Raw genomic sequence first — 144179 nt, 5'->3', positions numbered from 1 at the left:
CTGCAATTTTCATATAATTTTGTTGCGATTTTTATCACACTGTATCACGATTTTTGTATTAAAAAGTTTCTTCCGATGGACGACACAAACATTGTAACATTGGAATGCGTGCGCAAAGTTAAACTCTGTTTCTTTTGGGTTTATTGTGTTTGAGTTTTTTGGAGGTTGGGGTTGGTTGGTTGGTTGGTTTGTTTGGTTTTCGATCACATCTCAAAATATTGCTTATTAGTAATAAATCACTTCGAAAGAATTTAACAAAAATATTTTGATATTTATTCTAGAACATAGCTGGATATTGCATTAGAAACTCGACGGCAGTGTCATTTCAACAAACCTCTATCCGTATGCTATACCAACAGAGTAAACGGACATTTACAATCATTTAAAACAAATTTAGTATCTCAACAATGTTATTTGATAAAAAAAATAGATACTTATACAGCATGATAAAAATATCTTACAATTTAATAAGGATTACTTGGTCTACACGAATCTTGTAATCTGTTTTAAAAGTGAACAGCTCTTCTACTCTTGCATTAACTTTTCTTTAATAATTGATGATAAATATTTCCTTTATAAATTGTCTAAAGCTATGCTTCGAATGAATGATTAAATAGACATAGCATGCAAAAATAATGTCACGTTTTCAGTTACGGATTAAAACAATAGACAAATACTTGACAAATCTTGTTCATTTCTTCAAACAATTATGTCTCCATATGTAATAGTAATTCAAGTCTGTATAAAGAGTCTCGATATTTACATGCAATTAGTAGGCAGTCTGCAGCACCTACTTTTATACCGACGATATTTTTATTTGATTACTGAATCCCTCTTTGTCTGTCTAGACCTTCAAATAAAGGTAATTGTTTGTTAAGGTAGCTTACTGTGTGTCCGGAGGCTTTAATATTCAATAGAGACATGATTAGAATACGAAGCCATATATGGTCTCTCATTGGATTGTGGAAATAAGTTGAGCCGTATAAAATATCAGACGCTCAGTCGACTTTTGAAAGTCTTGCAAGTAAATGGCAACATACTCGACTAATTAAATAATATGATAAATGCACACTAATGACATTAACACAATATGAGGGACTTGGGCAACATTGCCTCACAAAGCTTTTGTCAGAGATGTGGGCATTATAGATATGCATATAGGAGATATGCTCTAGCCAATATCCGGACAATATATGGATATTCTTTCATTTCTAGTTGCCTTGACCTTACAAATATTGACCTAAATTACATATGTCACACTTGTAGTTATGATAGTTATTACTTGTGTTACAATCCATCAAAAAATGATGACTAAATGGTCCCCGTACACAAACTTACCTCTCTATGTGACTGACTTTGGTAGCAGGGACCTGGATTATGTGCGAGATACTTAGCTTCACAATAATAGTCATGATAAAAACCATTTGAGTTTCAATCCCTCAATAAATGATGACTAAATGGTCCGAATACACATTTTTATATTTTTATCTGAACTTTGACCCCTATGTGTGACCTTGACCTTGGCTGCAGGGACCTAACTTTAGCATGCGACACTCCGCCTTACAATGGTGAACATTTGTTTCAAGTTATATTGAAATCCCTCTATGCATGTAGAAGTTTTGCTCCGGACAAGCGTTTTTCAAAATGGCGCGACACAGCTTCTCATAGTGGTAAACACTTAATGCGTGTAGGAGATATGCTCCGGACAAAAATTGGACGCCGCCCATACAGTCGCCCACCCGCCCACCAGAAGGGACACTAAAATTCGACCCGAAACGGGCGTATAAAAACCGTTGTCTTTAACCGTGGTCAAGATTGTGGACATGTTCTAATAATTCATTACAAATGTTATTTCAAGAACAGACCAATTAGTTTGCAATTGTCTACGAATTCTACAGTTGTTATTTTTTAGCATAAGAAACTGTCCCTTTGGTAGTTAAAATGACGTTTGCAGACGCAACGATTATCTTAAAATAACTGCTCCGTGATAAATTTACCCTTAAAGTCATCTTGTGTTACTTTCTTTATTGATTTTGATGGAATCTTGCAAATAAATAAAGCAACGCAATATTGGAATCTGTCATCTTAATGTACGTTAACGTTACAATATCAACTTTTCTAACCTTTTATAAAATTTGTGGGACCTTTCACTGCAAAACAGCAGGACGTTGCAGTGATTGTTTCGGCTACATAGCTTATAAGCGAATTTCTCCATGACAGAGGCAAATTGTAAAGATAAGAGTTGTATTTTGTCCTTAACCAAATTGCTTGCGATATTTTAGTACAGTCTTAATTTCATTTCCTTGAAAAGTTGTATAATTAAAATGCCAAAATTCATGACAAACATTCAATATTCACTATTTGCGGCTCGTCACACATTTCTATAGCCAGTTTTGAAAATCTGTGGGGTTATGTAGCCTTTCTGCTTCAATCTATATTACTTGGGTTATCTTAAGTACCATTTATATATTAAGTTCAATCTAATGCAAATTATGCAATACAGTGTAACACTTGTTCTTTCGTTAATTCTTTTAAGTATACAAAGCAGAGACGCCAAGCCCATGCTAATAATAATTTAGATGTTTTCAGAGATTCATCAAACGCTCTATAAGGTATTGTCATCTATGTACATACTTATTAATTTTCCCATTGGTTTTTTTATCGTATAAAATTGTCATTTGTGGTCATAAATATACAACACCTTCAATTTATTAGGACATTTTATAGACTGTAATTTGTCAACTGATTTACATAATGGAAATAATATGCCAGACATTGTTCTGCGACCCATAAAATACGTCTATAAGGAAACATATATAATAATAGTGAGGCGTTTCTCGGCAAACTAATTGACTTTGTGATAATGTATACACGTATTACGGAAATATGTTCGTGATTTGGACCATGCACGCTTAAAACAACTGTCAACTAATCTGTTTATTATTCCATAAATGTAAATGGGTACAATAAACCTTTTCAAACATGTTACCGAGGACATGATGTGTTTATGTTACCAAGAATGGATCAGATTGACTTTAAATTTTACTTCATTTGATTTGATATGAAGCTTGAAGGCAAAACTATTGCTGGGAATTGATTGGACCGCAGCCTTCTATTCATTTTCCCAAAATGGAAGCGTACCGCATAAAATAAAATTAGAAAATACAATCGTGTAATTAAGACTTAAGTCGATTGATAAATAGAGAATGTCATTTATGGATAAATAAAAAATCATAAATTGACTATTGTTCATAATTACAAAACATTAACTGAGTAAGTCATATTTTTCTGTTTGACATGTATGTCGCGCCTTTTCGATATTTTCATCAGAGGTGTTTCTTTCTACATTATAAATATGTAACAACTGAGGTATACTGAATAAAGACTATCAAATAAACGAAAAATTCCAAAAACAGCACTCTTAATGAGACACAAACTTAAGTTTCTAGTCTGCCTCCAAAAGAAACTGATATTGGATAATACATTGGTATGTGAAAACATGGTCATAACCTTATCGTAGCACTCGAATTCGCGATCCTTTTGTTGAAAGGCTGATCTTTCAACCAATTAACCATCCCTCTTGACTTAGTGGTTTATGAGATGTATAACTGTAAAGAAATAGGCCTTAACAATGAAACTTAACATACCATTATGTCGACATTGAGTTTCATAAGGTGACAATTATCATTAAATCTGTAAGTGTTGTTGTTGTTGTTGGAATGACATTTTTTTCTTTACACAGTGTGATAAAGTTTTCAATGAATCTTCAAAATAAACTGACCACAAATTCTTAACTGACAATAAAAAAAATGGAGTTAAAACAATTAACTTTATGTTAAGCATACTTATAGATCCATCCATCAGTAAATTTAATTGTTTGATTCATAATGCATTAAAAGAAACAAAATAACAAAAAGAGACAATTAAATAAACACTAATTTATTAACAGAACTTTTACAGTTGTAAATATATAAATCTGCAGTAACAACATAGACAACTAAACAATAAAAATGTATTACATTGACAACATAACACTAACATAGAATAAATATCTACTCATAAAAGTAATTATATAAATCAAATTTCTAACAAATTAAAGTAATTATATAAATCAAATTTCTAACAATCTTTGACTGAAAACAACTATTTAAATGTAACACAACAAAAACTATGATATACATTATACATATTACATCATTAAAAATGCTTTTATAATATAATGTTTTAGAATACTGTTTCCTTTGTATAGAAATCTAATTCTATCTACATTTAAAGGGACTCCACTTAGGTTAAAAAGCCTAACGACATAACATTTGAATTTCTTACATAAATGAGCTGGGGCACTTTAAACAGAAATATATGCAAAGATAGTTAAGAAATATACTTTGAAATAAATTGAAAATCATACTTTTATGCTTTTCTGAGCCCGAGTTGAGTGAAAAGTGTTTAAACGCTTTACATTTTGGGTCATATTTTTACAACTTGAATAATTATTCTGGAAAAACGAAGTGCGCGAATGATCTGAAATTTTGCACAAAGATTAGAGTTCTAAATCTACATCAAATGGTACATGTATCCGGAAAAAAATATTTTCAGTCCCATCATATCAAAAAACCTCAATGGAGTCCCTTTTAGATGCAAAAATCATGTAAACTTTGTCTTTAATCACCCGAGGAATTTCACTTAACTCCAAATTATTAAAAATAATGACATTTACAACTAGTGTCTAGCAAATACATAGTGTACTATGAACTACAAATTTTGATGAACTACAAATGTTAACATCAATGTCTACCATGGAAGATTGCCCAAAGATATGCTTCAATTAGGAAATAAATATGTTTTAATGAAAGTTATCTTACAGAGTTTAAAATGAATTACCTAAGGGGGATAAAGTGAAGTGCATTGTTCATATTGAATATTTTTGGCTAATGTTAGAGAAGAACATATATGTCCCACCTTACAGTTGGTAGGGGAATGAAATATTCTCCATTGAAAGAATAATGAATAGTAAAACTTATGTCATTTTAACCTAACCTTGTACACACATTTTGTATACACGAGTTATTTTACTTGGAACAAAAAACTTGTAATTCAAACAATTAATTTTTTATTGACACAAACTTAACACATAATACACCTTTTTAGAAGGAGTTATTTCTTATAAATCGGTGAAGTTGTTTTCAAAAGATTAAGTACTACAACATAAAGGTAGCTTTCCAGCATAAAATACCTTTTGCATAAAAAACACTTAAATCATTTTTTAAAAATGAAGGCCTAAAGTTTGTGGCTAACTTATCAGTAGACATGAAAAATCCTATAAGATAACGTTGATTCAAAGAATATACCAATTACAATATATCCAACTACAATATTTATGATTACATCAAATACTCTATCAGATATGTAAACCACTTATCATACACAGATACATAAATACAACGTGCACATCTTTTTGTATGCGCTTTTGGATCATTAAATTAGTTACTTCCGCATCTTTTGTTATATCTATTGTGAATATCAAATCACATTTTATCTATTATAAATATCAATTCATGTTTTAAGTGCAAATTGTAAATATCAAATCATGTTTTAAGTACAAATTGCTTTAAGTCATGCAAAAATTACTGTTTTCTGGGTTTCAAAACTTGAAATCATGTTTTTTAAGCCTATAAGTGTGAGAAAAGAAAGAGAATATTAATCATAGAACATGCATTCACAACATATAATTTTGTGCTTTATTTTAACACAACCCGCATTCTATCACTATTGAACATAGAAGGACCAAAAGTGTGTGTTTTTATGCAACAAAATCACTGTTGGCGTTCTATATTTAGACATGTGAAGTAACCACAAGAAATATGAGTAAAAAAGTACGGAAACAAATTGTGCTCAATTTAGCTTAATATCAGGTTCTGAGTGATACATTTTCCAGGAAATTAACCACTTTTATCTTGTCTATTAACTACATGTTACTTTCCCTCCCATAACATTGCCTACAATCTAATAGTATAAAACACATTATTATAGTTTCACTTTGTATGTCACTTATTGAATAAAAAGATATAATTTCTTCTGGTTATTTAAGACTTTCTTAATGCATTTACAGAAGATATACATACATGTATATAATAAACAGAAAATATCATGGATGTGCTGTCTCACCCTTGTTGATTGTATACAATCATCATTTATAGCATATGTATGCAAATTTCCTTAAATTTTCTCTACAATGATAGAACAAATATGACATTTATTACAATCTTTAGCATTTGTGTTTATATAAAATACTAGAAAGATAAAAAAAATATGGCATAAGGGAAACAACTCTTGCATCATTTTCTTTCCTACTTCACACACAAGTACTACAGCTTGACTACTTAGCATTTAAAAATGAGAATAGAAGATTAAAATGCTGAGCTAGTTTTCCTTGATTTCATACAATGATGAATGCAGCAAACAAAAGTGTAATTTGATTTCAAAGTTGACTAGTCTACAATGGGCATATTTTACATAAATATTTCAAATGTTGATAAGAACACCAGAATTGTATCATTTGGAAAAAGTTGAATAAAAAGATGCTGATTAAGTTGTAAGGGATTACGAATGGACCTTTACATGATGATTAATATTTTGTTCTAGGACATTTTATTATCTGCTACAAATATATATGTAATATAAGATCATGTATCTCACACAAACCAACAACATTCATATATAATTATTCTTTTATGGTTTGTTGTTATGTTCGATACCAATTACTATCAACATAATTATTTATAGTATTATAGCGTTTATATTATATACCAATTCCATTTCAACAATCTAATCAAGTAACAATACAAAACTGACTTTTTAAAGACAACAAATAGTGCATTTAATTTCAATGAAGAAATTGACAAATATTTTCGTTAATGATAAAGCTGAAAATGCAGACTGGTAATTGTAATAACAATTACAGTTTTTTTTGTAATAACAATTACAGTTGACTAAAACTATCACTTGTTGGGACTCGTACCCAATGTCCTTTGAAGAGATTTGGATAGATGGGAAGGAGGAATAAATTGTATGGCATTAAATGCATGAAAAAGAAATTGCCTCTGACAGAAAGAGAAAGTGTACAGGTAAAAGTACTGGTAAAATAAAATCATGATGACACAAAAATTTAAAGAATAGCACTGCATGTAGTATTAACACTTGTCTGTTAAGAATTTTAAGTTAAAAATTGATATTTCTCTAGAAAGATTGCTTTCAGAATCATGTCCCTTGTCTAACAACTTCACCTTGACATGATAAGCAAGTATTCCAAGGTTCATCTTGAAATTTTTTAAAAATGGCTACATTAAAGTTTTCACGCAACAACAAGATGACAAGAATGATGACAAGGCTGCAGCAATCATTTTAGTGTGACTATTCCTTCAAAACAGAAAAGCTTAAATAGGGCATAACTTTGTCAAACTGCGATAATGAGTTATCGAATCTGATTTAAAGAGCACTCTGGTGGCTATATTTAAAAAAAAAGTTTACACCTAAAAAATAAATATACATCCTGAGATTTATAAATAATACATGTAATCTAAAGCCCGCAAAATCTATATTATAAATAATTATTTCATGTACTAAAGAACCCAAAACACTAAAGACCTGTTAGATAATAATGTATATAAAAAACAACTCAAAGCTAACCATGGTTGTTTAAAAGAAGTATTCAGAATTTATATCATGTGTATAAAGTTCATTAGCTAATACCCATAATAATTTGAATAAAGGTGTTTCTATGCATATTTCATAGTTTTATAAGAAACAGAACTAATTTATCAATCTGCTCAAGGGAGGTAACTATAAAATTGATGTATACATAAGATAAGAAGGATAGCCCAACTATTTTTTATAAAGTCAAGCTAAAATGTGTAGTTTATTTTGTATCATATCCCCTTTAAGGTCAAGTCTTGATGTGTCTCTATATTCTAGGTATCACATCTGATCCATGGAAGAGTTTTGGTTGTATACTGAGAAATCAATGGGTGGTAAATGGTACATGTTGGCATTTGCTGGATAGTTAGAATGGTGGGTTATCATAGGAGTATTGAGTGTATAAACAAATGATTCTGACACATTCTGCGAGGCAGGTAATGGAACAGTTTTGTCCTGGAAGTGGCACTGATCCTCCACCATACTTTTATCAGATGAAGAAGAAGATGATGATGACGTGGGATACCCTGATTCTTGAGCTACACTTGAAGTAGAATGGTCTATATTCTTAGATTTCTTGTCACTGATTGCATCATCTTTTACACCAAGAATCTGGCCGCTCTTGAGATTTTTATATCGAGCTTTCATTTCAACACTATGTCTAGTAACAACCTCAAGTTTATGAACACTTCTCTGGTGCTTTATAAGATTACCTCTAAAGAATGTACTGTACTCACACAGATGACACTTCTCATGTTTCTCTCCCTACAATACAACAAAACTATACAATATGAGAAACCCATCAGAAAATATAGCTCCTTATCAAACAAATACATTTATTTTTTGCTCCAGGATATAACTTTATCATGACTTAGTATTTAAAAGGAATAAATATATGAACAAAGGTGTTAGGTCAAATTTCTTAAAATAAATATACATGTATATTTTTTTAATCTAGATAAACTACTATATATATACATCTGACTGATTAAACATGGTATTTACTATAATTATTATTAAGTACACATTTAACTTTCATAAAATATCAAATTAATCAATAGCAGTTGATCTATTATCAGGGAAAATCTGACAAAGTTTTTGTATACATATACAACAGATTCACTGCATACATTTTTTATAAAAACTTTTTCTTTTTCTTCATGTCAAACCAACCAAGTATAGATCATATGTCCATTTTCCAGCTTTACTGGTGGAGGAAGACCTCAGGTGTCATTCCATGCATTACTTCATGCACAAACGAGCACTGATGTAGAACCATCAACATTCTGTCAGCCAGCTGGATAGCTTCATCACATAAAAGAATCCAGAGTTTTTTGGGATTTGAACCTACAGCAGTAAGGGGCAAGTGGTTTAAAGTCAACAACATTAACCACTTGGGTAGGGATGCCCCTCATAAAAAAAGTTTTCTCCACAACTACTCATTGAGTACAAAATACTGAAAACAACAAAATATATACTGTAAATGATACCTTTTGGGTATGTTGATTTTCTACATGATTTTTCAGGTGACAGTTCTTCAGTGCTTTATATGTGCAATCATCAAATGGACATGGAATACGATCAGCTGTAAAGTTGTTAAATTAAACTAATTGTATTGTTTACATCATTAAATCACAATACTTGATGAAAATAACACATAAATGATATTCTTCTTATAATTAAGCATTCAATTATATATTCTATTGCTGTTTTATACTTAATTTCAAAGCATTTTCTATCAAAAAAGAAACTTCTATATTTTGTACACTTCCATTTGGTTTCCTGCATATTTGCTATGGAATATTAGATTCATTTCACAAGCTGATAGTTAGACAAAGACCTACTTTTTAGTAACATGATACAGCATTGTTTACAGTTTATCTGTTTATATATAAACATACAACAAATATGGTGCTACATGCTGTTACTACGCTTGAATTAGTCTACTACAAATAAATTCTCACCTTTACCTAAACTTGAAAGACAAAGTAGCTATTTGGCTAAACATAATTATTCTTTCATATTGCAGCAAGAGAACATTTGTTCCAATAATATTTGTAGAGTAGTAATCAATATATTTTATATATAAGAGACAATAAAGACAAAAATACAGTCATCACATACATGTATGAACAATCATATGAGTACTGAGACTATTTTTGGTCTTGAAAGCTTTAGAACATCTGTCACAGTGCCATTCCCTTTTATCTGGAAATATACAAATTCACAATAATTATCATTTATGTCTCATATTAAAGCAGCATGCCTCTAGATTCATGCAAATATTGAAAATTTATTCAAAAGCAAAATATTGTAAGGTGAAAAAGAATATTAATTTACACATAGCAAATAGCATTCGCACTCCAAGTTAACAACCAAAAAGAGGTCAAAATGCGAAAATAGGCTTGCTGCGTTACTAAGGCATATCATTTACTAACACATATGATGATAAATACTGCAAAACCAGTCATTAATCACACACAATATGTTAATTATTACTTGAATTTGAAAATATTTTACTTTTCTTAAAATCTTAGTACATTTTTCTCAACTTTCACTTGAAAAATGTTGACCTATCTGGAGGCATGCAGCTCTAAAGTATTTATAAGGTTCATAAATGGCCACATTAGCGACATGAACAATATGAGAGATGATAATTTAATATGCTAATTTAGAAAGATATGTTAAGGTTCTATTTTTTGAACAAGTTAGGAAATCAAGTCGAAATATAGGCCTATATATTTAAAGTGAAGAAGACTTATCTTACCTTCATGAAGGAACATGTGCTTGTCAAAGAATCTTTTGTTGTTGTGACAATAATCACATCTTGGACAGCGGTACCTGAAAGAACAGGAACAACAAACATGTGAATACAACAAGTAAGTGTAAGATTATCAAATAACCAACTAGTTTTGTTTGTTTGTTTGTTTGGGTTTTACGCCACACCGACACAGTATAGGTCATTCGGCGACGTTCCAGCTTTACTGGTGGAGGAAGACCTCAGGTGCCCTTCTGTGCATTATTTCAGGCACGAGCGGGCACCTGAGTAGAACCACCGACTTCCGTAAGCTAGCTGGATAGCTTCCTCACATGAAAGAATCCAAAGTCTCTGTCGGGATTCGAACCAACAGCGGTGAGGGGCAAACCAACTAGTGGATGCCACCTAAGTTTATCAGCAGTGTTTTACCTGCAACAGTTAAAATAATTTATGTCGAGAGAACCAATCTCAACACACACAATCCTTTGACAAGATAATAATAGTTTATAAATTAATACATAATGAATACATACACGGTGAAGCCTTCAGGTAATGGCTGATCATGTACTTTATATAGATGAAAGGTGAGATCACTAGATGTTCTGTATGTCTGTGAACATATATGACACATCATCAAGTTATGTAGATTCTCTCCCCTGTGTCGTAACCTGATATGATGCTGAAATATGTAACACATTGTGTGATAAATATGAATCAATAACAAGTTATCTCAAAAACATCGTCATTGAAAGAATGCATTTAACACTTAATCAACTGCCTACCTCTGGCCTGGTACTAACTCTTCTGCTTAAATGGACAAGTACCTTGTAAACACAGACAAATATCTGGTAAAAATGATCCCTCAGAAGCATTAAAAACAGCAAAATTAAATGAAAAATGCAGACACGGTTTGATTCAGTACATGAGGGATAATGATAAAGTGCAACATCCCTCACCCTCCCTAGCTCCCGCTTGAGTGGTACTCAATTTTCAACACTTCAAAGTGCCAGATTAAATGATCCTGAAGGACCAGAAAACCAGAACACTGAAGTGAAGTACTAGGCAACTTTTTACAGCTGCCACACAGCACTTGACACCTGCTGTTTTAATGTATAAATATCTGGTAATATCCGAGTGATCCCTCGAAAGCATTAAAAACAGAAAAATTACATGAAAATTGCAGTCTAAAAGCCTCATTTGACATGTCTTGAATAAAATATATTTCTATTAAGATGTTTGGATAAAAACTATTTCCAAATCTTACTATTTTTCCATTCAAAAACCTGCTGCTAAATAAAATCAAGTATAGGTATCTAAATCATTTTAATCTAATCATATAACTGACACATTTCTGTAATCTTAGAACAATACTTTCAATTTTTAGAAATAAACAAACACTTTATGTAAAGTGTATACACCCTTAAAGTACAATTAGTTGTTATTTCTATTGATCAAACTTACTAAGTATCAAAAATAAATCATTTTCTCACTACAAAAGAAATAATGTATATATAAAATATTGATAATAAAGTCTTACTTTGAGACCTTTTTGACCTTTGAGCGTTTTTCCACATTCTTCACAAGTCAACATGGGCTGAACATCTGTATGCATTAGTTCCTTTATTAAATAAACAAACTTACATTTACAGTCCACAATCTAATTTCTTAAAGTGTCATGCCTTTGCATTTTTAATAATATACATGAAAATTGGGGAGTGTTCTGAACAGTAAAACAATTACCAAATGTTTTAAGCCAATATAATTAACTTAAAGAGACTCCACTGAGATTTTTTGACATGACAGAACAGGAAATATTTTTTTGAGATTGATGTTCCATTTGATGAACATCTATATAAGTTATATGTGTGCAAAATTTTAGATCATTCCCTCACTTTCTTTTCCAAAGATAATTATTCAAAATGTAAAAAATTACTTAAAAATGCTTTTCACTCAAATCAGACCAAGAATGGCTCAAAATACAATTTCAATATTTTTAGAATATAATTCTTAATCATCTTTTGCATATGTTTCTGCTGTAAAGTGTCCCTGTTGATCTATGTAAAAAAATTCAAATTCTATCATTTTTTACTGTTGTACCTCAGTGGAGTTCCTTTGATATCATCATATTATTATTACTGACAGTGTGTAAAATAATGAATGCATAAGAAAAAGGGCCACAAAGATTGTGAATCTTTACATACATGTATCTCTCTTATCTCATGAATTATCTAAATTAATAAACCATCCTTACTCTAGCATACAGTTTTCATTTCTTTCATTCCAATACTATTTTTATAATACAAGAGGGCCATGATGGCCCTGAGGTCGCTCACCTGTATATAGGCCCCCCCCACCCCCGGGCCAATTTTTACCCAAGGGCTTTTTTTTGTTTATTTGAACAGACTTGGTAGACACCTATAAGAAGATGTTTCATGCTAAACATCTAAGTTCTAGCTCATTGGGTTTTTTAAAAGAAGATTTTTAAAGTTTTTACTATACACATATAGTTAAAAACAATGACACCCCTGGGGCAGGGCCAGTTTTAACCCCCGGGCTTTTATTTGAACAAACTTTGTAGATATTTACTTAAAGATGTTTCATGCTTAATATCTAAACTCTAGCTATTTGGGTTTTTTCAAAGAAGATTTTTAAGTTTTTGCCATACACATATAAGGAAAATCAATGACCCCCAGGGCGGGGCCAGTTTTGACCCCAGGGCTTTTATTTGAACAAACTTGGTAGACACTCATTAGAAGATGTTTCATGCTAAATATCTTAGCTCTAGCTCTTTGGGTTCTTTAAAAGAAGATTTTTTAAGTTTTTACTATATGCATATAGGGAAAATCTATGACCTCCTGGGGCGGGGTCAATTTTGACCCCAGGGCTTTTATTTGAACAAACTTGGTAGACATTCACTAGAAGATGTTTCATGCCAAATATCTAAGCTCTAGCTCTTATGGTTCTTTCAAAGAAGATTTTTTAAGTTTACTATATGCATATAGGGAAAATCAATGACCCCCTGGGGCGGGGCCAATTTTGACCCCAGGGCTTTTATTTGAACAAACTTGGTAGACATTCACTAGAAGATGTTTCATGCTTAATATCTAAGCTCTAGCTCTTACGGTTCTTTAAAAGAAGATTTTTTAAGTTTTTACTATATGCATATAGGGAAAATCAATGACCCCCCGGGGCGGGGCCAATTTTGACACCAGGGCTTTTATTTGAACAAACTTGGTAGACACTAACTAGAAGATGTTTCATGCCAAATATCTTAGCTCTAGCTCTTTGGGTTCTTTAAAAGAAGATTTTTTAAGTTTTTACTATATGCATATAGGGAAAATCAATGACCCCCCGGGGCGGGGCCAATTTTGACCCCAGGGCTTTTATTTGAACAAACTTGGTAGACACTCACTATAAGATGTTTCATGCCAAATATCTAAGCTCTAGCTGTTAGGGTTGTTTAAAAGAAGATATTTAAAGATTTTTCTTGTGGTTGCCATGGCAACCAGAGTTCTGCATGGAATTAAATTCTTTGAACAATTTTTAAAGGTGACCACCAAAGGAACATTCCTGTGAAGTTTGGATGAAATTGGCTCAGTGGTTTATGAGGAGATGTCATTTAAAGCAAAAGTTTACGGACGGACGACGGACGGACGACGGACGGACGCCGGACGGACGCCGGACGAAAAGCGATCACAAAAGCTCACCCTGTCACTTTGTGACAGGTGAGCTAATAATAAGGTATGAAATAAAAAATGTATGCCAGAGTAAATAAGGTTTATTAAAATAGGATATATAAAGATTCATATCAAATGATTCTATCTCAAAATCAACACAAGTCAAATACTGATCATGGGCAATGTTAACAAGTTTACAAACTTGCACTGATATTTTCTCAATTTATTAATAGGACAAAGATTGTACACTAAATTACACTGTGACCTTCACATATGACCTCAAATCAATAAGGGTCATATACAAGCCATGGGGATTGTTCCTACAAATTTTCACAAACTCAGGCTAATTACTTCTCAAGTTATTGATCAGCAAGCGTTATACAGTGACACTATGACCTTGACCTTTCACCAAATAACCTTAAAATGAATAGGGGTTACCAGCTTATATACCAAGTTCCACAAGCTTATGCTTAATACTTCTGATTGGGCAAGGATTTTATACAGTGTCTATGTGTCCTTTGTACTAATGAGTTCAAAATCAAAATAGGTCTTCTACTGGCCATATCGGGTACATAAATCATGACTTATACCTTCTCAAGAAATGAGTCAAACAACTATAACAGTCTTACAAAGGTACAGATTGATGCATCATTCTATCATAGTATGCTCCCTGCTTTTTTAAAAGCAGGAATGAAAACTATAGAACTGCTTTTGAGTTAACATGAACATAAAGTTTTAAGCAATAAAAGAATCCATTGCGGATTTATCAGCTAGGATACATGTACATGCATTGACAATGTCTACTGTTTTTCATACCTTGTGTTTTAAAATTTTTTTCCTAAATTCTTGTGGGGGTTTTCCAACAATCACAAAATTGGTTCTTCCCTTTGTTACACAAAACAAAAATTTGGGGTGATGTAATTTTCCATGGTTTCAGTTAAAACAAAAATTACAAAAAACTAAAATTTATTCAGCATTTTTCAAAAATAAATTTAAAATTTTATATAGCTTCAAGCTGACTTTATAAAACATCTGGAGTGATTAAAAAAAATCAAAAGGGTAAACATTTAAGAAAAAAACCCTTTTGTAATACAAAAAAATTTTTTTTCCGTTTAAAACCATCTTAAAAAATTTTATTCCAAAAAACAGTCATAAAACTTAACATGATAAAAAAAATAATTTCTGTAGTAAAATTAAAGCAGCATGCCTCCAATTTCATGCTTATTTTCATGAACATTTTTTAAAATGTATTTAAACTAGAATTGTGTCCAAAGGACACGGATGCCCCCACTGACAACATATATATGGTATATAGTGAAAAAATCAACAAAGGGCCATAATTCTGTTAAATTTTGTCACAGCGAAAATTCCTTCCTTTACTACCATCTACACATTCAGGTTGTTCATCCCAGGAAGTTTAAGCAAAATCTGCCAACAAGTTTAAGAGGAGTTGCGTTCACAAAATTTCTATATGGTATATAGTGAAAAAATCAACAAAGGGCCATAATTCTGTTAAATTTGGTCGCAGCAAAAATTCCTTCCTTTACTGCCATCTATACATTAAGGTTGTTCATCCTTGGAAGTTTAAGCAAAATCTGCCATCCGGTTAAAGAGGAGATGCGTTCACAAAATTTCTACATAGTATATAGTGAAAAAATCAACAAAGGGCCATAATTCTGTTAAATTTGGTCGCAGCGAAAATTCCTTCCATTACTACCATCTACACATTAAGCCGATTAAGGTTGTTCATCCCTTGAAGTTTAAGCAAAATCTGCCAACCGGTTTAAGAGGAGTTGCATTCACAAAATTTCTACATAGTATATAGTGAAAAAATCAACAAAGGGCCATAATTCTGTTAAATTTGGTCGCAGCAAAAAATTCCTTCCTTTACTACCATCTACACATTAAGGTTGTTCATCCCTGGATGTTTAAGCAAAATCTGCCATCCGGTTTAAGAGGAGTTGCGTTCACAAGATTTCGGGACGTACGGACAGACGTACGGACGGACAAGCGCAACGCTATATGCTCCCACATTGTGGGGGCATAAAAAATGATATTGTGTAGTAACCAAAAGGAAGCAATTAACAAATTATCAATGGCACTTGCAACCTACGTAAATTACCAAAAAGAGGTCAAAATATGCAAAAATAGCCATTAAAACTGTTGCAGTGTAAATATTGTTAAAATTACTGAAAATCAGTCATTACTCCCTCATTACATGTAAATTATTACTTGATCTTGAACCTTTTTACTTTTCTTAAAATTTTAGTAAATTTTTCATAAGTTTGATGTTATTGAAATATTTTTGCTCAACTAGAGACATGCTTTACAGTGACAATATGACCATCACAGTCAAAATAGTGAATGTGCAGGTAAATTAGCAGGTAAATTGTACAGGTAAATGCCAGGTACCTTATCATTTTGTCATGCTTGTCTTCAATTTTAAGTTCAATTCATAAAAAGACTGGGACAGTCTTGTTAGGCAGGTTTTATATTTTATCCTTTATTATATTAATCAACTAGACAGTGAAAAAAATAAGATTATTGTCACTTTTTATTCTCAAGTAATCATTGATATGTGTATGACTTAAAAAGAAAGCCAATAGAAAACTTTGTTTTATAAGAACAATAGAAAATAATATTACCTCACAATACAGATCTGGCCATTTTTCTTTGTCATATTGTATTTCATGAGCTAAAAATTCATGTTCAATTTGATCTGCTAATCGTCGGAACTTCCTCGAACAGGCACAACAACAATATTTTCTTCTCATCTCAAACCTCTTCTGCTTCCTTTTAGCCAACTTTTCTTGCCGCAGCTTTATACATCTGACATCACTGTTCCGATGCTCCATGTAATCCTCAGTTGACTCAAAGTTAACATGACAGGTAACACACTTTCGCCTCTGCCGATTATTTTTACCAGTACATTTATTTCTATGCCCTGTCAGTTCATACTGAAAAAAGAAACTCTTCCCACATTTTTCACACTCTCCTCCATTTCCTGATCCTATCTCAAGTTCTAGTTTTTCTTTACTTTCTTCTGACATTGAATTTCTATCCTCTGATTGGACTTTATTTCCAACATCACCTGATTCAATAACCTCTGAATAATTTTCATCTACCTTATTTTCACTCTCAGCTAGTACTTCTGTACTGTATTTCAGAGTTTTTTCTTCATTATTCTCATTACTGATCTTTTCCCTGTTTTTCAGACTTCTTCAATCTTCTATTTTCTTTATTTTTTATGCCTTTTTTTTGTCATTTGCATTTCTTATTTCTATTTTTGTTAGTTTTCTCAACAAAATAAGAGTCAGTGTCATCCCCTGAGTCCACATGGTCTGCATTCCATTCACTATCAATCATTAACATCAGTGTCAATGTCTGAACAATAGATTTCTTCAGGTTTTCCATTTTCTTCTAATGAATTACTTTTCGTCACTATTTCAATAACACTTTCTTCCTTGTCCACTTCACAACCTTTTCCAGGTTTTTCTACATTCATAATGATATAGTTCTTTTTTCCTGTGTCACTTTCACTTAAATCTAAACATTGTTTTGGTAATTTTATTTTCACTTTAACATTTTTTGGAGATTTAAGCTTTCTTTTTCTCGACTTTTTATTCAAAGAATGTTCTTCATCTTTTATTTCAATGTTTCCTGAGTCAGAAATACTAGCATCTTTATTATCTTTCAATTTTTTCTTTGCATCATATTGTAAGGGTTCTGGTAATACAACTGAATCAACAGTGTGAAGTTTCTTGCAAAGTTCATTCAAACCAAGAGCGTTGCAATGTTTGCTCAAAGATTTCACCTCACTTTCTGCAACCTCAAGAGACCCTGTATATAAGAATGTAACAATTTTTTGTAGTGCTAACTTTGGAACATCTTTAAAATCCAGTTCTGTCAAATCACTAACATGAGAGTTCTTTTTGGCCCTTTGCTTTAATTGTTTGTGGAGTAAAGGACTGGCAGCAATTAAAATAAGGGAATGTGCTAAGATATTCCCATCACTTCCACAAAATTTAACATCACAATATTTTCCATCTTTCTGCAATCTATGAAGATTATCCAATATGTTTACAAAATAAGAATCAATTTTTATTAATTTGGATGTCTCACTTGGAACTTTTTTTTGTTTTACTTTTCTAGATTGTTTTGATTGACCATTTATTTTTTTTGAAGCTGTACTTCCAAACAAGGGTTTTACATCCCATAATGCATTTTCATTATAGTTTATTGTACAGCTTCTTTTTCGTTTAGGTCTTTTAATTGCAGTAAACTCTTGATCTTTGTTTTTATGTTTGACTGATACATTGTTAACATTGTTATGTAACGATACATCGGGGAGTGCTTCATTGTCACAAGGAATTTTCATCTCAGTTACAGAAGCAGTAATGTTACTGCCTTCCTCTAACAACAAATTTTGGTCTTCAATATTTCTGGGAAGTTTATCTGGTGTAATCTTATTTGACATGTTTTCATCTTCAGTTTCAAGAGACAGATTAATATCATCTGAATTAATGTATTTACTTGTTCTCATTTCAATGCCTTGAGTTGCCAGAATAGAGGGGTATGTATCATGCTTTCTTAATTGTATATCATCTTCTAAAATATTATCAGAGTTTTCTATCATGTTTGGTTCTAGTAATGTATCATTTAAGCATACATGTACTTCTTTCTGGTTTCCTGCCATATCATTAAGAATGTTTTCAGCTACAACAAAATTTTTCTGTAAATCCAAAGAAAAAGTATTTTTATCACCACTTGTTTATACATCCATTATTTCAGTTTCTTGCACAAATATATGATTCTCTGCTTCTTCTATTTTCTCCATGATGATGCTTCTGTAAAGAAGAGAAATATCATTAAAGTCTGAATTTCTATCCCTTAAAGCTTTCAAAAGGTTCTGTTTATCTTTTTTGTACTTAACAGTGACATAGCACTAAAACATTTTTTTTTCAATAAAATAATATCTAGAAATGACTTTAGACAATTATCAATGAATCTTTGAACAATATTTCAATTAAAACAAGTGGGTAATGATGGCCGTATTTCGCTTACATAAAAGTTAAAAACCTTCTTCTAAAAATGTAGTTATATATGAAAATGATGCATATTATACCACTGCTGTAAACTGCTTATCTAAGATATATGCTCTAACCTTACCAGGATTCAAACATGTATTATTAGAACTCTGTCTTCTATTAAAGACAACATTCTATTTAAAATCTGCTTGCACATCATAAAGAACATGTTAAGATAATTTGACACAAACAATGCATATAGTGATTTTTTTTCAATTTTTAAAACAACCTGTGGCTTTCTGATGGGGAAAATTTAGCACTCTATATCAGAAAAGGGGGACAACCTGAAATTAAATTCAAACAACCGAGTATGGAATTTACCCACACATTTTGTAAAATTTTCAATTTCAATTCAATTTAAGACAGCAGAGCAGTATGCAGACTCAATTTTAAACCTTCTGTCATTAAAAATTGTTGGTGCATTTCAAAATCTGGGGATTCAAAGAAGTTTTTACATGCTTTTATTTGTAACAACATTTTGTCAATAAAAAAAGCTCATGATATTAAACAGTTGTTTCAGTAAGTATTACTACTCACTAACACAAGCACAAACTCATCACTTATGGTAGCATTAGAGCAGACATTACAATGGGCACACATTACAATCACTGATTTTTTGTTCAGTCCTTATGTTATTACCCATAACCAAAATTTTGTGTATATCTGAAATTATGTACATTCATTTCAAAAGGTCCATTGTTCATATTTTTCTCATTTCATATGACATTTGTAAAGCTAACACTTTAAGTTAACTGTTAAAAAAATCAAGTGATTAATTAAGAACTCGAAATACTTTCTGGCAGTTGAAACTTTTTCTTAAGAAACTTCTGTGAATTACGCAATGTAGTGTGTGAATGGGCATGCTGGCAGAAGCTATCTATATTGACAGCTTTCAGTCAAATAAATTCATCAACTAGCTGATGTAAGCCAGCTACTGTTAAGTCATTTTAAGGGAAATTATAGCATTTTTTGGAAATAATTTACCTATTTTGGGATAAAGATGGCAGCCTTTGTTAGGCTGTAAAACATAAAAAGCAAATCTCTGGTATAGTTCAGCTAAATCCTTTTGGTAGAATCATTAGCCAAACAATTATGCCCATAGGTAAAAATTATGCGCTAATTGTCAAATGATAATAAGAAATCTGTATGTGGGTAACAGCAGAGATCTGTGGAGGATGCAATTTTTCACCATTGGCGCTAAAAATGAAAATGGCAATCGACAGCAAAGGGCCATGTGTGCTTCTAAAATCTGCGCCAAACATGTGTTTGCACGAAAACAAAACCTGTATGTTAGGTTATCTAGTCATCAAGTTAAAACCTGTACAAACAGCAACAGCTCTTATTTTGTTTGTTTGTTTTGGGTTTAACATCACATTGACACAGTATAGGTCACATCGCGACGTTCCAGATTAACTGGTGGAGGAAAGACCTCAGGTGCCCTTCCATGCATTATTTCAGACACTAACGGGCAACTGAGTAGAACCACTGATGTTCCGTAAGCTAAGTTGATAACTTCTTAACATGAAAGAATCCAAAGTCCCATTCGGGATTCGAACCCACAGCGGTGAGGGGCAAGTGGTTTGAAGTCAACGACCTTAACCACTCGGCCACGGACGCCCCAACAGGTTTTATACAAGTGTCGCAAATCCCCTTTATGACAAAATGGCATTGAATCGTCGATACGAAAAACGATAACAAATTATTTTCATTAACTCAATAAGTGGCAATGAAATTACACTTAATTGACAAAAACAAAATTTCAACACCTAGAGAAAAAAACAACATTCATTACAATTCGTAAAAATGGTCAAATATTTTTGGTGTCGCAGTTTATACTTGGCACCATATTTTACAGAAATGAAAATGGTCCTGCATGTAATGATGTATGTTCTACATGTATAGTAAAAAAAAACTGGTTTATGCCGGCGGCACGAAATACCAAAATATACCCAAATACACCAAAATATTGCCCATGTTTAACCAAATATAGCAATATTCATTTTTGTTTGTAGAAAATACAGATTATAATTAGAAAATAAATTAATATTCATAACATAGTATGACTTAGGCGGCTAAAACTTTCATTTATTCCGTTGGAATGGGCAGTTCAGATGATTTAAGAAAATAAACTTGTGACATTTGCTTATCTACAGTAGGTTCATTAATGAATATACTTGCGATATGATAATATTTGTCTACAATTTTTTTTTTTGTTCAAATTTCATACAAGCATAGATTTATATATTACAGGGATCAGACACTCCCAGTTAACCCTATATAAATGCTTAAATATCTTGTCGTGTACCCGATAAAGGTACATCGATCGATAATTTAACGGTGCTAAGCGTAAATGCCCGTTCGCAATAGATACCTACTTTACAAAATACCATATAGCTTTTCCATTTATTATCCGATATTGGAAATTTAAAGTTAATTTAGAAGAAAAATACTTTTTTAATTCAAATATCTAATCTATTTTTTAAAGATACAGACTATCTGTCCGCAACGATGATTAAAAAATTAACTTGACAAAATCTGAGGTAAATTTACATTTTTTAAATAAAAAGCAGGTATTTGAAATTTATTATTATGGTAACATAATAAATTCAATTTCAAAATAAAAAAGAAGCTGCTGTAAGTAATTCACAGATGATCAAAGATGCAATATTTAAGATTTATTGGGTTATGTAGTCAAATTAATTCTTGCACAATCATTTTACGGATAATGTATTGCTGGCTTGTTTACAATTTGCTCAACATGTTTTTTTAGTACAAAATATTGCTGATATTGTCAATATTGCCTTTTTCACAGAGTTTTTAAATTTCATTCATCATTTATATCATTATTTTTTTTTTTTGTAAATCTGTTTTCAAATGTTTGTGCAGTGAAGTAGACAATCATCGTAACAGTAAAGTACTCTCGTGTGGCTGTCTCGATTCCGGCCTTTTTAATGTCACTCGTATATTTTAATTATTCTTTTTATTTGAATGCCTGTAGAAAGATATTTCTGATATTTTTTAATGTAATGCTAGAAAACAATAAAAATCTTTACAGTTTGAGTCAGTATTATGCAAAATAAAAGAAAGTAACTGTTGATTATTTTTTACACATCACTTAAATTCCTTTAAGTTTAATTACTTTTGAAGGGGGTTTATTACCAGGTAACAAGTGATAATTGAAAAACTTTATTTTCAAACTTTCATTACCAGGTTACATGTGATAATTGCAACACTCAGTCTTCAAAAACAAATTGAATTTGAATGTATATTTTGTGTGTCTACAGTCCATGGTATGTCACTATGTGTAATAAGAAAATGATTCTTAAGAGGATATACATGTATATAAATTCAATGTAAATCTATTTTCTTTATTAACATTTATAAATGAAAATGAAAATATACAACTAAATTTGTATAGTCCTTTCGTTGAAAAATAATGAAAATAAACATATGACAAATAAATCATTTGACAGTGAATTGTGAAGGATAACTATGAAAAAAATCTATTTCAAAATAAAAAATAATATTATAAAACAGCTGTTCTGTATGCCAATAAAAGTTTCTTCTTTGCCAATCTAATGAATTCATCTATAGATGAAGGCATTTCTTGAATGATCTGAAAATATATTTGATACATCAATTAGTAGAATATTTACTATATTTATACTAATATTCAGGTAATCAAATAAAAATGTTCAAATCATTTGGAAATAATTCACAGAAAAAAAGAAAAATTTCAAACATGAATTTCTTTAAAAGTTTTTAAGCAATCAAGAAACATTTTTTTGCAATGTAACCATTTGACCATGTAAAAAATAATTATTTTAATCTGAATAGCGGTAAAAATTTGTGCTTGAAGTAAAAGGGCATCAAAGTGTAGAGAGTATGCCTAAACAATAGGCGAATATTTTTTAAATTAGGTACTTTTTAAACTCAGCGTTGCAGCGTTCTATCTGCATATTTTCATATATTAATACTTTAGCTGCACAAAATAATACTCATATGTGTATAATTTTTTACAAAGCTGCAATAATACCATACTCTTGTGAAAATCTGTCATATTTCGCACTGCGTGCGTTCCGCCATCTCTCATTCTGTCCACCTTTATCTGATGTGCTATTCCGCGCATGTGCGCAAACAAGATTTTAAGGTCAACGATATTGTCCCAGTGTTTTTTTCCACTACTTGGGAATGGTGCCGGTACCGGACAGATTGGGAAAAAAATCCATTGGTTTGACTCAAACTGGGAATTTTACATAAAATGTTCTTTGGGAATTTCTTTTATCCATGGAGACATGAAAAATATGCATAATAAACACTTTATTTAATAAAACCATGTATTATTAACTTTGTGCTTCTTGAGGTTGAAAAAAAATGATAATCATAACAATTGTACATAAATCATGTTAAGGTGTGAAACACTAAAAGTACAAAATTAACTGAGTATGAATAGAACTCATGTGGTTATACTTGGTTTTTATCGCAAATCATTTATCAATGGCATTTCTGTTTTTGTTTACCTTTAAATTTGCTGATTTTTGAGAAAATTTTCAGTGTTATTTTGGGAATTTATCAGTCATGAATTGTGAAATTTGTTGTCTATTTTCTATTGGGTGACTTTTTCCGGTATCAGTTAAATAAGGGAAAAAAACACTGTGTCCAATCCTTGTAATATAAATCCGTGATCAAAGTCTCCGTCGTATTTTTTTTTAAAATTTATATAGCTTTAATGGAGTAGGCCCTATACTATATTTGGGTATATTTTGGTTCTAGTCCAACTAATTGTACAGCGCAACAACATATTGTGCTATTTTCCTGTCTGGGCAATATCTTGCCTCTACAAAAAAAAGCGACATTATAACTAACACGCACAATATAAAAAAGTACTTTTGCAAGATGACAAGGGTAAGTGTGTCCAAGGGGTATTTTGAGTTGAAAGTGCCTTTCATGGGGGTACGGATATTTTCTGGAATAGCCTAAAGCCCCTATATAAGTTACTGAGCATAGCAAAAATAATATGAAAAAGGCAAAGCCTCAAAGCGAGCTCGATTTTCTTTTACCGTAAGATAGTTTAAAATAGTCGTACATTTTTATTTTTGATTTTCCTATTTAAAATTGTCAATCAGTATTTTATACGCTGCTTCTATTTATTCTGGTTCCCCCTTTCTATTATGGTTCCTATATAAGTGCATAGGACACCAGTCTACGCTTTTTCAATCAGAGTACATCGACTTTTATCGTTATCTTGTAATTCAGAAAGTTGCGATGTGTCCAATTCGGTACTTCGGACAATAGTTTTCAAAACCATCACTTAGCAGGTCAGGGTTCTCACTATTACTTTAAAATATGGAGTTCATGGACTCCCAACCCTGAAAAAGTTGGAATCCAAAAGCGCGTCGTAATTAATATGTTTACAGATTAGTCATTCAATGGTAACAATAGCATTGCAGATATTTTGAATCTTCAAGTGACTTCCAAAGTTTATAGTTATTCAAAAGAAACTCTGAACTACATAGTATAATTATTGTTTTTTTTATAATATTTATTATGAAATTATTTCATTATAATGCATCAACACATAGAAATCGTTTTTTTTTTCACTTTTATACCAAATCAAATTTTATTCTGGTTAAAAAAGTCCACTCTAAAGACAAAAAGTTTGTATTTGTAAAATTTGTTTGTTTGTTTCATTTTACGCCTTTCCCAACAGTATTTCAGTCATATAGGCGGGTAGTTTCCTAACCATCGTTCCTGGAGAGTAACACCAGTACTAGACTACCTTCCTCCGCGCTAAACTACCAAAGCATCTCCCGGGGATCGAACCCACGCCAGAGAGGTAACTGGATTAGAAGTCATCGACTCTAACCCCTCGACCACGAAAAAAACGTAAATGTATATAGGCAGCGTTTAGCGGAATGAATAGGAAAATCGTGTACAGCTTCACACAGTGTGTAAGAGATTCATCCGATCGACAATTGTTTTAGCAAATATCTTCAAAAGGGGGCAAATTTAAGATCCATATTTAAAGATTTAATGTTGATTAAATAATAAAGGAACAATTCATTCGCATGTTTGGCTTGGAAACAAAAAAATTTTTGCGAAATTTTAGGGTTTCTGGCGAACATGAAATCGCTGATGTTCATGATCAATTTTCGGATAGAATCTAAATATCAAAGAAAAGCGTATGTGTACCTGGCATTTCGGCACAATATCTTAAATTCTTAAAACTCTTAAAGTTTTTGCAAAAATGAAACTAAAGCAAAATTGTGCCTAGAAAATGCCGAAAATATTCGACAATCATTATAATGCCGAAAATATTCGACAATCATTCAAAATTACACTCATTTGTCATTTGAAAAAACAGTCTTTAAACTTGCGGCGTAAATAGTCGATAATTTTATCCTTTTGTCGGTAAAATTTGCTAATTTCCAATCAACTGTTGATCAAAGATATAAAATTATCACCTCGTGTTATATCTGGTAATTACATATACTGTACAGCGTGTATATACATTAGTCTGATCACTATTGCGTGATAATGATCGGAAGCATTATCACTGATTGGCTAATCGCTTCACGGGTCAATGTGCATAGGACCGCCTACCTATAGACTGACACGCGCTGATGCATTTGTGTATTTGTGGTAATGTTTATGCGTCCCCAGGCAAAATTAAGCGTACATGGAATCCTTGCTCTGAAATATTAGCGTCCAGCTGTAATAAACATGCGTACCGGGACGCCGAAATAAGCGTCCCCGAGAACCCTGGCGGTACTCATGTTACCATAAAGCTCGCTTTGGGCCAGCTCGTCGAGTTCGCTATTAACAAACTTTTACAGCTGATTCACACTCCTCAGATTTACCTGGGACTTACTTACTTTACTTACTTTACTTTACTTTATCCAGCGTAGGGTCGCGAGATCAGAAATCTCTTATAACCCCCTCGATTTAGACTTACGAATATCAAGAGTTTATGAAATCGTGGTGAACCTGTGCGTGTTAGTAATAGACAAATATCTTAATCATTATGTAAGAAAAATATTGCCGAAATGTTTGTCATAACGTGTTTTACCATAATTTAGCAAGAAATCTCAAAAATCTTTATCTTCATCCATAGACGATTGAAAAAGCCAAATAAGCGCCTACAAGACGCAGAGTAAACGTTTAAGTAAAGACAATATCTCAGAGAATGCGGTACAATATTAACCTTAATTATAATAATAACAATATTGTACGAGATGTACATAGCTTAATAGACGTAAAATAGCTATTTAAAACTATATTATGATTAGCATACACAATTATCATACGCAAATTACTATTTTTCTGGAGGTGGCAGGGGAGGGGACAGGGAGGAGGGGAAGGGAACGGGAAGAATGGTGTATATTTCTTGCTGATCAAAACTATAATCCGTATAAAAGTGATACATGGCATTTAATTATTGCTGGGTAAGAGAAAAGTTATGTACACATGTACATTACTGACAGCATATAGCTTTATAATTCTCACTAAATACCATCTAAAACATATGTCCCAGAACCTGGGACTAGAAATTTAGATTTTATATCGTTTTGCAGTTTTTAATATTCTCAAATATTTTAGTAATTAGCAAATATAAAAACAACACTTATAAAATATGCTTATAATGCTTTAATTTTTCAAGTAAAAAATATTCACTATGGTATAATATTTGACCCTATGCCAAAATTTTATGAAAGTAACATTCATATTCGGTATTCTCTTCATATTCGCGAATACGACTTCATATTCGATATTTAGTCATATCCTGTTAATAACAAGAAATTAAAAGTTTATACACAATGTATTGTGATGTCATCTTTATGATTTTATACGTATACTGTCCACCTTAATTGTTCTTAAAAATACATGTAGGCCTATTAAGTGGATGAACATTAAGTGATCTGATAAAAAAACGAAACTTTTCTTCATGATTTATCTTTCAATTTATGCCCATATCCTCTTTTATTTTCACTATCATTAATTTCAAAAACGCTTTATAACCAATGTCTTCCTTCTTTGTAAACTTCAACCATGTCACATCTAAATATACGGTATGCTAGAGTTGGTAATTTTATGATTTCAAGAAGTTGTTTATATGTTTTATCCTTTGTTTTACTAATTTTGTATAACGTCTTTAAATAAACTAAGTTGAAATTCTTGCTGTGGTTACTAATAATTTGTTAACCAGCTTTTTTTTTTGCATGTAGATCTAATAATGTTTACATTTCTTGCATATCAGACAGGATTATCTACCGTTTACACCGGTGCTAGAAACCCCTGTCTTACACCCCCATGTAAGACAAATCGCGTGCTTTAAATGACATAAATGACGTCATTGCTTCGCACCTTTTATTAATGAATTGCGTTCTTATAATGACGTAACTTAACCGTTATGAATGAAGTTGTAAGTTCATACAAAAAGTGCATAATGAAAATATCAGTTTTCGTTAGTTCTGTTCTGTAAATAATTGATATGCAAGAAAAAGAATCAAACACCGGCTGTCGGTGCAGACGGGAATATCTAGCTCTCGGGTAACTGTTTAGCGGTAACTCGGTAGAGCCTCGTTACCGCCGTAAACCGTCACCCTCGAGTCTGTACCGGCAGCCGGTGTAAGATTCATATATTCTTGCATATCATACAGGATCATGTACCGTTCCGGTGGTGCTAGAAAACCATGTCTTACACCCTTTAGACAATTCGCGTACTTTAAATGACGTCATTACCGCGCGCCTTTTAGGATGACGTCACTGAACCGTTATGAATGAAGTTGTAAGTTCATACGCTACTATAAGAAAAAAGTGCATAATGAGAATATCAGTTTTCGTAGTTTCTGTTCTGAAAATAATTGATATGTAATATGCAAGAAAAAGAATCAGACACCGGCTGTCGGTGCAGACGGGAATATTTAGCTCTCGGGTAACTGTTTAGCGGAAACTCGGCAGAGCCTCGTTACCGCCGTAAGCAGTCACCGGCAGCCGGTGATTACTATCTTGATGGAACATATTATTAATGTGCCTGTGCTTATTTCTTCTTGTTTCTAGAGTCCAAAGTTTTCAGTTCGTTCAAAAATTTGTTTATGCAAAGCAGTTTGGCAGCAAGTGTGACTATTCTTGCCGTCGGATTTCATTTTGTTTTAATTAGACAGTTAAATTGCTCCACACTACACTACATATTCAAGAAGAAGGCAGACGAAAGAAAAATGCAGACATTCTAAACTTATTTGTACTAATAGAAATTTAAAACAATTGTTTTCAATACCTTATCATGTTAAAAGGAATGGGCATCATAAGATATAGAAACACCAAGATGTTTATAGGTTGTTACTTGAGCTAAAGGTGTAAGGTTGTGGTTGCTTGTTGAATGTGAAGGTTTAGACATTTTCCTAGAAAAATGATGGAAAACGTTTTAGATGGATTAAAACAACAAACAAGTTCTTTGCTCAAGTATATTTTCGTTTAAGATTGGAGCTGTAGAATATGGGTTATCTATAACTATATGTAAACAGTTTATCCTAAAAAGGAAAGAACATTGATAGTAGAAGTGATTTTACACCTAACGAAAAAGACTAGCTGAGAAGACCATGATGCCAAACGTGGTCAGATGCTTTTGAGATGTCGCAAAATACAATGTACAGCCCTGACCTCTTTGCCATTGCCAAGTGCTTGTCAGTATTGTTGTATAAACAAATGTACCATGGATTCACATATTGTAAATCCAGGTGGAGGGTAGATAAACTATTAACTGTATGATATTTTCTTGCATTTCAGATTGGTGCTTTTGTTAGTTTTGCACACGCTTGAAATCTCTGGATTGGAATAGCTGACCCTCGTGCATCTGCCAGTGAGTGGTAAGCCTCCTTAACACCCAATGGGCAGATATCCGAGGGACAGATCTTTCTTCTGTGGTTGAAGCACCGATGTAAACGCAATACAATCCAGTCTAATATGCGAAAGATTAGGTCATTGACGAGTGTTACTGTGTATACGTTTCAAATATGAAAAACAAGATCAACAAGGAAAGGCGGCGTTCAATGAACGCAAGTCGACTTTAACGTTTAATACATGTAGATTTTTTTAACACAGTGGTGATGATGCAACAATTTACAATTACAAAGTATTTTATCAAAAAGTTAAAGGATACTTAGGCAAATTAATGACAAAAATATTAAAATGACGCTATGTACTCAAATCGGGCTAAAATTACATTTTTCAAAGTCCCAGCGTGAATTATTGTATAAATTCTATATATATTGGGTTTGAAGCGTAATTATATCTTTATATTTTGAACGAAATTTAGACGCCAAAGGAATCACCGAGTAGTTTTAAAACAAGTCATGTGACTTGAACAAACCCTGGAAGTTACAATAACATATACTAGTATTGTGGATGTTGTTTAATTGAACAAGTCCTAAGTCATTCATTTGGAATGTTCTTTGTTCACTGTAACAACTATTGTGAAATCGTAAAGCTCTAACCTGACCCACGCGGGTCAAGTTAGGAAACCATTTGTATTCTTTATAAGGAGAAAAGTTTTGTTCGTATGACTGCCTAGTGTATTCATTTTGAGGACATTTACAGAATAATGAATGAAAAATTTAAAACGAAGAAATGAAAATTTTGCCCTTCATTAATTAATTCATTCATTCATTCATTCAGTTTTATCAATCATTTATAAAAGCGTGATTTTAGTTTTGATTAACTTGAAAAAAGGCTGTTTAATTTCCTAAATTTATTTCATTTTTTAATTTCAGGATTGTGTATCTGTATGAATCCTAATAACAGTAAACTCTAGTGATGTGCGACGATTTTTCGTGATGGATTCTGTTTATCTATTTTAAACTGCATGCCTCCAGATTCATATCAATTTTCATGAACAGTTTAAAAATTAATAATTAAGTGTATAATATTGTTAAGTAAACAAAAAGAAGAAATTTACACATTATCAGTGTCACCCGCAACCCTCGTAAATTACCAAAAAAGTTCAAATTTTATGCAAAAATAGCCCTTACTGCGTTAGTAACGCAGTAGGAATAAAGTTATAAATACTGAAAAATCAGTCATCAATCACACAAACATGCATATTATTACTAGAATCTTGAATTTTTTACTTTTCCTAAACTCTTTGTACATTTTTTCTTAAGTTTGATTTTATCGAAATATTTTTGGATCATTCGGAGGTATGTAGCTTTAAATGACAAAAGAACAATAAAAAGCTTACTAGTTACCGGTTTATAACCCACCTTTTTCACAAGTCATTATTTGAGGAGATAGTTCATTAATTTAAAGTTGTCTCCCTTCTAGGTATATTTCAAGAAAGGTTAAATTTCAGTCAAATTTCTCTTTGTTGATCAATATAATACTATTCAATTATAAAATGTTACCTAATTTGTTCAACAATATCTTTTCATATTGATGTCACATTATCAAATTATCAATATCTAAAACATCGCGCTTTCCGTATAGGTGATATATGTACTCGTCACTTACCAATATCAAAGCTACGAGGGGTGTCGGGAAAGTTTCAGACTGATTTTGGATATTTTGAGATGTCGTTATTAGTTAATTCAAACTGTTTAATAGGTGCCATTCTCATGTTGAAATAGAGAAAAACGGAATCTCTAAATGACGCTCAGAACGACAAAATGGAAAATAATGCAGGATAGATTTGACTGAGCCTGTTCATTGACGTCATCTTTTTGACATCCATGATATCATGATGTATTAATTTTCCAGTTTCAAGCTAAGCGTGGCTCTCCCGGCCGAATTTCGCTAAACAGTTCCACGAGACCTAGGTATTCCCGTCTATTACAACAACCAGTGTTTGATTCTTTTTCTTGCATATAATATATTAGTAATCTTTCTGACCTAATAGTTTCATTTCGAGCTTTTTTGATAGTGGTAGACTTAACAATTTCGTTCATTATGGCGAAATAACGTCACCCTAAGCACGCTATTCGTTCATTAAAGCACACGGGTGTATGATATGTTTTTTTCCTATCACTTGTGTAATGAAATCTATCACTTGTGTAATGAAATGAAAATCCTGTCTAATATGCATTCAATTAATATCACACATAGGAGACATGACATTTGACGTCAGATTGCATTTGAAGTATTTTTACCGCCTTTTTAGAAAATAATATCAATTTTATTCTCTAAAATAGTCTGTTCTGATGGAAACTCAAACTGTCATCCTAAAGTAAGGTACATCAAATGAAATAGTTCGGCAAAATATACAAAATTGACCAATATATAATGTAAGAAACTTAAAATGCATTGTTATGAAAATGATCTGTAAAGTCGACGAACTTTCTGAACATCCCTAAAAGAACGCAAAGGCATCGGTTCTACATACTGCGGTTATATTACTACTTTGCTAGCGGCAAACGGGTAAGAATATTTTCTTTTTATTATTTTCTAAAATTTTCAACCTTTTTCCTTTTAAAAAGCATATGTTTGAAAGAATATGGCAAAACCATTACCAAAAATTATATTCAGTCATTTGTTAATAGTTATGTTAGAAGACATGTATATCGTTATATTTTCTGTAAAAAAGATCTTAATATAAATTTGATACGTAAAATGTTGTACATAAATAAGTATTGATTTTTTTAGCATTTTCAGCATTTTTATAGATTATTTTAGCATTTTCTTTTTTTCACCAAGTGAAACATGTACAATCTCACGTAACGCTAAATAATGCGTATTGACGCAAAAATATTAGTCTTCTATCTGTAAATATTCAGAGTGATGGATGAAAAACTTATATTATTTTCATTTAGATAATGATTGACACAACTAAGATTGTTTTCTGATATAAAAGACTCTAATTCAACCAATGTTTGCCGGCAAAATTAAGTATTGAGTTTAAATATATGTAATACAGTGTGAAAAGTAAAAATTTCCGAGTCTGCGAATAATATACGAATAAGGCACCGGATATGTAGCGATATTTGTTGGTATAGGGGTATAGGTCAATATTCAATATTTTATAGGAATTAAACTTTAAGTGTCTTACTATGGGCTGTTGGCTATTTTTATTTACAAAAACTAAAATATGAAAGTTTATTTATAAAAATGCATTCACCCTACAAAAGTGCATTTATTTGAATGCGATAAGCCGATGACCCAAGTCATCAAGTTAAATGTTTATATATGTAAAAAAGTAATGAAGTGATGTTACAATAAGGCAGTTCATTTTATGATTTTATGAACCGTCAATGTACTGTGGTTATTTATCTGTTCATTCAATGCTTCTTCCATACTCTAGTAAAGATTTTTAAGAATTACTCTTACTCCAAAGTTATGTTGTTTTTTTTTTGCTTGAATACTTTCATGATTTTCAGTAAAGATTTGCTTAACTTTTTCTTGTATGCACATGATAATTTCTGTCAATTTGCACTGTTGTCGATTAAATAATGCTAATGAAATTAACGTTTTCACTTTCTCCAAGATATGAACATTTTTGAAGAAAAAAAACGAAACCCTTGTACGTTTTAAGTATTTTCAATGTTTGATATGTTTTCTTTGATATACATGTATTGTGCTATTATTACCAATTTTTCTGCAGCTGTGTTTACCATTGTTAATTTATCAATTAATTACTACTCTTGGCGGCTTGAAATAAAACTTTTCTTACTTTAATGAAATCAACACTTTAGTCAAGAGTGATTTTACTTGCAGACGCATTGGAAAAAATGCGACAAACTGTTTCAGCTTGCATTTATGGTTTCAATATGTATTAAGTAATAATAACTTTTTAAATGATAACACCAAGCTATTTTTAGCACTGGTTTGATGTGTTGTTTTTTCAGTCGTCACACATTTACTGGCGTGAAAGAAGTAAATAGCTAGTCAGCTTTCTTTTTCTTCCTAAAAGAAAAAAAATTGCGGATTATGTCTAAGGCATAAGGTAACCACAGTTTTGACGATCCTTGTTTCTTTTTCAATCTATAACATACGACCAGTTTATTAACTTAGAATCTGGTGCCAGCCATTGATTTCAGAATAAACAAAATACTCGTTTATCACCTGTAGTCATTTCCCTCCTTTTTACATCATTATTTCTTAAAACTGTGCTCTTAAAGCTATTATGAGTTGTGACAGACGTATGATTATATTGTTTTGTTGTCACGGCAAACAGAAATGTAATCTTTACGGTTACTTTATCATTAAAACAACGTTGTATTGTACAGGTTTCATTTACTGAGGAATCACACTTGTATTTTTCTTTTATTTATTGTCGATTTAATGCAGACTTTTATCAACGGAACAATTGAAAATATTGAACATGAATAATTATAATGTTCCGAAAAACACATCTTTTACATAACTTACACATATGTGATACTTTTTTTCTCATCGGTTTTCTGATCCTCGTCCATGATAAAAGATTGTTTACATTCCTATAGAAACCGGCGCTTTCTCGTTCAGAAGCAAGGCGAACGCATTACTGACCGTATAGAAGCCATTTTTGTTTGTTAATCATTGTGATACATTGCGTGCACAGCCGTATGTCTTATTTTGATGTACATCTAAAAACATAATCTTTAACAAAATATTTATGATTTTGTTTTGTCTTTTTTGTACATCTTTCTTAAGTAGCTTTTAGCATTAAGATGGCGAATGACAAAAGTAGATGAATCTGACAACAACTACAACGTTGTTTTCAACAGCAGAGAAAGAGCGATGTTTAAACGTTTTCGATCGGTCAAGGGTTTCTTGCAAAAAGTAGCCATTGGTATACTGACATTGAATATTAAATACGGGTGCTGTGACGTCCTTCTTACAAAACGCAGCATCACACGTAAAAATGAGCACTCAGCGTCGGTGTGCAATATGTTCTTACCGAAGCGGTATATAGAATACCGACTATAATATACAAAAAAATGTATACCGCCGCAACTAAGTTTGAAAAAAATAAAAGATGACAAAAATAACAGATGACACTGAGAAATCTACATGTTGAATACGTATTTAGGGAATTACTAATGAAGTATAAAACACGAATAAATCGAATATTAAAGTGAGTTGGTCCATAATGAAATGTCTGTATGAACATAAATAACTACGTTGATTGTATTTAGAATCATACGTGACAACAAACCTTAAAAATAATTTGAGCCGCTTCACGAAAAGACCAACATAATGAGTTAGCGATCAGCATGGATCCAGAACAGCCTGCGCATCCGCGCAGTCTGATCAGGATCCATGCTGTTCGCTATCAGTTTCTCTACTTGTAAATAGAGTTTGTAAGCGAACAGCATGAATCCTGATCAGACTGCGCGGATGTTGGTTTTGTCGTGACGCGGCTCATTTTATATGTATAGAACGTGTAAGATACGTGATCCTTTATTGCATATCTTTTTTTAGCAGATGGAATGAAATATTATTATTATTCATAAAATGTTTATACTAAAATGCTAGAACTCTATCAGTAATTCTTTATCAAGAAATAGTTTATAAGAATATGTAAATGATACTTTTTGTTTGGTGTTTTATTTTCACATTTTAAATACTTATGCAAAAAAAGACCATTGTCGACCAGTTCACTTAATGTGTAACGTCTATTCGTTTAGTTTCCTTACAAACAACTCTCCTTTTATCTTTCAGTTGTTTTCTTTCCTCAAGTTTTCAAAAGAATTTCCATTACAAGCATTGTTGTCAAATAGCGACAATTTTAATGAAGTTTTGCTGAGTGTATTCCCTTAATTTCTACATTTTTGCTGGGCGATCATTTAAGACCAGACCAAGTATACATAGTGGTACACAGGTAATTGTGTTATTTATTATGAAAAAAATCTAATTCTGGTTTATCTCTGACTGCCAGTACCACCCAATGGTTTATATTAAGAACTGTTTATTTCATCATAAATATCGACTTTATGATTGACATTTTAGTTCGCCATATCGCCCTTCTCTGATATTGACGAAATAATTTCAGCAAACAGTTTACTAATTGTCTGAAATTTTCGCCATTACTTGCTGATATTATTTCGTAATAAAACCATTACGCGTAAGCATTATTTACATCAAATGTGTTGGTTATTATCATGAATATTTGCTTATATAAACTACCGTATGTGTTCCAAAATAGGAATCAGATATTATAAGACTGCCATATTTCCTGGTGTACATAGAACATCTTGTATAGTGTATTGTTTTATCAGATGATTTTTGTTCATCTGTCACCTTGTTATGTACAGAGACACCTATTAGGGTCGTTTGCTGGCCGTCGTCGTTTGTAAATCGCCGTTCGCGATTCTGCCCAATAAGATTTCTTCTAAAACCACAAGGTCATATTCAATTGAACTATTAAGAGTTTTTGTTTATGCATTAAGCACTACCATTGCTATTCAGATAGTTCCGGTGATGCATATCTAGGTAACAAGAGCTATAGTATTCTTTAATATGCAATTTTCAAAAATCCTATGCAAAAACGCAAGCTCTAAAATTTAGATAGTTTGTGTGTAGTATTTTGTAAACAAGTTCCGCAAATCTTGTTTAAATTATTACTTTGGGGTCAACATTTAATTTTACAGAGTCTCGTGTAGGTAAAAATATTGAAAATCTTCTTCTTTGGAGAATTGACCATAAGATTATCGAAACAACATAAGTTTACTATTGTTATATTTATAAAAGAAATCATAATATATAGTTTTATACCATTTAAAGATTGCCCGAAACGGCAAAATCGAAAATGGTGTATGTTCAGTTCTCTTAAGCCTGTAAATGGACGGCAGTAATATGTGATAGTTACAGTCTAACCCCGACCAGTTCCGACTGTAGTAAAACTTAATATGATTATGGTGATCAATTTAGAACTTTGACACATCTGCAAATTTACAAATATGAATGACTAGCATATCAGTTTCGTTGGCATTTTCTCTAAAATTGTGTCAACTCGTTTAGCAGTCGTGACAAAGTATATTCACAAGAACGTTATAAAAACAACTACATATGAAAGCGTTTTAAGCCAACTCCCCTCATATCAACCAAGTGAGTTTAATATTCATGTGTACACAGTTTCAGAACCATTAATGTAGTTTCTTTATCTCAAGCATACATGTTTTAAATTGAGCTTTAATTGTCCTTGTCCCTAAAGGATATGCATGCATGTGAAAATTTGTTAAAATTCTGTAAAACTTAGTAATTGATTTTATTATTAAGATTTCATTATATTAGAAGAGGTAACATGATGGACAACATTATCATAGTGACTGACCTGATAGTGATAAAACTGATCTTTTTTTCTTTGACAAAACACCCTTTCAAACTGAGTGATTCAAAACGAAAAATCTTCACCAATAAAGCCCTCTATCGACATATTTGCATTTGATAATATTTGATAATAAGAAAAGTTACATTAAGCACCTGCTTAATATGGCTTCCATTTAAGAATAAAAGCTGTTTGGGGATATTTATCAATTGAATGATATTTCTAGTCATCATTAGTATCAGTACCATCGATATACAGAAATGTATTTTTTTTTTCAGGATTGCTGGTTAACTACGTGAGAAACAACTAAGATATTTTGACAAAGATTTTGACGACAGGAATTCAATATGGTTATTTTAAGAGTACCCATCATCAGAGATTTTATCATTCTTCCTCTACAGTTCGCGACAATAGTTTTTATATTACTTTCTTTAATTGCACTTGTAAGAACGAAGAAATTACCCAAAACAACAAAGTGTCTGAATGTTGGACTTCTCATTTTTGACTTCCTCGTGACATGTTGCTACATTATAATTATATTCTTAAATGAGAACTCATTTGTTTTTAAAGCAGTTTTGAAAAGTTCAGTAGTTTCAACCATTCTTTCCTACTTGACGGTTACAATGATGGCGGTAGATAGGCTCATTGCTATTAACTGGCCAAACAAATATCTTCAAATATTTTATAAAAGACAACCGTGGAAATTAATAGTTATTATATGGGTGGCTGTTTTTTGTCTGATCCATCTTGATATATCTATTTTGTGTTCCAGTATGTCTATTATGATTATAGAAATAGGTTCGGATACTTGCACTGTATCTTTCATTCTACTTGTCAGTATATTGTTCATTTTAAACGTTGTAGTGCCTTTTATTTGCTATTTTATTATATTTGGAATCATCAGGAATCAATCAATGCGTATGAGAGTTCGGACAAGCTCTTTCTTTCATCATTACAAGTCTACATCAATTGTTCTTTTATATATGATTAATATTGCTGTAACAACAATACTTTATTTTACCATAGTCTTCACTGTGGTGTCTCCACGCCAGAGACTATTTTATGGTAGTATTATTTATTTGATATATGGGCTGGCAGACACGTGCTCGTATGTTTTGTGGTTTAAGGAATGCCGATTAGAATTACTAAGAATTGTGGTGATTTGCTTTCCAAGTGTAAGACGACATATAGAACCTATGAGGATACAAGTATATAACATTTGTACATTGAGGAATATATGATAGTCTACAAGAGACTTCACTTCATTTGTAATTGTTAGAGACTTACTAATGGATGCACTCTTAGTGACTCTTTAAAAGAATATTTAAAATATACTTATATGTATAAGACAGCAAACTAAATGTTTATAAACAGTACATTTGGTGTAGTGGTATGTTGTGCGGTGGTTTTTATAGTGTTCTTCAACAATGTATTAATTTGGTAAAACCGAGAATATAAAACTAATTTAGACCTCAATGGATATGTTCAAATTATTTAACTTTCGTCAAAAACTGCTAATACGGATAAAAACCTTTTTGAAATAGGTATAAAAATCTGGAAAAGAGAACATCTCTCGGGAGCAAGGGAAGTGAAAATATATAGTTGATAAATGCATCCTCTCGGTTTTAAGTGAGTCTCTTCACGAGAGATTATGACAAGGACAAAATCTCTAAAGTTCCCCTAGCAACGGCTTAAACGATATTTAATCCTCAACAAAAACGTTGTGGACATGATCAGACTGATTAAACCGAGCATGCAACATTTTCAATATTTTACAGCTTGCAGACAGCACTCAACACGTTGTTATGTATGCAGCGTATTACATGTATATAATTTATATCTGACCAGTTGGTATTTCCAATATTATCATTGTTCTATTTTTAGAACATAAACTACATGTATGTACTAGAACTTTCTTAGCTGTTGTTCCTAGAAATGAACGATATTGTATATATTGTAATCTTCGTGATATTGAAGATGAATACCATTTTATATTAGTATGTACCTGTTTTCTTGAAATTCGTAAAAAATATATTAAGAGATACTACTATGTTAGACCAAGTATGTTCAAATTTATTGAATTGTTAAATTGTAATAATAAGAAAATATTGTGTAACTTGGCTTACTATATCAGAGATGCTATGGCTAATAGAACATCCATGTCTTATAATATGTAATAATGAATGGTTAATCCTCTATCTAGGAAGTAAATAGAATATTTCATGTTGTATTCTTTATCTATATTTTCATTGTTAACAGTATGTATGTTAAGATCTATAGCTATATTTATATACATTAAATGTCATGTGACTATTGTATAGTATATTTAAATTGTGCAAATTGTAAGGTGATGTACCATGTACAAATCTTGAATAAAATTTCTGTTCTGTTCTGTTCTGTAGTAAACTCATGCATTATTTTTAGATAGATATTTCTGGAATGATCTTTATTGTTGAAGTTGCTAGATTATGATTACTGTAGTAAATGGAAGACTATTCTAGAAACTTCTTAGTTAATATATATAAGGAGACATTTTTCATTACTCTTATCTTTAAGTCATCAGTTACCTTTTAAGTCATCAATATATTTGGAGTATTTTACAACTTGTATATTAAGTGATTTATTGGAGCTTGGATTATTTTAAAATAGTTAAAATTATTCTTGTGGATTTTATTGTGGGAATTTATTCTAAAGTGTTCTTGGATTTTACTTGGATTTAAAAGTGCTATTCAAAAAAGGATCATTCCAGGATCAGACTAGACATTTGATATTTCATTTTTATTTGGACTTCAGGTATTTGTTAACATAATTTGTTATTTTATTTTTCTTTAATAATTTTTCTGTAATAAATTTGTTATTGTTACAAGTTTGTTGCTGGCTTTTCTTTCTCGTTACGCCTGGCTCGTAACAACATGCTGTGGTAATAAAGGGTAGATTCTTCGAGGACAATGAAAAACAAATAGTTGGCAACTGCAGGCTCGGTTTTTTAGTGTTATCATGCGAGGTAATAACAGGCGCAACATCATGCCCTAGCAACGGCCTAAGCGCTACCCAATCCTCAACACACGTCGATAACAGAATGATGGGAGTAGCTCTGGCACATTTACTTACGAGTTTAGAAAAGTATGGAAAAGTCTTAGCAAAATTGAAGCAAAACTCGCTTTAAGATATAGAATGTTGAAAAGTACAGGTAAAAGACTAACCATTAGGGCGTGATATTAAATACAAAAATGAAGAAAATGTCAACCACGTAATTTAAGGGAACAGAATATGGTCTCAGCATGTAATATTTCAATAAACCAGACCTTTCATGAGAAGAAGACAAGTATTTCCACCTCCCATTCCCCCTCTCCCCTAAAAAAAAAAACATAACCGTGAACTTACAAAAAAAGGCAACGGTTGCTAACGACTCAAAAATTATTAAATCAACCAATTCAATATCCACCAAAGTATTTCATTATAGTTTAAACTGGGAGTTGTAAATATGCCAAACATATTTACAAACGATGTTTTACACAAAGCGTAAACTGTCTGCGATGGAATGGTGTAACACCAGAACTAGGCTCAGCATACCTTGATAAGGGCTGAATAAATTTAAAATTCTACCTTGACGAATGTCTCTTTGTGAAAAGATGCGGTTAAATGTTACTACACGGAAATTTCATAACGTCTGACTAGTGCTCGTTTTACACTGTGACATGACGGGTACGCCCAAGTTAATGACGTAAGGAAAGCTTACCAGAAACTGTGCTATTTACTGGTATATGAAGACAGTGCTGACACGTTTGAATTATTTTTATTATAATACCTTTGATATTATTTAAGCATATCCTGATAAAACCATGTTAAACTTTTCTATATTGTTTGAAAAATATTGATAAATTTAGTAAATTTTAGTTCCATATTGATATATAGAATAACAAAAACAAAAATGTTTCAATCAGTTTAAGAACACTTTTACTTATTTCAGCTTTCTCTAACTTTAAAAGTGGTAAGAAACAATCATACTTTTGAAATACAAACAAACAAAGCAAATGAAAAGCATATCATATCTGAAAAAATATAGTTAATTGAAACAGGTATACATCAGATTTGATAAATTTAGAAAGCTCGTTATACATGTCAGCTACCAATGCCTAAACTATTAACTAGTACAGCCAGGTGGGCAACAAGTCACAAAGTAATAGAAAGAGCATCGAAACATTTGTACGAGGGGGCGTAGCCCCGAGTATTAAACAGATTGCCGAGTGTTTTGATGTTCTTTCTCTTTTGTATCATAGTCAAACATAAAAAACATTGTTGTCACAATATGAAACCCCAGAAATAAGAAACCAATGAACGAGCATCTGAATATGATTTTTCTATCGTTTTCCCATTCTCTGCCGTAGCAATAAGTAAACTCCATCACAAATAAACTAATCATTGGACATGCTCTTGATTGAGGGTAACTAATACATGCACTCCAGTTAACGCACTGTGCAATTATATGTATACGATTTAATTCTCAATACACTTTCAACAGAATGGCCCCAAACTATGATACAAACAATAATTATTGTAATACATAACCTTAATTCCTCAAAAACGACGCAAAGACAAGTACCGTCTAAATTCAAGTGCAAGACCTTATTGTTGTTATTAAATAACATAACACCTCGAATTGGTATGCCAACGCGAGGTAACAAAGTTATAGTTCCTCTCTCTTATAATAAATTTTCTGTTTGGCCTAGTCCTTCTTCATTAATGGCCTTTTGTAACGTGGAAGAACAGACACTATGATTGCTTCAGTTAATCCTCTTATCAATATGATAAAATATAACAATAACTGATATCCTTCACTTTTGTGTGCTGAAATAAGAAGGTTCCATATAAATTAATCTAATATACTCTAAAAAGTATTTTATTGACACTTTGAAAACGGTACATATAAACAGATACCAATATACAATGTTAACAGAAGCTATGTTATCCATAAATTCAAAATTCAAAGTATTGGCTTTGGTCCGGTTAAAGGCAAAGAACTAATAGCCTGAGATGAAATAAAATGTTTTGATGGCTAAAGTTTAATGCTTTATGTTATCAATTAACTCATTGAACAAAATGGAAATTGTGACCGAAAATATCGATTGAAATGATGTGAGCCGTATGTATGAGAAAAGTTCGTAATAATTGTGAGATAGTTGTGTGTCTGTGTGTGTGTGCGATGGTGCGTGCGTGCGTGTGTGTGTGTGATGTTACTTGCTCATCTGCGATAAAATGGCAAACATGCCTGATCTTGTACCTTGCATAAATCTAATTCATTGACTACTATTACTGAGACATTGATACGTTTCATTGTTTTCGAGTTTGTGGCAATAGCATCACGTTTAATGTTGTCTTTAAAATCTTTTTGAACACATCTAAACAAATAAACAGTTTCAACGAAAATAGATTGCTTATCTATTTATTTATTTGGTTTTAAAAGCCAGTCTTGTTTATGCATCTTACGTTTTTGGGTAATATATGTATAAATTATGTACAAAAAATTAAAGCTGAAACGATTTTCAAAAATCTTTTTACGTCTTTTCTTTGTTAGTTTTATCAAGATATTTCTTGAAAATACCAGTTAAAAACCAACATCGCGTGTTGCAGTTATAACAAGAATATTAAGGGCAAAATAAGTCTGAAAACAACTAGCAAAATTATGTCTATAAATATGATAATCGGCGGGGCATCTACGTAGAGCATATATCCGATTACCAACTCTTTGTCACACAAGATTCTGCTTTACAATTACTTGTGAATTAAGCTTTGCTTTATGTGCAAAACCTATGATAACTTAACAAATTACTGAAATCATATGATAATATAACTCTGAATATTTCTTCTGTGCATGGTCTGTCATTTATTGATCAGTCCGCAAGACCATTCCTTATAAACAGTGTGTGTATATATGTTGAAAAGATACATCATCAAACAATTATACATTTTGGTTATTATCGAAATGTCAGGTCATGCGTTTGTGTATTTGGCTGTTTATATTACACAGACATATTTAAAGGTATAAAATTTTACGTTACATTACTTATTTACACCTTTGATTAATTAAAAAATTACTGTAAATTATGATACCATTTCACTTGACTTTATAAGAGCCTAATTTTAGAGCTGCTTAGCTTTTAAATTATTACATTGTTTTAAACAACTAAGTTTTCCAGCTCAGTTTGTGTACTGGATTTTCCGTGCATTGACATTGGATACATTTTATTGCGAAATTATGGAATATAAAAAAATTGTAGGAATTATGTATATAGTTTAACGAGGATATTGTTTTTGTGGATGGTATAACAGTCTGATTAATACAATAAAGTTTTTTTATTGCATTCAATTTTTATGAATTATATATGTTAATCAGTTTAAACAAAATCAGAAATAATTAAGACTGTAAAATTATTGTATTGATTTTTCTTTTCATAACAATTCGAGTAATAAAACGTTCAATTAAAGTTGTTTCTCTTCTATGTATCTATATTAATCTTTCAACAGGCTCTTTCTTAAAAGACCAAACTTAGTATAGAAAGTAAAATGTATACAGTTCAAACACTGGCATTTGGGCGTGAAAATGATAATGTGATTAATTACTATGGTTTGAAATTTCTGTCTCTTTGCAATGAAAATAATCTTTGTATTTTTAAAAGTTGCAAAGATGATGGAAGTTGTACTTATAATTTGATACTATAAAAATAAACCAGTGTCTAGTCATGTTGTGTATACATGTAATATGGTATTTTTACTTTCTTTAATTTGTCCTTTTTCAGCTTGAGTGGACTTAAATACTGTATAATCACACTTAGGGTATGGTGCCTGTTATTTAAATTTGTCTTTTGACGTCTTGTCTGTGATGTGCAGGCTTCTTAATCTGAGATCCCTTTTTAATATTTCATTTTATTTAGTTTCGTCCATTGTTTGTCCGTTTAGGGCACACACATGTCTTTACATGGGGCCATAAGCCGCTTTTCATGGAATGGCATTAACGTGTTACATTGAACGTTCCATGATAACCTCCGTATGAACACATCTATGGATGTTTCTTAATTAAAAATTTCACCATTATCATGATTAAATGTTGTATTCTGCATGAGCCGGTGCTAGGGTGTGTGGACGGTAATTTGCACTTTCCATTATCCAATATGAACCGAGTCTTCAACATTTTCAATTTTGTCGTTTTGGGGGTTCTTTAGAAATTCGGCATTTCTCTATTTTGTTGATTATGTACTTACAATACTGATAAACGAAATCCCTAAAGAAAGCCTTAATACGACAAAATTAAAAATGGTGAAATTTAGAATTTAGAAACATACAAATGTGCTCAATCAAACCGAGCCTGCAATATTTTCAATTTTGCCATGTTGGGTTTTCTTTATGTATTCTGTTGTTTTTTATTGTATAAAGAAAAAATAAAACATCTCCTTGCAAAATTTGGAAATATATCAAAAAATTTAGAAGTAACAATGGTTTAGTCTTCAAGAGTTTAAAAATTATTTTCAAAATATATCTAATGATAATCAAGAAAATCAAGGTCAGTTCATCAATGAATTTCACCTAGAACGAGATGAAAATTTTAATGCAGAATATCTAATTTGAGTAATAACTTTTAAATCTTTTTATATAGATGTAAAAGTTGTGTCTATGAAAACAATTACTCTGACTTCTTCATTGATTTGAATAATTTTATATGTCCTTATGTCCGTACAATTGTAATTCATGAAAAATGTTTATATCCAGGCATGGTCTAACGGAGCTATTGTACCAATATATAAGAAAAGTGATAAAAAAAATATACCTTTGAATTTTAAAGGTATCGCTTTTGTCAATATAAAAGGAAGACATTTTAATTTATTTTCCTAAGAAACCGTGTCAATAGCTGGTTTGGATTAAAACATCTTACCTTATGATTCTCAATATGGTTAACAGTATTGACGCCCTTCGTCAGATGCTATTTCTTTATTACATTCAATTATGTAGAAAATTCTGTCAAAAAGGTCAAATTATGGTGTGAGTTTATAGATTATCAGAGAGACTTTCATATTTTGAAAAGAGATGCATTATTGAGGAAACTGTTACAACCAAGAATAAGCTGTATTTTGATAATAATGATTAAATGTATCTATTGTTATTTTCAAGCCTGTGTAAATTGTCAAGTGATATTAACATTTCTGACTTTTCAATGTAGCAACCAGGGAGAACCATTGTCACTTTAACTTTTTATTCTTTTTATAAATGATATTATTGAAAACATAAATTTTGATGCGTTAACTGAGAAAGATTTTGAGCTTTCAGCTATGTATATGGTTTCTTTTGTTGATGATTTTGTATTGTTTACAACTGATCCAAAATGTCTACAGTCACAAATAAAAGCTGTGTTTTTGAGAAACGAAAGTGATGTGAATATAATGATTTTTAAAATCACGCTCGTAGATAATGAAACAAAAATTGTTGACAATTTTGTTTACCTTGCAGACAAGTTTACCGACAACGGTACCACGTTAAACGCTATAAAATAATTGCAAGAACAAGCCCTCATGGATAACCAAGTTATTTCTTTTAATTTCAATGATTGTACCTATATTAACATAAGGCTGTGAAGTTTTGTGTTTCTATAATTACATAGTGGTAAACAAATTACATATTCGGTTATATAAGGCTTAATCAGTGTAAAAATTTAAACACCTTGTTGTGTAAGGTGAACTTGATCGAGTGCCTTTGACAGTCATTTGCAAAGAAAGATCTATTACATCTCAGTTAAAGATTAATTATTATAAAAGATAACAAGAAAAGCATTGATTCAAAGCATCAAAGGGCGTCAAAGCAAGAAATGCAGCAAGTGAAGATGAACCAGTAGACTTATGATGACAAAATATTCTTATAAACTACCAGAAATGGATATCACTTATGAATGAGCGGACGAAAGACATTGTTCATTATGAACTTTGATTGGCATGCTAGAGATTAGAATATTACTTGTTATTTCTTTATGATAGTGGTTATTAATAGCAACGGATATACATGTATACAATAATTTACAATCCATATGTGTAACGCATGATCAACACGTACCACACCTTTGTAATTGTCCCTTATTATGTTATCGCTGTTAGCAAAGACCCCCTTTTAAGGTATCTATTCAAACTCAGTAAAAATATGACACTGGTTATATTACTATGTTGATCATGTTGAGCATAATTGTTTATTATACAATAATTGTAATATCTATTAATTTTAATAAAAAAAAAATACAAATCTTATGACTATTGTTTTCTTTTCTTTTTTGTGTTTTATGTGCTATTTTAATACTGAGTTTTTATGTTTACGAGCGTACTACTCTTTTTTTAAATTTTAAAACTATTTTTAAGAATTCAATTGTCATATTGACCGCCGATTATAAGTCAAAACTTAACTGGAAAAAGTCAGTAAATTATGGTTTATCTTTCAATATATTATAGTGTTTATTCTCAAACCATGTACAGGTACATTTGTATTTTTCTTTATCATTTTTTAAATTATTAATCAATTGAATAATTCACAAAATCTAATTAGTAACTTTCAATAATCCCTCGGCATCTTTACTAAACACGGATAACAAATTAAATAAAATGTTTCAAAGTTGATGGTGTCATATAAATACCATAAAAATGTACCCTTTTCTCAATTATTGTACATATTTATTGTTTTTATCTCATATAGATAAAATGAAACATGCTATTGTTGTTGTTGTTGGGTTTTTTTTTAATTATAACGATATCAAACATCTACTCCAAAACCGGGAGAGACCGGACAATAAACGTGTGGTACTTTTCGCCGGTCACTAGTAAATCCCGGTCAAAATAGACCGGGAGAGACCGGGAATAACCGATAGGAGTGATAAATAGATATACATGTATCTATAAAAAGATTTTCGGAATATTTAGGTCATCAACTGATCATTCTAGGATACATGTACAACAATATAACATACCATGATAACCCACTGTGTACTACAAAATGATAAATAAAAAACCCCGAAGAGCGCGATTTATTGACGGAAAAGGTTATTTCATTTGAAAGTGTTTGTATTGCGAAATTCTTTAGTTCGCTATTCATTGTAACATATCGCGACAATTCATTCTTAATTAATAATCAAGCACCCTCATACTGATCGGAATGATCGGCTTTTATTATGACCGACTAAAAGGCTCGAGAAGTTGCTGTCGCCCTTTCACAAAATCTTATTTCATTCCATAGGGCGTCCGCGCCGAAATAAGGGCGCCGCGCTTCGGCGCGGACGCCAATAATCTACCTATTTACAACATTTATATTAATCTATGTAACAATCTTTTTTTAATTCTGTTTTAGACCATTAGGGATATTATCCGAACATAAGATTGTTTGTTTGCTGTGGTTTTTTTCCTGGATACTACACCAGTTTATCAAAATTAAGAATGATATCTAAATTTCTTCAGAATGGAATTTTGTTATGAAAACTATTGAGATGTTACATATATCAAATGAAAGATTAAAGCATCATATAACCAGTTCACGATTACGCTTAAATAGTTTAGAAATAGAATTATGAAGTTACAGTAATGTATATAGAAATAATAGATTTGCAAGTTGTGTAGCCAAAAAAAACAATAGAATCCGAGTACCATTTTAACTTTTAGCTGTATAAGATCCAAATGTTTTGGTCATTGTTCCTTGGCTACTTTATAAAAGTTGAACGCAATCATGTCATTTTAAAGAAAACAATTTATGTATAATATTGCAAAATATATTGAAGAAGCTATATATTTACGACAAACTGTTCTTGCTTCTGACCTGCATGTGATTCTTCTGTTTTGTGCTTTATATATTTTTATGTACTTGTATGTAACTGTCTTGCCATAAAGAACTGTATTTTTTGTAAATGCCCAAAGACAAATATTTTGATGATTGCCTAAGACAACTTTTAAACTGAACTAAAACTAAATTGATAAAATGATATGCAAATAAACATGTTTATATTGTATTAAGCAACAGCATTTATCGCTGTTGTCAATTATCAAATTCACGTCTAAATCACCACCTTTTCGAATGTGTGATACAGCTTCTCGTCACTTACCAATATCAAATCTAGCATATAAAAGCGGACAGTTCAATTTAGACAATATCAACTATAAAATACAGAATGAATAAAACCTATTTGGATGATTACGAATATAGAGTATACAAAATCAGTTTTATTTAATAAGTGTAACAACGTTTCTGTCTGTGAACGGTAAGGTTTTTTTTCTTAATTTTCTTAAATGTTTTTTTTTTGTTCATAAGCATACGGGTAGCTTCAGCAGAATAATGCATCGGATATAATATACATATGTATATGATAAGATTTGATAAGATTATAAATTAAATTTAATATTTGTTAATCAAACAATTGAATTTGTTCAAATTGATGTGGTAAAACATAAATGGGTTATATTGTTTAGAAAGACATTACCATTACATGTATTTTACCGTCATATGTATATGTAACCTTGCTTGGTTTAAATATGGCATGTAAGTTTAAGTTTTATATGAATAATTTTGACAAAAGACAATATTATTTGTGATAAAATTGACATTTAGTATAAAGAATAAATTGTAGCACTGAAATTATTTTATATAGCGAAAATGTAAGAAAAGTAAATATATAAACCTATTGGCTAAATAAGTCAATTTTAGTGCAAAGTAAGATAAGTGGTCGCACATTTATTATCTATGATGTTGTTATGTGGACGTGTTTTTTTCCTAGGTTTGACCACTTCTTTTAAAGACTGAATTTTAATACATGTATAACATCTCTGTTAAATTATTGTATGATTGATAACATAATACGGCGTTGATTTGCCCAACGTATGAAATAACACAGGCATTAACAGAAAAAGAAAATACTTTCAAATGGTGACAATGTCATGGAACATTTTCTGGTTGTATCTACTCTAATACTTCAATTTAAAAGGGCAATCATTTAGATCAGAGCAAGAAAATGCATATTGGTTAACAAGTAGATGTTCTTCTTGGTCGTTTTGTAGAGACGCGACCTATGAACTGATTTATTTCTGACAAAACTTTACAATATTTTACTATAATTTCGTATCATAAATAGAGACTATTTGTCCGGTATTTCAATCCATCTTATTGTTCTTTATTAGATATACAACAATTAGCTAAATTGATCTTAATTTTCGCTATCATTTGGCAGTAAATGATTACATGTTATCGTGTTTTTACATCGAAAATAACGCTCATTATCACGCAATCTACACATTTATTCCAATAGATAAAGAAAACAACATTTAATATTTACGTTTTAGATTCGTGATTATATAGCATTTTTATATTAAAATCGTGGTGCCGAAGGTCGCTGACTTTAAATAATTTACACATCCATCACCGATGTGTTTCGCTTTGGTTTTGTTTGAAAGTCACCATGTTACCTTTACAGTCTCTATTTGACTTAAAATCCAAGAAACAAACGTTTGAACATATTACTCAGAAAGACAAGTCGGGATCATCAACTGACTTTTAACAGAAAACATGTTGGAGAATGCGGATAGTTTGGTAATTATGGTTAGTTATCCTGGAAAGCCTGTCAAATGGATCGACAGCAGAAATATGACCATAAAATGTGTTAAAAATCAGAAAAACATACACACAAATCCTCTTTTACTAGAATACATCACGCTGGTAAATATGCAATAAAACTGTATTTTTATATAATTTCAGAATTGTCAGTGAGCTACAACAAAGTAAAGTGAGGACTGTGTTATATGATTACGACAGGAATTTAATATGGTTATTTTAAGAGTACCCATCATCAGAGATTTTATCATTCTTCCTCTACAGTTAGCCACACTAATTTTTATATTACTTTCTCTAATTGCACTTGTAAGAACGAAGAAATTACCCAAAACAACAAAGTGTCTGAACGTAGGACTTCTCATTTTTGATTTCCTCGTGACATGTTGCTACGTCACAATTGCATTCTTAAATGAAAACACATTTGTTTTTTCAATAACATTGAAATGTGCTTTTGTTTCAATCACTCTTTCTCATCTGACGGTAAGCATGATGGCGGTTGATAGACTTTTTGCTATCAACTGGCCTAACAAATATCTACAACTGGTCTTTAAAAGACAGCCATGGAAAATAATAGTTATTATTTGGGCAGCTGTCTTTCTTCTGATTCATCTCCATATATCTGGTTTTTGTTCCAATATGTCTGTTATGGTTATGGACATAAGTTCTAATACGTGTTCTGTATCTTTTATCCTGATTATCAGTGTATTGTTCATCTTCAACGTTATAGTACCTTTTCTATGCTATGTTGTAATATTTAGAATCATCAGAAATCAATCAATGCGAATGAGTGTTCGGACAAGCTCTTTCTTCCATCTTTACAAATCAACATCAGTTGTTATTTTGTATATTATAAATATTGTCGTTACAACAATGTTTTATTTCACAATAGTCATCACTGTGACGTCACCACGTTTACTGATATTTTACAGCAGTATAATTTATCTAATATTTGGACTTGCAAACACGTGCTCGTATGTTTTGTGGTTTAAGGAATGCCGATTAGAATTGCTAAGAATTGTGGTGATTTGCTTTCCAAGTTTAAGACGACATATAGAACCGATGAGGATACAAGTATATAACATTTGTACATTGAGGAATATTGATTCTGGGTAAATGTAGATACTAGCAACAGACATGTGTTGGTTAACTTTATCTTTATTTGAAGACATATCATAATATGTACACAGCTGATCAGATACAACTGTATGATAGTAATTACATGATTGTTGGAGTGTTATGTTGTTTTTTTACCGAATTTAAGCAAACAGTCAAAACGGAAATACATAAGACATATAGAGTATTTTCAGCTATATAAGCTGTGTTTTAAAACATTCCAATTTCACATTTCCACCGGATGTTTGATGTTTTCTTCTTTTTCTTTTCTTTTCTTTTGTTACTATAATTCACTTGTAAAATGTAATTTGCTAATACCTGGAATATCAACTGTGTATTCAATTTTGCTTATTGTTTAAAACTGATCCTTTCCTTTATGTGTAAATATTTTTGATATTTATATATTTATAATATAAACTCAGCAAATGTTATTTGCCAAATACGTAAAGACTATAACCCTCTCAATGCATTACCTCCGCTTTGAAGATTGTTTAATTAGGCGACTGCATTGAAACTGAGGATCGTGTTTTCAAACACAAGAATGGAATTTTTTTTTATTTTATTTTTTGACATTATTGATGTATCTCTCAGAACCGTTTGGAATGCAAAACAATGTTTAATTATAATTATATAATCATATGACGTATGTATTTGCTAAATAATTCTAAATTTAAAAACAAATATGGTACCTAATATTTTAAAAGTCTAATATAATAGGTAAAGGTAAAAGTATTTAAAATTTGATTAACCAATATGCTTTTGAAAATATTTAAGCAAACTTTGAAAACAGCCCCACGTTTTGGTTATTTTAGGTATATTTTGGTTTAGGCTCTCTCAGTAGGAAAATGAACAAACAAGTGTTTAAAATGGGTGGCGTAGGGTATCTTTTTATACATATTTTAAACATTTGGAGTAGTAACAATCATTTTGCTTGTGTTATTTGTCAAAACATTTTTCATAAAGTAGATATTATAAATTGTTCAGACTTTCCTCATTTCTGAAAAAGAGTCCTTCAAATAACAAAGTTTTAGTTATAACTGGTAAATTCAATTTAAACAACTTATTTACACTTTCATTATCAGGTAGGATATTTTATACTTAGGAAGAATAAAGGATAACCATAGCAACCAATGTTTGGTGCTTTGAAGCAAGCTTTTATTTCACATATACTGAATTTATCAATCAGAATTAGTCGAAGTTATCTTAAACCCAAATTAGGCATGACTTTGGCATGGCATCTTAGTGGTAACATTTTTGAAACCATAACAACTGTTATAAGTTCGGATTCAATTTATTTGTATTGTCTCTTATTACAGTAACATGATATCCATTAGTTCAATTCAAATAGAAAGAAAAACTATTATCTTGCATATATTTTGCAATCAAAATGGTCCTTTTAAGCGTCACAACTCAGTAGTAAGACATGTTTGTAATTGGCCGTTTTAAGATACATGAATTAATATATACTAGTGGTACAAGTCTACGTTTCCAGTGAGTATATATTGCACTATACTTTGCGAAAGGTGTTGGCTGGACATTTTACAGATTTCTGTTTTATGTAATGCATATGCCATATTGGAAATAAGCAGACAGGTTCTTCTGGAGAAAAGTTTAAAGAAGCTTAACCCATGCACATGTCTTTACAGATACAATATTTGTATGTTTAGCGTCATGAAATATATGTTCGACATTGCTGTCTTAAAACTCACTTACCCATTTACCCCAAAAACAAACAACGTCATGGCTTTAAATGTGTATATGTAAGCAGTATACATCTTTTTTTACTTTTCTTCATGCCTGTTGTTGATCAAGGAAATATATATCATCGATGTATCAACTATTTTACATATTCTGAACATGCTTTGTTTGTAATATATTACTATTTCAATAGAAATATGAATATTTTTCTAAAAAATAAAAGCAATTATTTTATCGTGTAAGATGCTTATGATTCACTCGATCATATAATAGTGCTAAGTGATAGTGTAGCTAAAGTGTTTAGTAATTACTAATACTGTATTTCGAAACATGAAAAAGTAAAACGCTCTTCATAAAACTAATTATACAGTTTAAAGTATTAAATGTAACATAAATGTCATTTTCCAATTTTTTCGTTTTACTGATTTGTTCACTTTTGATTTTCCGTTCAAGTTAAGTCGTACTTTAAAGTGGAACATGGACATAACATTTTTTGCAGACTGGTTCTAATGGTTTTAGGCTTTAAATGAGATTCATTAACTTCAATTTGAAACGCAAAAATGGATGCCACCAGCAATCCTTTTAAATGATATGAAAATCAAAAAGTGTCTTATGCTTTCAATTTGATGATGCATGAGTTTTTTTTATACAATCAGGCAACAATATTTTATACAATCAGAAAACAAGACAAGAGTTATATGCTTAAGTTGATATTTGTAAGTGACACCCTGAATTTTTCATCCAAAGGATACTTCATTGTATCAGAATATGAGTATTCACTCAATGGGTTCATATGCACCGACCTTGTACTGCGTTCAGCGGCAAATACGAGTGAATTTATGACATTAGCGCCTGTGACGTTTGCAAAATGTATAATCTGCGTCGTATTCGCATAGGCATGAAGGTTCTGATTACAATGTGCTTAATTCTTACAATTCTTGCTTTCTTGTAAAGCATGAATTTAGTTTTTGTTAAATGAACTTCAAATAAATATAATTAGAATTATCAGATTCTTGCTGTATGATTCTATTTAAATCAATTACCCATAAGGCGTTACTAAGCAGGACTCCAATGCCGTGATATCAATTAAGTATGGTGGCTGATTTATGCCATTTATGTTTCCGCCAAGCGAAAATTCGAAATTTTATTAAAATTGCGGAGCGAAATTTTATTTATTAAACTTGGCCCTCGCCCCGTTAATAAGCGTGCTTTCGCTCCGCGCCACCGCCAATTTAATTCGTTAATTCTCGACTTTCGCTTGGCGGGGCGAAAACACGAATGGCACAAATCAGCCAACATAATTAAGAGTTTGTAACGTTACTTTAATTGTTATCAAAATAAGATTTGTATTTCCGTAAACGAATGACCTATTTTATAAGAAAGGCCAGTGTCTCATCTTCGAATTATCTTAAGCTATTACATTCAGATATCGCCCGAAAGACTCTATTAACTTGAGAGAAAAAAATGCGTTTAATTCAAAAAGAAGCATTTTACAGTGTTAAGTATTATAACATTATTTCTAGGAATGTATAGTACAAAATGTAATACCTGGCAGAAGTTAGAGGACCGTCACTTTCAGGCATGCACGGAACATTTTGAAATGATGATTTATGAAATGAAATATGACTACGATGAAAAAATTGATAAGTTGTTTCATATACTAGCTATGCAAGAAGCACGATACAATGATCTACAACATCAGTTCTTGATATTAGCCAAACATGTTGGACCATCTCGTGAGTAATTTTATAATCTTACTAGTATATACGATTAATGTGCCTTTTTTTTCGTACACTTATGTCTACAGAAGAATAATGGCGTATTTAAAGCACGAGCCATTTTACCATGGGATCTAATCATTTCCATGGGTTCTTGCACGATAAAAGGTTTAATAATTCTATTCGTGAACAGACATATAGGTCTGATTTGGATATTTTGGTGTTCCTTCCTTTGCTTTCCTTTAAGATACCGGCTTTGTAAGGCGTTTAACCCGAGAGTGTGAAGTCATTTGACAGTTTAAATAAGAAAATCTGAAGGGAAAAATACATGGATGTGAAAGTGATAAATTTGCCTTTAAATTGAGCAAGAGGTGGTGGTGAGAAAGTAAAACTTTACCAGTTTCTTCTATTAAGAAATTCACTGTATTCATTAAAATATTAATTTATATAGCTAAAAATAATAAATGAATGACTTTTCAAATTACGAAAAATATTTTAATGTGTTTGCACGGTACTCCTGCTGTTTTTGAACATAAATGCATCTTTTTGTGCATTTTTGCGTGCGCACTTAAGGTCAAACTCATACACTAACGTATTAAACAAAACAAAGCACCAATAGTAATGATGAGGTAAAGATAGATTACAGCGCTATTAAGAAAATTTGTATAACACTTATCTAAAATTTGAAGAAAAGAGTTATGTTTTTTTATATTTGATAACGTTCCATTTGAAATTATCGTTTGGACGTCTGTTCAATGTCAATTACAGGGGAGAGGCGGCTCCTTGAGTCTCAGATACCAATTACAAAAGTCGCTTTCTACGCAGAGCTAACCCAAGACAAGACTGCCCTGGGAAACTATTAGACAATTGAGTTTGATTTAGTCACAGCAAACATCGGGAATGCTTACAATAAAGTAGATGGGGTCTTTACAGCACCGATTGCTGGGACATACGTATTTTCATGGACCGCTGCCAATCATGACGAACCCACATGTTTACTCAATTAATTGTACATGGGATTATGCATGGAACAACGTTATCAGATTCAGCAGATCACAACGACATAGCAGTAGCCTCCAATACTGTTGTTGAAAGTCTTCAAGCTGGAGATCTCGTATCTATACGGTCAATGAAGAACCACACACACACACATTGATGGGATCTAGGTTGTCAACATTTTCCGGTTGGCTTTTATAAAACAAAACACCAAAACACATCTGTTCTTTTTTGAAAGATTGATTCCTATGACATTTATTCCGAAAAAAATAAATTTCTTTTGAAATGATGGAATAAAGTGTTGTAAGGATAATACGCAATTCTTTGTCTATCACGAGCATGTCCAATCGAAATTATATGCAAGTATCCTTGCTTCTTTTCTTTTAATTTGGTTAGATACATCCTTATTGCATAGAGGGTTTATTTTGCCACAGAAACAGTGCTTCATATCTTCAAGCCGCCGACCAAACAACTATCTGCAGATAGAGGAATACATAGTGTTTTGTTATAAATAAGATCAGAATTGTTAAAAAAAATTAGGTATGCACATACGTGTAGAAATACGTCGGTGTTAACCATAACGGCACTTGGCATAACAAAATATTTCAAAATATATCAATATTCCAGCCAGATTATTGACCAAAAGCAATTTGCACAACATCAATAGTAGGTACGAATACATAAAAATTATCCGAATCCCAAACTTGATTTCGAGGAACGGTTATGCACAAAATCAGAAATTAAATGTGAGTTAAGATTTATAGAAGCTAGACATGTAAAACGGAAACAACCAGTTAAATTTGTGAATCCTCAAGGTCAATGCGGAGATACACTGGACTAAGCACTGTAAGCTTTAAAGGTAGTAAATGACTTATCAGTATGAATTAACGAATGTCTTCTTAAATGTTAAGCTGTGCGTAAACTTGTGCTATAGCGCCTTTTTGCGACTTTTCATTTATCCGTGCTGTCCATTATAGGCTCAGCCAAACCAAGCCGGCAATATTTTCGACTTTACCTTTTTAAGGTAGTAATTTATATCTCAAGGGAGACAATGAGAACACATCCAAAATTTTTAGGATTTACTAGTTCTTGTTTCCCCCCTTGGACTTCAACAACATATGTAAACACTAAATACACATACATTTAGGCTTTAACACTTCAATTTGTAAGCAGCATACACCTTGAAAAAAAATGACCTAACCAAAATAACACTGCGTGGTTTTGTGTGTGTGTCTTTTTTCTTTTCTTTTTTCTTTTTTTTTCTTTTTTATGTATGTTGCTGAACAACAAAATAGCTACATCATTTAAAAGGAGAAACGTACAGTTCAAAATCTTTATTCTCGATGTATAAACTATTTTTAATGTTTCTTGTTTGTAACACATTAGCTCAAGAGTTTTAAAATATGAACATTTATCTAAAACAACAAAGACAATGATTTTAACATGTAAGATTCACGTATTCGACTTCATTAGCGTCGGTGACCTAGACCGCAATAAAATAAAGTGCCACATACGGGGGTAGGAGCGGGCAAATTATCTTTTTACAAATAACTTATATATATCCGTCAATAAATAAACGGACTGAAATGAAAAAATATATATACAGTGGAACCTGTCTAATCCGAACTTGTCCGGACCAGACGAAAAGTTCGGATAAGACAGTTTTCCGGATTAGAAAGGTCTCTTTGGATTTGAACAAGTGAAGGCGGAATAGTTCAAGGAATGGAAACAGAAATGCATATGAAATTGTAACATCAATATTTTTTTTGCAATCATACTATCATTGTTCATTTAAATACAGATGAATAAATACAAACAACAACAAAATGCTACATATTCACTCAATTTTATTGCTTTAAGTGTTTCTACATTTGTAATCACAAACATGTTCTTTGTTCTTTTACTCATTTTTACACTAGCCCATCATTTAACAATAAGAGGGTAGGGCATGTACAATACATAACCAGTATCACTCTTTTTTTTAAAAAAATGAGTCAATCATGGTCTGTTTTTGTGTACACTTACGACTCACTATTTTCCTTTCAGTCATAAGACTTTAAATCGTTAGCTATCTCTAAAAAGCTAGTGTCATTTTCCTGTGCAAAATTTTTCAGTTTATTAGCTAGCAACAGAACATCCGAATATGACATTTCAGAACCAGGAAGTGATGTCTCTGTCGAAATGATTTCTTCCTCAGGGTCGCATTCAGTCATTTCTGAAGTTCTATAATTGTCAAGCAGAGTTTTCTCCCAATCATCGGAAGAATCCTCAGTCTCTGCATCTTGATCAATGGTGTGAATGTCTTCAATTTGGAGAGCAAACTGAGCAACAAGTGTAGCTAAAGGAACATCATCATCCTCAAATTCATCATTATCACATTGTTCATTCTCAATAAACACAGAGTCTGAAAATCCTGCTACACCAAAGCACCTTTCTATTGTTGTCACTTTTACATCTTTCCATGCTTTCACAACCCACCCTATACAGTCAAGAAGAGTCACTTGTTTACATAAACTTTGCACGTTTTCTACTTTGTCAATGGCACTAAGCAATGACCTTAACAAGTATTTCCTGTAGATGGCCTTGAATGCACGAATTATCCCTTGATCTAGAGGTTGAAGCTGGGATGTAGTGTTAGCTGGAAGAAATTTCAGTGTAACATTAGTCAGGGATATAGCATGACCATGTGAAGTAGCATTATCAAAAAGCAGTAACACTTTTCATCCTTGTTTACGCATTTCCTTATTTACGCCCTTTAACATGTTCATGACGATTTCTTTGCGGTTAGCTACATAATACACACCCTACGAATCACGTTTAACATTTTTTCAGACACCTTAGATTAAATGAATTAGCGATCACTAAGGGTTTTAATTTTTCTCCAGCGGCACTACAAGCAAACAAAACAGTGATTCTGTCCTTAGACACTTTAGTTCCGCTTACACTTAATCCTTTCACTGCAAGTGTCTTATCTGGTAAGGCTCTGTAATAAAGTCCTGTCTCATCACAATTGAAAATGTCCTTTTTATCATATCCACTAACTATTTCTGGAATGCGTTTCTTATAATCCCAAACAGTTTCACTATCAACACCACCACTTTCTCCAGCCACCTTAAATCCCTTCACAGAATATGTCTTTTTCCAGCTGTCTAACCAGCCATTTGAAGCTTTAAAATCCAAAAGTTCCATTTCCTTAGCATATTCCATGGATTTTTCTTGAATCAACACACCAGATATTGGAATGTTCTTAGAGCGAACCTTACAAAACCAATTCCATACCAAGTCATTTAGCTTATCATATTTGCTGTTGCTGAAGCGAATTTTTTTGGAACTAGCGTTGTTCTTCCACTGCTTAGTATAGAAGTCCTTTTACTTAAGGAGGTCAGAGACAGCTGAATTTAGGGTAATTGTAAAAGGACCTTGATCCTATTGAACAGTGCTGGTTCATGCAAGGTGTACATATACCAAAAGAAGTAATATATTGATCAATAAATAAAGACTTTGGAAAATAGTCAATTTTAAACATATCTCGGGTTCAGATATCTAAATATTACGTCATTGGGTTTTTCAAATGTCGGAATTATACCTATGTAAGTCTATAATATCATCAAGTGATCCAAGGTGTCTGTTAAAACGCTACCCCTACTCCCCCTAACGCCCTTAGGTTAGAAAAAAAGTGGTAGAGGTCATAAGATTATATTTTACTATGAATATCTAATTTCCATTCCTTGACATTTTCGACAAGGAGATTTTAACGTTTGTTTTCTATGTAAATTTTATATGTAATAAAGAAAATCCTAGGATCTAGTCAATTTGATCACCAAGACGATGATTTGAATAGCCATATTAGAAGCCACCAGAACATGTCACATAAATATCCAAATTTTAGATAAACATAATGTTAAGAGAAGGAAATGCCTGTGCATACACAATACTTAAATCCACATTTCGCTCCTTCTAGAGAAAGAGAGATAGGTAATCAATGCAGACAATGTCCATTGCAATATACTGTCTCGGGATCATCGCAACATTATTGGTAAGAATTTTCCGGCGAATACATCGACCACATCTTCAACAGTGTTAGCAATGAAGTTGTCCATTCCTGACAAAAACAATCACTCCTTGAATAAAGAAGTTGTTCGGTCACGGCCCTGATGACCGAGATTGTCATGTAAATGCATAACTTCCAGAGGTAAAGTCAAAGATGGTCGTCACAAGATACAGATGTTGTTTTTATTCTACAAAGTTCGCTCTGAAGTAATATCAAACGGGACCATTGACGCAGGTAAGTATATAACTTACGACAAATGTCCTAGCTGATTTTGTACCACGATTCAAATTATCCACAATAACTGATATGATTGGATCCATGGCTAGTGCTTTACACCAGTCTTTAGAGGATAAACTATAAGACTGTACAATGACATCTGGTATACTGATGTCATCTGTGGGAATTGGTATGTCTGGATCGTGTATGGTATTTACAAGTGGTAAAGAATCCACTGTGACTGCCTCTACAACATCACGGGGTAAAATTTAAGTCCATCTGCGTCAGAATGGTTAGAACCTTTTCCTGTAAGTGGCAGTGTAGTTATAGTTAAGTAATGCAGCGAGATACTAGTATCTGTGACCAGTGACATCTAATTTTGCCGTTGTATTCACGTACATAAGAGGGTTGTTATTAGTCACAACTTCAAATTTCGCGCCATACAAGTAGTCAGAAAACTTGGGTTGTGAGCTCGATAATTTCTTTCACTCTCGGGGGGTTTTCTCGTGTTTTTGGTATTATACGGCCACAAACCCAAATGACGAAGCAACTACAATAAATGGCTTGGTATTTTAGAATATCCAAGAACGAGTGGATTTGTCAACTGATTCTTGACATCATCGAATGCCTTTTGTTGCGATTCATTCCCAAACTGATCGTTTAACAATCTTTTTTATATATCTTGCCTTTTTCTTAGTCGTATCACCTATCAGTGTATCACTTAGAGGACTGGCTAAAGCTGCAAAATCATGAATGAATCGTCTATTATAGAAACTGTCGGACTTGTTTGACAGATTTTGGTATCGGCAAATTCTTCACTGCTTCAGTCTTTGAGGGATTTGGTTTGCCACAATCTTTGGGTACTACATGGCTAACATAAGTTGTTTCCTTTTTGGAAGGATTTAACATTCAGATGGCTCTTTCTTTAGATTAAATTCAGCTACACGTTTAAATACTGTTAAAATACAGGTAAGATAAGAATTGATATCGGCCCTGAAAATGATGATGTCGTAACTGAAAATGAAAAATGACTTCTCCCATACAGCTTCCATAAGCCAAAAAGCATCTTGTTACCTTCATAGACTTCGATGACATTGACTTCAAATGCTGTTTTTCCCATATCCTTCTCATTAGCCAGATTTCAGGTATAGCATATGAAGGGTATGTTTTATCTACGGTATTCCGTATGCATCCTTATTGGTTCTTAAATTAAGTGTGCAATAAACGATGCAAAATGCGAATGGTACAAATTTTTTTTCGAACGGAAACGACGTTAGATGACTAGGGACTTTTGGATGTACGGGTGGCTGCAATATCTAACATTTCTTTGTGATGTTGTTTCACTTTATTTAGCAGTGCTGGTGGAACTTTTCTGTAAGGTTCTTTAAAAGGTTGTGAATTGGTGAATTATTTTTAATGTTTCGCTTTTGTAGTATGACCATGATCTAACAAATTCTTCGGGGAAAATTGATTGTCATTTTTCAAACAAACTCAAAACTTTTATCTTTCGGTCTTCATTTAACACTGAGTGCTCATCTATATTTTCAATTTCTTCATTTTCTTTTTCGGATGCAGACACTTGATTAATATATGATCTTTCCGGCGTAAATATGTTGTACTTTCAGATGCAGTTGGTTGGGGAGTTTCACAAGTAAGTATTTTATCTTTTTCAAATGACTGGGTAAATGCAGGATCTTAATATGCGTCATTCAAGGCAACTTCCTCATGCAATTGATATATGACTGTTCTTGCATTAACCTTTAAAGGTTTCTCTGTAAGGTTGCATAATCAAACTGGAATTCTAGTAGTTTTTTCGGAATTGTCTAATCTCTCAACACGAGGACATACTGTTGAGTCCAGCATTTTTAAGTTTGAAATATACAGACCCAATCAAACCGAGTCTGCAATGTTCATGTTATTTTGTTGTGGTAAATGTTTCCGAGGTATCGACCTTTTCCAGATTTTTGAAAATTAGGTACCGCTCAAACCGCAGCTAGGGGCGTGATGGATATTGCTTTTTTTTCATTATTAATGCTTCCGAAGGATCACCCTTCTTCTAGATTTGTATTAAAACAAATAGTGTCTATGTTTTCCGTGACAGCTGAATTGGTGTTTTGTTTTTTCCTCAGAAGTCCAGATACAGTCTTTATTTCCATTGCATTGGTCTCATAGTAAACTCGTAAGTCGATCTAACATTACCCACACAAGAACTGACAATTGCAATGAATGCTAGTTTAAAAGAGAAATTATCAAAATTACTGGAACAAAAACTTCTTTAAGACAAAATGCCAACTTTAAAGGTTTATAATATGCAGAAATACGAAATGAATAATAATTCTTAAAAAACAATATATGCAAGACTAAAGCAGAATTGTTAACTTTAAGTAAAATATTCTTTATGAAACTTATCCAATTCTGCATCACAATATTACATACTCTTTTCACACTCACATATATATAAACAAACACTTAATAACAATAACAAACTTTCATTGGAATAGAAATTTATAAAGTCCGTTGCACAAATCCAACGACGAAGAGATGTGATCCAGCACATTGAGGCTAAAAAAATAACGGGTTGCACGCACGTGACAATGTTTACAAATAATTTGTAAATAGGAACATTTGTTTGACAACATAACAACGTCTCTTATTATATGGTTTAGAGAACCAAGTGGGAATACAATATCCTTGGCGGGAAGAAGGTTTTCGGGTCATAAAATTATGCTAATTCTGCAAGAGTAAAATCTAATAAAAATCCTTCTTTACACAAATGAATTTATCTTGCACCAACAAATCCAGTAAAACGAAATACTATTCACACATGTAAGATCAAATGTATAACACACTTGGGTCATAATAATACATCATCTGTTCAGTCTCAACAATTGATCACTTGTGGAAGTTAAAGTTGAAACACGTTAGACGCCAATATGGACCATTTTTTGTGTTATTCGGTACATGCTTATAATGCGACGAAAGACACGACTCCTGTATATATCCAAGATATTTATTTATTACATATATTTACATAGAAGTAAACATAATAACACATACCTATGACAATTGTAAAATTCAATCCATAGAATATCACTATTGTTATAGATCGCACGTTTATACAAGTACTTACATCAAGGTTACATGTCATATCTTATGCCAAAAGGTAACTAAAGAAACATATTTCAGTTATTTCTTTGTATCTTAAATTTATTTACTTCACTTATTTAATTATACAAATAACATATTCTGTTATACTTCAACTCTGAATTATGTAATATAATGTACATGTTAATATCCAAGATATTTAGTTATAACACATATTTACAAAGAAATAACTTAAATATAGCTACACATGCATATGACAAAATGTAAAGTGCAATGAGGCATCGCACAAGACACTCGACATAGAATATCTAGTAGCGGGTGACAGGTTACTAACGGTAAGTAAAGATAAAAAGAATCAAGTTATTAAAAAAGACCTGAGGGATAAAGCGGGATATATTTGGCCGGGATAAGGGACAAGTACCTTATTGAGATTATTTTATTATTTATTAGAATACGACATGATTGAAAACAATTAAATACAAATATTTCTTCTCCTATGACACTAGCCTAGCAGCATTCAATTTAAGAGGAGACAAACCTCTAATGAATTAAGTTATACAATGAGTTAGTTGCGTCCCTTTAATCTCCCAGTTCTCATCCGTACATACGCTTATCGTAATCTTTGGATATATGTCCATTTTCTACAGTATGTTAACGCTAATGGCGATAAGAAAACTATTCAAAGTAGCCAGATCAGTATTCTCTCTAAATGCTTGAGTTTTGCATATTATTTTTTGTTTGTTTTTTAATTTCTAAAATAAAAATTGAAAAGTTTCAGCTCCAAAGCAGAGCAAGGCATTTACAAAATTGAACAAGTCATCTTATAATATTATACGTGAACATCTTTTGTCAGTATTAGGACAACTAAGAGAATTTGAATGATGTGATAATAAACCTTCATTTCGTAAAGTTAGTTGTTGTGCTTTCTTAATTATAGGGTGCTAACAGTTGCAGATGATTTTTTTAACCAGTATTTATTATTATTATTTATTTAAAATCTAGTAAGTTGGCTTTTCAGTGTAAAAAAGCAGTAAAAACAAATGTATCATACTTGTGTATTAGCATGTATATTATCTTACTTATATAGTTTATTGAAGCTGACTCAAATTATTAAAAAAACAACTGCTGATATAGTAGTACAAATAGAAATTAATATTGTGGTACTTTAAAGTCAATATTATGATAATGGTGGTAGTTCAAGTCAGTACTATAAACATTTGATCTCATGCACAAACGGACAAAAGCAATACCTCCAATAAATTTAATTTAAATGAACGTCATAAACAACATATTTATCAATTACGTTGTCAACTTGATCGAGAGAATTGTACTTTTCTCCTTTTATATGGTGTAGCTATAAATTCTAATAAAAAAGCTAGACATATAAATTGACTGGTATTAATCCACGATTGTAGCTCTCTACAATCTTTAAACCGTGGCTAATTAGAAATTAATATTTCAAACAATCCGGGCAATCCTCTATATTTTGTCAAATACAAAGTGTGATATAAAAGATAGTTTCATCATAGTCGTTTAAATTCATTTCCCTTGATACAATTCAGAAATTGAAATCTATTTTACCGTTTTACGGTCATAGACAGCCGTTCCACTGCTTTCATATGTTATTCTTCCGCCTACAAGAAAACATTCATTTACTTTATATTGTAGATAAAATTATTGGTGACCTTTATTGTTATTTTCAACTATGACGTAAATAATAAAATTGATGATAGTGATAATGATAAATACAAAATCATCATTATAATACCCAAATTGATGATGATGATGATGCTCAAGATTATAGATAATCGACGCGGATTTCTGCCTTGAATATTTTCTGCAAGTTTCAAGAATAAACAGAATAGTTTATGTGCATTACATTTTTTATTTTTATTTTGTTAGTCGAGCGATTGGATATATGTAATCGTTGAAGCATTGACTGAAAAAATGCTAAACAAGAAAAACGTTGTCAAACCTGTTACCAACATATTGTTTATTACTGGTATAATAAATAAATAACAAGATAATTTTCTTCCGCCAATTTGAGAATATACCAAAAGTACAAAATTATGTAAAATTCATTGTAATATGTTTTAAGGTGATTCATCAATTCCAATATGTCGGGTGTGATATGTTATTATTGGACACTGACCAGACACTATACTATTTGTTAACTAATGTAGGTCCGTTTTTATGAATTCCCTTAAAAATGGAATGTCTATCATAAATAAATAATTACGTTGATAGTACTAAGTATCATTCGTAACAACAAACCTAAAATAGTTTTACATGTTGATGGTATGTGAGAGATACATGTTACATATCTGTAAGATACATATTACATATCTATATATAAGAGATAATGAATTGTTCTAGAACAAAATGTTATTCTTTGTGATATAAATGTTCATACTAAATCACTTAGAATTCTATTACAGTTTTTTTGTCAAATGATACGATTTTATCATATTTTAAATACTTATTGAAAATTTGGTCATTGCAGGTTATTCTACTTGAAACAAAAACTGTATCGTTCCAAATTTAAAAAGGGACAAAGCCTTAACTAATTCAGCAGGGCAAGTGTTGTATGCAATAACTGACACATGAAAGCTACGTTTGTGATATTTAAGTTCATAGTATACATTATAGGTCAAGCATTATTAATGTACGATAGGGGCAACGAGTTCGTAAGAAACGTTATCATCATCCAAGTAATACAGAACCTATAATTACAATGCTTTACGTTCTGTGTAATTTTATAAAATATGAAGAACATATTCATTGAGGGCAAACAGTTTGGAAAAAAAACTTTGTCTTAGGGTCAAGTGTTTAAAACTTTAATGATCACTTTACTGGATGACTGACAGTTATAAGTAGCTATTTCTTACATCAGACTTAGTAACTGAAATGCTAACTTTAAACATAGTTACTGAAATGAAAAAAATCAGCCGATCCTTTTTTCTTTTCTTTAACAAAGAAAATGTACAATCATATTGCAGTTCACATACTGTTTTTCTCTCTCTGCAATTTCAATGGATTGGTAGTTTGAGTTTCGAACTCTCCATTACTATCTATCTGATAAAAAATGTGCATGCTGAACCTGCTGTATTCTGACAGCTAAGACATGTCAGTATCAACGCAAGGGCTCTAAATGTGTGTACTCGGTACTTTAATGATGCTTGTAAGTGAAATAATCATCTAAAACTGTACACACATGAAGTTTGTAGTTAATGTACATTATGCAATACTGGTTCTTAATTGATCACGATTTGACACTTACGATAGCTGCAAAAACATCACAAATCACAATCAAGCTTAATCTGCTATATTACTGTTGTTGTCAAAGTAATAAAGCTATTGTGTTATATTGATCAAACCAGTGATTTAAATTTTCTTGCAGGAAAATAATGTTACACTTTACCGTATCTATATTTAAATATTTAAACTATTTTTTTAAGTTCTCAAAAGTGTAATATTTTCAAGCTGTCATCATTCCAAGTGTTAGTAAGTTTGGATCTACAATTTTATATGAGAACTCAGAAAGCTACAAAAAATATAAAACATATTCTGTCTTTGAAGCTGTAAATAAAATATTAACTAATGTGTGTTTTGGTGGCATATACAAAATTCACATATTTATGTTACTAATACAAAATTTGTAAGCATGCCACGTACCATTTTATCTCATTTTGTTGATTCAACAGTAGTTTTAGCACTGTTTTGTAATTTTCCTCTAATGCACACAGATGATGAAAGGTTCTAACTCGTGTTATCGGCCAAGTTTATCATAACATTTAGGTCTTATTACGTATTTATCAAAATAAAGACTCATTTCTGGAAAGAGACAATAAATCAGATGAAACACTACGATTTCCACGGCATTGAAAGGTTAAGAGTACCCAATATGGCCTCGTAAAGGTCTAGCTAAACCATGATTTAATATAATTTCTTATCAAAATTTGTAATTGAAAAAGGATGTATTACTTAACTGCAGACTTTGTTTTGAATTATTGAATGACTTCACAGACTTGTATTTAATGTGTTCAGTGTAACATTAAATCTAAGACAAATACCAAAGATAGAACACTAGTTTTTGTTTCTTCTTATTATTTGTATAAGAGCAAACAATGATATTAGGATGTCGCGGAAGAATATCATTCGTGATTATTCGTTCCTTGATTTCCGGCTGTCTCAATTAGAAAAGTCGGACTTTCTCCTTTATTTCCCATAAGAAAAACACAGAGTCAATTTGTTCTACGTCAATGGTTTTAATACGAATGTCATAGCAGGGTCTCCGTTGCGCCGATCTGACAACTATTATTCATTTTAGATCCAAGAATATCAATCCTCTAGTGATGATATATTCCTCGTAGTCATATTTTCCTCTCTGGTCATCGACAGCACACCGGTCAGAAAATATTGCCGCCAGACAGCTTTTGTTGTTTTTTGTTTTTCCTTTTTCCAATTATTATTGCAAATAAATTGTGAATGCAATAATACCAATAGCAGTTTATATCTTTTACGAGAGTTTCTAGTTAATAAATAAATTAATGTATCGTTGATGACACTTGTTTTGGAATTGAATGATAATGTGTAATGCAATAGGATTCTAGTGAAAAAATATAGTAATAGGTTTATGTTCTCTTTCAATGGCCCTTTTGTTATATATTTTCTCATATCTAAAATGGATTGGTCTACAATGGACACATTTTCTGTACCGTAAGAATTTCAAATATTGATAAAAACAATAAATGAGCCATTTTGGATATTTTTTACAATATTCCTTGAATCCAAAGTGTTGACTGAGTGTTAATTGATTTACAAATGTAGTATGAACTTTTATATGATGAATACCAATATTTGTCATACAACAATTTATAATCTGCTGTAATAAGTTATGTCATATCGGTTCATGTATCTCACACTTACTAACAACATCCATATATAATTTCTTTGTTTTTAGTTATACTTGATGCTATCAATATAATAATTTATGGTATTACATCTAATCATAGACTCTAATGACTCTCATTTGTGTTGCAAAAATGCACAAATAAATTACATGAAAAAAACAATAGAATGAAAGAGAATACCAAAATATGAATATAAACCTAAAATAATTTAGCTAAAACATTAACTATTATCCCCAAAAGACTATCAAAGAAAAAATTATTATTAATTTACAAAAACTAACGGGTAAGTTCAATATTATCTAAATTACATATTTAAGTCATTTAGTGATATAACTATTTATTTCGATCAATGCAAAATAATGAGATAAAAATGTATTTTTACTGTTGCCTTGTATTAGAAAAGAATGATTTTTCTATTCTCTGTGGACATTAATTAGGTTCTAAGTAATTTCATTAAAAATGTATTTGTTAAACTAATATTTACACTTGAATTGATAATAACATATAAACATGACGACAAATGATCATACACATAACAGCCTATTTATAAGGCAATCAGTATAAATATTTTATAAGTTTACAAGCTAAAATAGAAGATTGTGGTCGCAGACATTTGTTAGCCTTGTCTGAATTGTTAGCAAGATCTCAAGGGGTTAATTGTTCTTTTAAATGTTTACTTTTAAACTATACTTGGGGGAAGCGTTTTCTTGATTAAGTAGGGTGCTTTTGTTTTTCTTTTATTTATTACGTGAAGTTTTTGCCTTTGTTGTTTCACACTATTATGGTGTCACTTTTGTTTCCCTTCATATTGCTTTTCTGGTCTACGGTTAGTATCTTCTCATTTGCCCCTTGTTTTATTTTTATATTTATTTTTGCCCATCCCCATTCCCCGTACTTCAAGTCCCCTTCCCCTGTGCCCTTTTACTTTGTGGGCCTATTAATCAATAAATTGTATTTGATTTCCTTGTCGGTTACTATTATTTCCTTTTATGTATTTTTAAAGAAGTTATCTTGTCCGTGCTCTACATTGTGCCCTGTCCTGTTTTTGTTTGGGGTCCTGGCCGCTGGTCCTTGTTGCTGGGTCGTGTAGGGGTTGCGTTCATTGAACGCCGCCTTTCCTTGTTGATCTTGTTTGTCATATTTTGTGTATTATATCAAGAGATGGCCTGTATGTTATAGCAGTGATCAAGAACTTCAATAAGGTACTATTTTCAACATGTAAAGACTTAGATCTTACAGATCTACATTCTAAATATTATCTTACTATTAACATATTCCATATTTCTTTTTAGATGTATTAAAACACTACTCAAGCTTAAAATATAGTAAAGTAAACAAATCAAATTGGTGTATAAGGTAAATACAATTGAAAGGTCCTTCTTAAACACTTTAAGATACTGTCAGCAAAATATTCTTTTTCAAATATTTTATTCTTTTCGATTAATCAGTCGATTTTCATCGTGGTAGCAAAACATCAATTATATCATACATTCAAGTAACTGAGTAAGTCCAAAACCCCGTAAAAATAACGCAAAAAAGACTTTAAAAAAGACTTTGGAATTCTACTGTAAATATTTTACATGAAATTAAGCAATTCAGTCTTTTAAATGCTTATTTAAAAAAAACAAGTTCTCTCTTCAGGTGTATCGTTTGAACATTAATGATACATCTAAATACCCGGTATACCACAAGTGTCTTGAGAAGCTTTCGTGCAACAGTGCAATAAATTAAAAGGATCCCACCAAATCTGAGAGCTTCATATTCATTGTTACATTGATTTCTAAACTAGCAAATAATCACTTTCTTTTCTGACCAGCGAACGTCTCGCGGAACTTGAAACACTATATAATTAGGAATAACATAGTTTAAACAAGTTTGTCAGAAAGTCGAGACGACCAGGCGCCTCAGAAAACCACTCAAACTGGATTCAACATTTTACTCATAAAAATGCCATTTCTAATGATACAGTGTATAGTGCATGCAACCGTGACATTTGGAAAAAAATGTCATAATTTAACAAAAAATAAAATCACTGTACTTAAAAAAATATTTAAACGGCAAATTTTTTCTTTAACTTCATCACGTTCAGAAGTTTTTTACTATTAGTATTTCAAAGTATATTTGACATGTGCACGTCCAAATTTGAACATTCTTTTATATTTAGTAAATGGAAAAATGATTCCATTTTTAGTATAAACCGTACATAACGCGTAGTATACACATCCTTTACATATCTAGTCTATGTTTGCATTGATTTTTTATATAAAATAATTCTCATATTCTGAAAGTTTTGCTATTGTTAAGTTCATTATATTAACAGCAAAGCCTTATTCCATAAACAATATATAACTGCAAATCCTAATCAGCTTAAAGCAATTCAAAGTTATTTAATTCATAACAAAACGTTACCTTTCTATCTCTCCATATAATTTGTGTTTAGAGATAATATAGATGCATATAACGCAACAAGAAAAAAAAACGAAATGTGGTTTAATGTGTTTGTTTGTCATTTGTTGTTATTAGTGATATATTTGTTTTATCATCAATTAAAAAAATATACTGATTAAATTTCATAAGCATTATTCATTAGACACATTAGATTGTGTAGCTAGTACACCTTATTTCAAAACATCTCAGGGAATATTGCAACAAAATTGATAGGAAATGTCAAAACAAACCGCTTTCCAATACATATTTAAAAGAGTTCCTAAATTATTATTTAGAATCTAATTTTTTACTTTTTTTTAATTGTTTTCAAATTATAAATGAGCTGTTTTGCATTCAACATTGAATTAATTACAAATTAATTCTGTAATTTACAGTGTCATCCATAAATACCGTTACTCCTTTGGCATGCTATGAAAAAGCATTTGACAAAGTTAAATATTAATATTTGTGCAATATCATAGTTATTTGCTTCATGATATTGCAGGTTGGCCAGTGGTATGTTGTCTCTATTTGCTCTTATTGGAGTAATGAGCATTTTCTAAGTGGTTGAGGTCTGTTGACTGAAGCTGTCATAATAAACACACATTATTGCACAACCCTGACTCCACATAGTTTCTTTGATGATCCTGTGACACAGTGCACCGTTATTCGTGTACGATTGCGTGTTGATGTGGTCCAACAAATGCGTGTAAGGAATAGAAATACCGTTCGACCGACCGTCAATGTATTAATGATTAAACTTTCTTAAGTTTGCAACAATAATGATGTTACAATGTATCACATGGTTCATACGGTATTATAGTGGAAAGAAAATCATGTTTGTTTGTCATGGCAACTTCAGCTGCCAGACCTAAATCTCTGTAAAAACGTATGGTACGGCAATAAAGACAGTGGAAAAAGACACTTCTGCGGTTCGAAAGGTCTTGAATAAAAAAATATTCGTGTAGCACAAGGTGTGAGGCAAAACATTCAAAATACTGAATAGTAGAAATCTTATATTTTTATCATTGATACAACTGACATTTATTCTTAATAAATGTGTGCGTTTTAGATGTACATGTATTATATAGAAAATACCTTTGCTAATCTTCTAAACCTGATGTGATTAATGTGACTATTCTGTTATTTCCTTTATTGAATATTTAAAGTACATTGTTACCCCCAGTATTTTAATTTACTTCAGTAGATTTATTTTAACACAGGTTCGCATCTGGGGTTCAAATTAGCAAGGGTATCTAAGATTTGTATGTGTAAATAGTAATTCAACTTTTTAGTCTCTTATAGATCTTAAACATTGGCTATTTGCATTCATATTGAATTTTATATGTATTTTATTGGTGTACATTGATGAGACTCTAATAAACTAATATATATATGCAAAAGAAAAAATAATCTGTTTAATATTATATGTTATAATGTTATTGTTCAAAGTGTAAACATGTATATATTGACATAATTTTTCATTATAACTCTTTTGTATTTATTATAGTAACAATCATTTATAATTTATACTTAAATAATATAAAAAGTATTTCTGAAATGGATGAATTCTCCGTATCGTCAACCAAAATGTATTTTTCAAGGGATGTAAAGGTATTTATGGATGACACTGTGTCGATGTCTATAACCGTGTCATGTAAAATAATAGAGGAAACTAGAACTGCCACTATCATGGCGTGAATACCCCCGCATACCACTTTGTCAGAATCAACGGTGGCCATTTAGAGCTCAAGGACAACCTCCCTGCCAAATCTGAGGTTACTAAGCCAGTGCATTGCTAAGTTATGTATTCTACATGCTTCAAATGTGAAAATGTCAAAATCAATACATTGCGGACAGGACATTCTTTAACAGTTGAGAAGAAAAGCTTTTTTTTGTCAAGGTCCCTGTGACCTTGACCTTTGACCCAGTGACCTCAAAATCAATATGGGTCACCTTATAGTCATGATCAACATCCATGCCAAATATGAAGACTGTGGGTCAAAGGAATCTTAAGTTAATGGGTGGACAAACTTTTTGAAGTCAAAGTCCCTATGACCTTGACCTTTGACCCAGTGACCTCAAAATCAAAAGGGGTCATCTACTAATCATGATCAACATCAATGCCAAATATGAAGACTGTGGGTCAAAGGAATCTAAAGTTATTGGGCAGACAAACTTTTTTGAAGTCAAAGTCCCTGTGACTTTGACCTTTGACCTCAAAATCAATAGGGGTCATCTACTAATCATGACTAACCTCCATTCCAAATATGAAGACTGTGGGTCAAAGGAATCTTAAGTTATTGGGCGGACAAGCTTTTGGAGTCAAGGCCCCTGTGACCTTGACCTTTGACCTGGTGACCTCAAAATCAATAGGGGTCATCTACTAATCATGACAAACCTCCATGCCAAATATCAAGACTATGGGTCAAAGGAATCTTAAGGTATAGGGCGGACAAGCTTTTTGAAGTCAAGGCCCCTGTGACCTTGACCTTTGACCTGGTGACCTCAAAATCAATAGGGTCATCTACTGATCATGACTAACCTCCATGCCAAATATGAAGACTGTGGGTCAAAGGAATCTTAAGTTATTGGGCGGACAAGCGTTTTGAAGTCAAGGCCCCTTTGACCTTGACCTTTGACCTGGTGACCTCAAAATCAATAGGGGTCATCTACTAATCATGACTAACCTCCATTCCAAATATGACGACTGTAGGTCAAAGGAATCTTAAGTTATAGGGCGGACAAGCTTTTTGAAGTCAAGGCCCCTGTGACCTTGACCTTTGACCTAGTGACCTCAAAATCAATAGGGTCATCTACTAATCATGACTAACCTCCATGCCAAATATATGACGAATGTAGGTCAAAGGAATCTTAAGTTATTGGGCGGACAAGCTTTTTGAAGTCAAGGCCCCTGTGACCTTGACCTTTGACCTAGTGACCTCAAAATCAATAGGGGTCATCTACTAATCATGACTAACCTCCATGCCAAATATGAAGACTAAGGGTCAAAGGAATCTTAAGTTATTGGGCGGACAAGAAAAAACCGACGGACAGCCGGACGGACGGCCGGACGGACGGCCGGACGGACGGACGGACAAGCTGATTCCAGTATACCCCCCTTACAACTTTGTTGTGCGGGGGTATAATGAGAACACACATTTATGTTTGTAGGTATTTTGAAAACTTTATACATCTATCAAGAGTCCTAAATTCAATATAGAATTGCAAGAAAGAAAATACATTAAGTGCTCATGTGGTGGGGTATGCATTATATTTTAGATCATATAGATGTGTTTGAAAAAAAAATTATCAATGTTCCAAGGTACCAATGTTTCTTTTATTGGTTGGAAGTGGCAGAACTTCGAAGTTCATGTTTTCTTTCAAGACATTTGAGAGTAAGCATTCCTTTTCCTTCCTATTACGTCATTAATAAAACATAATGAAGCATTATAATATGATCATAACTTATTGTCAAGCTATCTTTATGCAGACGAACGAGTGCAGAACAGCAAATTAGGGTGGATTAAAAACTAAAATTGTTGTATCATTCATGCGTACATCATAAAATTCATTATTTATATATTTGTACCTGAATTAACACCTATGTACCTAATAGACACTGGAATTTTTGCTACATATAACAATTTATTACTTATTTTTTCCAGAGTATTTTGGTTTAACACAACGTGATAATGATCTTCCAAAACATCAAACTGATCTTAAATGACACTTTGTTTCACTTGGGACACCCCATAGAAAAAGCAGGACAAAAAGAAAAGATGTAACACCGTTGTCAAGGTAACAAAATTGTATTTTTAAAATCCTGACATTATGACAAACATCAGTATGCATACATTTACAAAGATAACGAAGTTTGATAGGTCTGATATATGTCCTATCACGAAGTTTAGGGTCTCTATGATACAATCTTGCTAGATAGTATCTCTGTATAAACGACATAAAATGTATATATACAACATATCTTCTATAATGTAATAAAGTAAAAAAAACAACAACATAATTATCTATGTAAAGTAGCACTTTAGATCTACAACCACACTTGTAATCATTTGCTCTTAATGACCAATCATATAATTGTATTCTTATACACAGAACTTCAAAGATCTCAGAAAGTAAGTTTTAACACTGTGCATAATCCAAATGGTCAAACAAAACAAAAAGAGTAAGTGGTAAAGGATTTTTTGTAAGAACTGTAAGTTATTTGTAGAACATTATATAGTAGGAGTCCTTTTCATACTAGTTCTCTATCACGTTTTCAATAGAGAAATATAAAAAGTGTAAAAAAATGAAATAAAAATAGAAATTTATTAATTTCAAGATAAATAATTGAACCAAAAACATATATTTTAAAATCAAATTTGTTTTTAAAAATATCTTCTCTTTTATTTCCTAGATATTAGAGTATTTTCTCAGTCATGACTGTATTTTGTTTCAAAATATTCCAAATTTAAAACTTTCATTAATAAGAAGAAAGATTTATTGAAGTAATGTGGAAATATTCAAAAATTTTTTTTTCGAGAAAATCATTCACTACAGTTAATGTTGCGAAAAAAAACCCACTAAATATTAAATGATTCCATTTTGAAAAAGTACTGCACAAAATTCAAATCGATATACTAGTATTATCATCGTTACAATGTCGAACATGAAAGTCATTTCAAAATGTTTTCATTCAAAAGAAAACATTTCAATTAGAGGTAAATTGAAAACACATGGAAATATAAGTGAACAGATTTTTTATATGACAAAAGGAAACAAAACAATTTTTGAGATCATGTCTGAAACACTATAGTTTGTCTTGCTTGCACATGATATAACATATATAAATATGCAAACAATGAATGAGCGATTTGTGCAAGAAATTCTACCCCTAGTACCCTAAAGTATCTCACAAATTTGAAATGGAAGTTTACGATATACATTTTTCAACTTTATTGCACATTTGTGATTAATGATAAAAATTTAATGTTCATCATATGACAGTGAATTCATCTGAACGGTTATGTGTTCCCCCTTCCTCTCAGTATAGGTATCAGTTCTGAAGCATTTATAAGACAACACAATCCTATTTCTGGTAGCATTGCAGTATCTAATATAGAAGAGAGCAGTTTGTGCCTTAGCATTACTATTAGGTCATTACTTAAATATTACAATATAAAATGAGGAATAGGTCAGGTCATTCATCATATAATCAACTTAGATAAAAAAGAAATCTGAAATGTTATATCAGTTACTTATATAATCGAAATCAATACATTGTAAAAATATGCATTTCTTTTTTGTTTATATGGAAACGTTTTAAATAGAAGATATTTCATAAAACCAATTCACAAATGAAGCACAAAATTTCACATTTGAATGAAAATGAATCACCATTAGACACTGTATTTTACCAAGAATAAATGTAAAATTATATATATCTAAACAATACAGTATGTGATATGCATAATGTTTATTATAAGATCGAGACAAATTATGTCATGAAAGGGGTAAATACATTTATATATACGAGATTCACGCGTTTTCCCTGATACAAATGAATTGGCAATCAATAACCCCATTTTTAAATAACTAAAACCTTCCAGCAAGTCCTCCTTCTTTGAATATGTTACTATATATTTACTTAAAATCATTTCTTCTCTTATATTTTAATTAATATTTTCAAATATTTACAATTTCAATAAGTAACTTTGTAATATATCTATGTCATAATTAGAAAACAATACAGTGTACAAACATTTATGGTGAAAGGGTGTCTTAAATTGTCATGTAATTTACTGTAGCAGCTCACTTGTTTGTATAAATGAAGACTAGAGACTATATTTTATTTGTTGTTAGTTGCTGTCAACACACATATATACATGTATATAAACTAAGCATTATATAAACAGAAGAGGTATCACTAATCACAATGGAAACATTGTTATATATACCCTCATTTATGTTCATCAAATATCAGGTTTAAGTGTAGAAAAAAAACAAAGCATAAGAACACACTCTCAACCTGTCTATATTTATATTCAAAGACTGCATTGGTTGTGTAAGTCATGTGGAAATATCCTTTCATATAACAACATAAAAACCAATCACACACATGCGCACGAGCTCACATACACACAGACATTTTAGTTACAAAATATTATGTCAAAATTGAGTATGTATAGGTACTTTTGTATTGCAAAATAAATTGCAAGTGAATAAAATATACATAAAATACATATGAAATTACAAACGTGTTATTTACAAAATGTATAAGAACCATTTTTCAAAATTTGTCTAAAACATCTACTGAGCCTCTAAACTAACCTCTCATTCAGTACTATATGTAATTTGTATGAATTTGAATATTACACGGTATGACTGCATCATATACTATATAAGATCAGTGTAAGATGCATTCTCCAGAGCAAAACAAATATCTCATATCAAGTGCAGCATATCTAACTACTGGCATGAAGTATTAAGTGCAACATACACCGTATTTGTCTTGATATAATATAGGTAATGCAGATACCATACAGCCTTTCATATCAACACATTATAGTTATTTGGACAAACTATTGTTAAGTGTTCACAATATCCCCCATTTCTGCACATCATCATTTAATTGACACTTTTAGCATTTTACATCCACAACCAACTCATAAGTTAATCTATGATAAGTAATATCACTTTCTGCAGTTGTTGCCAAGCATATCTGCAAAGAAATACTACTAAGTAATAAAATACATAATGTAGTCGTTGTTTTATACATGTACTTGTCTTTATCTCATTTAATTGTTGTTTTTGTTTGTTAAGTTTTTCTTTTCCGATCATCTTTAAGTCACTTTATTTACTAAGCGCCTTTAGCTTGAGAAATAACGCCTTTTGAATAAAAACTACATTTACAGACAAAGATTCCATGTATCAGACTTTGTTATCAATCAATTAGTTGTTTAACTATCGGCATAGTACACGACAGAAACGTGTTTGATGATAACCTCGTTGTCTGTAGCGATATGGACCGACACTTAAGTCACCGATAAAATCCATGTTTTACAGCAGTTCTAATAATCTCAATTTCACTGTTAATGCAATGTTTCTTGTGGTCAATGTTGACCTCAATCAAGCAAACAGCACTATATGGCACCGACCATGTGCAGTAATGGAGGGGATATATTTTATGACTTCTCAGGGCTTGCAGGAACTCCAGACGCCACAGACTGTTCCGTCCGTACAGACGATGCAGCATTTGCTTGGTAATAGTACTGAGGATCTGAAAACATTAAACAAATAAGATTTAGCAAATTTATATGACAATAAACCGATTATTTAATGGGCATATCAACACCTATATTATATCATTCCATAAGAAGATACACATTCTTCATCTAAATATTAACATAGAAAAAAATGTTTGTAATTTAAAGTACACGCATCATTCCATATTGCTTCAATAATGCTTTATTTAGTTAAAAAGTAACATCGCGAGACAACAACACTATATAAATCATCTTGATCATATACATCTAACACTACAGAAAATAATAAATGTCACGAATCCATTGCCAGTCAATAAAATGACTTTAAAACAAATGTATAATCATCTCATGATAAAATGCCTATAATCCACTTTCGCAGCTTGTGGCCAATTAAACAATAAAACTAACGCATACATAAGTTAACGATGAAGGATTTGTATTACTTTGCTCTCGTGTCTTAAGAAAACCAAATTATTCAGATGCAGATTGATGAGAAGTTATGTCGTCTGCTGAGATTATTTATTGTTTCAACTTCCGGCCAAATCTCATATGTCAGTGAATTCATATCTTGCCAGAAATTATCTCTTTGTCTTGAACAATTTATTTTGATTTGTTCGGTCATGCTTTGCTGTTATTTGTAATGATATTTTTGAATACTATATTTTGGTGAAATTGGACTGTTTGTATTATTTGCCTAAATCAATACAATACAATACAATACAATATTTCTTTATTTTGTCAAGATTACATATAATGTAACAACAGACAATTTACAAATAATATCAGTATTATAACATATGTGGGTTAACAGTTTATATAGAACGAGACATGCAAAAATATTTCGAAAACAACAGTTTATAAGAATAACGTGTCTAATGTTATGAAAGTTTTGATTAAATAGCTTTTACCAGGGGAACAGTGTAAAAACCGGGCATTTTTGCATGTACACAAATAAGTTCTATTTAGAGTAATTATACAAGTCAGTTTCTCCCAACTAGTACTTTATATCTAGCAGTTTTCATACTATAAAAAATTGGAGACATTAGAATAAAACTAACAGTATCTATACGTTCGTAATAATCTCAAATAACTGTATAAATACAAAGACACGATTTACTATTGTGTTGCACGATTATTTTGTAGTAATCATGTCAGTCTAGGAATTTCATTCATAAAGTGGATTTAGTCGGTAGCGTTGACCAATCAGAGTAAATTTTACCTGGCGAGTTGTTTAATTTTATTTATAAGAAGAAAGCAACTTATTGTTTCAAAATATATGAAAAAGAAAACAAATTATTTTTAAATATATATATAATAAATAAATATAATTTTTTTATATCAAAAATGGGCGGGCATGTTTGAAAATAGCTAAAAATATAAGGGGTTTTGTTTTTATTTTTATGATTATTTTTATTATCATTTTTATAATTATTATTTATTTATTAATTTGTGAATTTGGGTTATATTTGTAATGTTGTTACAGGAGGAGTATATAAGTATTGGGCATTTTAACGAAACTTACATAAAAATGAAAAGCTTAGTTGATAAAGTAAATAAATTGCCGAAAGGTATTGAAATGTTTATTTAACTTTTTTTTAACAGACTGTTTTTACGGTACATTTTTATACAAAGGTACTAAATTTAATGATCTAATTGTGCGTGTTCCGGAGATATAATTAACGACATAAGTAATAATGTCTAGTGAACTGGTTGGCTAGCACAAATGGTCTTCAGTCGGGCACGGAGCAACGCTATGATAACGCTGTGATAACGCAACCAGTCAAACATAATATGATTATAAATACCTTATTGCCCACCATTATAATATGCTCACTGAATTAATTGTTCACATTTATATAAAAATGTATTACGTTCAATCTCACAATAGCGAAACTATTGGGATTTCTTCCATGACATTTTCAATATTCTTATTTAAGACTTCATTAAGAGTGGTTGTTGCAATGTGTTAGGAATATTCAAGGAGCCAGCTCCTGCACTGGAATTTGAAATGTTTGAATTTGAAATGTTCGAGTTTTATGCTTAACAGCTTAATACGAACGGATATAACTGTACTTATTTACTTGATTGTCTATTTCGTTAGTTAATTTCAGGACATTTCAGTTAAAACATGGAAGCATTTATATATTTTAAAATAGTTTTGGATTACGTGTACAACAATTTTGGGGTATAATAAAAGGACACTAATTCTTCCAACCATCAAGTCTGTACTTGTTCTTTAATAGTTATAACCTTAATTTATAGTTTTCTGGCGTATCTTTTTCCTTTCATAGTACTTACTTATGATGCCACTTGGCCCGTATCTGACTGCAGCCGCCCATTGAGGGTCACTGTATGGATTAGAATTATATTGAGTATATGGCACCGAGGTCTGGTAGTATTCGCTGGTATTTCCTGAAATAGACAAGTTGCAACATTTGTAAAGGAATGTTTTGGCATATTTTTTCCGAAAAGTCAACACAAAACGTCGCTGACATCATACATTCATCTAGCTTTTTATTTTTCAAATAGAATGCGTATTACAAATATCTTATATTTTGAAACATGGTAAGTTTTATAACCAAAAAAAAATTGGAAATATTCACAGGCAATAAAATGAAATATTATCTTCGACACATGATTTTCAAAGGTTTAGTGATACAACAAAGAGAAATACGTTTGAAATTCAAGATCAATTTATTCACTTTTTTTTGACAGTTCAAAAATATAAAGCATTCTTATCTTCAAAATCAAATATACCTGTGCCAAAGAAAAACAAAGGGCTTAAAACTGCAGAATAATTGTTATTTGTTTTAGATTTTTTAAATTACAATATCATTGTTTTCTCTCTCTTCAAACTTCCACATGCTTACATACCTAAAACAATTGAAAGTAGTGCCAAAATACGGGATCGTTATCATATACAATCTCAAAAGTACAAAATAAACTATTGAAACTTCTATTTTGCATTTAGAAATAGAAATTTCATAAATTAAACAAAATATAACAAATTGAAAATTTTGCAAAGAAAATACTCATTTTTGCATTTTTACAGAGCACATCTTTATTTTCATGTCACGTTTATAGTACTAGTATATAGTATATTTGCTGATAATGGACATCCAAAATGTGAAAATACAAATACAAAAAAAACAAAGTTATCAATAAGATTCACAAGGAGCCAGGAACTGACAGGATTTGGCCACTTGTATATAAGAGCACATTAGGACAGACGGTACTCATATGGAAATGCCACCAGAAAATGTTATTCAAAGTGTGCAACAGTAAAAACCTTGCCAATAACGGGAAAGAAGTAGTAACAGAAATATCAAAATAACATTATTGTCGCTTTCACTGTGTTCCCCATCATCACTGCATTATCTCTGGCAGATCATTTGATTAATGTGCTGAATATTAATTTAGCAATTTGTTTTCTTCCTCCACTGTTTGCCTTTGTGGAGTAATAAACAAGTCATTCTAGACAATTATCGACTCTGTTTTACAATAAGGGCTTATCACATGCTTTTTATACGCAGATTGATGCTAGATCGTCCAAGAAGTCTTTTCTAGACAGATAGGAACTTATTGATCATAATGTTCGTGCTCATAACAAGATATTATTCATGAATGTGCGAAGGAACACATAAATGTACAGAAGTTGGTTATGCATTATTACAATACAAGTGGCAAAGAAATATTCATAACAGCAGACTTGTACTATACAAAATCATTTAAAGATATCAGTTTTTCTACACTAAGAGTAAATTCCCTGTTTATTCGTAAAAATATAGTTTAAATAGTTGGGCTAGACTAAATTCATTTTTCTCTTCGGCATATTTGCAACTGCTTTCTATCTTTTATGAATTTATTTATGAAGTGAAACAAGCTTTTGTTTAAATTGCTAGTGAAGACAGTAAGTCCTGAAACTACAAGGAAATTGGCATCGATACTAGAAAGTAACAACTTTTGTCTTATCTGTTACAGATTATCCAACTTGGAGAATAAATATTTGCTCTAAATTTTCCGAAACAGATGAAGACAACTTAAAAACCAGACAAGGTCTATCCTATCTTTTCACTCAATCTCCTGTAGTTTCCAACATCCAAATTTTGTAGATTTATGACCATGTTCTTGTCGTCCTATGGCACATATCAACATCTATTCACTAGTTTTTCATTCATAATCTCTGTATAATATCTTACTAACGTTCACATCAAACGGTTTAGCAGACCTACAATCTAGTAATCTGACGTGATTGTGGAAAGAATTGAGAAATACTGATAAGTCATGCTTCGTGGCGTTTACAATATTCTCACAATGGTACATCTTGAATTGGAAACTCTATCAGAATGATGAAATTTCCTTTTCCGTAAAGCCATAATGTCAAGAAAATTAATGAAACGATATATCAATATACGCAACTTTTAAGTTCACAACTGGAACGGCTTGATAAAAATGTAGCAAACAAGCTTAATGACACAAATGAGAGAAAAAGCCTAAAAAGCAAAGTCCGAATAGAGATGAAAGACTATTTATCTGAAAGGAAATAATTAATGCGAAGTTTAATAACTGCAGAATACGCATTTTAACTATCCCGGAAAATTATTTTGTACACAACACACAACGCCTGTATGTAAATTTCTAAGTAAATAATAAAGGAAAAATGTTGCTGTTTACGACTTAAATAAGAGAAGCTACTGTTGTAGAATTTAATGGTTATGGAAAATAGAAAGGAGTGCGTTTGGTTGACACCATTCTACATGTCAAAATCAACTTTAAATGTAGATATGGATGAGTATTATACAAATGGAAAGTTGTCCTGAGAGTGAGAACGATAATCACCATGACGATGACTTCACTAACAGGTTGTCAACGTGCAAACGTTCCATACAATCAATTGATAAACCTCATACTGCCATCAGTTATTGGCTTGATAATATCTTACAGGGCAATTAAACAAACGGAATATAAATATCATATCACCTCTAGGAAAAAGGTTTTATCACTCACATGATGATAGTTAGTGAATTTCTCGATTGGCCATGAATATTAAATCAGAAGTTAGTATTTTATTGTAATTTGCTTAAGTCGGAATTATTTATAGGAGAAACAAACCCGAGACAAAATTACACTTGAGATTTCTTTCACGGTATGTAATTAAGGGATGTGGTATTATTCCGAAGAATTAAATTGTTTTTCAAAGGGAAAATTGAAAAGAAAGCAACACATTATCGACAAAAGACTAGTAAATATTTTAAATGTAAAGGTTTTATCGTATAAAATGTAAGTGCAGAATCTACAAATATTTGCATAACGAAATAGAGAAAATAAATTCGATTGAAGACGAAACATCTTTAAATAACATCATTGCTATTGTTTTATATTGATTTCTAATTTAGTGTCGTAGCCAGTAGTATCAAGCTAATCATTTTACCATAAATCTCTCAATATCTTAGTGCAAACCATCTTGTGAAATTGCTCCGCAAAGCAAATACGTTCCACTATCTGAGCAGACCGGTTCCAATTATGGTCTAAACAGACTAGTGATGAGTGGTTATGTCTGAAATTACGAGAGAACCCGACTGGCTGGAACAAATAGAGGGCTCTGGTTGGTTATAAATAGATTATTTAGGCCCGTTTCATTTAACTTTATCTCTACATTTTATAATGTTTTCATGAGTTATTGATAATTCAATCTGTACAAATTATTCTACTGAGGAACATCGCCTTAAAAGTCAACGGCATGTGAAAATCATTTCAGAAACCCATTCAAACATTTTCTGATCTTTAGTAACTTAAGAAGAAATCGTAAAACAGTTCAAATTACAAGATATTTATAAACTACACTATCATATACATGTTTACAATTCATCGTGTAAACAAAATTTAGGAAAATGCCATTCAAAAAGGGCAAAAGGAATGTTTTATATGTCAAATAATGCTACTACTTCCAATACTACTACTAAATCATTTTAATGTTTTGCTTGTTGGGCAACTACAAGAAAGAAATATATAATGACAGTGAATACTAACCGGGCACTGAGCCTGTATATTGAGCGGAGGTAACTTGAGGCAAGACGACTGAAGGGACAGCAGTTCCAACAACTGGTTGATTTGTATACACTGCGCTAGTATATGTTGTACTAGCTTGACCTGCAATTTAAATTTGTATTATGATCAAAATGTTTTAAAGTTAGAAGCGAAACGTTCACTTGCTATTAAAATGTTTCCGCATAGAAATAGTTGCCGCAGCTGTTTAAGAACGAAAACAGTTTTAATAAATACTTTAAAATACTTTTGGAAAATAAATATCACAAAATGACACGACCTTAAGAATAAATGGTATAACAGTTCTCTATAAAACTAAAATACTGACATAACCTGATGATCAAACAAATCGGTTTAATATGTAATCTTTTGTTTATATTTCTAGGCTATTGTAAAAAATATGGAAACTTTTCAAGAGAGTGAACTTTTCGCATCTCCGAGAAAGCAACACAATATCTTTAATTATTAATCTATTATTTCCAAAAATAAAACAAAAATACGTCAACTACAGCAAATTATTTGAACATATACAAGCATAACGTGTCTGAACATAATTAAATTTGCAACGAATAAATAACTTGTTATATTATATCAAAAAACACAGAAACTAATTGTTAGTATGCGCCTAACTAATTTGGACATTCCTAGTCTTCATCATCATTCTTAATTATTAAAAATCTGCATAAACTGTTTACAGAAAATGAAATACAATACAATATGATCTCGTAATTGCTTTCAAATATTGAAATATTAAAACCAAAATCTGAAGCATAATCGATTCATTATATTTCCCGCCTCTATAGCGATCGAGAAAATTGGCGATAGCATCTATAAACATTGGAAGGTTAGTCTACAGATTCAAATTCCATTTCCTAAAATTGAATATTGTCGTGGGTTATTGATAGAACAAGTGTGATCTGTCGAGAAATAATACACTTTTCCAATGCCTGCTGCCTAGAGATTACAATATAGAAACTTCTGCATCAAATCTGCAACGTTTATCTCTACTTCAGATCAAATACAGCGATTGTTTGTAATTATCAAAAAAGGTATTACAAACATATGCCAAAAATTTAATCATTTATAATTGACAAACGCCATTTATACATAATTTTTTTCCCCTATATGTCTATACATTGTCGTAAAATTTCTTTGGTAAAATATATTTAGAAAAAAAATCACCGGCAAATTTTAATAATAATATTTTTTATTCATTTTTATCTTATTCGGTTCGTTTTTCACAAAATGAAAATTATATTAGTACTTTATTCGAATATGGTGTAGCTTTAGTTCATGCAGCACGAGACAAACAAATAGGAAAAAATAATACAAACAAGAATGTCATGCTAATTACAATACTTAGCAACAATGCAATGAACCAAACTCTTCTTTTTTCCGGAAAATGCGGAGCGACCGAGATGATATTATTTGTATTTCATTTTCATGCAATCATTAAAATTCGTTTTACATATTTTTCTTTCAGGCGTGTTTCGAATTCAATTACTTTATTTCGGTGTGAAATATCTTACTTGAAAATTGAGCGGGAAATGATGGCAAGGGCGTGTAAGCCTGACTTAATGTAGGTTGTACAGGCGTCAATTCCGTTAAATTCCCGCTAATCGGAGTGCCTGGCTTAGGCGACGGTGACGTAGCCGAGCTCGTGTTACTATTTATAGCAGCAGGATTGGTGGTTGATGTGGTTTCAGTATTATTCGACGCAGCTGAAAAGCGGAAACAAAATGTCCTGCAAACTATTGAAGACCTATCTACTAGGTGACTACAGACATCTAGAGCATGCTCTATTCTGAGTATGGATTCTCATGCGGTAACAACATCAAAGGTATGAAAGAAATAGCTAGCATGTAGTTGGAGGAGTTTGACAATGCTATGTTTGTCTATATACAAAGGTGAATGGTATGAAAGAAATGTGCAGACAATAAAGCTTTGAAAAATGAATAAAAGTCCAATGAAAAAAAGAAATCACCGTCTTAAAACAACTTTTAGAAAAGTCGCAATTGCTAATGGAAACATTATTGAGTAATTTCTTGACAGGCAGACATTTTTCATGGGCATTTTTTTCCATATTGACATTGCAGCAAAAAATAAGATGATGACAACAGATAATAAGATTATTTAACTGTTATCTTTTTTTCTGGCTAATGATTACTTTTACAGAAGAAAAATAAATAAAACTTTCTATGACATTGAGTACTTAGCAACATAAATTATATCCGAAATCTTGATTGGACGGGGGAGGGAATAATTTAATCTGCAAGTATCACGTCTGATTTCCGCGTTATCTCTCTAGCAATTTTCTAGTGTAAAGATCTTGTGGAGATCTTGTCGAGAGGCGTGGACCATGATCGGTTTTCCAGAAAACAGTTGTAAATAAAGGTTGCAGAGTGAAATTCCAGAATATTTGATACGCTAAGATATGTCTTAAAATTTGATAAATTGACGGACAATTTGGCAGTTGAGAGAATGTAGTACTGACATTAAGCACTTGCTTCGTTTCATCATTTTGTAGTCCGTATCTAATCTTTTCTTGTGGGTTATATTTCATTGATAGTCATTCTGCACGTTCATCAATTTTAGAGTTAACTAAGCGTTTGTATAAATTTTGATTAATCATACAGCGGTTGATATATGTTATGTTTTCTTATAATCAACAATCACCAGATCAATAATTATTACACAGCTTATTTCTAAAGAACATTTTTTACCAAAAGAAATTATACAACATTCGTTTTGATACTTTGTTTGTTTTTTGTTTTTGTTTTTTTTTACTTATATTCTTTACATTAATAAACAAATGTACTTATATTTTAAAGTTTCTTTTCTTCACCAAATAAACACGTGTGCCTATCTTTTACAGTTTTATTTCTTCACCAAAGGAATCAGTTGAATTCTTTTTTCACCAATTGAATCCGTTGAATTCTTATTACATTACTAAATATTTTTTTAAACAATTTGTTCAAAGAATAAAAGGAAATACAAGCAACTTTGTGCAGATGACATTTCCGGGATGATGACAGAAAAATGATGGTGAAATGGCCTGTCCTGTAATGTTAGGTGACACATCATATGGCATTAACAAAGAACAGATTTTAGTTGAGAGTTATAATAAACTGCTTCTTCTTAAATTAATTGTAGCATGAGAGTAAAGGTTATATTGTATACAATACTGTTATCATTTATTAAGCTTATATCGTTTGCTAAGAATAAATGAAAATATACAAAATTTATTAAATAATAATACAACAAACAACTAGTGATTCTGTCACCATGTTAAACCAAGGCTGATACTATATTCAGCAAAATAACATAAAAATACTAATTGTATTTATAAAAATACAAATGAGATTTTCAATAAATTATTGTTTGGTTGTGTGTTGTTTTTTTAAACATAATCCCAATGTAAGGTTTAGAAGCAGTTTATTACAGATGATGAAATAATGAATCAGGTTATTTCTAAACGATTCCATTGTAAAATACATTGTAATACTGATACTGGCAATGATTCTAACGTCAATTTCATCATTCAAATAATTTTATTGATAGAAAACTCAAAGTCCTCCAATAGAATTCCAAATAAAATAACTACATGCCCTTGCATTACCGTAGTTCACATCTCGGTGTGAGCTTTTTACTGTTCCCACGAGGCAATTAGTTATCACTATTTTCATTAAAGGGCTAATTTCCGTACCGACGGGAGGTGTCCTTTTAACAATTTAGTAAAGATACAATGTATTATAACATGGAAAGTGAGTACCGTTACAGGTGAGATAAGGTTAGATTGGCCGGGAAATGCAACGTATACATGCTTTAAATGATCAATCATAGAAACAAATGGACCAAAAAGGCCAAGTTTCCGGACAAGCTTTCGTTCCTGGAAGTCGGTATTTTGAAACAATAAACAACACAGATTTTATTAAAAGATGAACTTTTTAGCAAACACGTTGCACTTCCGGCTGACTGTATGATCGCAACTACTGTTAAACAAAGACTATATCTATAACATGTTACAGTAAAAACAACAACAAAATATTTAAAATATAGCATCCATATAAAAATATTTTGAATTTAATTTTAATACATTATGAAATGTAAATAGATTAAAGCATCATTGATATTTAATATCTGAAATAAAATTCAGAATTGAAATTTTAGTAGTTAATAAATGAAATATGTTTTATGCTTCAGATGAAATAATACCTTCATAATCGTTACTGTGTGAGTCGGCCTGTCCGTGAATCTCGTGCGGTGAATTACCCTTGTTTTGATCAACTGTAATAGGGTTGGAAGCATTTTACCATGCTGTTAAACTTTCAAATGTTTTTTATCAAATATAGGGCAATTTGTGAAAGTTAAATAAAGTTTACTTTGGTGCTTTTAACGAACTATATTATTTTTAAATGTTTCTACATTCTGTGTACAAATTAATTATTTCTATCGAATATTACTACAGGAAATTTAACTATCACAGATCATTAATATGTTATATGGCCTCAAATTTGTTAACATACATTTGTATAAACATAAATGAAAACGGTACAAAAGCATTTTTGAAAGAAAATATAACTAAACATAAACATTGTACTTAGTAAAATTCTGTTATAATCAAGCTAGAATAACATACTAAAACTTCAATGGGGTAGTACTTCATACACAATGCAAGAAAAGTAACAGTAAGCAATTCTAAACATGCTAGTAAAGAAAGGGTAAAATCATGACATTTCCAAAATACTTTGTTAATAACATAGTTTATATACCTATAGTGGGACTGTATGTGACTGTGGGGGCGCTGTCATTTTGTTGTTGATGATGTTGCTGCATTTGTTGTTGTTGTTGTTCTCTGTTCTGGTCTTCGAGGGTAGGAGAGGAGGTGTACTCTTGTTTTATAGGTGGATTACCGCTAACATAACTTACGTAGGGTGGTGGGTGTAAACTCTGTGCATTGTAAAGCTGACCATTACTACTCATTATAACTGCTTGTGTAGGGTCAGTCATTACTACACCATTTTCTGACCGTGCTGTTTTTGCTGGACGACTATACCAAATCTAAAATCATTACATTTTCATTTATAAATTGTTATTTTTAATTCAACATTTAATTATTCACAATAATGTTATATTTTTCCATTTATTTTAGCAATATGGACATTATAAAGTGTATTGAAATGTGTTGAACTATAATTTACCCCGAAAAAAACCTTTCCCTCATTAATTCTTCATTAACCCGAGACGATAACAAAATTTACTGCTTCCCTATTTGTTAAATATTTACAGGTAAACTGTTCTCAGGCGACTTTATGAGATATTTATTTTTACAGAAGTTCGTACATTTTCAACTTTAGAAATTAGATAATTAGTATTCTCTCGTCTAGTAAAGGGATCGGTAAAGCTATAAATATCATAAATTGATGCAATTACATTTTCATCGTAATAAAACCGCCTGCAATGATAGTAACATTTAGCAATGAAAGCGAAATCTTCATAATTTTGTTAATGTACTTGGTAGATAAATCATTTGAATCACTCTTTAACTACCATATGCTAGTTTAAAATGTCCCCATAAAATGATAAAAAGAACATATTGGAGATATCCTTGTAACAACATAAAACGCTTCAAATTTAATTCGTCAAGATACTAAATGTCTTTGAAAAATTGTAACAGAACAGGAAAAATACTCACGTCCATGTTATTTATATTGTTGTTATTTAAAAGTTGGTCAGCCTTTAATTCAGGATCATGCCCATTTTGAACTGAAATAGAACATAACTTTGTTTAGCAAGCTATTTGATAGTTTTTTATTATCGTTTTGTACAATGGTTTGCTTTTTTGTTGATGATATTGTAGTTATTTGTTGATGATATTGTAGTTAAAGATTATATATAGAATAACATAAAAATGTACCGCAGACTGACAACAATTGAAATGAAAGAATATAGATGTTTTTCGTGTTGTCCCGAATAATTCCGTTTCAGGATGTATCAATTTCCGGTAAAGCGCGTGCTAGTTCGATCACGTGGTTTAGGGCGCATATTTGTCAGACAAGAAAATCGCTTCAAACATCCGGAAATTTATTGAAACAGGGAATGAACACTCATTCGCCGGATGCCGTCGGAGGCTTCAATGTAAAATCCCGCTACAAACATCAACATTAATTTCGTGAATAAAAAACTATATTTACGTCCTTGTGCCACAGACCATCATAAATGCAAATTTCCTTCATTTACAATTTTTGTTGACAATTTTCTGTAATATTAGAGATTAAATAATAAAATCTGTGGTAAAACAATGATGCTCGATTTCATGAGGACTGAGCAAATTTGATGATTTTAGCATAAACAGAGTAAATGACACTGATAGAATTTCACTAAGATGTCAATTAGATCTGGGTCTGTAGTATAAATGTGCTTTATTAATGACAGACTGGTTTATGATTATAAAATGAGAGGGTATGATAGGGTAATAGTCGGCGCTGAAACGCCAGTAGTTTGCTCATTTCACTATAACACAGCTTTACAACCATCAGTCCCATTGCATATGTTTGATGGAATCTAACATTATCACAGCAGCCGTGAAATTTAATTGAAAAGTAACATGTTAATATCGAACACTCAGGTAATTAGCAATTATCTTTGAAGTTAAAATAAAAACATTGGATCAGTGATAGTGTTTATATATTATTCAAACTGAAATAAAATCGAGAGCCGAATCTTATTTTAATTCATAAACATTTAATAGATTACCGCCCGGTATTTTTTTCTCAAATATAATTCGAAACATCGTCAAGTTGAAAAGTCTATTAACAAATCACCCAATTAAAATGCATGAAAAATATAGAAAAGCCTGATTTATTCACGAAATCCGAGGGATTAGAGCAAGCAACCCTATGCTCGCGGGAAGTTACCAATTTTTTTTTCAATTAAAGTATTTCAAATAAGTGAAATAATGGCGTAAACATTCTACCGGTGCAAACATCGATAAGTTTGATATTGATGCCCACTGTTCGTATAATTTAGTACATTCTCAACGGTGTGGATTAGAGATTGATGAAGTGACAGTGAATGGCGGTGCTCCTGTGCACTCTTTTATGAAATGTGTCGCTTTGTACGCGGATGAATACTGGTATGGAACTCCATCCTATTAACAGCTGAATAATTCACAAGGCTATTTTACTAGGATCAGGGTCCTGCTGGGTAGCTTCAATTCAATATCTACACGACATATACAAATGCTTTTATATTGCATGAATAAATATTTTATTAGATCTTTAGGAAAAATACGAAATTGGATATTTTCTGATAATATTGAAAGGTGTGATAATACAGCAATATTCTTTAACAAAACTGAAAAAATATAATATCTGCCAGGAAGAAAAGTGTAACATTGTTTATATTTACCGTTTTCGTCGTGCTTTCGTTTCGTTCCTGTATTGCCGTTGTGATCGGTGAGTGGGGAATTTCCTTGTGGAGGAAGACCCATTATTGCGTTGATAGAATAGGTTCCACCTTGACCATTAGGTGAACCGTGGGGAGTACCACCTTCCCCAGATACCGGAGAGCTTCCATCCTTCGACATCCGAGCATTGTCGGACGCTCGATTCCGTACAATCCTACAATATAAAATATATCTATGATTACAAAGAAAACTTGTTATTTACCTACACTACCTGAAACATCACTAGATATACTAATAACTCCTTGAAATACATATTAGTGTTATTAATTTGCAGAAATCATTTTATTTTCAAAGTATGTTCGCATATCCTCAATTCAAAAGTTATGTATGTCAATCTTCAAAAGACATTCAGATACAAATTTCTGTGATTTTCTCAAATTATTTCAGTTCATTCATAAAAGTAATTTTGTGTTTGACAAATATTATCTCTATTCATGACGTAAAATAAAAAAAACAAATAAAATACAATATTGTTCAATAGTGCAATGTTAATGTTCATTAAAATCATTATCTATATAATTGTAATGCGGTTGGCCACGAAACGTTCAAGTATTGTCTTAAACACATTAGACAGTGCAGTATTTGTTTAGCAAGTACATTAAATGTTCCGTCGCAAATACCTAGCATATCTTCTACGAAGTGTGGTGTAAACATTATTGTGAGATTGTCTGGAAATTCGTTTTAAAACAATTTACGTTTCAACGTCATCCAATAACCTATTGTACCCCATGAATAGAGGTAATTAAACTAGACTGCACGCGCATTGAGACCTATCCCCGGGGATTTAAGTGCTTTATGTAAGAAAACCCCTTGTAGTAGTTTTGCTTTTAACATTTACCATTTTCACTCAATGAGAAAAACATATAATCCACCCAGTATTTCTGCCTACAAAAGAGCAATGATGGCAGTGTTTCAGCACTCGTATTTCCTACAACTGTTCACAAAACAGCTCTAAATCAGCAAGTGCTAATGCATTGTCCGTGTCTGACACAGCGGGGGTCTCCAGCCAAGCAACAGTAATACCTTCCGTTAGAGACATTAACTGAGCTAGAACCTTTAATGATTTCATCTAAACTACTCTTACTTCATGTAGTTTATTCAGATGATTGGTTTTTAGAAATAGACTTGACGATGCCTTTAAATGGCAAACAAAACAGTATTCAATAATTTCTTGTTTCACCAAAGATTCTGTTCATGCATTGCATATTTTTTTACTATTTTTGTGAAAGATTTACTCTCGATTCAGAAGACATACATTTTCCATATTCTCACAAATTAACTGTTTATTTCTGATATTTTAATTAATAAATTTGATTAAATAGTTGACTCTGCAAGGTATGATCTTCCTTTTACACAGATTTTCAAATTTAAACATCGTCTTAACCGGAAAAACAAGGAGAGAAAATTAGAAAAATGTTGTATGAGTAATCTTAATTCTAATAATCTTAATAAAACTTGTAACATCTTATCTGTTAAGGTCTTTACAATCAAAGAATGTCCTATCGTTTACCTGTTGTATTTAGGATCAAAATTTCTCTAAGAGCTATTCAAAAAGCGGAAAAACACTTTAAATGTAATCGGAACAATCTCTTGTGAAATATAAAGACAAACCAAATTATTTTGCGACACCTTCAATTAAGCAAGAAAACGAACGATCAGCAAACAAAAGAAAATATGTGCTTTTGTTTTATAATGTATGTTTATTCTCAATCACACGAAATCGATACTAATGAACAGTCTTAGAGGGTAAAAGGGCAATTGTGGTTCTAGATTTTTAAAAAAGATAACAGGTGTACAATTAAAGTTCATATGAGAATCTATGCTTTAGAAAGCGCTGGTAGACTTGTGCTTTGAATGAAAAAGACAAATATTAAAGTAATCTATCACCAATTTCAAACCTTAATGTGATTTGACACGATTTTTTACTCCTTGTCATGGTTTTTGAAACTTAAAAGACGCATTTGTTTCTGTATTCGTAAATATATATGTTATCTTTATTTTCACTATTTTAAGTTAAATACGATTCGGAGAATTTTCTTCTATGTCCATCCTATTTGTAAAATGAATTCGTACCCCTTGAGGATCAGAAATCGAATAAAAAAGAAACAATAATGAGTTTTAAATATAATAGATAGTGAGCTTCTTTTTTAAGAAGGTCCAAAAGAGTGAGATACCTTGAGGGTAGCAAAAATAAATATGCGAATATTGTAATTCGGTTCACGACAGATAATGTAAGTCGCAATATCTATCTGACCCCTAACCAGTTTTAGCAGTGTTTATATTTTAAGACGTCAAATTCTTACATAAAATTATCGTGAAAGTAAACTTTGCATTCTCCTTTACAGTTGTATAAAAATTATCTGTTTGAAAAACAAGTATAAAAGACACCTAATATTTTTCAATATACACATAAATGAATTGAGATAAAACTAGAAATATGTTCATAAGACACATATATCTCTATATTCCATTGTCTATGGACGGAGATACTGACAGTAAGACGGACGGAGAATAATTAATAGAAATAAAAAACAAACAGTTGAAATTAAATTAAAATAAAACTGAATAAGAACTGCTTTATATAGGTCAAATTACGGTTAAATTGATGATTTGACCCGGATGGCAATTGGGCCGATGGTGTGCAACCAACTGCTTTAGATCATATATCAATGGTGCTTTATTCGAAATTGGCCAACGGTGTGCATCCAGGTGAGTGATATCTTGTATCAAATGGTTGTAACGTTACAAGGCGACAAATTTCACAGGCAACCTGCGCTCCAATTGATAACAGAATACGACTAGTGATGCACATAATGAACTCAACTAGCGTGTAGTTTCCCATTCATATAATCCTAAAACAACAACAAGCTTTGATGAGGAGGTAAGAAAATAAATATACCATAAAATTACAAATAAAACAACTAATTAGGAAAAAAGTTACATAATTATCATCTGCGTGGGTGATATAAAATAACATATACTGTATGGGGGAAAACGTAAAATACGTATGGTAAATGATTGCTTTTGTTGTTGTTTTAAAATAACACTTAAGTTTAGAAATGTTGCGTTAAGAAAATAAGACAAATGAGAGAGAAAAATAGGGAAAAGTAGCTACAGTGAATTTGTAACTGTACTAGTTTCAAAGTTCAATTATTTGAGAAAATATAAATTATGATAATAACTGTTTGAAGCAATCATTATGAATATCTTCACCAAACTTAAACTTTATGCAGTATAGATAATATCTTGCACCATGATAAAATTTAAATGCCTTTCTAAAAGCTCTCACTTTCTTCTAAAAAAATACTTTAAGGATTAAAAAAACAAGACCCATTATCACCATATACGGATGATAAAGCAAGAGTCCCCCTTACGTTAAATTGTTATTAAATGTTAAACGCGTCCCAAGTTATGCCGCTCCTCACAAAAACAGATGTAATAAAAGCCTTGGTTATTTCACACTATGATAATAAATTAGAGGTAAAAGTTTGAAATATTTACATGTCATTTCGATGCAATGATTTTGATTACATACATTTAGCGAGATCTGATAAGGGCCAAATAAAGATGGCGTACGCTCTTATCACGACGATTTACTACCAGAAGTTTTCCTTTGAACATGTAATAATGTAACTTTCACGAGAACTATTATTTAAATTCGCGGTCGCTTTATGGTAATATTCTCCTAGAGCAAAATGTCAGACCTGCCTCACAGCTTATTTAACAAAATATTTGTATGCACTAGGCTCTGAGAACATGTAAACTTCGTACAACTTCAAAGGCCGTATCAAAGACGTTTGATCAAACCAATCAAGCAAACAGACCAATTACCAATCAAGTTGTTTTCCTGAAAATGCAACTTTCTTTCTACGTCCAATTACATGAACAGTACTATGGCTTCATTGCAGTGATTTTACTGCATTATTATGCAAAACATGGCATGGAAATAATTACAAGTTTTTATAACAATCTATGCGAGAGAAAAACATGGCATGATTTAAAGTTCTTTCTTAAATGCACCAGTTCTGCACTCCAAATACAAGCGGCGACAATGTCTTTAACAGTTTTCTAACGTTATTAAATTAAAAATAAAAATTTAAAAATAAATAAACTCAACCCAAAAAGTAAAGATTTTTTTCATAGCGTCAAACTCATGTTTTCATTTTATGTAAATATTGAATGAAATGACTATGAAACTGAAACTATTGTGTAGGCGCGCATCATTAGAGATTTTAGGGACGGGATTGATGAGCAAAATATATAGACAGGTGTTTGTCAATGTTGCGTATGAAATGTTCACTAAGAAGCGTTCATGTCACTTCTGCATGAATGCAGTCAAATCGTCCCAATGTGGCTCCTTGTGGCTCTGTGTGGCTTGATTTAATTGGTACGGAGTGATGTTAGAAGAGCGAACAATGGTCGTAATATTGGTGCAAAATGTAATCAAACCTTGAGCACATTCTTGGCCAATAATGGCGTTGTTAACGCGTAATTTGGACAGACGGTGCCGCCGTTAAATTGTCTTTATTTGCCGCTTATTTACATCAACCTCATACTTTTCGTCAAATCTAATATTCTAGGGACAAAATTTGAAATATCTCGTTTGATCCTGAAGACAACTCGACGAGAAAAGGAAACTTCTATGAAGACAACTTTGACAGCTCACATTGTCTAATATATTTCAGTTTTATAACTGCATGCAAGCTCGAAGCACATCTGTTATGCTAATCATTATTTATCTAATTAGAAAAACATTTAGACCCCTTACAAGTTTCCAACATATCCCATTGTAATTATTGGGTATCACTTGCCCATTATAGATGCTGTTTTCTAAGCAATTAACAGGCAATGTGTGTTATAGTCTATTAAGTAGTTTAGTGCATTCTTGAAATGAAAAGATAAGTTGTTAAACTGTTGAATGAAATAAGATGCTTAAATAATCATATTTGTAGATATATGTGAGTAAAATACAATATTTCGATCATTAGGTGGAAACACGGCAAGCAAAAGCAATTCATTAAAATGATCATACAGGATGATAAACTAACAAAAAATGAGGAAACGAATAAAAAGAATTGAATACATAAAGATATTTGTCTTGCTACATATATGCCTCACAATAGTTACATCAGAATTCTTTGAAAATCATAAACAAAACAAATCTAGAAATGTCACTCTCTTGGATGAGTTGTATGCCTCGGACAAAAAAAATGAAGAATGAAAAAGAACAGTAAACAAAGAGATATTTTTGGGGTTTTGCACTTCCATTTGTAGACATCTATACACCTAAGGTTACAAGTTGATACCTCCAATATTTTTCAGTAACGCCCTATAAAGGGGAGGATTTTTCTCTTCGTGCACATTTACGTGTAAGAACAAACAACATACATAAGTTTCGCAGTAATCCATCAAGAACTGTAGGAAGAGTAACGTTCACGATATTGTACATGTTTGGGCATATTGAGCAACCAACCGACATGCTGACTCATTCTAACTTTGTTTTTCTTCACTCACCTGTTAATTGAGCTGACACTTGGTACATTGTCATTAGAACAGACATTCTCTGCTAGTAACCGATCCCGAATCTCCCAGGCAAACATCGTTGGGTTTTCAACTTTATACCTAGTGATAGCATCGACAACTGCCGGAGTGGCCACCTTAGGTTTTGAACCTCCAATGACACCTGGTTTTATAGATCCTGTTTCATAGTACCTGATTTGAGAAATAAATGGCATTAACTTAACATATGTTTAATACTAATAATAAAAGAATAGTAAAGTCATCTAGAAATATATAAAAAATTGTTAGTCCAGACCTATGAGATGCAAAGGATATTAAAATTTGCAAAAATTTAAATTAGGAAAACATGATAAATAAGTAACAGCAAAAGGTAATGTTTTACATTAAAGGGCATATTTTCATTATTGCAATAATTCATTTTAATTTTTTACACATTAAATAGCTATTATTCCATGCGATTGTTAAATAATTTAGTTACGAGGTGTGGTAACATGAGTTGCTTGCACTTGTTTTTTATATAGTGATAATGTCATATCATACTCTATACTGGAGCTTCAAATATACTCTCAAATGAAAGTATAAAACTTGTTCAAAAAAGAAGAAACTATTAATCATTTGTAGGAAAATTACCCCGATGTACTATTTTTTTTTAAATATTAAATCAGAAATATCCATCTGTAAAAAATCACCTCAATTCAAATCGACTGCTTTCAATCAGATATAATCTAATTACATTGGTATTTGCATAGTAATATGTCATTCTAGACTTCTTTTAACTTCGCGATAAGGGATTTGTCAATATCAATCTCGTTTCTAAATTCATTAAAATTAGTACTTTTTCATTGAAGGTGCAACATTCATTTTAATTTTTATTCTAATCATATCTCAAACTTTACTCATAACTACAACACCTATACTGACTGGTGATTCAAATTTTTCATCGTTGGTGTCCTAACGTTAAGTTATTGTAAACATTGTTCAAACCATATAACATCTGTATAGCTGGTCCACAATGCCAGTATAATAACTCAATTGACAAAACAGATTGGAAACGGAGATTATCAAATTCCTTAATTGCTACATCATCACAAGATATGCCATTCCTTTGTTTAGGACATGGTCAAAACATATCCCTTGACCTCTAACCTGAAGTGACCTTATGGGTATAGATTCAGAAAAAAATGAAAAAGATATGTTTGCAAAACAAGTAAAACACTATCTAACGGAAACACTGTACGCTTAATTAGTGAAATACAAGAATAAAACTGGTTCTCCGTTAAGTGAACGAGCACCTAAAAGATCATTCATTGGGGCCATTCAAAAAAGGGGTTTCTGTGCATAACTTATGAACGGGATAATTTATCAGTGGATGGTTTGCTGTTATTTTGACAGGCTGTATTTTGTAAGAAAAGACAACGTAAAGTAACATGAGAAAACGGTTGCTTCAATAATTTCAATAATTACTAGTTTGCAAATAAATACATCATGTTGACCACAAAGAACATAGAGAGGCGTTCGGTACATGTTGGACAAACCAAAGCGTTTACTGCACCTAATTCTATTTGGGTATTTAGTTTCAGTGTTATATAGCACGCAATCGTCTTGGGTAGCGGTTAAAATATTGTTTACAATATTTGACTTTCCTGAAACAATATATCACAGGGATTAAAGTATTTCTTATATCATGGGGATTAAAGCATTTCATAGATCCCTTACTGTTGTACTATCTCAAGACCTGAAAGTGGTTTTTACAAATGATACATTATCTTTATGGTATCTTTGGTGGTGAAGCGCTTGTGGTCAAACACACAAAAAGTGTCCACGAGCGTGTCAATTTAAAAGGCAATAATAACTTGAAGTAGTTTTTTTACACATTCAAAGTTTATCTCATTAAGAAAACAAATCTTGTCTCTGCTATTATTCTCTTTTCTCATGAACAATTAAATAACAAAACTAGTTTAGTTTCTTATGTAGTATTTCGGTTTTTATTTACTTAAAAGTTTGTTAAATCATTGTAATATTCTTTTAATTTAAATTGGAATGAATTCAAGTTTAACAGCCTGGAAGTTTATGTATTTATAGAATGAAGTTATAAAAACAAATATTAGATCAAAGGCAACATTAATTTCCTATGACGAAAACTTAATTATGATATATTTGTCGACGAGGTAGAGTGAGGTCCCAACCATCTGCTGTATAACTTACGATGGTCCAAGGCTAGGACACTATGACATAGTTATAAAGGAGATACTTTGTGTATTATTTCATATATTACGTTCACGTGGTCAGTAAGGTATTTGACATGTCACATACAACATTTTTATAGTCATAGTATGTGTTATAACAATGGCTGTTCTTGTCAAAATCTTACACAATTCACTATCGTTTACGTTACCATACAATGGCAATGTATTTAATTAATGAAATTTTATTACAAAATTGTTTCGTAGAATCTAACTGCGTCTTATCAAATTTTATTCATATCTATCTGCTTACTTTTCATAATTAATCAATAAAAAATTCTTACTTCAAAGCATGAAATATCAAAACAAAAAGTCAAACACAATTAATAATTTAATAGTAGTGAAAATATGTAACTGTATTTTATGACTGGTATTGTTGGTCGGCATTAAAACACAACCCGTACTATAATGAAATAAAATGTCAAATCAAAGGTTAACCTGTACCGATGTACATGTAAATGTAATTTATCAAATTCTACTAGTATCTCACTCTCTATATTTCTAGCAGATAAAACAGTCTGAAATCATTAAAGATAAAAGAAAACAAAGCACAATGTCATGCTTGTAACGATGGTTTCAGATTGATTTCTGTCAAGTTGTAAAACAGAGCGTTTCTCTTAATACCTTTCGCGTAAAACAATTGTCATGCGATACGCGATTAATTGATGCTGCTCATGCAATTGGTTTGTTAGAATACAATTTTTTCCCGTATTTCTTTCGGGAGATTTTGAGATATGCCTGAAATGTGTTTACAGCGAAAAATTATGTAACAAAAAGAACGAAGGGTAATAAAATAAAGCGTCAGGGCACAGTGAACAAAATATATGACATAAACTTCCTTTGTAAAAAAAAGAACTTTCGAAACAAAATTTACCTCAACATGTACACAAACCCTCTTTATATAATATGCTTTCTAAAGAATTTCAGAACCTGTAATTGTCACGTATAACATTGGAAGCCATTATACCTCCAATGCTTTACTGGACTAAATTAATGTATTTGTCATTGTTCTTCTGAATAACTTCTATTTCTAAATATTACACAAAGAATATACAAACAAATACTTGATGAATACAAGTTCAAATGGTAAGTATACGATGTCATTATTGCACTAGTCTACGAAATTTTAATTTATATTCGGATCATTCTTATATAAAAAATAATATCATATTTTATTAGTAAAAAATGTAACAAGTCTAGATGCTAACAAATTTAAAGAATTAATATATAAATAATTATTGGGTTTGATGTATAATGATATAAATGAATGATGAGCTACTATATCCAATTTATATTCCCTTCTTACATAGTCTGATATAATCATTTAATTTCTTTCTAATTCAAAAGATTAAATTTAGATATAAACTTTATACAACTAAGAATTTTGAAATATCTTTAACCCACTTTTTATTGTAAATTATTTACTTATTTTAACATCTATATATGCTAAAAACAGAATACCAATGCGAATTTAACTGCCTTTGTCTTTATCCTTTTAGGGAATTTTAACGGTAACAGAGAACAATCAGAAATATATAGAAGTATTTCAAAGCAACAAGGCGACGAAGTTATAAGTATCATCATAAGATGTGACCAACTTCGTGTTGGTGAAAGAAGAATTAACTTTAAAAAAATAGTATATTATTTATCATTGGATCAATGTAGCCGGCTGTAATGGTGTGATACAGTGTGATATATCAGACAAAATGTATACTGAATTTATTATGTCAATATTAGCACTATAGATACAGTACATCAAGATAAACAGGTGTTCGAGAAAACATGTGTTCAATTTTGTTAAGATATATAGATTGGGTGACTTGATAGACCATTCTTCTGCTACAACCAGCTTTACAACCTTCCTCCATATTAATACATGCTACACTGTATAAACTACTTATTTATAATACATTGAATATGTGAGGTTTTGAATTTTTTCTGGTATATATTTTTGGACAGATTAAATACAGAGTTGGTAAATACAAATACATCGTTTGTAAGCCACGAATTTATAAAAATGTCATTTGAAAAAATATAAAAGGTCATCAGAGAGCAACATTCACTCAATGTATACAGTAGGAAAGATAGCTCACTTTGTTTGTCCATACCTGCCGAGTATCTTACTAACACAGCCGTGTGAAACTCTAAGTTGTCTCGAGATATCACACGGCCGGACCCCAGTATGAGCCAGCTCTACAATCCTTTGTCGTACCACGTCAGGCAATGGACGCCCGTTAACAAACACACCACCAAGTTGATTCACTCCACCATGACCTGAAAATACATATAAAAATACATTAACATAGATAGTCTCGATGTTTTGCTGTATATAAATATAAAACACATTAGCTTATATTGTTTCCATGCTTTGTTGTAGAACAATAATTAACAATCCTTAAATATGTCAACTGTTATGAAGATTTGAACTATTATTTATCGTATTTATTTATTCTAAAACATTTAAATAAAAGCAAAATGAAAAATATCTTAGAAAGAAACTGTATTACTACATGGAATAATATTGTCTACAATATTTATGAATGAGTTCTTATGAATAAAAATGTATCAATATTTTTGTCATAAGAAATGAACACTGAATAACAAACAGTAAGCGGACAGTTTTAAACAAAGATATAAGAAATGATAAGTATTTCTTTAAATATCAGACAAAACAGACGCCAGTAGACTTCCTCTTTCATCTGGATAATGCTATTTTCAACGAGATCGTGTCTGAGGTATATATTTTTCTACTTAGTATTTTGCATGAACTAAAATGTGACGGTCTCTATGATATGAAATATAATGGAAAAGAGGCGTCGAAACATTTCACATTTTTGCCAAAATATAACAATTTCGAATAAAATATTTATTAAAATGTTGGATACGAAAACAATTAACCCTTTGAAATTTATTCAGAATCATAAAAGTCACAATAAACAATAGAAAATGAGGCAGATTTGGTAGCAAATGTCTAAAAGTTCGCTAAGATTTGTTCTGTATTATGAAACGGAACTACAGACATTTAGTTTACACACACCTCGTATATTTCTCTAAATCATTGTTATTATATTTTATATATGCCATTTTTCAAACTTAAACAAAGGCCGACAGACTTGGCTTATAATCAACAAAATAATAAATACGAATAGCACTGACATTGAAGAGGGGTATTAATATTTTAGTACTTTTGTTTGATATCATTAAAATAATTTATAAAAATGTCAACATAATATTTTTTACTTTTTTGTGACCTTTGTTAAATAGTTGACAATTGTGCTAAATATTTGGACAAATCTTTATTTTATTCAAGTTTTCGATTAATTTAAGACATTCTAAAATGTTTAAACTTATTTCAGAAGTTAAAAACAACAAAGAATATGCATTGACGTTGTATGTTTACATCATTGTAAATTAAAGTGTAACTAATTTTTGTCCTCAAACAAATATTTCAAATTTAACCAAATTTTGCAATGCACAAAATAACAAATAGTTTGGAATAAAAGATAATTGTCAAAGTTATATATTTATTTATTTATATTTTTATAGGACCTCTAACTTTTATTTAATGTTGAAATTACTCTTTTCCCATCAATAAATAAACTAATTTACATTTCAGTGGAAAGCTTGTTGAATTATTTTGTTGTATTACATATTGAACAACAATTCCTTCTCGGTTGCTGGACTGGTTTAGAATATTCAAACGTTTGTTTAACTGTTCTATATTATCTCATATATCATACAACAAAACAAAGTCTTTTGTATTTTCAGCGACAGTTCATGTATATTTAATGATTTTAAACACATTATACTGCTCTCAAAACAGCTTTAAACAATCACATAATCATACCAGCATCCATATCATACAGAAAAAAACAAGTGCACTGCTTTTTTTACAATTATACAACAGTGATAAAGGGAATGAGCGAAGATTTACCGATCTCGGTGTTTATTAATTTACAAATAATGAAGAGAAAGTACGGCGTTAGATTTGATATAAAGTAATCGATATGCTGTATTAATATCTACGGAATCATCTCACTCACTAATTGTATCTGTTATATTTTATGTATAATGTGTATTATCAGCCTCATCTCTACTCATGTAAAATCATTTACAAAAGTGTTGCAAATTATGCGCAAACGTCACCACGATGCATTACACCAGCAACTCAAACTGAATAATTTTCATGATTTAAAAAAGACGACATTCAATTAGTTAATAAGACAGAAAACAATTACGTATCGAGGTGGTACAATAAAGGCTTTATGCAAATTTAACAACTTCTAATTTGATGCAATGAATCACTATTATAAACGAAATGTTAACCAATTTATTCCAGAAGGTAAATACCACACATTTTGTAAAAATACACTTCCAACAGACAACGTACCATCCATAAAATTTCCCTGGAACATGTCAAATCCTCGAGGGTAGGGATGGTAAGGAGAAAATGAGGTGGGTGATGGATAGGGCGCCCACGCCTGCTGCATGGGTGCGAATCTCTGATCCATTGTCTGGCCCTGTGGGTATCCGGCCATATGCTGGCTCATGTCAAACACTTTTTCCATATTTAGAATTGAATTAAATAAATAAATTACAACCGTCCAAATAAATAAATAAATAAACTCAGAATAAAAATAAGTACTCCATATATAGAAGTAAAATCACAAGAATCACTTAATCCTGATAGTGTCGATCAAATGGAACAAGTAAACATTACTGCTGACAAAATGCGAACCCAAACTTGTCGGGGTTCAATGCACACCCGCGTGGTGAACATTCAAACAGTCAATGATTGGTAGATCATCATCTATACTAGTTTAATACCCTTGTGTTTTAAACAATCGGCTACTCTTTTCAGTTCTAAATGGCATGCGTAAACTGTTTATACAAGCCACAGTCAACGTGCTGTCCCGTAATTAACAGATAGTCTTAAACTAAAGCTCAAAATATCTGAAACTGACACCCTTCAAGTTAACCGATTACACTATTCATGAATAAAACTCCAATCACAAGTTGTCACAAGTCTTTGACAAAGTTAATCTTAAAACAAAGGATTTCAAATACATTCTGATAAAGTCATATACGTAGACGAAACTAGAAAAAAATTCCCGTATTTGTTGTTTATTCGTAAAAAAGTATTTATTTCATTTAAGTTTTAGAATTGATGAAGCAGTCAGCATCATATTTTGATGTAGATAACAATAATATCCAATAGCTCAAATCAAAGAACTAACAACCGTATCACTGGTTAACACCTCAATTGACAGTCAAGCTAGCTACCAAGATTGGGTAGCTGATTGGAAAATTGAATTAACTACTCATATAAATGTAGCCGCTCTATGGAGCGCTGCTTCTATTAACACTCCTCTTATTTTCTGCTCTGTGACTCAGGCAGCTATGGGTGGCTGGACAGGACACGGGCGGTAAACTAACTGGGATTCTGTTCAGCAGACCGACAGTTGGTACAGAAGGAGAAAAACTATCAACTTTGGTCCCTCTTCGGCAAATAAATTCAACTAACTTCTCTCGGTTCATTCATGGAGTCGTCTTTAAGTACAGTTACTTTCTTCTTATCAATTTTAATATCTGCACTTGCACATGTCATATTCTCTTGATTTAGACACACAGAATGATCCACTTTCCAATTTTAATGTTGGTTTTCAAAGAAGCTGATCAAGATGCTTTTAACTTAAATCATAAATTTCCTGCTCTCGTGAACAATATAACTTTCCCTGTTATTGACTCCCTGTCATGCCAGTATTAAACACAGTATGGTTTTCTCAGATTCCGGACAAAAGTTTGTTGAATATTTTAACACGGGAGTATCCTGAATGTCAATTAAGGTGAAGAGGAGAAATGACTGATGAGTACCGATAAAATCTCACTTTCTACCATTAGCGTCCACAAATATTAAAACAGCTATACAGGTTAAAACTTCAAAGGACTTTCCAAAAACCACGTTGAACGAAATGTTACCGACAAAATGTTATCAATAAATATGATGATTCATTCAAAAATTGGTGTAAATAAAAATGATATCCTTTTGTATAATTTTCAGCCAGGCTCTTTTTAATGGATTCAACATTCTTAAAGGAAAGTAAAATTTGATATCAAAGGGAAAGAAAACGTTGTTTTACGACAAATTATCGCAGTAATCGTTGGCTATCAAAAGTTTGAAAGTTAAAGACTCAAACAATTTTGTTCAATTTACATTTATCGGAGCCAATTTGAATACTTCTCTTTTTACCTAAAGATCGAATCGGTAATATTTTTTTATAAGAATACAGGATTTATACCATATGTGATACATGAAACTATTAGATAAAATCATCCCCAATGGCAAGATGAACATGCGGAAACTAGCGTTAAATGTCTCTAAAATAAATAGGTTCCGCATCAGACCTGAAAGTCACTAGAATCTAATGAAGCGTGTTTTATTGGCTGCTACATGAAAAACACGTGATCAACGTATCCTGGACGCAGCTTTGTCAGGTTGCTTTTTTTATTCTTCGAACTTGTTAAATATTTAAACATTTTAATGCATTTACAAAAACAAACTAATCATAATAATTTAAGCTGCACAAAAATAGTTTTAACGATAATAAGATAATTATTATTATTATTACTATAAATTTTATTATTATTATTATTATTATTATTATTATTATTATTATAAAATGAAATTAAATTGAAATCATTGCTATTTTCCATCATTTATTTTTTATTTTTTGAATTTTACTATTTTATATTTGCATCTTCTGGAAAAGAAAACGACTGTTACTGTGGTATTTTATATGTTTCACGCATGTGAAAATATTTCTATTCTTTTAGAAGGTAAATTTTTGACATTTATTACAAAACGCAATAAACATTTATAAAATGAATGTATTCAGAAAATTTGACGTGAAAAGAGGTGAAAGTTGTCCCGCTGTATTTATATGGTCAGTTTATTACTTTGATGAAGAGACAGGTCATTGTTCAAAACCATCCGTGGACACTGGACTTAGTTACCGCCATGACAACAGCGGTTATGATTGATAATTATTTGCAGACCACAATATGTTCTCCTTTACCTGAGACAGAGGGGCATCATTGGCAAAACTGGTCTACATATAAATGTAAGAAATCATTTTTATGAATTAAAATATATGGGGATGTTCACCTCTAAGGTGACAAGATAAAATGAAAAATTATACAAATCCTGGTAAATTATCTATTTGAGTCTACGCGGCGAAACACCTTCATCTTTGTAACTTTGTAAAAATGTGGTAAATCATAATTATAATTAATTATAACATTACCACTTTTATGAAGAACGAGTTTTTATTGTTTAGTTAACCTTATGCTAACATGTGTTTATTCAAGAAAAATAGCCCGCATTAATTAGCATTAATTTTCATTTGAAAAAAAAGTGTTTCGCCATTTGAGATTGCTATATTTCAATTAAACGGCGAAATATTTACGTTAAAATATAATGGTTTTATAATGTAACATCCCATCTTATTGGAGGCTATTTCTCACTTGATCAGTTCAAAATGGTAGAAAGTTAGTCTTGTCATTGTTAACCAGTTCGTATCAATGTATACATATCTAACGTTGCATGCCGTTACGCAAGATTTCCGGAATTATAAAAAAAAGGTACGTAGATTAACGGCGTGCGGTGTGGGAGGAGCAAACTATGATGATCGGTGTGTGGGGAGAAATGGTGCAGAGAATGCGCATCTAAACTAATACATTAACCCGTATCATTTACTTACTTTTACACGACTGGTAATAATCCACTACATTCATGTTGAAATTAGAAGGGTAACGGTAGGTCGTCGGAGAGAACTCCATCATCGATGTCATAACACTTACTCAAAATATTACAAACTTTTGCACGAGATCAAAATCAATTATAACTTAAAATATATCCAAAAAATATTAAAAAGTAAATTATCATATATTCTTAACTAAATGTTATTTCTTTATTTTCATATATTTCAACATTTACGTCCTAATTCACTATAAACTAATGATATCCATGGATGCCCATGATACATCGAGAGTGTAGTCAAGCATTGCCTTTTCAATTACAGTGTTCAAAGCCACATTTTTCTATAAATCATACGAAATATAATTGTAAGGTATATTTGGTATCATATAGTTCAGGCTCGATTGGCTACGGTGTTCGTATCGATAGCTAATCTCCCGCCTCATCGATCACACCGGGACAGCCTCCGAGGACAATCAAAGTGCGGTCTCGCCCACTTTCTTCAATGTCGCTAATCATTTTTATGTCAATTTCTGTTGCAATGATATGTGTAAGTTTCAATTTCAGGTAGAATGTTTGAAAGTAATGTATAGTTTACCGCATCTCTCTTGTGTCCGCATTCAAAGGAAGCAGGCAGTAAAACAGAATCATTTCCGTAAATTATTTAAAAGTAAAACAATATCATAACATCTTAAAAGGTAATTAAAATTTAAAAAAAGAAAACATCTGTTTCGTACTGCAGAATTCGTTTAGTCTTTGTATATTATTTCACGTCAACATCCGAAATCATAATCAACAGGCGCAAAGAAGTTTGCTAACAAAAGTTTCATGAAAAAATATTATAACTACAACAGCAACACCTTTTTGAAAGAGTTTTCGGCATTTATTTGATTATCAAATAGATCATAACTACATTATGTATGTTTCAGTATACGTTTTATACTTTTGTTTGGGCAATGTGTCCTTTGTTACTATAATGATGTTTTGCTACTGCGCTGACAACATACACTGATATCATTAAATTATACACATTGATATCATTAAACTACACATTGATATCATTAAAAACTACACATTGATACCATTAAACTACACATTGATATCATTTAACTACAATGATATCATTAAATTCTACACTGACATGATTATAAAACGTATTTTGGATCATTTTCAAAAAAGTTGGCGTTATGATCAGAGATACTGTAAAACAAAAACATGTATCGGATCATGAGAACTGTATAGAGTTATTATAACCTTCATAACTGATATAGTTAACATAACATTGGATGTGTGGTGTTCCACGTGAACTGATAGCTTCAATTATAGAAGAGAAGACATCAGGACAACACTGTAGAGAATCAGTGTTGCGCTACAATAATTACATACAAATTCTCATTTAAATATTTCTATCAGGGTATTTAAATATGCGTTGAAAATATTCATAAACTTATTCCATACTAATAATTGCTAATATGTTAACATCGTTTATCTTATACATAGTTTAGTTTGATATATAGTGAGTTTCTAATTGTTATTAGGTATATACATTCAATTGTTTTGTTGTTTGGAAAGTTATTTTTGGATTGTTATGATTTCGGCTTTATTTTAATCTTCTAATGTTTGAATATCTCAATACTCCAGCTTCACGTGTGTTACATTGTATACTTTTAAATGTCACTGACTCTGGATTTAAAACATAAACTAAGTGCCAGGCGTTGAGAGTTCACAAAGATCATTTTAACCAAACAATAAGACATACTTTATACTGGAAAATAGAATGAGATAAAAACAGATAGTTTAAAACCACAATGACAGCTTTGGGATTGTTGTGGCGATCCTTTAAACAGTAGGATTATTTCATATGAAAACATATATTATATTTCACGTCAATTTTTGATTAAATCACACAGGCTCCCGTGAAAAATTTTGTTGACGTCTTACAGTGCATTCAACTTTTGAAAACTGAAAGGGTACACACTTAGTGAAAAAAAAGATTTAATAGAAATATTCAAACTAGATATGAAGATTTGTAATTATAATTTATCAGTATTGGACCTGCTAATTCTAATGAGATTGTGGTACGGCTTTTTATTGTAGGACATCTGGAGTCTCAGTGGTGTATTGACGAGCCGGGTAACCGGTGCCCGGGTGGGAATGAGCCCCCGGAGAGCGCCTTTACGTTTACAAATCCTCTCTCTATACCGGCGCACTGAGCTCACTCATTTATATGATAATTATCTACTCGTATTTGAAGCAGTTTTTAACTTTACAGACAACCATCCTATATAAAAAGTGAAAAAAGTCATTAAAGATGAGGTCTTTATAAATATTCATGCTGATTTCGGTAATTTTGTTTCTAAAGACAAGGTCAAATTTGGTATATTGAAAAAGTGCATGATATCTTTGATGTATTGAAGACACTTGAGTCAATGATTCTTATAGGACATCTTTATATTTTGATTCTCACGTGCAGTTGAAAGACAGTTCGAGTTAAAAGATGACCATATTATAAATATTCAATTCAACGTTTAATTAATACAAATCAATGTGTCTTTGAAGTTTTAACTTTACTTTTATACATGTTCTCCTTTTGTAAAAGAAGTAAAAAGGACAGCGCATTTTCACAAATATCAAAAACTTATTTTGGTATTTTGCAAAATAATAAAAGCCAAAATATCTTTGACAATGTAATCATATTTTTGCAAAAAGTAAATAACAATTATATTTTAAACAGTAAGATTTTCTTCTTGTTTAGGAATAAGATTTTGACACTGTTTTTTATTTTATTTATTAGGTTTGAAAAAAATGTATCAGTTGTTTTACATTTATATTCATAGACTGTTTTAATTATTAAACTGTTTTAATAGAAATTGTTTTTAATGTTTTATTGTCAACCTTTTCTTAAATCACTCATTATAAAACTAAAAAAAAACAATTATATTAAGTGCCTGAAACTTATTGCAGACTGGTTGAGCGGATGAAGTGGTACATGTATAATACAGGTGTATATAAGTAAATAAATGAGTAACGGGTCAAAAAGCTTGTGTAAGTTATTGACAACATTGCTGTCTGGGCTTCTTAAAGTGTCCCATTCAAACTCAATCTGTTGAGAAAATCTAATGTTTCAAATAAAACAATCAATAAATCTGACAAAAACAACGCTGTCACAATTTCCGATCTAGCAATATTAATTCAGTTCTCAACTTATGACACAAAACGATGGAATTCAATATGATGTCTATAAAACATCACATTTACGAATCTGTACATAAATCGGTTCTGACTAAACATTAAACCAAAATTAAATAAAGATATCATTTAGTGGATTAGTTATACGTTTTGTTCATGTACATAAACAACTCTAAAACTTCCTATCTTAAATCAATTATATTTCAAAACAAAGACCTTCAAAACTTAACATTTCCTTATCAAAGATCAATTTATTACTTAAAAAACAAAAGATTCCCATTTAAACAAAGATTTAAGGATAGCTATACTAAATGAGAGACGTTACAAACGTTATATTCTCATGTTTCGGGCCGTGAAATGGGCCACACATCAACCCAATAGTGTACCAAATGACACCAAAATCTAGCTATTAAATGCACCTCATCACGAAAGGCGACCATTATATCTGTACAACCTGATACTCAACCACCATTAGGTTTTGTCCATTCCGCTCGAATCAAACACGACCATTGTTTTACTTTAGGCCTTAGATAAAAGATTAGTGGGCACTTCCGAACACTGCTACATCGTACATAATCTTGCAACCATGTTAAATGAAATAAAATGTTTTAAAATATAAAATATAAAAGAAACAAATGTTTAACTGGTAAATGGTTTCAGCATTGTGTGCACATTGCAGTAGAAACAATAAAACAAGCATATTCCTCCTATGTTAACTTTTAATATTATCTTTGTGTTATAAATGTTGACGCTTGCATGTCGTGAGAAATTTCAGACAGAGATCTAGAAGAGATCTTATAGTGTTGTTTAGAAGTGGCTGTGACCGAGGTCTTCCGAGAATATTTACATATTGCTGTCATAGGTCATATATACAATGTTATAAATAATTTAACATACTGGCTTTCTTTTTTCCAAATCAATCATATATATATCCACCTTTAATTCTATCAGGACAACAAATTGATAAGATGACCATTTAATTGACTAGATTATAAATAATCAAGTTAACAAATCAACTGATGTTTAATGCCAATAATTATTTACATCACGACATGTGCGACCCTCAATTCCCAATACAGCATTGTGGCTGGCTCCAAACATTGTTATGTCTAAGATAAATTGTGAATAAGTTCCAAACAGATTGTTCTATAGTATTGTTTTATTCTTTAATCTTCAAGAGCTACAGTCAGTGACTAATCTGCTATTTAAATAAAAATGAGTAAGTTAAATGTAAACTAAATTATGCCAATTAAAATCCATGAATCAACTAGTGGTTTGTTAACAAAGTTATGTTACAATAAAGTTTATTTTATGAAATATGAGAATGCCAGTGTAATGATGCAGTGAAGAGAATTTATATGGTATCGTTTTGTAAGGTAGAATAGAATTACACAAATTTCCCACGATTATACCCTCATACCTTGCTTGTCTTCCTTTTATCAACACGCACCGAAACTGTTTTAGTGCTAATTTGTTGATTTACAAAATATCAAAGTCATGAAATTGACGAGTGTTCAGCTTATTATTTGTATCGAACAACATGACTTAAAATAGTGTGATGCATTTTGCTCTAAAAGCGTCATTGGTATTAAAGATATCTTTAAAACGTTTAAAAATATTCTTTTATTTGAATTATCACGTTTTCTGTGGACCGAAGTAAGAAGTCAAGAAACATTTTGCCAACTAGCAATTAGTTTTGCTGCACCACAAAATATATTACTGTAGTACAACACGCCTTTCTTGAATAGTTCGAATAAGTCAAGAGTGCTGTTTTAATCCTTGGCAAATTTGCTGTAATTTTCATGTTCGTGTAAGATTTAAAACAAAGATATATAAATTATGAAGTATCTGCGTGTTTTTGAGAGACAATTGATAAATGTCATGTTGCACATAACATCGAGAAGGACCGGGTTGTGCTCGCACATGTCGTGTTTATATAAAACCTTAGAAAAATCTAGAAATGAGTCAAAACAAGATAGTACTTAAAATATGCTAATGAGAAGTTAAAGTTCAGCTTAAGATCAAAGCTTGCCATGACAAATTCAAGACAAGTATGTGCTGCAACGTCAGCCAGTAACAGGTGTATCTTAAAATCCTTATCTACATTAAAACATAAAGACAAAAAGGTGTTATCTACGTCTGCCATTAAATAAACAATAACATTTTAACATTCGACTACTCGTGAACAAACTGTCTGAACAAATTTGTAAAGGATGAACCTACAACTGACCCAATCATATTGGAATTTATTTTCATGATATTCATTAGAATGGAATAATTATCTTTTCTTACTGTTAAAAGGGTCTCTGTCTTTTCTTTTCAAAATCTTTGGACCTGATACATGTAATGCATGATGCTATCCATTTATCTTTACAATTTCATGTAATTGTACCTGTATCTTCTACAGTTAATGTAACTCAATCTAATTCATTGACAAACCTAGGGTTATCCCCGCTTTAAGTGGCAGCTACTCAACCGACTCGAGCATCTTGGTACACGTCTATTGTTGAAACATTGGTAAATAAACATGTCATATCACAATCTATCATTAAAAATCATCTGATCACTCAATTTGTGAACAAAGTGGAAGGGAATATAATTCTGTCCGTGAAGGAAATCACGGAGAAACTGAGATTTTTATTTCAAGGGATGTATACATGGGCGTCAAAGAAGACATTACGGTTTCGGTACCAGGGAGGGGATTATGGCGGTAAAATGTGACCTTTAAAGAGAAATTGAGACAATATGAAATCCAAACCCAGGTTGTAATGACCAATTTATTGTCAAAATTCAAGGAACGAATGAAACTCCACTTTACTTTTGTGACTGTTGACCAATTAAGCACCTGTCAGCCATGTTGATAAGCGGTGGTCAACACTGAAAATTGCAGTGATATTTCTTAATTCAAAATTGACTGAAGGGGAGTTCATAAATAACGCCAAAAGTGAATTTTGGCCATTCAGCGGGGGTATTTTTTTGGAACCTGATACACAAAGTAACACGAACAAAAACTTGTCTTTCCTAATTATTTGGACATAAAAGTCCAAATATAATGGGAACATTATAATTCTTCTAAATTATAGAATGCCATGTTGGATTTTTTTAAGGTAAAAGGAAGCACTTAGACCTTTAAATATCCGAGTGTTTGTAAAGTAAGAGTTATTTATGAGACAACGCCAACCATATATATATTATATATTTTCTATTTTTCTGTTTTTATTATGCAGTTATGAAAGCCGTAGACATTAATGTACATAATATTAAATGTCCTGATATATTTCATTCTATTAAATTCAACAAATAAAATATTATTCTGAGTTATTATCGACTAATTTTCATTTTTAGGCGACAACATTAAATGACAACACAAAACTCGTCTAAATTTTGTTTATAATAAATTTCAAAATTTGATTTTGACATAAATGACTATTTTTAATACTCAAACAGGCATCACATCATGCGTTAAAAGAAAAAATAACAGCACAATATTAAAATGAACAAAATATAGTTAAAATTAAATTGAAAATAAAAATATAACTTTTAGAAATGGAAATTACTTTAATCAATTTATGTTTTGAAGAAAAAAAATATTATAGTATATGTTAATCCCTGAAAATGTCACTCTCAATCCGATTGATAATTAAGAAAATAAACAAATGAAATAAAATCCGATCAAATTAAAGGTAGCACTTAAATGTCGACTCGATTGGAATCTAAGAACATAAATGGATTACTCTATTTTCGCCTGTGGAGTTTATTAAGGCAGTGTCATGTTGGAATTATTAGCCGCAAGCAAGCACTTGTACAGGGACCAGAAACAATTAATACTCATTTAATTTAACTCTCATTAGTCCGATGATTATAGGCGCTACAGTTCGCGAGGCATTTGTTTAAACAATTATCAAATCGTGTTCAGCTGAGATCTGAGAGGGAAATATTCTAAAACTTCTGTATTAAGAATGAATTGACGTTTGAAAGATAAATTTCAAACCATTGGAATTTTAGACGCTAATCAAGTGAAATAGGCACACATGTGAGGAAATGAATAAAATGAGACTATTCTTTGACACTGTAGATTACTTGGCATCGCTGACATGTTTAAAGCATGGTCTTGCGTGACCAATTACAAGTCCATATTGAACACTGTCAAACAAAATGCATGTTCTGTCAATTGCTAACAACATTAAGCCTCTTCCCTTTTTAATTTAAAAAGCAATTTTCCGGAGTTTCCTACACCCGTATGAAAGGAGAGGTGATTCTTATATATAAAACATTGATTTGCAAACGAAATCGTGTATTAAAAGTTAAACTTAATAGCGCTATCATTTCAATGGAACTGCACATATATACTTTCGTTGAGGACTTTGAAAAACAATACTACTAAACTTGTAAACAATAAAAAATATCTTTATGTATTAAATTTGTATATACAAATATATACTTATAAGCTGTTAAACATTAAAAATACATTATGTCCTACAGAATTTATATTCATAATAATCACTTATATTTAGAGTTTAAAATTTTTTGGGGAAAAAAAACATCAAAGAAGCCAGTCTTATCAATTATTTTTTCGGATTTCAAAACAACATCAAAAGTAAAAATTTCAATTCTTTATCATTTCTTTTTACAAATCGTAAATTAATAAGGAAAATGTTGTGTTACAAAGGTAGCAATAAAAGAGCAAAATAGCTCAATCAAGTTGTCGTTAAAAATGTAACGATTAATTTGTCATTAACACAGATTGTGAAAGATCTGTGCGTTAGAAATCCATTTAGAAATCCCTCGACTAAAAGGTCTCTATCTATTTGTAATCAAATCATCTTTACAATTAAAAAGAGTGTTGTATAAAATATTAAAATAGACGCATTACTATATTCAGTTTTAGTTAATCTCTACTTTAAATAAATTTACACTTTTAATTATTTCAAACGTTAGTGATGCCTACGAAACTTAACTGCTGTATATTATGTCGATTTTGTTCTTATTTTATTGTTGCTTGGAGACAGTTTCTGACAATATCATATGTAAAAAGTGAAAATATTTATAAAAAAAATTAATCGTTCACATTTATTTACAATTCATTTGTTAATAACGCAGATAATGTATGTAACTCCGTATTACTGTCATTATTATTATTATTATCATTATTATTATTATTATTATTATTATTATTATTATTATTATTATTATTATCGTTGTTGTGGTATTTTTAGCCTTTTTACATCAGTTTATTATAAATGTGGGCAGAACTGAATATTAAAAATCCTGCATTTAAAATATGTATATATAATTATTGTGTTAAAATTGTCCAGGTTAAATGTAGAAAATTAATTACTTGTTCTTTAACACATCTTGACTTTCTTCTCATTTTTTCATACGTTCATTTGTCATACACTTTAAGGGTGTTTTTATTTTACTCTTAAATTTATTTCAAGGCGTTAATTATGATGAAAATAGGGTGACAAACGACATACAAGATTAATTTCACTTCATTTTTTTGTACAAAAATTCAAATTGTCATGAACAGACAGATAAAAGTGAAATTTTCGGAATTTTACAAAAATAAAAACGTTCTCATCATTATAACAAACGAGTATGGATTCATCATGCACGTTCGTTGTTTTGCAGGTGGTTGGTAACCAATTTAGGCCAGTGAAGTTTGTCATTTAGTATCAATAATAATAAACAGTGAGTAATTCGCTCACATTGTGCTTTGATGTGTGTTAAATAACCCTCATTAAATGTTCAAATTACCACGTATTATTTGTTTAAAGGCGTGTTTACTGTTCAATTATTAAACATATATCTTACAGTGAATTTACATCTTTACTGAATGAAATAATTAAAATAGTTTATGTTAAAACGATAAAATAGTATCGAAAGATATATTTCAACAGAATAAGGCCGGTTAGTGCGTATTCTCTTTTTAAATTAACAAGAATAAAAATACCTTTTTCTTTCAATAAAATAAAAAAAAAAGTTTCGATGAAAGAAAAATGTTCTACCAGTTTAATAATAATATTAATAATTTAATTCCTTAAAAATAATTTTCAAAAATAACATTACAAAATACACACAAGTTATAGAAGTTTATAAAATAAATCTAAATTTTCAAAACGTTTATGGCGTGGCTCTGTCGGCTTTTTCTCTTCTTTTTTGTGCTTTTTTTTAGAAAACATTAATAAAATTAAGCGAAATTTAATGCTCTCTAGATACGAATCTGTTTGTATAATGTTCAAACCATTTAGAGTGATAATTCAGGAAAGTCATGAAGAAAGTCAATTTGGAACACATTAAGGGTTAAAACCCAGGGAAAGTGACAATACTGAAATATCATATTTCAATACAATCATATTTTGATCACATTTCGATGATGTCTAAATCTGTCGTGAAATGATGTATTACATTTACCAATGCCGTGCGTATTTCACAAATGTATTATAATTGAAATCAGAATTTATTCATAATATAAAGTTAAGAATTAAATTTTATTTGTTATTAGCTTTTAAATTTCAAAATGTGATAAAATGTTTTATATATACCTTTTATTCTTCCGGCTTTTCTCGCGAATAGGTTAGCACAATTTGCCTGTTGGAATGCATACATTCCATAAGCCGACGACATTGCCGGGATAGAACTATAACGACAAGCTGCCATGTCACTTAAACCCATCCCGACAGACTGATAAGCACACGAGTTATTAAACTCTCCATGATTGTAGCCAAACCCCTGTTTGTAGGGTGTCTGGTAAGAGTAGGGCACTGAGTCCCCGAAATACAACATGTCCATTATTTTAGACTTGAAAAACAATGCGCATTTGATGCACCTAGAAATGCAACCTGCCGCAATTCATGTCTAAGACTGTTTAATAATTAATTAAGATAAATGCATAATCCAATCTTGCAATGAAGCATATAGTTACGCCAATGAACAACACTAAAACACCAACTGGGATTTAAAACTCGTCAAATTAGATGGAGTCCTAGAAGTGAACCAGCCGCTAGTCACAGTATATACTTTGACCTCATTTTCTTGCTTAATTATGCACGTTTAAACAACTGTTTTTATTGTTTAACTGTGATCTCTACTCCCCTGCCTACTAAATTATTCTTAACTATTTATCATATTATGGGAGTTTTCTGAAATGTGAAAAACAGAAATTTACTTTTTTTCCTCTCGACAGAAAATGTTCATACACACGAATCAGTTTACCGCATGTAAATTATACAATCAGCAATGCTCACAAAATGTCACTCAAAGTAAAATATAGTGCTCGCATTTATTAGATATCTTAATACGCAACATAGAAATGTTTCTGTGGAGTATAAAAAACCGTATTGAGTTTGTTCCAATACGAGCTAGCAATGTTGCCGTGCTGCAGATGGTCTTCAATGGTCTCCCCATCAAGAGTATCAATAAACGAAAGGGATAAATGTCAATATACCACAATGATACCGACACTCAAAACTCACGGCGACATTCTATTGAAGTGCCTTACCAATCGTCTTACTTATGTAAATCACGTTGAATATGTATGCCGAACACTTTTTCCTAATACCCTTTATAATGTAGTCCTCTGAATAAATCAACTTGTCCAAACAACTAGCACAAAAACTTGTGAATAAATCGACTCTCTCTGAAGTGAACAGAACTAAGAGCGCACAGCTCATTCGCGCCTTCCAGAGCAGAGAATCGAAATGTTAATAACGTAACTGACACCCCTAGCGTCGCTTAAGATTTCCTTGAAGAAATTCGGAGAAAACTTTGCAGTAAGGTTTAATAGGCCAGCTACAGCGTTATTGCCTTTTTAAGCGAAGCAGAATTAAACATCGGTTGAGTTGTTAAGCTATTCAAGCCAATTTCTCATTCTGTCATAACAGTCAACTCACAGTCTCATCCGGGGCTGTCCATTCGTACGTTTTATTGTAAAATATCTCCATAATAAATGATAGGCACTGGTTTATATGTTTGGTGGCATTAAGGTGGCAAGGCGTAGTCACTCTCTGTGCATTGAAACAAAACAACGCACGGAAAAAGCACAAACGTTTTTTGTAGCTTATTGATAAATCATTTCGCAAAGAATCAAAAGAATCCAAAGCAACTTATAAATCTTTAAAGATAATGTGTTGTTTTGAAATAGACTCGAGACCCACATTAACAGTTGATCTGTTTGTATGCTGTCTTGGTCGGTCTAAGTAATTTATTAAATTTCATTATCATTGTTATAATCACTCTAGCAGGCAGGTTTCCATTAATATCACCTAGAATCTAGAACCGACCACTATTAAATATGCTCCCAAATAATTTCTCGGTAATAGCCTGAATATGAATGAGGAATAGTCGTAAATTTTGAATCTAGATGTTCTGATATGGATAGAGGGTACACTCGTTTATTTAATGTGTAAATAATTGATTTGAATTCTAATTGTTTCTATGCAAACTCTGCTCTATAAAATATTCCACGACATGCACGGTGCACGAGTTACGGCAGACCCGCGTCGGGTCTATGTTACCCGGGAGACAAGCTAGACATTATACATGGAACAGGTAAATGTGAGGCGCTTTAGTGCACTGTCACAGAAAATAATAATCACTTATTGTCATCAAAGTGTAGATTATCCAGAAGAAAAAAATACAGTGGTCATTTTCTGACCAACAACTGCATGCTTTCAAGTTTTTACTGCAATCTGACGTGCCGGATCATACATCCGAATAAAATTATTTCATTTTAACAAAACTGGATTGTGTATAAAATTTACATTGGTCGAAAAACTTAACTTTATATGGATTTGAAATAATATAATTCCTTGTTCGGACTGTCAACGCTACAAATTACAATTGTTACGTTTCGTAAGAATAATGCACTAATAATTTGCAACGACATTCAGCGTTGGCGTTATTTAGCGTTCATAGAGTCGGGGTTACGTATCCAAGTAATATGTCTCGGTTACCGTGAGTAGGTGCAGAATGTTTTACTGAATTCAGTTCTTTTTGCACCATAATAAAAGCAGTTGACAAGCTCTAACAACAACAGAGGACCGATGACTATAAAACAGATGACAAATCCCTTTTTACTGGAATCACTTTTTTCGCCAATTATAAAAAAAAGCGGACTGATGATAATATACAGGTCAAGTAATGAAACACGTCAAATATTAAACTTAACAGCAAGAACGCAAAAGTTGTATATTATAACTATCAGATTACAAATGGTAAAATGTAAATATTTATACTTCTCACCTAAATGTAAGAAAATAAAAATAATTTTATACAAACATGAGAAGAATAACATGTTTATGTGTTTTAATGTAAATACTTGGGCAGTTATTTTAGCATTGTATAAGATAGAACGTCCATTACCGGTTAATTTTGTTGTCGGAACGACTGAAAGAATTGCCTCACATTTCACTCGTAAATTAAAAGGAAGATATCGTGCCCGGGGGACAATTAAAGCGCACTTGTGCCTAAATTGATACATTAAGCTTGTCTCTTATCTGAGAGTGTACAAATTGGTCAGGAGAGACGCGAGGTTGCAATACATTTCACTACAATATGATTTATCCCAAACATTAATCTTTCCGATTGCAGGAAAATCTGGGTCTCCATTACTTTAATACCGTCATCATGAAGTTACATGCTATTGTAACCAAATCACATGTTACGTCTTCCGGGACTCGTATGTAGCCCAGTATAACAAGGAAAATATCGCCTGTGGGGCCCGGGCAACAATCATTTCTTCATGTACATTGATAATGATACTAAACTGTCAACTCTTGCTTCTTCTGTGTAAAATATCATGTCGTACAATTTGTAACTTTTTTACAGCAAAATAAACATTTTATGACACCTTGAACATCAAGAAATGTTTTAAAGGCGGATAAATCACCCCTTTATTGAGCCAGCATCTTGTTTTATAGCAAAATCAACACACAAACAAAAACATCACTTTGAACATAATTTGAATGGATTTAAAAAAAAGAGTCACTATCTCTGTGCGCAGATGCAAAAGTAATATAAATAGACAGGGAGGGGAATATTTTAACACGCTATTATGCCACACTGGATAACAAAAATATCGACCGTGCTGTTTGAAAACCCAATTCCAAACAAAAATTTCATAGCTCTATGAGTCTATTCAGAAAACTTAGACCGTTGAAAAATCTCAACTAGGAGTTTATTCTGCGTAATTACGACAACAAAGTGTCTTGCCCATGACAATATCTCTCGTAAAAAAGAGAAATAAGAGTTTTCGCTGTGCATTTTCCAAGACTGCATTACCCCTTGATGGTAGTCCTCTATAGATCAGTGGTCTGCGAAATTACATTATTTAATGTAGCACACAGTCAGTATAGTAAACACCGCTAGAGTCTGACCCCCAGGCTAGCCGAGATTCCCAGATGTAATTGGATTGCTTTACTACCGAAAACAATTGGAGGAAAGCAAATAATCCAATCAATACAAGAATTTGCATTGTCACTGCCATTTAGATCTCCCTAATAACGAGTATTGCAAAGATAAAAATCCAGTAAATAAAAAAAAATAGCAAATTCTTCATAAAATATGGTATTCGTGAATATTTCAAATCGACAACAGATCAATTTGTTGATTATACATAATATATAAAATATTTTAAAGTAGAATAATGACTGTTTAAATGTGATGGAAAGTGCGAGATAGATAGATACGACATCAGGCTGGTTAAATTGACTATAACTTGATTTTCACCGTCAATAAAACATTTACGGCTACATGCTGTTACAACCCTCATAGTAGGCAGTATCGATGTAGAGAACCAGTCTGCTGCCTGTGAGTTAGTATCATTAAAATGGGCGGACCAATACATTTCTTCAACACGCCCCTTGCACGCCTCTCTGATCACCAATAACCAATAACAGAAGCGTTTTAACTAAATCAAGCGTTTGAAACGTAAATAAGTTGAGAGCGGAGTCGAAGGGCAAACAGGATTAGTGTTCAGTAGGCAGCCTCTTACTGATGTGTGGTTATTTATAGATAATTCAAATATATCGGTAACAATGTGTAAACAGGCAGTGTTCCGTGCCGCCGCCCTGGCTCGAACTTCAATGGCGTTACTAAAGCGGCTGATTGGTGAGCCACAAAAGTAGGGAAATAAATGGACTAGCGGACCATGTTGTGATACTTGTGGACATCAATGATCACTCACTTGATAAATGCTTATTGCTTCTTTTATTTCTGATAATCGAATAAAAGTGATGAATACTGTATCGAGTTTACAACTTGTTTCAATTAAGACGTTACTCTGTTTAATGTTTAAGACATCCAAAATATAAAAGTCATATCAGCGCTGCTCATATCAGTTTTACCACGAACTTGTGTGCGTTTGAAAAGATTTGTTTAATAAGTATCTTAAGGAAAATATTGATTATCCAACATACAAAATGTACATATGCATGTACATATACTTTCGTATGCATTCTTCGGCCATAAGCAATTTTAGGCAGGGAAACTGGTCGTTGGCTGTAGGGATAGTCGGTAAATCATTGCCAAAATTTCTTTATATCACATTTATTTCTTCTCTTTAAAACGACGGAAAAGTCACCTCACATATACTGCAAAATAATCGGTTAAAAAACGTCTGCTATGAAACGAGCTCTATTAAATCGAAATAAGTTGACATCCTACAATTTAAAAATTAACAAAACTTTGCTGTAATGGGTTACTATAGTAACGTTTCTCACGTGCTGAACCAAAAATAGAAGATAAATCCTCTACTGACACGATATTAACAATTTCTGACAATTTTAATGAAACTAGAAAGATAAATAAAATCGAAAGTTTACTGCCCCAAGAATGACTGTTCACCTTGGTTGAAATGAAGGTAGTCCCCTTTTATTGCTCATTTATGGTAGAAAATTAGCATAATTTGGTAGTTGTAAGTATGTTTTACTCTTTGATTTCAACATTAAAAATTTGATGACAAAATAGATAAAGACTGTTTTCTCAATTTCTATCAACTTAGCTTGTTGATTTATTTCTTGTTTTATTTGGAAAGTTAATCTACGAGATGATCGCAGACTTGACGTAAATGTTCGCCATCAAAATTTTAACACATCCATTTTAAAGTTTTTATAACCAATTATTGCTTTTGTAAAGTCAATTCTTGAAGTGCTTATTTTATGGTGAAATAAGTGTAGCTAAATGCATTAAAATACATATTTATATAACATGTGCATTTGGTCAGTGGTTTCGTCGAAATTTGAAAAAGTAAACATTTACAACAAAATAAAGAAATCAAAAAATATAATCAAATAACATGCTAAAATTCAAAACTGAGCATATCTATCGGGGTTTGTTGCAAAGAAATCTTAAAATAGCATCATTTAGAATGGAATATTGGAGAATCCTGACATGGTCAAAATAAATGTTTGTCCAAATTTATGTTCCTTAATTAATGTCAGTCTGGCTTACATGCAACATGAAACAACTTTAATTAGATACCAAAGTTTCTGCCAGTAAAACTCTGATCACATGACCAGTTAAAACAGTGTCGACAACTTGTAACAGCATGAATTTTACAGAACATCAATAAATATATCATATAAATTTTTGAATATTTAAATAAAATAATGCATCTGACTGCCTGCCACAATCTAAAATATTTAAAAGATATCAACGAAATTCGTCTCCAAAGATAGTATAGGACATTCTGAAGCATGTTAGACATGGGGAACAACTCTTCCACAAATATTATGAACTTAAAGTATATACCTGTACGAATTACTTCCCTTGCACAAATAAGCACATAATTATTGAATGCTTTGACTGTATGTGTGTTGAGGGCAATTAAGATGACAGTACAGTAACATCGTCCAAACATATGTTTTGTTAAATGAAGACAAAGTGTTTTAAAGGAACTCAAAAAGCCTAAAAACATAAAAAATTTAAAAAAGATCAATTGAAGTACTTTAAATGGAAAAAATCTTTTAATAAAGGAATATACACTTAAATTGAAAATAGATAGTGTAGTTCTTAGACTGGTTGAAGTGAAAAACGTTGTAACGCTTTTCACTTTTGAGACATTTTCCGCAATAAAAATGGAGTGACGGAGTGAGGGGATGATCTGAAAAAAAATGCATACAAGTTACCTATATCAAATTGTACACAAATCTCGGAAAAATATTTCTTGTCCACTTATGTAAAAAAAAAAAATCACGGGGTCCCTTTAAATATTATTGTTGTCTGCTACAACAACCATTTTGAAAACAACGCACATCATTCAAAATTAAAACGGTACACTATGCTTCCTCGAAACTCGAAGTCTTGATTTTAACATGTTCAAAATCTTAATAAGAAACTGAAACGACATTGACCCCTGCCATTTTTTCGATACAATTGTAAGATTTTACAGCACGGTAATTCCGAGCATACGGAAGTGGAATAATCCGCCATATTCCTACAATTCAATACCATTGCTCAACCATGCGAGTAACATCAAAACTCAATTAAGCCAGTATTAGTAAACTATATGGTAATTAAGAGAGGACATCATACTGACTATATAATAATCTTGTTTGAAATGTCCATTGGGCTCGGCATGCATGATGCACTATTTGCAAGGGCTGTATAAGAAGACTGATATCTCAAAGTAACTTATTCTGTAATGATTAAATGCAGCGTCTTTAACACACGTATTTCTGTTGAAGTAATCAGGCAGGTAGTGACAAGTATTAAATACGGACCGCTCGGTGTGCTTTTTAAATGAGAAAATTGAATATTTATAAAAGCTAATAACTTTTCGTCGAACGGTAGTGCTATAAATAAAGGAGACGAGGTGGGAAATTATATCTGGATATTGATCATATTGTAACAGATAAAATGTAAAGGTGTGGGAATTTATCAGATACTTCATTTCGTTAAAAAAAATATGACCACGTCCGGAAATACGGTATCCTACCTATAGTTTCATTTAAGTTTTGGGCGATCTTTTGCGTGCCAGTGATTGACAGTATGTACACAGTTCAGTCTTCCGGTGGTTGGCAGTATATGCACGGTACAGCTTGCTAGTGGTTGACAGTATGCACACAGTGCAGCATGCCAATAGTTTACAGTATGTGATCAATGCAGCGTGCCAGTGGTAAAGTGTGGTGTACCCGTGATAGACAGTATGTTCATAAAGCAACATTCCGGTGTAGACAGTATATTCATCGAGCGACATGTTAGTGATAGACAGTCTGTACACAGAGCAGGGTGTCAGTTGTAGACAGTATGTGCTAAGAGCAGGGTGTCAGTTGTAGACAGTATGTGCTAAGAGCAGAGTGTCAGTTGTAGACAGTATGTGCTAAGAGCAGGGTGTCAGTTGTAGACAGTATGTGCTAAGAGCAGAGTGTCAGTTGTAGACAGTATGTGCTAAGAGCAGGCGGTCAGTTGAAGACAATATGTGCTAAGAGCAGAGTGTCAGTTGTAAACAGTATGTGCTAAGAGCATTGTGTCAGTTGTAGACAGTCTGTGCACAGAGCAGGGTGTCAGTTGTAGACAGTCTGTGCTAAGAAGAGGGTGTCAGTTGTAGAAAGTATGTGCTAAGAGCAGAGTGTCAGTTGTAGAAAGTATGTGCTAAGAGCAGGTTGTCAGTTGTAGACAGTATGTGCTAAGAGCAGGATGTCAGTTGAAGACAGTTTGTGCATAGAGCAGGGAGACAGTTGTAGACAGTTGTGCTAAGAGCAGAGTGTCAGTTGTAGACAGTATGTGCTAAGAGCAGGGTGTCAGTTGTAGACATTATGTGCTAGGAGCAGAGTGTCAGTTGTAGACAGTATGTGCTAAGAGCAGGGTGTCAGTTGAAGACAGTCTGTGCTAAGAGCACCGTGTCAGTTGTAGACAGTCTGTGCACAGAGCAGGGTGTCAGTTGTAGACAGTCTGTGCTAAGAGCAGGGTGTCAGTTGTAGAAAGTATGTGCTAAGAGCAGAGTGTCAGTTGTAGACAGTATGTGCTAAGAGCAGGTTGTCAGTTGTAGACAGTATGTGCTAAGAGCAGGATGTCAGTTGAAGACAGTTTGTGCATAGAGCAGGGAGACAGTTGTAGACAGTTGTGCTAAGAGCAGAGTGTCAGTTGTAGACAGTATGTGCTAAGAGCAGGGTGTCAGTTGTAGACATTATGTGCTAGGAGCAGAGTGTCAGTTGTAGACAGTATGTGCTAAGAGCAGGGTGTCAGTTGAAGACAGTATGTGCTAAGAAGAGCAGGGTGTCAGTTTAGACTGTATGTGCTAAGAGCAGCGTGTCAGTTGTAGACAGTATGTGCTAAGAGCAGGGTGTCAGTTGTAGACAGTCTGTGCTTAGAGCAGGGTGTCAGTTGTAGACGGTATGTGCTAAGAGCAGGGTGTCAGTTGTAGACAGTATGTGCATAGAGCAGGGTGTCAGTTGTAGACAGATCGTGCTAAGAGCAGGCTGTCAGTTGTAGACAGTACGTGCTAAGAGCAGGGTGTCAGTTGCAGACAGTACATGCTAAGAGCAGGGGGTCAGTTGTAGACAGTATGTACATAGAGCAGGGGGTCAGTTGTAGACAGTATGTACATAGAGCAGTATCAATGGTCGAACATGAGCAAAATGAGGTAAACTGGTGACAGAAAAAGAATGGTTGTTTAAGTTAGTTATTTACGCTATATGAGAAATTGTTACCACATAAAGGATATTAATATTTCTCTGAAATTTTGGTTGATATCCCTTTTAAAAATGCAGGAGTTACGCACAGAAGAACATTTCTCTAAAAAAATTACAATATGAAGAAGGAAAAAATAAATGGCAATTAAAAGGACATCAAATCACACAACCGATTATATGCATTAGGGCTCTTTGTGAAATTTGGTTGAAATCCGTTTAGAAATGTATAAATGAGTGAAGAAATTTACACCCACACGGCCGTCGGCCATTATTCGCTTACCTGAATTTTCTTTGAGAAAATATAGACAAAAACCTTACTTATAACATCATTATATAAAACATCTCATATATTAAACACACTTGATAGTTGGTAAAGGGTTTCACAAAATATTTGAAATACCATTGGCGCAGTAAAAATCTAATTAATATTCAATCATTTAGTAGTAAATAGACGCTTTCTATGCAAATAAGGCAATGGAATATGGTTGTTAAACAATCAAGTTTGCCATGCACGTATTCACAGTTACGTATTATCATATGTATATATAGGTCATTGTCTAATGAACGATGTCACATCAACGACAACTGATTGATTCATATACCATGATATCACCCTCTAGCGGTTGACCTTAAAACAAAGGTCATACATAATTTTCATGTATAGCAAATTGTACACCAACAATAAAAACAGTTGAATCCATATAAAATATAAATCTTAATCCATTTTAGTTTAATTATTGACCAAAATTTATCAAGACGACGTAGAAATTTGCAAAAACTGTCCATCTCTTACCAAAATATTTTCCCTGACGACATATGGTCGAGGGCCACCGTGCAAGCAGATCCTAGGGATCAAATGCGACATCTTTCAAGGCGACAAACAATGTTTATAAACAACAGTCAATGACTGAACTAAAAAATGTAAATAAATCTTTGGTCACTAATTGACACTAATGGAACATGGAAATGTTAATAGTTATAAAATTAACAAATATCGCCGGCATCATTGTCGGCATCACCTGCGGGTAACAAACTCGTCTGTCGTCCTATCTTCAGATTACAGAGATATACGAACATATCATAATAACCGGAAGGTACTTTAATGTCCCCAACGATTGTTTATCTACAAAACAGTGGTGGCATCGAGATCAATTCGCCGAAATACATTATCTTTTGAAAATCATTTTCTTCACATATTAAATAAGAAAATAACATAAACTTAAGATTTTAAATAAGAAAATAACATAAACTTAAAGAGACAATGTCAAGGGTCAAATTGAACATTGAGCAAAATAAACTTCATAGTATCAACATTTTGATAATATCTCAATGTCAAACCAAATTCAATATGAAATACAAATTGTTAGAGATTAGTTTAACCTCCTACAAACTAGGTAATAGCATTGAAATTTCCTTAATATTGAATTAATAAAATTAAAAAAGAGATAAATATTTCAAGTTCGATATATTATTGCAGACGCTTATTATCATGATCATTTATGAAATGTTCTCTATATACTCGTCCATGAGTGTGTCTATGTGGTATAAAGTATTATGTCTATAATGCTGAAACAAGAAAGTTCTATGATATGACAGGATCTGTTCTAGTACAGCTCTTGTACGTACTGCTCATTGTTCACTCTTCGGAAATACTTTATCTTGTATTGAAATGCCTAAAAGAATGCAGTTTAGAATTTGAAAAAAAAATGTTTTACTCAGAGATGTATTTGATGGTGCCTTTTATTGTAAATAATTGATGAAATGTACAAGGTACGTGCACTGTGTTACCTTAACCGTCCTCTAATTGTTGCCTATCATTGTCTAAATGTGAAGTCAACTGTAGATGAATCATTTTCAAGTGACAAATATATAATTTACATGTCAGAACAGATATCGACTTCACTTACAATGCTGGGACAAAACTGTATGTATATAAACTAATGTTTACCCGATAACAAATATATTATAGAATATAACAGTACAACAAAGTCCCCGCAATCCGACACTGTGCCACACTAACAATACATGTGTAACACAATAACAAAACAAATAATAGATCCAAATATTTAAATAGGATGTTGTTTTATTTAAATTCTTCGGTTAAAACTTGGCTTTATGCCCGTGTCTGTGGAAATATTTAACACGTGTAATGTAAACTAAGTAATTTTCTGTTAGAATAGACGCTCGCAATTATAGTAGGTTATCTAGTCGTCCAGTCTTCTAAAATCAAGTATAAGATTCCTTCACATTCCAGCCCGCCCCATAATCTGTGTAAAAGGACCTCTTTAGAAACCCATTCGAATAGTTCGGATGAAATCACACCTGGGGGCCTTTTATTAGACTGTAGGATAACAGTGTGTAATTTAATGAAATGCAATCGCTCCAGAGACAGATTTTATAAACTGTCGCTCTAAATTTATCCCACGGTTTTTACTCATCTTCATATAAATGGAATAAACAGATAAAATTCAAATCATATTCAAAGTTTCGGATTTTCAGTGACATCTACCCGAATATTAATTACGGAAAACTGATAAACAGTTTCATGATAAAGCAATAATGTTAGTTTTGATAAAAGCTCGCAGTAAAATATGAATTTCACTTAATTTCTCTCTCATTTTTTTTACATTTTTCAGATTTCATGTGAAACCAAGAAGATAATACTAACGACATTAATATATTTGCACATTTCATGTCCGTAATAAAGCACAAAACAAATGCACAATCTTTTGCAGACTGTAGTACGGTCTGTGTGTTTTAAATACTGTTTCAAGGCCCAATAACGCCAAAGGAAAACACAGTGAACGCTCCAATACTTGCAAGTTGTTCCATTCATACAGTCGTCTTTCAAGCAAAACAAAACAATTTCCGTTACAACGTAAAAGCACAATGACAAAAAAGTTGTAAAAAGAGTTAGTGGAGCAGATAAGAGAGACCTACTGTATTGACATTTTCAAGGTCTGATTGAGCCGTATAGTTACAAATAAGTGCAGTAGCCATGCATCGGCGCCAACAAACATTCTTAGTGACACACTGAACTTGGCCTAAATTTGCCGGTCTGACGGATAATCGAGATGGCGTAACCAGACTTTGGTAGGTAACGGTGACTTGTTACCTTCAATGAATCACGTTAATACAGAAGTATGCATTAAATTGTAACGGACATTCAATGTGGAATGTTACAATCTCAAATGAAATAATGTATCTGAGCGATTTCAGGAAATAAGGAATGAATATACGATAGTTTAGTTGTCTGTTACCAAAGAGGAGGAAATAAACATGTTCCCGGATCTGCTTACATTTATAATAAAACAATAGAGGTGTTTTGTATATATCATTGGATAGTTTAGAATACGGTTGATTTAGTACAATTGCCTTGCATTTTTCTTTTTGAATTGTGCGGTATTTATTAATGATAATTAATTATGCGTTATTGTAAACGGTGTACATTTACGGTAGCTGTTGTTGTAAAGCCGCATTTATACTGCAGTTGATTACAATTCATTGTGTTAGTTGATTGATGATATAATAATGAACATTCGTCATAGTGTACGGGATGGACAAAACATGAAGACAGATCGACTCACGTTTAAAGTGGCAGGTGCTTTCCTCGTTTTACCAAAACTTGCAAACATTTGTTCTTGTGTTTCCTATTAAACCAGTGAATAGCAAGGACAAAGACTAAAGATCCACTAATGTTCCATTTTGTAAATATACATTTATATGATGTATACTTGAAACATGATTCAGTGTCTCAGATATAAAATTTTGGACCTGACCACTCAGGAATTATTTATACACAGTAACTTCTTTCTTCACTGTTAAAGCTGCCATATGACCTTTTACAGTGTTGACCAAAAAAATGGATCTTTTTTTTCAAAATTGAATGAAGGCTTATATTGTTCTTAAGTTTCAGTTGTATCAGAGATGTAGATAACAATGCTATCTATGTCTCTGGTTTCATATAAAAAACACCAGATTTGGCATCATCGACAGCTGCTAGGCCGGTAGTGCTTACTTTTATGAATTAATATATATTACTCGGGTTACGGTGTCATTTGTCTTTTACGAACGAGTTAACGTCTCATACAAGAACGGACATGGTGAAAAGATAGTTGTATACAACATATAAGATAATATTGGAACACAAAAAAAGAATAATTTATTAACCTTACATTGTTGATGGTTTAGGTTTGCTCTAATGTAGAAGAAAACATTACAGGAAACTTAGATGAATAATGATAAAGCAGTGCGGTCTTTAAATGGTCTTGTATAAAACATCAAAGGGGACATCCTTAGAATATGAATGAGAAAAAGTCGAACCATCATTCAAATGAAGCTTTAGCAATGTTATAGATAACAAGATCTTATTAACATAAAACTCATTTCCATTCCCATTTATCATCATATAATGCTCTATGTAAGTAAACATTGCCCAAAGATGGAAAAATAAAGATGTTTTAAACATTGGCTCGTTAAAATTAAATTGTGAAGAAAATTAGAGGTAAAAGTTCGCTGTTTATGGAAGTGAAACGAATTGGTTTGATATAGGAATGTGTTTCTAAAATAAAAGTTTATAATAATGTTTATGGTCACAGTTTAAATGTAATAAACAAACATATCAAATATTGATGGGTCTTTTTGTAAAAGTATTTTCCATGTCAGTCCAAATTATGATATGAAAAGCAGAACGAACATATTCAAAGGTTTTCTCACGAGACAAATAACACTAACAAAAATATTAAAGGGGTATATTTATATTTCAGGGGAAGGCGAAGATTTCATTTCTATCTTGCAAATGTTTGAAGTCCAAGATTATAAAAACTCTTAGTCGTAGACTATAAAACTATATGTATATTAAACTGTTGGAGACAATACTGACGAAAAAACACATTGGTGTCACAAAGGTGACACTGCTCACTTTGCACGTAATAAACTATCACATTTTATAGATTTGTGTCCGGACTGATTTCCGAATGTTGTAAGCGACACCGGAGTATATTAACGATTGTCGTAAAACAGAGCAGGTTATTTTAACAAAGACACCGTTTTTCATCACGCTTCAATATGTTACAGAGTCTGATTTCTTATTGTGTATAGATAGTGTTTCAGATGAACTCGATAAAATGCAAATAAACGATTTAATTTTGCTGGTGTGTAATTTCGCTTTAATTATATTTGAAACCTTTTGTGTAAAACGAGTCTTCTTATATCAAATGAGAAGACAGAACAAAGGTAAGACAAACGAACTACTTTACTCAAGTTGACAATGTTTTGAAAACTTTGTCCACCTTCTTGAAAGTTGCTCCATGAAAATGTTTTATTGTTGGCATTAATGCTATGTAATGTCACATTCTTCAAAAATATTGTAAAGAAAATGAATAAAGTGTATCCTAAGTTACAAATTTCAAACGATAGATAGCTGTTACAAAATATTTAAAATTTTAGAACATCAACGTTCTCTGTAATATTAAAAAATCTTATGTTGTGTAGGCATCATTACTATTCCTCTTGTTCTATATTATCTTATTAACAGTTCCCTTTTATTTGCTAGTATTCAGAAATAACAACAAGAGCTGTCAGAAGGACAGCGCGCTCGACTTTTTTAGTGCTTGCCTATAAAACAAAACTTTGACAGTTAAGGGCACACAAGACTTTAACTAGGAATTTCTAAGTACAAATCAAGAAACATTTTCACAGAGTTATCTTCTCTTGCTTACAGATAGGTCTCATGATGGCACATAAGAACTCCAACTTCCAAAGTAATATCTCAAATGGTTAAGTCAACAAGTGGACAAGAATGAAAATCTTAACTGAGTTTCTAAGTCAAAAAGGGCCATAATTCAAATAAAATCCTTAACAGAATTACCTTCTCCTGCCCATGTTTTGGGACCATGATGGTAAACAAGTATTCCAACTTTCAAATTAATATCTCAAACAGTTCAGTCAAAAAGTGGACTGGTACTAAAAAACTTAACCAAATTCTAAGTCGATAAAAGGCCTTAATTTTTAAAAACAAATCCTTGACAGAGTTACCTTCTCTTGCGTACAGATGGGGGTAATGATGTGAAATAGCATTAAAAGTTTCAAAGCAATATCTCAAAGGGTTAAGGCAATAAGTGGATTTTACCCATATTCAATGTATTTTCTAAGTCAAAAAGGGGCATAATTCTGTCAAAAACCTTGACAGAGTTATGTCCTCTTGTCTGTTGATGAAGGTCGTGATGGTAAACAAGTATGGTCAGTTTCAAAGCAATACCTCCAATGGTTTTGAAATAAAGTGAGGTGGTACAAAAAACTTAACCAAGCTCAATACACTTTCTAAGTCAAAAAAGGGCCATAATTCTGTCAAAAACCTTGACAGAGTTATGTACTCTTGTCTGTAGATGGAGGTTATGATGGTGAACAAGTATGGTAAGTTTCAAAGCCATACTTGTAATACTTCTGAAATAAAGTGGGGTGGTACGAAAAACTTAACCAAGGTGTGACGCCAACGCCTACGCCGACGCTAACGCCGACGCCGACGCCGGGGCGAGTAGGATAGCTCCCCTTTTCATAGAAAAGTCGAGCTAAAAAGGGTTATTTTTCAGGGTGAACAACGATATGATCTAAATTGATTTTCACATTTCAGAATCAAAAGGACATAATATGAGTAACAACCCTATTTCTTATTATCAAATCTCTTCATCTTCCAAACACAGTAAAAATTCACTTCATGACGAAAATTGTACATCAAAATTTTCCCTCAAAAGCAGCGCTAATGCGTCCTACAATAATTGTCGATAAACGTAAAGATAGGCCCGAAAAACATGTTTGATTGCCTATGTGGGATATAATCAACGTTTTCATCAAAAGTACTTCCATCAGTATACTCAAGTCAATTAGCCCATTACAGGTAAAAGGTATTTTCACTTTCTACACCCTCTCATGATATATAATAAGATAAAAACATGTTACAAATACTAGCTATATCCGACATAAGGCAATCTAAACGGCCGTCACCATTGGTCACATTTACATGAGATATATATACAACAATGTGTGTTTACTGTTGTTGGCTCTGACCATCTTTGTTATAGTATAAGTATTTAAAGATAATTAATTAAATAAACTCAATAATATTGTATAAATAAGTTTGATACCTTGTTTTAAACCACCTTCACTACTTACTATGAATGTTAACTTGCACTTAAATGACTGATGGTCGTACAGGGGTAAGTTAAAGATCAAAGGCCACAATTTCATTACAATATATTTTTCCGGACTTTTTAAGTGGAAGCTTAGTCATACATCAGCTGTCAATTTCACACAAGAATTTCAAACTGAAATATATTAAATATCTTATATTTATGTGTACCTAGGAACTTAGATTGAGAATGGTGAGTTCCATTATTCCAAAGTAACAAGTTAGTTACCATGTTTGTCAAATAAGCATTAAGTATAAGGATGTCATGGTATGATGTATTACTCGAGTCCGTCTATTCTTTCTACTACAGGAGACTATCTGGATATGATCACGTGATATCAGCAATTACAATGTCTATAAAACCGTTTTAACGACTTCACTAATTAATGGATAGCGTGTACAAATCTCTGTTCAATTAAAGCTAGTATCTTCAACATTACTTAGAACATATCTGAACAAATTACATATAAAAGTATTATAATAACTATTGCATAACAAATCATTTTATGAGATAGACAAGACCGTAAGTACATGATAAATGCATGATGCTATAAAATATAAACTAACTAAGCAAGAGTCGTTTTACAATAGAACAAGCAATGTTAGGTAAAACAAGATAAAAAAAAATACAGAACTATGTATTTCCTTACATGACAATATAAAAGATTTCAAAACAACATAACTGATGATATGAAAATAAAACTCATTTTGAAAATGGCTGCTGAGGAATATAGACTTTCACTAACTTGGGTTTCAGAACCAGTTATCAATATATTTTTATAGTTATAGTAAGACGTCCTATTCAATACTGTTACACGAAGTTTAATTCAGGCTTCCAGGTTATATTTTTTCTGAGTTCTGTCTCAAATCTCAGGGTTCTAATTGGTCAGGACTCATGATATGGTATGTGACAGTTTCGAAGCGATCAAACAGCTGAGATCTAAGTCTGAGCTTTGAGTTTTTCTTTATCACACCGGAACCAGCTTAATAAGAGTTTTCGGGGTCGGTACTCTCAAGTGCCTAAAAGGGTGGATGAACTCTCATTAAGCCTAGAATACATACATAATTAGATGTCTCTCTTTTGAATTGTCTCGTCAGATTTTGTTTGTTTGTTTGTTTGTTTCATTTTACGCCTTTTTCCAACAGTATTTCAGTCATATAGGCGGGTAGTTTCCTAACCATCGTTCCTGGAGAGTTACACCAGTACTAGACTACCTTCGTCAGATGAGAATATGGAGCTAAGGAAAATTTGAATAAGAAGAACAAAGAAGAATAAGAAACAAACTGTCTTGTATATACATGTGGAAATACTGTTGAAACTATGAGGTAACTTTGTTATTCTAACGATGTATTTTCTTGAATGAGATGACAAGAAGAGATGCCAGTGTTTGTGTTTAGTTTAGATGAGATGGTTATCGGATGTAGCAGGTATGCTATAATAGGACATGTGTCGCTTTTTATGTCATAACAACGTACAGATGGGACATGTCAACTTGTGACAACTGTTTACTTCATTTTAATGTTTTAAACTGAATTCAAGTAATAAAATTATGCAACATTAGACATTAATTTTTTTCTTAAAATGTCAGTTGAGAAAGGTAAGGTTAAATGGTCAACTTTTTCATTGTATACTTAATATGTATGAGCAGTTTCTATGAAAACCTTTTGATTTTCACAAAAAATGAGTCATCGACATGTGTTACTGCCGCACTATTCCAAGTAATGTCGGTTTCTTTGGTGTCTCTTTCCTTTCTCTCCCTTTCTCTCTTTCCTCAGTCAAACTACTATTGATGATTTTAATAAACCAAAATGATAAAACCCTATTACTAAAAGCCGTTTTCCTTTGAAGTTACTATGACGAGTTTCACACTAAAGTGAAATAAGGACAAGTTGAATTTTTAATATTGCAGAAAATGCATTGCACTATTTAAACTACTTTAAACATTTAACACGTTTGATTGTGTCTGAAGTTATCTTGTTCTTCATCTAAGATGTGTCGCTTCTGCATGGTCTGGCAATATTTCAGAGTTATGACAAAGTTGTAGTAACCCTTGGGCAATAAATAACGTGTATAAGTAAAATTGTGAAGAACCCTACATGTCAAAAATATTCCATTTGCATTCAAGTGTTATAATTGAAATTGGCAATTTCTATCTCATTCACAATGACCGTCGTATAGAAAAAGAGAATTTGACACCGGTTTACGGACAATCTATTGTCCGAGAGTGCGTGTGTCCACTAAAAGTAGCCGCAAGGTGGCAATGGTCATCTCAATCTCTTCAAAGTCTTCAATTGTGGTGAAGTAAAATAGCATAATAGATGACAGTAAATCGATGAGAAACACACGTGTAGAAATGTCCTGTGCTTTCTTCTTTTACTTAAAACGATTATACAAAATTCTGTCAAGACGTAATAAATCACCGTACATGTCTAAAAGTGTGAACAATTTCTTAAATTTATAATGTATGTTACAATAAATGAATATGAAAATTAAACGTTTTTATAAGAATTTATTGTGTATGAGAGGAGATCTTTACCAATGTTAAGACATTCACATGTATAAAACATACACATGGTGAAAACTTTTAAACTTCCCATAACGCAAACAGATATTTAGTTCATTTCGGGTATTCAAATTATGCAAAAGAAAGATTAACACCAAGATAAAAGTGTCGTTGCAAATAACGGTTCTTACTAGAGGTGGCCAAATAACCCTACGGCCACACTATTGACGTTTCAAAGTCGCCTTGTTGAAATGCCGAAATAATTATCGGTAAATCTAACACCTATTGCCTAAGGTGGTTGTTAACCGGGGTAGAGCAACAATAATGTATTGTGTATCCATTAACACTTGGCTTAAAGCATTCTTGCATCTTAAAGGCTAATTATAAAATGATCGCGAAATCGTACTCTGTTATTTTCTATGATTAAAAAGAATTATGGATGTAAAGTGGCCTATCACTTTCGTAAAAATGTGAAGAATATGTGTGGGAACCGTTAAATAAAGCAGACGTCACTTCATAAATATGCATCACATCAAGTATGAAAACATGCCCCCCCCCCCCCTTGATCTGTCGGCATTAACTTGTAATGAAATAAAGCGTTTCCCTGTATACTTAATATTAATAATACGAAAAATGTACAATAAAGAGAATTTGTAAGGAATGTTAAGACGCCCTATAACGTCCAACCCAGTCCATTCGTACATCAGAAAATGTTATGGATTAATGATTTATTTCATATAAGCAACATGCACTTTATTATCCGAGCTTTAAAAATAATTTTCATATCTGTCAACAGCGCAACATAAAGAAATTTGCATAAATTTGCATTTTAATGCAGCAAATATCTGAAGCCTAGAGTGTTTTTCTAGCACCTTTATGATACAATTAATTAAGGTCTATTCTAGTGTCATAATGCAAAAAAAAAGGTTTGGAGGGTGGACAACAGTGACACTAAATAAAAAATCTTTTACACACTGTAGAATAACTAAAATATAATAAACGTCAAAAGGTCTATAATTTAGTTTAACATGTTCAGAAAAACGAACACATTTTGTGAATAAATGTCTTATTTTATATACAGAACATTTCAGTTTTCATATTTAAACAACAAAGCGTCATCTGGCCATACCTAGATCCTGGTATGGTAAAGTTGTTGTTGGTGGTGGGAGACATCTTTCTTATCACGATATAAACTTATCAAACATATAAATACATTTATCGTTTCACATTATTAGTAATATTTGTATGACTGAGTTAATTTTATTTCAAAGCAAATCATGTGGAAACGCTTTGAAAGCAAATTCTTGAATAATGAATGTTATAAAATGAAACTTAACATAAAATGCTTAAGCTCACTTTTTTCTTGTGTTATTACACTTGTAATTTTAGTTTCATAGTAATAACTATTAAGCGGAAACTTTCTTCTCTCTAAGATTTTGGTCTACTATCATTCTGTATTAAAACCTGTGTGTCAAGTACCGGTGACGCCAACATAAGACAAAATAACAATATTCACCGGTTTAAACTAAGTAACTTTGTTCTGATAACATGTAAACATGCATTAATAATTATGCAAGTGGAAATGCTACTTTCCTTTCCCAACTTAATTATATATTCAGGTAATACATTTCATCTTTGACATCATAAATGCATTTCATGTGTAATTCATTCTGTTTCACTTTAACATGCTTTCATATAGGATGCAAGACTTTATACATGACAAAGTAATTGACAAATCTACTGGAAACTTACTTTACAATAAGCCATATGACTATCTTCAAATCTAGGTTTTTATAACCATTATATCTACAGATTTAGAAAAAAACAGATACTGGACTTTTAAGATTTTATAATCTGCTTATAATGTGACAGTACATTTGAAATTGAATACATAGATCTTTTTCATACTGTATTTTGATTTCTTTATAGCCTATTAACATGAAATGGTAAACTTGTTGAATTAAACGTTGAAGATGACTAACCTTTTATATATACAACAGACATATTTTGATTTTTTTTCTGTTTTATAATCTTTATGCAACATTTATAGTCTTTAATATTAAGGATTAAAAACCATTCAATTTTTATTCCCTGGTAAGATTTTAACCAAACATAGACTAGTTTTGAGACCACTGTGCTGCGTAAAACAAAAATATCTGTCCAGTGCCCAAACAAAAACCTTCAGCCAAGAATTTAGAAATACAATGGCCCGTATTGTAAACTATTTACACAGAAAACCTACACAATGATTTATAGCGTTGAATCAGGACTTTAAAATGAATGTCATTGAAAATTCGACATAACAACAGCCGGTTTAGCATTAAATATTGAAGGTTTTGCTCGTTTTAACTGTCATATTAGATTTTGTATTAAAGCACAAACATTTCACAGTACAACATTGCTGTTTGCATTTGTGCCTGATATTTGCCGATCAATTTTCATTCTACTTAAAAAATGTATACAATAAAAATAAAGTCAAAATACAAACGTCGTTTATGAGAGACATGTAAACCTATCAATAGGAGAACAAACCAAATAAACTGGGCAGGACTATAAGAATTAAATTATACAAATCCGTTAAATGTTTATAACGTTCTGCACGAAGACACATGGTGGTTCTGTTAATCGTCAATGGTCGAGTAGGCAACAATATCTTAGATATGCATGAAGACATCGCAAAATCTTGTCATCGTGTGATGGCGATTACTCGAAGGCGGAGGGGGGAGTGTCTGACGGTATTCAGATACATGTTCAACACAATGTTTGACAACCAAAGTTCATGTTCACATGAAATACCGATCGCTTAATTTCGTCTGTTCAAAATAGCACTCATTGGTATAAAACTAATCATGATTAAAATAGCATGGAATGTCTTATATGTACAGGGTCAACACATACAACATTCAGTGCTCATGTGAAGTTACTGGCGTTTATCTTCTTTACTTGGATACAATTGGGATATTAGACTCTACATGTTAGTTCTACAGTGTAATAAAACATACCTTTACCATCAGATGTTGAATTCTGCTTCTTTCCTTGTTTCCCTGCCTGCTCCTGTTGCTGGTTCGCTTGTTGTTGTAACTCATTCTGTTGTTGCTGAAACTGTTGCTGCAAATGCTGTTGTTGTTCTTGTAATTGTTGTTGTTGCTGTTGTAAAAGCTGCTGGTGTTCAATAAGATTCTGGGGTAACATTTCTATGATGGTGTGAGCAGGTAAGAGGGTCGCAGACTGTAGTTGGTGGGCTTGTAGGTTAACAGGTTGTAACTGTGTTGGATTCTCTAGCGGGGGTGCCTCCAACGGTGGAGGTTCAGTCTTAATTGATACACCGTTGGTATGATTATCTGACGTTTCTGTCAATGTATGGTCATGTTCGTGTGCGCCATTCTCATCATTGTCATCATCGTCGTCTGGAGCCTCGCCGTTTGTATGTATAGCGGCAGCGGCAGCAGCAGATATGATGTCTGACGCTTGTATAGTAGTCGGTATCGCACCAAATCCCGACACCGGAATTGATACTGCGGTGAAAGTTCCTGGTTCCGTCGATGACGGTGTTAATCCGACTGTTGACAAATTAGCCATTGACGTTAATCCCGCAGTAGACGGTATCAAAACTTGAACCATGCTGCCTTCCATCCTCATTTAAAAAACTTTAAAATAACTTCGAGTCCGGCGAATCGTTAAACAAGCCTTCCTTGCCACATTAAGAGAATTTGTTGTCCTTAAAATCTCCAATCTGTTTTGTTTATGTCCAACACTGAAATATGCACAGCTTATAATTAGTTAAATTAACGTTACACATGTTAAGTTGACATGTAATTGTATATATTCCGAGTTGTTCAAGTCTGACGGACTCTGATTGACAAGAAAACTTAGAATAAGAGGCACAAGAGCGTGAAGTTTAACAAGAAATGGACCGTGTTTCTCTCTCACATACCTGTTTAGCGATCACTCAGCCATACCAAGTCGCGCAGGTAGCCGTTTGATGTGTGTCGTCACTCTATAAACACGCCTACCGCACTATACGGAAGCTTTTACTTTTTCAAGCTATTTTTGTTCTTTTCGTTTGTTTGTGCACTTTGACAACGATGGCAGTCTGTAAAAGAAAATAATGCGCATTAGATACAGTCTATCTGAAGCATGTGACACAAGATGGACGCTTAGCAAACGGACTTTATGAAAATATCAAATTTTTACCTGCCATATATGTTTACAATAAATACTGAATTCTGATTGGACAACATTGTCATTCCCGCCATTACGCATTGTCAACCGCCATTATAGCCTCTAGGTAACTTGAATCTAGATGGTAACATGCGATATATGACATTCCAACAAGGTATAACTTACAAAAACGGGATGAATATCAACTTTTGCAAAGTTTTTTAGATCTTCGTACAATAATAGAGGGTCTTTACAAAGGGCAACTTCTTGCGGTTTATTGGAGAAGAACATGTGCAGTATGGCCTTGCTTCGTTGGTAATGTTTATAATTGTCGCTAGCAGTAAATGAAATAAGATTGATTTTCAATAAATCGATGTGGACGGCCTAGTTTGAAAGAATATACAGTAATTTGATTCATATTCCGTATTGTTAAAAGTGCAAGATAGGCGGCGATCAATATAAAACGTCCGGAGTAGAACATCCTCGCATGGTGAGCATGCAATATTTGAAGATTATAATTTATTTTCATCTGTTGCTCGAAATACAGAAAACAAATCCGCTTTATAGGATTTGTGTAAGACGGATCGTAGGCCTAAATTTAATCCATTAAAGTGTATAATTTATGTCAACCTGTGATACACATTATTATAGGACAATTTGTATAACCCATTGAAGAAGAAAAGGTTAACAGCGTGTTTCATACGAAAATATTTTGACAATTGGCACCACAAAATGGCTATTGAGACCTGTAATTGTACGAAAATCATTTATAAATTGTTTAATTACTGCCAAAAAATACGTCGTTAAAATTCAAAATCTGTTTTGACAAAATTTGAGTTCAAGGACAAAGGGTGTAAAACGATCATGTTTCTTTATTGTATAAACAAGTTTTTATAGTGTAGGTAGCTATATATTCATATATTTCAAACTATGTAGCAAACACACCAATTATATTCAACTTTTATGGCTTTTATATAAATAACATAAACATTCCTTTTTTGCCAAAAATTTTAAGGCAAATTTCTGTTGGATTATGCGTTAGAATTTTTTTGATTTTCCAGCTGTCATTAGACAAATAGAATTTTGAAATTAGCAAACGAATTTCGACAAAAGTAAACCTTTTACATTACGCAAATTTTCGGGGTTCAAGTAGAGTACATATTTGAAAAGAGCGAATTTCAAACAAGCCAAACACAAGTGTGTGTATTTATTCAAACTATTATTTCGTCTCAACATTACACTTGAATGCCGGGATTTCTTTACAAAAAGAATTATTTTGGATTAAGTTTTCAGTGAAAATGAATGCTATAACACCATTCAGTGATTAAATAAACAGAAGCTTCTTTTGCGCTTAAGGGAAAGACAAGTTCTTTCAAAACCATTAATGAGAAAGAATTCCTTTATTGTTAAAAAGGACACCCAACTAGGTCAGTGTACATTACAGCCTTATTAGGACGTTTAATACATTCTTTCTTTCTAATATAAAATAAATCCTTAACACTATATATAGATCGTGTAGTTTAAAGAATAGTAAAAAAGTTGAATCAAGACACTGCTTAACTATATATGTCATAGATTATTATATAACTTTATTTCCGTATATCTATCATGCATGTATGTTCCTCGGGGAGGGAGTGGGGGTTACAAATAGCAGGGTATCTCGGAAGAAAATTGGCCCAGGCACACATGTTTGCCCACTATTAATATTAGAAAATATGTTACTATCAGTTACATCAAACGGTTAACTTTGTAAAAATTTGAAGTAAAAATGAAAGTACTTCCTACGTAATTATTCCCCTCCGGGTAAAATCTTTTCAAGTTTTCATATTAAAAACCCGTTTTCATCGCGCAGTTTTTCAATACGGGCATTTATTGAAATTCAAAGATGAAAATCTTACACTTCAACTAACACTTGAACGCTAAATTGGATAATTTACTTGCTACCATGAAAGGTGTGCTATTTCAAAATGGATGACACGAAAACAAGTTTTTATGGCCGAATGAAACCCGAGCATACGTATTGTGTATTGCCTACCTTTCCCTTAATAAACGGGCATAAATTAAAAATAATTAAATCTCATGAATAAGTAAAATAAACGTGTTGATATATGGCTTTATATCATAACAGCATGGGAAAGTTATTCAGAAGAAATGTTATTTGATGGAGGTACTCTCCTTGCATAAAGATGAATCTATTAGGCACGAATATGGTGAATATCGCATGTTTTAAACTATTTGCACTAAAATTACTGATCAATTTCTAAATTAATTCCATTCAGGATGAAAAAAATCTTTTATGTGTTAGTTAAATAAAGACTTGTAAAATACGCTTATATCATTGTTATACACTTTTCTTATCAGATAATGATTTTTTTTCTTAAAAATATTTTCCTGACATCATAAAATCGTTCCTACGCCAGAGAGAGAAACATGCGTATTAAACAGAACACAAGAACGCGGAAATTCAATGTAGAGATCAACGGATTTCCCGACAGTTATTTTTGTATGTTGGCGTTACAGCTGATCGGCCAAGTGGCACCGAGTCTAGACTGCAATTCAACAATGCCCTCAAATGAACCTAAAACGACAAAATACAGGCGATACGATTACCTCAAAATTCAAATACAAAGCACGCGTTGGAGTATGTGGCGTTTCGGCTGACCAGCCAAGTGGCAATAAGCAGACGACAAAAATAGCACTGTGTTCCGTCGACCGGTTATTAAACGCAAACATTGTTTTGTGGGTTTTACCCTTCTTAAAGTTTGGATTTCCCAGCACATATATATAGAACCGCTCAGTTCTGGTCGAGCGGCAGAATGCCTAATGGGATCGCATGGTTAACCATGACTTGCAATGAAAACATCTACCGTTTGAAACGGCCGCATGTAGTTAATTTGTAAATTGAAATTTGTAAAACTTGTACTATTTTGTATACAATATACATTTGTGATAATACAGTTGAAGCATGCAAATCCACCATTTTAATGTTAACCAGATTATGAAGTCAAGATTTGGTAAGTATCCATTTTCAAAATTTACCTTTACTAAATGTCTTTTATGGAACTTGCAGCTCTGTCAACTCATCTTCGACAATGTATTTTAACACTGTATTCCTTGCCGATTCTGTCTGTATACATTTACTGTAAAATAGTTTAATCTATAAAAGAAACTGATAACTAATATAACATATTCTTTGACTGTTTATGGTATAAGACGATTCATGGTAATAATTCCAAACTTGTAGGTGTGGCCTTTGTCAACAATCTTCCCAGTTATAAAGTCTTCAACTTTCAGCACGAACAGCATGTTTATATGGTAAAGTGAGGACCATCAGTTTATAGTTTATATGGTAAAGTGAGGACCATCAGTTTATAGTTTATATGGTAAAGTGAGGACCATGAGTTTATAGTTTATATGGTAGAGTGAGCACCATCAGTATATGTTTATATGGTAAAGTGAGGACCATCCGTATATGTTTATATGGTAAAGTGAGCACCATCAGTATATGTTTATATGGTAAAGTGAGGACCATCAGTATATTAACTTCTTACATTTTGCAAAGACTATCACAAGGTAGAACTAACGAACTAAAAGTTTAAGAGTGCTTGTTGCGGCATTATTCCAGTAAATCATCAGGCCAGCCTCTTACCCGTGTAGTCTAAACAGACTTTAACTGCTGTCTGGTTCATTTTATCCTTAGGAATTAAGATCACTGTAACTCACGAAGGACAGTTCATGCAAATGTTTTCCTATATCCAAAATACAAATCGAAGGAAGCACAATTATGTTTGTGAAGGGGTTTTAAAACAACATCATTTGTTTGTACAAAATTTAATTAAAATTTTAATTTATTTATAGATCAAGGTCATACTTGAATTATTCAACATGCTGGTGTTGTCATTAGCATTAGTGTCGTTTTATCCATGAATGAATCAAATATGTCCATCAATAACAAAGTTGTGACAATTTTAAACAAAATTCATTAACTTGACCGTGTTAATATTTCAACATGTCGGTTTTGTTATAAGTGTTGCTTTGTCAATGTATGATTCATATACATTCAAGATGTATTTAATTCATACTTCGACAAAACAACACTTATAATCCATAAGTAACCAAGTTATGTCCAGATTAGCAAAAAATTAATACTTTGACCTTAATTGTCAAGGTCACAGCCAGGTTTATTTGAAACTTTTTAAAGGCATTGTCTTAAGGGTAGTGCAATTATGAAGACAAACCTTCACAAGTTACCAATAATAAGCCAATTGTAGGAAAATTCAGCAATTTGACCTTCAAGGTCAATGACATTTATGAGTCAAGGTCTAATTCACTTTTGCCTTCTTGAAAGTCTTGGCCTATGTATAAAGACAATCACATGGTTAATGATATAGTTTTAGCCAGTAATAGCAAAATCAAGAAGAATTATATATTTGACATGAGTCAATGTCAGAATCATTTAATTTGACATTATTTTAGATCTTGCCCCACAGGTTGCTATGTCAAAGTATGAAGACGACTCATTCATAAATAACTTACAGCCAGTTATAAAAAATTCAAGCAAAATTCAATAAATTGACCTTCAAGATAAATGTCAATGCAATTAAAAAGTCAAGATCGAGTCCAGTCTAGTCTAATGAAATGTATTTCCAAAGGGTTGTTTTGTCCAAGTATGAGGTCAATCATTTAATAAATGACAAAAATATGTTCAAAGTTTTCGGAATGAATCTTCAATGGCGCCATGACTATAGCAATAGCTCGAGTTTTTCGTTCGAAAAAGTCGAGCTGAAAGAAAAGCTGACGAACGTATATATAATAATGAATTAAACAGCAATAAACTTATTTGCATGTCCTAAAAGTTTGGGGAAAAAGACTCATAGAAAGAAGTGGTAGATTAATGAAAGTCAGTTATATCACTGTTTGGAAAGAAATGTAACCTACCAAGCTTCACTTACTTGCAGCATAAAACTGGTCGGCAATCAACCAGTTCCACCAAATGTCACCATCTGAACATAGCAGAGTCTGGCCTTGTTGACGATTTCATCACTAGAAAGTAGAATGTACAAATTACATACTTGATCTGGTATAACATGAAACATCATCAGTTGTTGGTCTAATATAATTGTAGAATCATCACTCACATAATATACTGATTCTCATTTTCAAACGTAATTCTGCTTATATTAGTATAAAGAGTATATTATAATGGTTTCAGGACCACTTGAAAATAATAGCACATGCATTGAAACGACCAATTAGGAAGAAAAAATTATTGAAAGTTTAAGTAGTATTTTTTGAGTAGTCTGGGCAAGTTTTTAGACGGACATACAGACGACACAAATGTGATCATTATACTTTATAACCTCTATCAAGACAACACTAAAGTCATGAACAGGCCAAAACGCCTTTGTCACTGTTTGTTATTTAAGGGTAATAAACCAAAAATCATTCAACCGGAAAATTACCTGCCCTTTTGATACACATTACTATTTCGATTGTAAATAAGTATTTTCAGTTTAAAGTAAATATTATGATAGCTTTTGAGGGTTTACATGAAAATTCTTAGAAAAAGAGGCATAACTCAGCAAAACTTGGTCCTTCGGGATCATTGATGCTAGTGTTTTGAATTGAGTACCGTTCAAGCTGGTGCTAGGGGGCGTGAGGGATGTTCCACTTATTCACTATCCCTCATGTACAGACTCAATTAAACCGAGTCTGCAATGTTCATGTAATAGTGTTGTGATTAATGCATCCGAGAGATCACTTTGTTTCCAGATTTTGAACAAGAACCGGTTGAACCGGGTGATGCTCCCCGTATAGGTTTTGGACACACGAAAGCATACCTCTTGTAGTGTCAATGTTATGTCACAGACAAAGTTCAAAGTGTAGAAATGAACAAAGGGCAATAACT

At 31.9% G+C, this 144179-nt stretch overlaps 2 protein-coding genes across 9 annotated transcripts; both read right to left on the bottom strand.

Moving 5' to 3' along the window:
- Window positions 1-4781: 4781 nt before the first annotated feature.
- On the bottom strand, window positions 4782-12144 carry LOC132729016 (zinc finger protein 347-like). The gene is made up of 6 exons (XM_060714749.1): window positions 11988-12144; window positions 10984-11129; window positions 10460-10533; window positions 9817-9900; window positions 9183-9277; window positions 4782-8457 (listed from the first exon to the last, which is right to left on the bottom strand). The coding sequence occupies exons 1-6, from the start codon at window positions 12060-12062 to the stop codon at window positions 7975-7977; spliced, it is 957 nt and encodes a 318-aa protein (XP_060570732.1). The 5' UTR covers window positions 12063-12144; the 3' UTR covers window positions 4782-7974.
- A 60951-nt stretch (window positions 12145-73095) lies between these two features.
- Window positions 73096-143315, bottom strand: LOC132729022 (paired box protein Pax-5-like). 8 transcript variants are annotated; one of them, XM_060714754.1, is made up of 14 exons: window positions 143224-143315; window positions 141311-141411; window positions 138045-138203; window positions 137113-137864; window positions 99937-100117; window positions 95595-95792; window positions 90023-90234; window positions 88308-88378; window positions 87385-87673; window positions 86828-86899; window positions 84142-84333; window positions 82598-82717; window positions 78866-78979; window positions 73096-76581 (listed from the first exon to the last, which is right to left on the bottom strand). In XM_060714754.1, exons 4-14 carry the CDS (start codon window positions 137747-137749, stop codon window positions 76487-76489), a joined length of 2181 nt encoding a protein of 726 aa, XP_060570737.1. In that variant the 5' UTR covers window positions 137750-137864; window positions 138045-138203; window positions 141311-141411; window positions 143224-143315; the 3' UTR covers window positions 73096-76486. The 8 variants fall into 8 exon arrangements, with proteins under 8 accessions (XP_060570737.1, XP_060570738.1, XP_060570736.1 ...); XM_060714755.1 differs by having other exon boundaries at window positions 143210-143290; XM_060714753.1 differs by lacking the exons at window positions 138045-138203; window positions 141311-141411; window positions 143224-143315 and having other exon boundaries at window positions 137113-138038.
- Between the last annotated feature and the right edge of the window lie 864 nt (window positions 143316-144179).

This window comes from Ruditapes philippinarum, unplaced genomic scaffold (genome assembly GCF_026571515.1).
Source record: "Ruditapes philippinarum isolate M1 unplaced genomic scaffold, ASM2657151v2 ctg88_1_1_1_1, whole genome shotgun sequence".
NCBI lineage: Eukaryota > Metazoa > Mollusca > Bivalvia > Venerida > Veneridae > Ruditapes > Ruditapes philippinarum.
This window is presented reverse-complemented; position numbering and strand designations above follow the sequence as displayed.

Coding starts and splice junctions, on each gene's coding strand:
- LOC132729016 (XM_060714749.1), bottom strand. CDS start 12,062: ATGCATACAGATGTTCAGCCCATGTTGACTTGTGAAGAATGTGGAAAA. Junction 11,130..11,987: donor AAGGTCAAAAAGGTCTCAAA/GTAAGACTTTAT, acceptor TACATATTTCAG/CATCATATCAGGTTACGACA. Junction 9,901..10,459: donor GCACATGTTCCTTCATGAAG/GTAAGATAAGTC, acceptor GTATATTTCCAG/ATAAAAGGGAATGGCACTGT.
- LOC132729022 (XM_060714754.1), bottom strand. CDS start 137,749: ATGAGGATGGAAGGCAGCATGGTTCAAGTTTTGATACCGTCTACTGCG. Junction 87,674..88,307: donor ACAATATAAATAACATGGAC/GTGAGTATTTTT, acceptor TAATGATTTTAG/ATTTGGTATAGTCGTCCAGC. Junction 84,334..86,827: donor ACACAGTAACGATTATGAAG/GTATTATTTCAT, acceptor TCCGCTTTTCAG/CTGCGTCGAATAATACTGAA.